We start from the raw sequence: 144179 nt of genomic DNA, 5'->3' as shown, positions 1-144179 counted from the left end.
AAAGCGGTCTTCGCCTGCAAAAGGCCCTGGCGATGACCCCGTCTTGGGCTCCATGGTGACCTCCGTCTTGCCGTCCTTCTGGTCTTGGTCTCGTTGCACCGATATGGAAACCTTTGCCTGATGCCTCGATACTCTGTGCCTACGCTTGCCTCCTTAGCACCAAAGAGGAAACAAGGACGCTGCGCGCGCTGGCGCTTGCCTGGCGCCTGCCTGGTGTCGATCGTCATGGCTCACGTCACTTGAGCCTCGCGAGGTTTGTCCCGCCTTGATATCTCCGCTCCTCGCGAGCCTGCCAGGGGTGGCCGCTCCTAAGGAGGTCTTGCGTCGTCCGCCTCGCGAGGCTTGGCACCTCGCGAGGGTCATGAATGCCTTGTTGATGAAGATGCGCCGTATAGGCCCGCTAGCATAGCCACGCCGCGGGCCGCAGGCAGGCAAGTCTGGGGACCCCCATTCCCAGAACGCCGACAGACCTAAACATTACTCTAAACAGACCGTGGGTTGCCGACCGTTGTCGGAGAAGCTTCGTTGGATTTGTGCGTGGGCGGCCTCGACATGGTCGTGGGCGGCCTCCATCGGGGCTAAGGCCGCCGCTGCGGAACGGACAGCTGCTGTGCCGCTCTCGCCAGTTGCTATCCCCGAGGCAGATGTTGCTGCCGCCACCTGAGAAGCAACAGCGGCCGTTTGGGCTGCCTTTGCCTCCCGGTCGCAGATTACGGCTGCGCTCATGCACCTTGTTAGCACGCGCATGGCGGCTGCGGCCGCGCTCTCGCCGGAGTGGGCCACCGAAGTTGCCCTCACGACACGGGTCCACGTGCCCATCTTTCACCGGCGATGATTGAACAGTGAAATGATATTTGGGGAGCGAGCTGGTGTGCTTGAGACGCCGGCTGTGGACTGTAGCCGACGCACCTTCTCGCGTAAGCCATAGGTGTACTATACACCGACGGTGCTCCAGGATATTTTGTGCTGCATCTCACACGGTTGGTGATAATAAACTGTGTGCGATCTACTTGATTTTTCATCTTGATTTGAATTACATAATGGGGTCACAGCGGCAATGGACGGTGTTTGAATTGCTAGACCTTTTATCTGGAGTGAACATGCAAGTATATGTGTGTCGTAAAACAATTGGAATTATTCAGGGTTCGTTTGAACATTTTATACATTAAATTGGTTTTCTAGCCATTTCAGGTGCACAATTCAAAATTAAACTACATGCACATGCTCCGGTGCACCAACATGGGTTGTAAAATCATATATGTGTCCATGGGTTTATGCTTATCTCCCATGCAAGAAATGGGGATGAAATTCGAACACCACGGCACCGTGGCTGTCCGGCAAAATCGATGTACTTGATTTTGTAATTCTAGTAAATCCAAAATTCCTCTAAAATTCATGAAACTTGGCATGCTATCATGGAGCGGCATCAACATTCGAACACCACAGCTCGCTCTCAAGCAAGTCTGGGGACCCCCGTTCCCAAAACGCCGACGGACCTAAACACAGACCTAAACAGACTGTGGGTTGCCGACCGTTGTCGGAGAAGCTTCGTTGGATTTGTGCGTGGGCGGCCTCGACATGGCCATGGGCGGCCTCCATCAGGGCTAAGGCCGCCGCTGCGGTACAGACAGCTGTTGTGCCGCTCTCGCCAGTTGCTATCCCTGAGGCAGATGTTGCTACCGCCACCTGAGAAGCAACAGCGGCCGTTTGGGCTGCCTTTGCCGCCCGGTCGCAGATTGCGGCCGCGCTCATGCACCTTGTTAGCACGCGCATGGCGGCTGCGGCCGCGCTCTCGCTAGAGTGGGCCACCGAAGTTGCCCTCACGACACGGGTCCACGTGCCCATCTTTCACCGGCGACGATTGAACAGTGAAATGATATTTGGGGAGCGAGCTGGTGTGCTTGAGACACCGGCTGTGGACTGTAGCCGACGCACCTTCTCGCGTAAGCCATAGGTGTACTATACACCGACGGTGCTCCAGGATATTTTGTGCTGCATCTCACACGGTTGGTGATAATAAACTGTGTGCGATCTACTTGATTTTTCATCTTGATTTGAATTACATAATGGGGTCACAGTGGCAATGGACGGTGTTTGAATTGCTAGACCTTTTATCTGGAGTGAACATGCAAGTATATGTGTGTCGTAAAACAATTGGAATTATTCAGGGTTCGTTTGAACATTTTATACATTAAATTGGTTTTCTAGCCATTTCAGGTGCACAATTCAAAATTAAACTACATGCACATGCTCCGGTGCACCAACATGGGTTGTAAAATCATATATGTGTCCATGGGTTTATGCTTATCTCCCATGCAAGAAATGGGGATGAAATTCGAACACCACAGCACCGTGGCTCTCCGGCAAACATCGACGTACTTGCTTTTGTAATTCTAGTAAATCCAAAATTCGTCTGAAATTCATGAAACTTGGCATGCTATCATGGAGCGGCATCAACATGCCGTGGTAAAAATTATGTCCCATTTGGGGGCAGGTTTGGGTATAAGCTTCTCACAACAAGTGTGATGTTTTCGGTAGGGAACGTTTCACCTTTCTGGACAAAACGATATCCGTTGCCTCTTCTTGATTTCAAAATTTTTCCTAGTGTCAACATAGAACAATAGGAGTGTTGTGTCAATTTTTGGGATTTTTCGGGGTTCGCTTGGACATTTTTATACATTAACTGAGTTTTCTATGCATTCATGTGCATAATTCAAATTTGAACTACAGGCACATGCTCTAATGCATATAAATTAGTTGAAAATTCAAATCCGTGTCCTTGGTTGCCTTCTTAGGTCCCATGCAAGAAATGGGAATGAATGTCAAACACCCTGCCGCCGTCACTCGGCCGCAAACATTGAGATACCTAGTTTTTAAATTCTAGTAAATCCAAAACTCGTCTGAAATTCATGAAACTTGGCATGCTATCATGGAGCGGCATAACCATGCCGTGGTAAAAGTTTTGTCCCATTTGGGGCAGGTTTGGGTATATGCTTCTCACAAGAGCTTCTCACAACAAGCATGGTGGTTTCGGTAGGGAACGTCCCACCTTTGGTGACGAAACGATATCCATTGCCACTTATTGCTTCCAAAAATTTTCTCGTGTCAACATAGAACAACAGGAGTGTTGTGTCAATTTTTGTGATTTTTCGGGGTTCGTTTGGACATTTTTATGCATTAACTGAGTTTTCAATGCATTTATGTGCATAATTCAAATTTGAACTACATGCACATGCTCCAGTGCATATAAATTGGTTGAAAAATCAAAACTGTGTCCTTGGGTGCATGCTTAGGTCCCATGCAAGAAATGGGAATGAATTTCAAACACCAGGGCACTGTTGATTGCCGGGAAAACATTGAGATGCCTGGTTTTTAAATTCTAGTAAATCCAAAACTCGTCTGAAATTCATGAAACTTGGCATGCTATCATGGAGCGGCGTCAACATGCCGTGGTAAATTTTTTGTCCCATTTGGGGCAGGTTTGGGTATATGCTTCTCAGAAACCAGAGCTTCTCACAACAAGCATGATGGTTTCGGTAGGGAACGTCCCGCCTTTGGGGACGAAACGATATCCATTTCCTCTTATTGCTTTCAAATTTTTTCTCGTGTCAACATAGAACAACAGGAGTGTTGTGTCAATCTTTGTGATTTTTCGGGGTTTGTTTGGACATTTTTATGCATTAACTAAGTTTTCAATGCATTTATGTGCAAGATTCAAATTTGAACTACATGCACATGCTCCAGTGCATATAAATTGGTTGAAAAATCAAATCTGGGTCCTTGGGTGCATGCTTAGGTCCCATGCAAGAAATGGGAATGAATTTCAAACACCAGGGCACCGTTGATTGCCGCCAAAACATTGAGATACTTTATTTTTAAATTCTAGTAAATCCAAAACTCGTCTGAAATTCACGAAACTTGGCATTCTATCATGGAGCGTCATCATCATGCTGTGGTAAAAATTTTGTCCCATTTGGGGCAGGTTTGGGTATATGCTTCTCACAGACCAGAGCTTCTCACAACAATCATGATGGTTTCGGTAGGGAACGTCGCACCTTTGGGGACGAAACGATATCCATTGCATCTTATTGCTTCCAAAAAATTTCTCGGGTCAACATAGAACAATAGGAGTGTTGTGTCAATTTTTGCAATTTTTCGGGGTTTGTTTGGACATTTTTATGCATTAACTGAGTTTTCAATGCATTTATGTGCATAATTCAAATTTGAACTACATGCACATGCTCCAGTGCATATAAATTGGTTGAAAAAGCAAATCTGTATCCTTGGGTGCATGCTTAGGTCCCATTCAAGAAATGGGAATGTATTTCAAACACCAGGGCACCATTGATTGCAGCAAAACATTGAGATGCCTGGTTTTTAAATTCTAGTAAATCCTAAACTCGTATGAAATTCATGAAACTTGGCATGCTATCATGGAGCGGCATCAACATGTCATGGTAAAAATTTTTTCCCATTTGGGGCAGGTTTGGGTATATGCTTCTCACAAACCAGAGCTTCTCACAACAAGCATGATGGTTTCGGTAGGGAAGTCCCACCTTTGGGGACGAAACAATATCCATTGCCTCTTATTGCTTTCAAATTTTTTCTCGTGTCAACATAGAACAACAGGAGCGTTGTGTCAATTTTTGTGATTTTCCGGTGTTCGTTTGGACATTTTTATGCATTAACTGAGTTTTCATTGCATTTATATGCATAATTCAAATTTGAACTACATGCACATGCTCCAGTGCATATAAATTGGTTGAAAATCAAATCTGTGTCCTTGGGTGCATGCTTAGGTCACATGCAAGAAATGGGAAGGAATTTCATACACCAAGGCACCGTTGATTGCCCGCAAAACGTTGAGTACTTTATTTTTAAATTCTAGTAAATCCAAAAGTTGTCTGAAATTCATGAAACTTGGCATTCTATCATGGAATGGCACCCGGCATGCTGTGGTATTTTTCGTGTCCATTTTGAGAGAAGGCGCACTCGAATAATGACAGCCAACAAAGGCATTTTATAAAAACAGTTGCCACTTTAATATCTCAAATGTTTGTATAATTCAAACCGTGTGCGTTCTGTTAACCATTCACGTGTCACCATGTGTCTTGGTTTTCATGGCTGTAGGAGGTGCCATGGGGATAGCTGCTTGACCTTGACTGAACGGGAGGCGTGCGAGCGCCGTCCGGTGCACAGGCTGACCGACAGGCGTGCAAGCTGTTCTCGAATGCGCAGGCTCACCGAGAAGCGTGCGAGCTGTACGCTGCGCAGGCTCACTAGGAAGCGAGCCCTTTGACTTCCATGGCCGCCCGCCTTTCTCGCATCCTCTCCATTAATGGCGCCCAAGCCGCAGTTTAATTTGGTTTTTAAATATAAAACACTCATCGCAAACATTTTAGTTAGAACACCTATATGCAAACCGACAGCTTCCCCAGGAAGCCAAGAGAAAATGTCCCGAGCAGGATTTCTGCAGCTCTTGATCGCAAACGTTTTAGATAGAACACTCTTATGCAAAGTGAGAGAACCGCAGGATTTGTGCATCCCTTCAACGCAAACAGTTGTTTTGGATGACTGATACGTCTCCAATGTATCTATAATTTTTGATTGTTTCATGCTATTATATTATCTGTTTTGGATGTTTAATGGGCTTTAATATGCTCTTTTATATTATTTTTGGGACTAACCTATTAAACGGAGGCCCAGTGCTAGTTTCTGGTTTTTTGCCTATTTTAGAGTTTTGCAGAAAAGGAATACCAAACAGAGGACAAACGGAATGAAACCTTCGCGATGATCTTTCTTGGACCGAAAGCAAACCAGAAGACTTGGAGTTGAAGTCTGGAACACCATGAGGTGGCCACGAGGCAGGAGGGCGCGCCCCCCACCCTCGTGGGCCCCTCGTAGCTTCACCGACGTACTTCTTTCGCCTATATATACTCTTATACCCTAAAAACATCAGGGGAGCCACGAAACCACTTTTCCACCGCCGCAACTTTCTGTACCCGTGAGTCCCATCTTGGGGCCTTTTCCGGCGATCTACCGGAGGGGGAATCGATCACGGAGGGCTTCTACATCAAAACCATAGCCTCTCCGATGAAGCGTGAGTAGTTTACCACAGACCTTCGGGTCCATAGTTATTAGCTAGATGGCTTCTTCTCTCTCTTTGATTCTCAATACAAAGTTCTCCTCGATGTTCTTGGAGATCTACTCGATGTAATACTCTTTTGAAGTGTGTTTGCCGAGATCCGATGAATTGTGGATTTACGAACAAGTTTATCTATGAATATTATTTGATTCCTCTCTGAATTCTTATATGCATGATTTGATATCTTTGCAAGTCTCTTTGAATTATCGATCTAGTTTGGCCTACTAGATTGATCTTTCTTGTAATGGGAGAAGTTCTTAGCTTTGGGTTCAATCTTGCGGTGTCCTTTCCCAGTGACAGTAGGGGCAGCAAGGCACGTATTGTATTGTTGCCATCGAGGATAAAAAGATGGGGTTTATATCATATTGCTTGAGTTTATCCCTCTACATCATGTCATCTTGCTTAATGCGTTACTCCGTTGTTATGAACTTAATACTCTAGATGCATGCTGGATAGCGGTCGATGTGTGGTGTAATAGTAGTAGATGCAGAATCGTTTCGGTCTACTTGACACGGACGTGATGCCTATATTCATGATCATTGCCTTGGATATGTTCATAACTATGCGCTTTTCTATCAATTGCTCGGCAGTAATTTGTTCACCCACCATAATACATGCTATCTTGAGAGAATCCACTAGTGAAACCTATGGCCCCCGGGTGTCTTTCTTATTATATTGCATCTCTTTTATTGACATCGCATCTCGTTTACTATTTTGCAATCTTTACTTTCCAATCTATACAACAAAAATACCAAAAATATTCACTTTACTATCTTTATTAGATCTCACTTTTGCGAGTGACCGTGGGATTGACAACCCCTTTATCGCGTTGGTTGCAAGGTTCTTGATTGTTTGTGCAGGTACGAGGTGACTTGTGCGTTGTCTCCTACTGGATTGATACCTTGGTTCTCAAAACTGAGGGAAATACTTACTACTTTGCTGCATCACCCTTTCCTCTTCAAGGGAAAACCAACACATGCTCAAGAGGTAGCAAGACGGATTTCTAGCGCCGTTGTCGGGGATATCTACGCTCAAGTCAAGACATACCAAGTACCCATCATAAACTCTTCTCCCTCGCATTACATTATTTGCCATTCGCCTCTCATTTTCCTCTCCCCCAATTCTAAAACGATTTCCGAAAACCTTTGCCTTTTCTTCGCCCCTCTTCCGTTCATCTCTTTTCGCTTGCTTCTTGTGTGCTTGTGTGTTGGATTGATTGTTTGTCACGATGGCTCAAGATAATACTAAATTGTGTGAATTTTCCAATACAAAAAACAATGATTTTATTTGCACTCCGATTGCTCCTACGACCAATGCTGAATCCTATGAAATTAATACCACTTTGTTGAATCTATTTATGAAAGATAAATTTTCTGGCCTTCCTAGTGAAGATGCTGCTACGTCTCTAAACAACTTTGTTGATTTGTGTGATATGCAAAGGAAGAAAGATGTGGATAATGATATTGTTAAATTGAAGCTATTTCCGTTTTCTCTTAGAGATCGTGCTAAAACTTGGTTCTCTTCTTTGCCTAAAAATAGTATTGATTCATGGAATAAGTGCAAAGATGCTTTTATCTCTAAGTATTTTCCTCCCGCTAAGATTATCTCTCTTAGGAACGATATTATGAATTTTATGCAACTTGATCATGAGCATGTTGCACAAGCTTGGGAGAGGATGAAATTAATGATACGTAATTGCCCTACACATGGTTAGATTTTATGGATGATTATACAAAAAAATTATGCCGAATTGAATTTTGCTTCTAAAAATCTTTTAGATTTTGCCGCGGGAGGCACTTTTATGGAAATCACTTTAGGAGAAGCTACTAAACTCCTAGACAATATTATGGTTAATTATTCTCAATGGCACACCGAAAGATCCACTAGTAAAAAAGTTCATGCGATTGAGGAGATTAATGTTTTGAGTGGAAAGATGGATGAACTTATGAAATTGTTTGGTAATAAAAGTGTCTCTTCTGATCCTAATGATATGCCTTTGTCCACTTTTATTGAGAATAATAATGAATCTATGGATGTGAATTTGGTTGGTAGGAACAATTTTGGTAACAACACGTATAGAGGAAACTTTAATTCTAGGACGTTTCCTAGTAATTCCTCTAATAATTATGGTAATTCCTACAACAACTCTTATGGAAATTTTAATAAGATGCCCTCTGATTTTGAGACTAGTGTTAAAGAATTTATGAGTTCGCAAAAGAATTTCAATGCTTTGGTTGAAGGAAAATTGCTTAAGATTGATGAGTTAGCTAGGAACGTGGATAGAATTTCTCTTGATGTTGATTCTTTGAAACTTAGATCTATTCCACCTAAGCATGACATCAATGAGTCTCTCAAAGCCATGAGAATTTCCATTGATGAGTGCAAAGAAAGAACCGCTAGGATGCGTGCTAAAAAAGATTGCTTTATGAAAGCGTGTTCCTCTAGTTTTCATGATAATAATGATGAAGATCTAAAAGTGATTGATGTGACTCCTATTAAATCTTTGTTTTCCAATATGAATCTTGATAAAGATGGAACTGGAGATGAGTCAACTTTAGTTAAAAGGTGTCCCAATGATTCAGAGTTTTTAGATCATGATGCAAAAATTAATAAAAGTGGGATTGAAGAGGTCAAAACTTTACATAGCAATGAACCCACTATTTTGGATCTCAAGTAATTTCATTATGATAATTGCTCTTTGATAGATTGTATTTCCTTGTTGCAATCCGTGTTAAATTCTCCTCATGCTTATAATCAAAATAAAGCTTTTACTAAACATATCGTTGATGCTTTGATGCAATCCTATGAAGAAAAGCTTGAACTAGAAGTTTATCCGTAGAAAACTTTATGATGAGTGGGAACCTACTATTAAAATTAAGATTAAAGATTATGAATGCTATGCTTTGTGTGATTTGGGTGCTAGTGTTTCCACGATTCCAAAAACCTTGTGTGATGTGCTAGGTTTCCATGAATTTGATGATTATTCTTTAAATTTGCATCTTGCGGATTCCACCATTAAGAAACCTATGGGAAGGATTAATGAGGTTCTTATTGTTGCAAATAGGAATTATGTGCCCGTAGATTTCATTGTTCTTGATATAGATTGCAATCCTACATGCCCTATTATTCTTGGTAGACCTTTCTTTAGAATGATTGGTGCAATTATTGACATGAAAGAAGGAAATATTAGATTCCAATTTCCATTAAGGAAAGGCATGGAACACTTTCCTTGGAAGAAAATTAAATTGCCTTATGAATCTATTATGAGAGCCACTTATGGATTGCATACCAAAGATGACAATACTTAGATCTATTCTTGTTTTTATGCCTAACTAGGGGCGTTAAACGATAGCGCTTGTTGGGAGGCAACCCAATTTTATTTTTCTTTTTTTTTGTTCCTGTTTAGTAATAAATAATTCATCTAGCCTCTGTTTAGATGTGGTTTTATGTTTTAGTTAGTGTTTGTGCCAAGTAGAACCAATAGGATCTTATTGGGTGATAGTTGTTTGATCTTGCTGAAAAAGACAGAAACTTTGTGCTCACAAAAATAATTGTTAAAAATGACAAGAACGTGATAAAATACTGTTTCTTTTGGCAGAAGATTAATATACAAATTATCCAGGTTGTCCTAGTTTTTCGGAATTTTTGGAGTTACAGAAGTATTCGAATGATACAGATTGCTACAGACTGTTCTGTTTTGACAGATTCTGTATTCCATGTGTTGTTTGCTTATTTTGATGAATCTATGAGTAGTATCGGGGGGTATGAACCATAGAGAAGTTGTAATACAATAGGTTTAACACCAATATGAATAAAGAATGAGTTCATTACAGTACCTTAAAGTGGTGGTTTATTTTCTTATACTAACGGAGCTCTTAAGATTTTCTGTTGAAGTTTTGTGTTGTGAAGTTTTCATGTTTTTGGGTAAAGATTTGATGGATTTTGGAATAAGGAGTGGCAAGAGCCTAAGCTTGGGGATGACCAAGGCCCCCCAAGGTAAAATTCAAGGACAACCAAAAGCCTAAGCTTGGGGATGCCCTGGAAGGTATCCCCTCTTTCGTCTTCATCTATTGGTAACTTTACTTGAGGCTATATTTTTATTCACCACATGATATGTGTTTTCCTTGGAGCGTCTTGTATGATTTGAGTCGTTCCATTTTAGTTTACCACAATCATCCTTGCTGTGCACACCTTTTGGAGAGACACGCATGAATCGGAATTTATTAGAATACTCTATGTGCTTCACTTATATCTTTTGAGAGCACGGTGGTGGTTTTATTTTATAGAAATTATTGATCTCTCATGCTTCACTTATATTATTTTGAGAGTCCCTTACAACAGCATGGTAATTTTCTTTGGTTATAAAATTAGTCCTAATATGATGGGCATCCAAGATGTGTATAATAAAAACTTTCATATAAAGTGCATTGAATACTATGAGAAGTTTGATTCCTTATGATTGTTTTGATATGAAGATGGTGATATTAGAGTCATGCTCGTTGAGTAGTTGTGAATTGAGAAGTAGTTGTGTTAAAGTTTGTGATTCCCATAGCATGCACGTATGGTGAACCGTTATGTGATGAAGTCGGATCATGATTTATTTATTTATTGTCTTCCTTATGAGTGGCGATCGGGGACGAGCGATGGTCTTTTCCTACCAATCTATCCCCCTAGGAGCATGCGCGTAGTACTTCGTTTCGATAACTAATAGATTTTTACCACACTTGTGCTTCAAAGTAGCACCATGATCTTCATGATAGTGAGTCTCCTATGTTGTCACTTTCATATACTAGTGGGAATTTTTCATTATAGAACTTGGCTTGTATATTCCGATGATGGGCTTCCTCAAATTGCCCTAGGTCTTCGTGACCAAGCGAGTTGGATGCACACCCACTTTGTTTTCTTTTTGAGCTTTAATACACTTATAGCTCTAGTGCATCCGTTGCATGGCAATTCCTACTCACTCACATTGATATCTATTGATGGGCATCTCCATAGCCCGTTGATACGCCTAATTGATGTGAGACTATCTCCCTCTTTTTGTCTTCTCCACTACCGCCATTCTATTCCACCTATAGTGCTATGTCCATGGCTCACGCTCATGTACTGCGTGAAGATTGAAAAAGTTTGAGAACATTTAAAGTATGAAACAATTGCTTGGCTTGTCATCGGGGTTGTGCATGATTTAAATATTTTGTGTGATGAAGATGGAGCATAGCCAGACTATATGATTTTGTAGGGATAACTTTCTTTGGCCATGTTATTTTGAGAAGACATGATTGCTTTATTAGTATGCTTGAAGTATTATTATTTTTATGTCAATATTAAACTTTTGTCTTGAATCTTTCGGATGTGAACATTCATGCCACAATAAAGAAATTGCATTGATAATTATGTTAGGTAGCTTTCCACATCAAAAATTCTTTTTTTATCATTTACCTACTCGAGGACGAGCTGGAATTAAGCTTGGGGATGCTTGATACGTCTCCAACGTATCTATAATTTTCGATTGTTTCATGCTATTATATTATCTGTTTTGGATGTTTAATGGGCTTTAATATGCTCTTTTATATTATTTTTGGGACTAACCTATTAACCGGAGGCCCAGTGCCAGTTTCTGTTTTTTTTGCCTATTTTAGAGTTTTGCAGAAAAGGAATACCAAATGGAGTCCAAACGAAAAGAAACCTTCGCCATGATCTTTCTTTGACCGAAAGAAAACCAGAAGACTTGGGGTTGAAGTTTGTTATGCCACGAGGCAGGAGGGCGCGCCGAGGGGGTAGGTGCGCCCCCACCCTCGCGGGCCCCTCGTAGCTCCACCGACGTACTTCTTTCGCCTATATATACTCTTATGCCCTAAAAACATCAGGGGGAGCCACGAAACCACTTTTCCACCGCCGCAACATTCTGTACCCGTGAGATCCCATCTTGGGGCCTTTTCCGGCGATCTACCGGATGGGGAATCGATCACGGAGGGCTTCTACATCAACACCATAGCCTCTCCGATGAAGCGTGGGTAGTTTACCACAGACCTTCGGGTCCATAGTTATTAGCTAGATGGCTTCTTATCTCTCTTTGATTCTCAATACAAAGTTCTCCTCGATGTTCTTGGAGATCTATTCGATGTAATACTCTTTTGCGGTGTGTTTGCCGAGATCCGATGAATTGTGGATTTATGAACAAGTCTATCTATGAATATTATTCGATTCTTCTTTGAATTCTTTTATGCATGATTTTATATCTTTGCAAGTCTCTTCGAATTATCAGTTTAGTTTGGCCTACTGGATTGATCTTTCTTGTAATAGGAGAAGTGCTTAGCTTTGGGTTCAATCTTGCGGTGTCCTTTCCCAGTGACAGTAGGGGCAGCAAGGCACTTATTGTATTGTTGCCATCGAGGATAAAAAGATGGGGTTTATATCATATTACTTGAGTTTATCCCTCTACATCATGTCATCTTGCTTAATGCGTTACTCCGTTCTTATGAACTTAATACTCTAGATGCATTCTGGATAGCGGTCGATGTGTGGAGTAATAGTAGTAGATGCAGAATCGTTTTGGTCTAGTTGACACGGACGTGATGCCTATATTCATGATCATTGCCTTAGATATCTTCATAACTATGCGCTTTTCTATCAATTGCTCGGCAGTAATTTGTTCACCCACCGTAATACATGCTATCTCGAGAGAAGCCACTAGTGAAACCAATGGCCCCCGGGTCTCTTTCTTATTATATTGCATCTCTTTTATTTACATCGCATCTCGTTTAGTATTTTGCAATCTTTACTTTCCAATCAATACAACAAAAATAACAAAAATATTCACTTTACTATCTTTATTAGATCTAACTTTTGTGAGTGACCGTGAAGGGATTGGCAACCCCTTTATCGCATTGGTTGCAAGGTTTTTGATTGTTTGTGCATGTACTAGGTGACTTGTGCGTTGTCTCCTAGTGGATTGATACCTTGGTTCTCAAAACTGAGGGAAATACTTATGCTACTTTGGTGCATCACCCTTTCCTCTTCAAGGGAAAACCAACGCATGCTCAAGAGGTAGCAAGAAGGATTTCTGGCGCCGTTGTCGGGGAGATCTACGCTCAAGTCAAGACATACCAAGTACCCATCATAAACTCTTCTCCCTCGCATTACATTATTTGCCATTCGCCTCTCGTTTTCCTCTCCCGCACTTCTAAAAGGATTTTTGAAAACCTTTGCCTTTTCTTAGGCCCTCTTCCGTTTGCCTCTTTTCGCTTGCTTCTTGTGTGCTTGTGTGTTGGATTGATTGTTTGTCACGATGGCTCAAGATAATACTAAATTGTGTGACTTTTCCAATACCAACAACAATGATTTTATTAGCACTCCGATTGCTCCTACGACCGATGCTGAATCTTGTGAAATTAATACCGCTTTGTTGAATCTTATTATGAAAGATCATTTTTCTGGCCTTCCTAGTGAACATGCCCCTACCCATCTAAACAACTTTGTTGATTTGTGTGATATGCAAAAGAAGAAAGATGTGGATAATGATATTGTTAAATTGAAGCTATTTCCGTTTTCTCTTAGAGATCGTGCTAAAACTTGGTTCTCTTCTTTGCCTAAAAATAGTATTGATTCATGGAATAAGTGCAAAGATGCTTTTATCTCTAAGTATTTTCCTCCCGCTAAGATTATCTCTCTTAGGAATGATATTATGAATTTTAAGCAACTTGATCATGATCATGTTGCACAAGCTTGGGAGAGGATGAAATTAATAATACGTAATTGCCCTACACATGGTTTGAATTTATGGATGATTATACAAAAAATTTATGTCGGATTGAATTTTGCTTCTAGAAATCTTTTAGATTTGGCCGTGGGAGGCACTTTTATGGAAATCACTTTAGGAGAAGCTACTAAACTCCTAGACAATAATATGGTTAATTATTCTCAATGGCACACCGAAAGATCCACTAGTAAAAAAGTTCATGAGATTGAGGAGATTAATGTTTTGAGTGGAAAGATGGATGAACTTATGAAATTGTTTGCTAATAAAAGTGTCTCTCCTGATCCTAATGATATGCCTTTGTCCACATTGATTGTGAATAATAATGAATCTTTGGATGTGAATTTTGTTGGTAGGAACAATTTTGGTAACAACGCGTATAGAGGAAACTTTAATTCTAGGCTGTTTCCTAGTAATTCCTCTAATAATTATGGTAATTCCTACAACAACTCTTATGGAAATTTTAATGAGATGCCCTCTGATTTTGATACTAGTGTTAAAGAATGTATGAGTTCACAAAGGAATCTCAATGCTTTGGTTGAAGAAAAATTGCTTAAGATTGATGAGTTGGCTAGGAACATGGATAGAATTTCTCTTGATGTTGATTCTTTGAAACTTAGATCTATTCCACCTAAGCATGACATTAATGAGTCTCTCAAAGCCATGGGAATTTATATTGATGAGTGCAAAGAAAGAACCGCTAGGACTCGTGCTAAAAAAGATTGCTTTATGAAAGCGTGTTCTTCTGGTTTTCATGATATAATGATGAAGATCTAAAAGTGATTGATGTGACTCCTATTAAATCTTTGTTTTCCAATATGAATCTTGATAAAGATGGGACTGGAGATGAGTCAACTTTAGTTAAAAGGCGTCCCAATGATTCAGAGTTTTTAGATCTTGATGCAAAAATTAATAAAAGTGGGACTGAAGAGGTCAAAACTTTACATAGCAATGAACCCACTATTTTGGATTTCAAGGAATTTAATTATGATAATTGCTCTTTGATAGATTGTATTTCCTTTTTTTTGAATATATACTGTGAGGCAAAGCCCCACAGCCCTTTATTAGATAAAGCACCACTGTACAAGTAAAAAACAAACTATACAAGGAAGGAAAACAAAAGGGAAAAGAGTCTACCTATTTGCTAACTAACTGTACTTGCTTTACAACAAAGAACCAATCCAAGCCAATACCTTTGGTTTGCTGCAGTCCTTCACCCTGTGAGCAAGCAAAGAAATATCATGGATGAATTTACACTTCCAAGCACTGAAAGTAGCTCTCTCAGCTCTGAAGATTCTGCCATTTCGCAAAATCCAAATATTCCATGCTGCTGTTAGCATAACTTCAACGAATAAAGGGTGTGTGAAGTTGGACCTGGCGTGCAGGATACATTGCAGAATATCTGAGCCTCCAAACCAATCAATACCCAGATAGTTCCAGACTCTACAGTTGAAGATGCAGTTAAAAAACAGATGTATTCTATCCTCATACGCCAGCTCACTGCAGGTGAGGCAAAGATTGTCATCCTGGTTTGAGCGCCAGTGTCTCCTAACCAGCATATCCTTGGTGTTAAGTCGGTCAAAGAATAAAAGCCAGCCGAACACCTTGATCTTCATGGTGCACTTACTCTGCCAAAGCCATTTGCAAGGTTGTATTGTAGGTAAGTGTGAGTGCATGATCATGTAAAAACTTTTCGCAGTGTACCCTCCTGATTGACCAGGCCATATCCAATGCAATCCGTGTTAAATTCTCCTCATGCTTATAATCAAAATAAAGCTTTTACTAAACATATCATTGATGTTTTGATGCAATCCTACGAGGAAAAGCTTGAACTAGAAGTTTATCCCTAGAAAACTTTATGATGAGTGGGAACCTACTATTAAAATTAAGATTAAAGATTATGAATGCTATGCTTTGTGTGATTTGGGTGCTAGTGTTTCCACGATTCCAAAAACCTTGTGTGATGTGCTAGGTTTCCGTGAATTTGATGATTGTTCTTTAAATTTGCATCTTGCGGATTCCACCATTAAGAAACCTATGGGAAGGATTAATGAGGTTCTTATTGTTGGAAAGAGGAATAATGTGCCCGTAGATTTCATTATTCTTGATATAGACTGCAATCCTACATGCCCTATTATTCTTGCTAGACCTTTCCTTAGAACGATTGGTGCAATTATTGACATGAAAGAAGGAAGTATTAGATTCCAATTTCCGTTAAGGAAAGGCATGGAACACTTTCCTAGGAAGAAAATTAAATTACCTTATGAATCTATTATGAGAGCCACTTATGGATTGCATACCAAAGATGACAATACTTACACCTATTCTTGTTTTTATGCCTAGCTAGGGGCGTTAAACGATAGCGCTTGTTGGGAGGCAACCCAATTTTCTTTTTCTTTTTTCTTTTTGTTCCTGTTTAGTAATAAATAATTCATCTAGCCTCTATTTAGATGTGGTTTTATGTTTTAATTAGTGTTTGTGCCAAGTAGAACCAATAGGATCTTATTGGGTGATAGCTGTTTGATCTTGCTGAAAAAGACAGAAACTTTGTGCTCACGAAAATAATTGTTAAAAATCACCAGAACATGATAAAATACGGATTCGTTTTGCAGAAGATTAATATACAAATTATCCAGGTTGTCCTAGTTTTTCAGAATTTTTGGAGGTACAGAAGTATTCGAATGATACAGATTGCTACAGACTGTTCTGTTTTGACAGATTCTGTTTTTCGTGTGTTGTTTGCTTATTTTGATGAATCTATGAGTAGTATCGGGGGGTATGAACCATAGAGAAGTTGTAATACAGTAGTTTTAACACCAATATGAATAAGGAATGAGTTCATTACAGTACCTTAAAGTGGTGGTTTATTTTCTTATACTAACAGAGCTCATAGGATTTTCTGTTGAAGTTTTGTGTTGTGAAGTTTTCAAGTTTTTGGGTAAAGATTTGATGGATTTTGGAATAAGGAGTGGCAAGAGCCTAAGCTTGGGGATGCACAAGGCACCCCAAGGAAAATTAAAGTACAACCAAAAGCCTAAGCTTGGGGATGCCCCGGAAGGCATCCCCTCTTTCGTCTTCGTCTATCGGTAACTTTACTTGAGGCTATATTTTTATTCTCGCCACATGATATGTGTTTTGCTTGGAGCGTCTTGTATGATTTGAGTTTTGCTTTTTAATTTACCACAATCATCCTTGCTGTACACACCTTTTGGAGGGACACGCATGAATCAGAATTTATTAGAATACTCTATGTGCTTCACTTATATCTTTTGAGCTAGATAATTTTGTTCTAGTGCTTCACTTATATCTTTTTAGAGCATGGTGGTGGTTTTATTTTATAGAAATTATTGATCTCTCATGCTTCAATTATATTATTTTGAGAGTCCCTTAGAGCAGCATGGTAATTTGCTTTGGCTATAAAATTAGTCCTAATATGATGAGCATCCAAGATGGGTATAATAAAAACTTTCATATAAAGTGCATTGAATACTATGAGAAGTTCGATTCCTGATGATTGTTTTGAGATATGAAGATGGTGATATTAGAGTCATGCTAGTTGAGTAGTTGTGAATTAGAGAAATACTTGTGTTAAACTTTGTGATTCCCGTAGCATGCACGTATGGTAAACCGTTATGTGATGAATTCGGAGCATGATTTATTTATTGTCTTCCTTATGAGTGGCGGTCGGGGACGAGCGATGGTCTTTTCCTACCAATCTATCCCGCTAGGAGCATGCGCGTAGTACTTCGTTTCGATAACTAATAGATTTCTACCACACTTGTGCTTCAAAGTAGCACCATGATCTTCATCATAGAGAGTATCCTATGTCGTCACTTTCATATACTAGTGGGAATTTTTCATTATGAACTTGGCTTGTATATTCCAATGATGGGCTTCCTCAAATTGCCCTAGGTCTTCGTGAGCAAGCGAGTTGGATGCATACCCAATTAGTTTTCTTTTTAGCTTTCATACACTTATAGCTCTAGTGCATCCGTTGCATGGCAATGCCTACTCACTCACATTGATATCTATTGATGGGCCTCTCCATAGCCCGTTGATACGCCTAGTTGATGTGAGACTATCTCCATCTTTTTGCCTTCTCCACAACCACCATTCTATTCCACCTATAGTGCTATGTCCATGGCTCACGCTCATGTATTGCGTGAAGATTGAAAAAGTTTGAGAACATTTAAAGTATGAAACAATTGCTTGGCTTGTCATCGGGGTTGTGCATGATTTAAATATTTTGTGTGATGAAGATGGAGCATAGCCAGACTATATGATTTTGTAGGGATAACTTTCTTTGGCCATGTTATTTTGAGAAGACATGATTGCTTTATTAGTATGCTTGAAGTATTATTATTTTTATGTCAATATTAAACTTTTGTCTTGAATCTTTCGGATCTGAACATTCATGCCACAATAAATAAATTACGTAGATAATTATGTTAGGTAGCATTCCACATCAAAAATTCTGTTTTTATCATTTACCTACTCGAGGACGAGCTGGAATTAAGCTTGGGGATGCTTGATACGTCTCCAACGTATCTATAATTTTTGATTGTTTCATGCTATTATATTATCTGTTTTGGATGTTTAATGGGCTTTAATATGCTCTTTTATATTATTTTTGGGACTAACCTATTAACCGGAGGCCTAGTGCCAGTTTCTGTTTTTTGCCTATTTTAGAGTTTTGCAGAAAAGGAATGCCAAACAGAGTCCAAATGGAATGAAACCTTCGCGATGATCTTTCTTGGACCGAAAGCAAACCAGAAGACTTGGAGTTGAAGTGTAGAACGCCACGAGGCAGCCACGAGGGGGGTAGGCGCGTCCCCCAGCTTCGTGGGCCCATTCGTAGCTTCACCGACGTACTTCTTTCGCCTATGTATACTCTTATAGCCTAAAAACATCAGGGGGAGCCACAAAACCACTTTTCCACCGCCGCAACTTTCTGTACCCGTGAGATCCCATCTTGGGGCCTTTTTCGGCACTCTGCCAGAGGGGGAATCGATCACGGAGGGCTTCTACATCAACACCATAGCCTCTACGATGAAGCGTGAGTAGTTTACCACAGACCTTCGGGTCCATAGTTATTAGCTAGATGGCTTCTTCTCTCTCTTTGATTCTCAATACAAAGTTCTCCTCGATGTTCTTGGAGATCTATTCGATGTAATGCTCTTTTGTGGTGTGTTTGCCGAGATCCGATGAATTGTGGATTTATGAACAAGTTTATCTATGAATATTATTTGATTCCTCTCTGAATTCTTATATGCATGATTTGATATCTTTGCAAGTCTCTTCGAATTATCGGTTTAGTTTGTGCATGATTCGATCCCAGTGACAGAAAGGGAACCGACACGTATTGTATTATTGCCATCGAGGATAAAAAGATGGGGTTTATATCATATTACTTGAGTTTATCCCTTTACATCATGTCATCTTGCTTAATGCGTTACTCCGTTCTTATGAACTTAATACTCTAGATGCATGCGGGATAGCGGTCGATGTGTGGAGTAATAGTAGTAGATGCAGAATCGTTTCGGTCTACTTAACACGGACGTGATGCCTATATTCATGATCATTGCCCTAGATATCTTCATAACTATGCACTTTTCTATCAATTGCTCGGCAGTAATTTGTTCACCCACCGTAATACATACTATCTTGAGAGAAGCCACTAGTGAAACCTATGGCCCGCGGGTCTCTTTTATTTACATCGCATCTCGGTTACTATTTTGCAATCTTTACTTTCCAATCTATACAACAAAAATACCAAAAATATTCACTTTACTATCTTTATTAGATCTCACTTTTGCGAGTGACCTTGAAGGGATTGAAAACCCCTTTATCGCATTGGTTGCAAGGTTCTTGATTGTTTGTGCAGGTACTAGGTGACTTGTGCGTTGTCTCCTACTGGATTGATACCTTGGTTCTCAAAACTGAGGGAAATACTTATGCTACTTTGCTGCATCACCCTTTCCTCTTCAAGGGAAAACCAACACATGCTCAAGAGGTAGCGATGACCCGTGTGCAACCACGTACAAACTATTTGGTAAGATTTGTCAATCCTTGTAACACAGCGATTTGTCAAAATATGAAGCTAAAATCACTAGTGGTATCTAATTTTTGCAACTAAAATTCAGTAATTAAGCATAGATTTCATTCATAGATTAAGCAGTCGTTCTTAATTTATACAAACAGTTCAACTCGACAGCTGAATCGACAAAACTTTTCCCCAATTGTTGCCAACCACGTACTGAAATAGCTAGTTCAACTATATATACTAGCTAATTTCAAGTACGTTGTACAGTTCCACCACATCTATAGTCAGATGAACTGAACAAAATAGACTACCGCCACTCCTCTGCCGAGCGCGCTCAATAAGAGGCGGAGGAGGAGGAGCCTACCGACGAGCTGGGCAACCGCAATACGGTGCCTGTCGCTGTTGCAGCTTCAGTGATGCTCACCTCGAACGCCCTCTGCCGCTCCAGACGACCCCTCTCGAAGCGGTGGTTCTCCTCGTAGATCTCCTGATTCCTCGCCTCTGAGGCAGCGTGTGCTACGGCCATGGCGGCGGTAAGGCTCTTTGCGTGCTCGACGAGGCGCTCCTCCTCCTCCCGCAGGAACTCGGTGTAGTGTGCAAGGTCGCTGACGCACGTGCGGGCATCCACCTCCGTCTCCCGCCTTCGGGCGGTGGTGGCGGAGCGGGTGATGACCCCGGCGGTTGACGGTGGGCTGGCGGCCATGGCGGCCGACGACGGGGTGGCGGCCACGACCACCACCTCCCACCTTCGTGCCGTGGTGGCGGAGCGGGTGATGGCCACAGTGGCCGGCAGTGGGGTGGCGGCCACGTCGGCCACCTCCCGCCTTCGGGCCGCGGCGGCGGAGCGGGCGATGGCCCTGGCATTCGACGGTGGTGTGGAGGCAACGGCGGCCGGCAACAGCTGCCGACGGGCAGCGGCGGCGGAGCGTGTGGTGGGTGTTCCGCGCACACCCAACAGGGACGCCACGCACACTACACTACGCCGGGGACTGCGCCGCCGCTGCGGTGTAGCCTCCCAGCTATAGCTGTCGTCTGATGACGGCGGAGTGGTTGAGTGACGATGATGGACCTGTGCCATTGGCGATTGTGGGAGAAGCAAACGAGATAAGCTACAGGGAGCGAGGGGAAAATGCGACGCAGGACTCGCCGGCCGTGAGGGTTTTTATAGCAGGCCGGTAAGCATTGGGATTTTGGGGGATTTCACCGAGTCGGGCGGCAAGCTTGCACAGGAACCTGCGAGGTTGCACGGGGATGGGCTCACCAACGATTCATTGGCGCCACCGTTTGGCCAAAAGAACGCCCCCACGCGCTGCGCAAGCTTGCGCTCTAAACCGTCCGCGACAGCGGGGTGACAAGACGTGCGAGAGGAGGACGAAAGGCCACATACACATACGGTTAATACAAAAAATATTTGCGATTTAATTACCTACTATACCACCGCCCTGGTTTATAAGTATGATTTAACTAATAAAATACGAATGCATGTCGCCAAAGATTATATAGTTGCATTTGTATTTGAACATAGTTTCCAATGATATAATTTTTAAAACATGCATTAACATTTTCTTGGTTAAATTTGAGGGCAAAGTATGGCACGGAATATAAAGGAGACTATAGACTAGACGGAGGTGGTAGCACACGGCCGCTCTCTACGTAGTGACGCAACTGTCGGCCGACTTGTAGGCGACCATTTCCTGCATGTTCAACTGCTCTATGCGTGTGGTTGCTTGCGGTTCATGCGGCCACGACGCGCTCTGCTCTTGCGTCCCTCCGGGTGATCTGCCCTCGTCCCTCCACGCGCGCTGCCAGTGTTTGGGGCCGGCGCATGATCACGCACGTTTGTGTGCAAGCGGTTGCGCCGAGCGCGGCGGGACGATGCAGTTACCCGTTGCAAAAACTGCCATGCGGACGCGCCGAGAATCCACGCCACCCGGCCCCCTTTTATTCCTGTGGCAATTTACCTTCATCTCTCGTCTCACACGACACAATAAGCACACCCACGCGGACACATACAGAGAGGAGATCCAGCGGTTCCAATGGCGCTCCCCGTGGCTCCAATGGCGCTCCCAGCGGCCGACGACGACTACGACGGGCAGTTCACCATGCATCACATAGTGGACACCCACGTGAGGGGGAAGGCCCTCTCGGTGGTGTACACGAACGATCCGGTCTCGGTGTAGAGCTCCATCCAAACTATGGAGCAGTTCCTTACCGAGGACAAGTACTGAGTGCTCGGCTTCGACCTCGAGTGCACCATCGGTTGTGCCGGGCACGATCAGAAGGTTGCTGTCGCCCAGTTGTGCATGCGACATGACATCCTCGTCTACCACTACCACCTTGCCACAAGGCCTTGCGAGCGTTTCTCCAGGTTTATCAACAGCTCCGAGTACAGTTTCGCTACAGTGGACACCACCAACGATCTGAAAGCGCTCAAGGTTTCGGACTTGAAATGCCCGAATCTTGTCAACATCCAGCACCACTATAAGGTCTGGGGCAGCGACAAAAACAAACTGAACTCCCTGGTTGACCTTGCCTCGGCCATCATTCACCCCTACTACGTGAAGATGAAGGAAGAGAGCAATAAGGACAAGAACGCCTGGCACAGTGTGTGGCATGAGAGATTGGATGAACAACATGTCAAGCACGTGGCCATGGACGCGTACACAAGCTACGAGATGTACAGGCGGATCTTTGACATGAGGAACTGTCTTCTTCCTGACCCAGATGAGGGATCGAGCCACATAGCAGTGGCGGGAGCGTCACAAGAAGAAGATGACTAGACGATCGTTTCTCCTACTTTAGAATGCATGCAATTGTTTATTGAGGTGTGTGCGAATGATCTGTATAGTCACTTATGTAATTAGATGTTTATTTCGGTTATATATATACATGTTATTCTACTGTAGACAGAGCAATTCACACGGCTTTTTAGTAGCAATCGTCTGTGTTATTATTGGTCTTCGCACACATTTCTGATTACGGACCTGTTTGCCGCGTATCACACACATCTTGTTCAGTTGAACCGTTTCCATCATGTTGCCTAACCACACACAGTTCAACCCAGTGAACCGTATGCTATATATCCCACACGCCTTCATCTGGCTGCCCGTTTCTTTTGTTCCTCCTCATCTCAAACAGTTAATTGAGGTAAACCGTATGCCCTGCATCGCACACGCAACTAAATTCTGAACAGTGTTTGATGCATCTGTCATCGCAAATGTTTTGCACCTTTTTTGACGGTTTTTTACACCACCGTTTGCGATTATGGCATCACACACAGTTTCGTCGAAGGGTCTCTGATCATAGTGTCGCGTTTGGACCATCCTGCAATAGTGCTTGCAGCCAAGTAGAGAGGTCGTGCTTTCAGTCTTCTGTTCGAGGGATCATTCGAGGGAGGTTTGCAGGATCGTCATCGACATTCGAGGGACTCCAAGTACGATCTGCACCGACTCGTCTACTTCCGCTGCACTCCAGGAGTCGGTAACAATCACTAATCACAACTCGTTATGCATATTCATATTGTTCATGGGTGATCGTAGGGCGGATTTTTCTGTTTTCTACTATGTTTCCCAATAGGGGCATCATGAGCGGTTCTATGAGTAGATGCAGATTGCGATCTAGATCACATCAGATATGTGAGGGTTGATATTCTTGCTATGTGATACGTCCATTTTGCATCATGTTTGTATGTTGATATTTATTGCATTATGGACTATTATTACACTTTATGGTGCAATTCTCATATCTTTTCTCTCGTATTTTACATGATTCACATGGAGAGGGAGAATGCCGACAACTTGAATTCTGGACCGAAAAGGAGCAAATCTCATATCCCTATTCTCCACAACTCCATATGTCCTGAAACTTTACGGAGAATTATTTTGGAATAAAAAATAATGGGCGAAGAAATACCAGGAGGGGACCCACCAGGTAGCCACAAGCCTCGGGGAAGCGCCCTACCCCCCAGGGCGCGCCCCCTGAGCTTGTGGGCCCCCTGGCCAACCTTCAGTGCCCATCTTCTGCTATGTGAAGGGTTTTGACCTAGAAAAAAAATGAAGAGAAGGCTTTCGGGACGAAGCACCGCCTTCTCGAGGCGGAACCTGGGCAGAAGCAATCTAGGGCTACGGCGGAGCGATTCTCCCGGGGAAACTTCCCTCCGGGAGGGGGAAATTGAAGCTATCGTCATCACCAACTATCCTCTCATCGTGGGAGGACCAATCTTCATCAACATCTTCACCAGCACCATCTCCTCTCAAACCCTAGTTCATCTCTTGTATTCAACCTTTGTCTCAAAACCTCAGATTGGTACATGTGGGTTGCTGGTAGTGTTGATTACTCCTTGTAGTTGATGCTAGTTGGTTTATTTGGTGGAAGATCATATGTTCAGATCCTTAATGATATTCTATGCCCCTATAATCTTGAACATGAACATGCTTTATGAGTAGTTACTTTGTTTCCCGAGGACATGGGAGAAGTCTTGTTCTAAGTAACCATGTGAATATTTCCTCAAAAAAAGTAACCATGTGAATTTGGTATTCCTCTGATATTTTGATGAGATGTATGTTTTCTTTCCTCTAGTGGTGTTATGTGAACATCGACTACATGAAACTTCACCATGATTTGGGCCTAGGGGAAGGCATTGGGAAGTAGCAACTAGGTGATGGGTTGCTAGAGTGATAGAAGCTGAAACCCTAGTTGATGCGTTGCTTCGTAAGTGGCTGATTTGGATCCACATGTTTAATGCTATGGTTAGAGTTATCTTAATTCTTCTTTCGTAGTTGCGAATGCTTGCGAGAGGGGTTAATCATAAGTGGGAGGCTTGTCCAAGTAAGGACAGCACCCAAGCACCGGTCCACCCACATATCAAATTATCAAAGTAACGAACGCGAATCATATGAGCATGATGAAAACTAACTTGACGGTAATTCCCATGTGTCCTCGGGAGCGCTTTGCGTTATATAAGAATTCATCCAGGCTTGTCCTTTGCAATAAAAAGGATTGGGACACCTTGTTGCACCTTTGTTACACTTGTTACCTGTTACTCGTTACGATTTACCTTGTCTGCCTAATCTGATTGGCAGCGTTGGTGGTAGTAGTATAAAATTATCCCTTCGCCTCGTGAAACAATTTAATTTCTTTCTTTGTTCCTGTCCTTGTCCCCGGCCTGAGGGGCTATTTGCCCGTCGTTTGCACGAGCCGTTTGCGCCAGCTCGGGGTCGGTTTGGTTATTTGCTATGACAAGTGTGCTTATTGTAATGGTATATGCGTTTGACATGTGATGCTGGGGTTATCTAAGACTTCTTTTCGAAACTGCTGCACAAACCATAAATCAGCTCTTCTGATCCCCTCGAACAAAAAAATGCATCAGCTCTTGTGAGCTTGGAGGATCTTACAGTTGGGACCCCTTATAGTATGATGTGTGATGATAACTTTAGTTGTCAAGCATGGCAACTTTCGTTTCGGATGGCAAGTGTCAGTTTTTTTAGCTTTGTTTTTTTCTTTTTGGATGGCAACTTTAGTTGTAAAAACGTCAGGACGGGATTGTTTTGTGCCACACGTGTGACACTTATCATTTGGATAAATTTTAGGAGGCACCCAAACTAACTGCTAGAGCTCACACGTAAACCAAGTCACTTTAGCGTCGTTTTGGCATGACGGTTCTTATTTCGGAACAGGTCCAACATTTTCTTGAGTGACATGTGAGCTAGAGTGCTTGACCTTGGTGGCATTTGAGTGAAATGTAAAAATTGTCATGCAATTTTTTTGAAGAAAAAAACCAGGTGGTTAATTACTGCCAAAGAAACAGTTGAAAAATCAAAATTGATGGCCTCGCTTATAAAGATAATCAAGAGGGAATCCGGTGAAAAGCCCTACATGCTTGTCAGCTCATGCAAATATGGAACACAATGAATGTAATAAATGTGGGTGTTTTCGAAAACGTTTCCTCAATGTCCTCCATCATCGTCGCTGAGATAAATGGGGAAGCTTCTGGATGGGTTTTTGACTGGCACAAAGCATTTGAAGTCGATCATGCCATGAGAGGAGCCTTTTTCCCCGTGTTCCCATCATCGAGTATGTCATGTAAACTTAATTAATGAGAAGAGGCAAAGCTTTTGCGCACGTTTAAAATAAAATTTGTAAGTTAGGAGCATGTAGTGTTCTTGATGGATTACCTTGTTTCCATAAAATGTATGAGTCTGTGCATGTGTGGTGTGGAATCTTATACCACGATGACTATTACCCAAAACTACAAACAAACATATGTACAATTGATTTATGTAGCTTGAACAAAAAGGGATCACTTCTACCTGAAAAATAGAATAGTATGCACCCAAACTATAGCTTGAGTTCGCAAGCCAAAATGCTTTCCCCCTTGGCCCTACCGAGTGATTGGCAACACTACTACCTTGTCCTGGCCTGAGAGGCTATTTGTCCGTCATTTTGCACAGCCGTATGTGCCAGCTCAAGGTCGGTTTAGCCAACTTGGTTATTTGCTATGACAAGTGTACTTATTATACTGGTATCCGTTTTATCTTCTCATGCTGAGTTTGTGTTGTACTCCCTCCGGTCTAAACGCTCTTATATTTATTAGAGGGAGTACTTATCTAGATTTCTTTTGAAAATTGCACAAAACTATACAACAACTCTTCTAATTACCTGAAAAATCATCAGCTCTTGTGAGCTAGGAGGATCTTGCAGTGTGGTGTGGGAGCTTATATCACGATGGATTTCTTAAAACTACAAGAAAATAAACTAAAGAGCAAGCCTAACTGGTTTGTGTATCTTGCGGGGAAAATAGTTGCACAACATGTATAATAAATTTTAGGACGCATACAAACTAACAAGTCAAGCTCGCACACAAGCCTAATTGCTTCTAATGAGACTCCCATTCTTTCTTCAATAGATGAGATTCAAATTGGATCCGAAAGATGACGCAACCAAACAAGCATGTGTTGGAAATATGCCCTAGAGGCAATAATATTGTGTTATTATATTTCCATTATTCATAATTAAGAGTTTATATTTCATGCTATAACTGCTACGATCCTAGAATGTGCGATTCGGCAGAAGACTCATATGCGCGTGTGGAATGATAAACGACAAAACAATAGGTTCCCGGACCCGCCTCTAGGACTGGCTCAAGTGTTGTTGGTGATCAAGTTTTCCAGATCTTAACGTATTGATAAGCGTAACGATAATCCTGAAACAAACATTGAAGATATGATGTTAGAAGAACGATCATATTGAATCGACCCAAACTTGTATGTTATACTTTGTGATTATATCATTTGAAATCATCTATTATAACATGGAGTGTTAGCATGTGTTTTAGTTCCTCAGACCATGAGAGTGTCTCGGTCACTTGCTACCAGACTGTGGGCTTTGGGGTTGATACGTCCATTTTGCATCATGTTTTATTACTGTTATTTATAATGTTTTTATCCATAATAATGCCTTTTGGAGTAATTCTAATGCCTTTTCTCTCATAATTTGCAAGGTACGCACCAAGAGGGAGAATTCCGGTAGCTGGAAATCTGGACCTGAAAGAGCTACGTCAGGCTACCTATTCTGCACAACTCCAAATGAGCTGAAACTTCACAGACATTTTTTTTTTGGAATATCTAAGGAATATTGGAGCCAATAACTACTAGAGGGGGACCACCAGGTGGGCACAACCCACCTGGGCGCGCCAGGCCCCCCTAGCGCGCCCTAGTGTATTGTGCCCTCCTTGGCCTACCTCCGGTGCCCATTTTCTGGTATATAAGTGGTTTTGACCTAGAAAAAATCAGAGTAATACTTTCGGGGCGGAGCGCCGCTGTCTCGAGGCGGAACTTGGGCGGGAGCAGTTTTGCCCTCCGGCAGAGCGATTCTGCCGGGGGAACTTCCCTCCCGGAGGGGAAAGTCATTGTCATCATCATCAACAACAACTCTCCCATCTTGGGGAGGGCAATCTCCATCAACATCTTCACGAGCACCATCTCATCTCAAACCCTAGTTCATCTCTTGTATTCAATCTTGTTACCGGAACTATAGATTGTTGCTAGGGGGTGACTAGTAGTGTTGATTACATCTTGTAGTTGATTACTATATGGTTTATTGGTGGAAGATTATATGTTCAGATCCATTATGCATATTAATACCCCTCTGATCATGAGCATGTTTGTTGATTGTGAGTAGTTAATTTTGTTCTTGAGGTCACGGGATAAATCATGTTGTTAGTAATCATTTGAATTTGATATGTGTTCGATATTTTGATGGTATGTATGTTGTAATTCCCTTAATGGTGTCATGTGAACGTCGACTACATGAAACTTCACCATATTTGGGCCTAAGGGAATACATTGTGGAATAGTAAATAGATGGTGGGTTGCGAGAGTGACAGAAACTTAAACCCCAGTTTATGCACTATTCCATAAGGGACCGATTGGATCCTAGAATTTAATGCTATGGTTAGGATTTATCCTTAATACTTTTCTCGTAGTTGCGGATGCTTGCGGGAGGGTTAATCATAAGTAGGAGTTTTGTCCAAGTAAGGATAGCACCTAAGCACCAGTCCACCCACATATCAAATTATCAAAGTAGCGAACACCAATCAAACCAACATGATGAAAGTGACTAGATGAAATTCCCGTGTACCCTCAAGAACGCTTTGCTTATCATAAGAGACCGTTTTGGCCTGTCCTTTGCCTCAAAAGGATTGGGCTACCTTGCTGCATACTCGTTACAATTATCATTACTTGCTCATTACAAATTATCTTGCTATCAAACTACTCGCTACGCACAGTTTCAGCACTTGCAGACATTACCTTACTGAAAACTACTTGTCATTTCCTTCTGCTCCTCGTTGGGTTCGACACTCTTACTTATCGAAAACAGCTACAATTGATCCCCTATACTTGTGGGTCATCAAGGCTATTTTCTGGCACCGTTGCCGGGGAGTGAAGCGCTTTTGGTAAGTGGAAATCGGTAAGGAAACATTTATATAGTGTGCTGAAATTTATTGTCACTTGCTACTATGGAAAACAATCATTTGAGGGGTTTGTTCGGGGTATCTTCACCTCATCCGGAACCACAATTAATTCCCCCTCAACCTACTGCACCTACTGAAAATATTGAATTTGAAATTCCTTCGGGTATGATAGAACAACTGCTAGCTAATCCTTATGCAGGAGATGAAACCGAACATCCTGATATGCATTTGATACACGTGGAACAAATTTGTGGATTGTTTAAGCTTGCAGGTTTACCTAGGGATGAAGTTATGAAAAAGTTTTTCCCTTTATCTTTGAAGGGAAAGGCATTGGCGTGGTATAGGCTATGCGATGATATTGGATCATGGAATTGGAATCGTTTAAAATTGGAGTTTCACCAAAAAAATTATCCTATGCATCTAGTTTATCGTGATCGGAATTATATATATAATTTTTGGCCTCAAGAAGGAGAAAGTATCGCTCTAGCTTGGGGGAGGCTTAAGTCAATGTTATATTCATGCCCCAATCATGAGCTCTCAAGGGAAATTATTATTCAGAACTTTTATGCTCAGCTTTCTCGTAATGATCAAACCATGCTGGATACTTGTTATGCTGGTTCTTTTATGAAGAAAACTATTGAATTCCAGTGGGATCTTTTGGAAAGAATTAAACGCAACTCTGAAGATTGGGAACTCGACGAAGGTAAAGAGTCAGGTAGAAAGCTTAAGTTTGATTGTGTTAAATCTTTTATGGATACAGATGCTTTTCAAAAGTTTAGCACTAAATATGGACTTGACTCTGAGATAGTAGCCTCCTTTTGTGAATCATTTGCTACTCATGTTGAACTCCCTAAAGAGAAGTGGTTTAAATATCGCCCACCACTTAAAGATGAAACTGAAAAACCACTACCAGTTAAAGAAGAAACTATACTCTATAATGTTGATCCAGTTGTTCCTATTGCTTATATTGAAAACCCCCTCTTCCTGTTAGGATAAAGGAACATGCTAAAGTTTCAACTGTGGTTAACAAAAGCTATGTTAGAACACCTAAACCAGATGAACAAATTAGAGTTGAACCTAATATTGCTATGGTTAAAGATCTCTTAGAAGAAGATGTGGATGGGCATGTTATCTACTTCTGTGAAGAAGCTGCTAGAATTGCCAAACCTGAAAAAGGGGATAAAAATAGACCAGTTGTTGGCTTGCCTGTCATCTCACTGAAAATAGGAGATCACTGTTATTATGGTTTATGTGACATGTGTGCTAGTGTGAGTGCTATTCCTCACAAGTTATATCCAGAAATTAGGGAAGAAATAGCACCTGTTGAGATATAAGACATATATGTTACTATTAAACTTGCAAATAGAGACACTATATCACGAGTTGGGATTGTTAGAGATGTTGAAGTCTTGTGTGGGAAAGTAAAATACCCTGCTGATTTTCTTGTTCTTGGTACCCCACCAGATGACTTCTGTCCCATTATCTTTGGTAGACCTTTCTTGAACACAGTTAATGCTAAGATAGGTTGCCAGAAACAAACTGTGGGTGTTAGATTTGGTGGTGAGTTTCATGAGTTTAATTTTTCCAAGTTTAGTAGAAACCATCATGAAAAATTTTGCCTAGCAAGGATGAATTCATTTGTCTTGCTTCTATTGTTGTGCCACCTACTAATCCTTTAGAACAATACTTGCTAGACCATGAAAATGATTTACATATGCATGAAAGAAGTGAAATAGATAATATTTTCTTTGAACAACGTCCTCTGCTTAAACACAATTTGCCTATTGAAAATCTAGGAGGTCCTCCTCCACCTAAGGGTGATCCTGTGTTTGAATTAAAACAATTGCCAGACACTTTGAAATATGCTTATCTTGGTGAAAAGAAAATATATCTTGTTATTATTAGTGCTAACCTTTCAGAACATGAAGAAGAAAGATTATTGAAAGTTCTGAGGAAGCACCGAGCTGCTATTGGATATACTCTTGATGATTTAAAGGGCATTCGTCCCACTCTATGTCAGCACAAAATTAATATGGAACCTGATGCTAAACCCGTTGTTGATCACCAACATCGGTTAAATCCGAAGATTAAAGAGGTGGTAAGAACGGAAATATTAAAACTTCTGAAAGCAGGTATAATTTATCCTATAGCTGATATTAGATGGGTAAGTCCTGTTCATTGTGTCCCTAAGAAAGGAGGTGTTACTGTTGTTCCTAATGATAAGAATGAACTTATTCCACAAAGAATTGTTACAGGCTATAGAATGGTAACTTATTTCAGAAAATTAAATAAAGCTTCTAGAAAAGATCATTACCCTTTGCCTTTTATTGATCAAATGCTTGAAATATTATCTAATAATACACACTTTTGCTTCCTTGATGGATACTCTAGCTTTTCACAAATACCTGTATCTCAACCTGATCAAGAAAATACTACTTTTACTTGTCCTTTTGGAACTAAAGCTTATAGATGTATGCCTTTTGGTTTATGTAATGCACCTGCTACCTTTCAAAGATGCATGATGGCTATATTCTCTGACTTTTGTGAAAAGATTGTTGAGGTTTTCATGGATGACTTCTCTGTTTATGGGAAGTCTTTTGATGATTGTTTAAGCAATCTTGATCGAGTTTTGCAGAGATGTGGACAAACAAATCTTGTCTTGAATTGGGAGAAGTGCCACTTTATGGTTAATGAAGGTATTGTCTGGGGTCATAAAATTTCTGAAAAAGTATTGAAGTGGACCAAGCTAAGGTTGATGCTATTGAGAAAATGCCATGTCCCAAGGACATCAAAGGTATTCGTAGTTTCTTAGGTCATGCTGGTTTCTATAGAAGGTTTCTTAAAGACTTCTCTAAAATTTCTAGGCCTCTCACTAATCTTTTGCAAAAGGATGTTCCTTTTGTTTTTGATGATGATTGTTTAGAAGGCTTCGAAACACTCAAGAAAGCTTTAATTACTGCACCTATTGTTCAACCACCTGATTGGAACTTACCTTTTGAAATTATGTGTGATGCTAGTGATTATGCTGTTGGTGCTGTTCTAGGACAAAGAGTTGATAAGAAGTTGAATGTCATTCATTATGCTAGTAAAACTCTAGAGTGCTCAAAGAAATTATGCTACTACTAAATAAGAATTCTTAGCAGTTGTGTTTGCTTGTGATAAATTTAGACCTTATATTGTCGATTCCAAAGTAACTGTTCACACAGACCATGCTGCTATTAAATATCTTATGGAAAAGAAATATGCTAAACCTAGACTTAACCATTGGGTTCTCTTGCTACAAGAATTTGATTTGCATATTATTGATAGAAAAGGAGTTGAGAACCCTGTAGCTGATAACTTGTCTAGGCTTGGAAATGTGCTTGATGACCCACTACCTATTGATGATAGCTTTCCTAATGAGCAGTTAGCTGCAATAAATGTTGCTAATAGTACTCCTTGGTATGCTGACTATGCTAATTACATTGTTGCTAAATATTTGCCACCTAGCTTTACTTACCAACAAAAGAAAAAATTTCTTCTATGATTTAAGACATTAATTTTGGGTTGACCCACATCTTTATAAAGAAAGAGTAGATGGTATTATTAGACGTTGTGTACCTGAGCATGAATAGGGACAAATCCTACGGAAATGTCACTCCGAACCTTATGGAGGACATCATGCTTGAGATAGAACTGCTCACAAGGTATTGCAATCTGGATTTCATTGGCCTACTCTCTTCAAGGATGCTCGTAAGTATGTCTCATCATGTGACGAATGCCAAAGAATAGGTAATATTGGTAAGCGTCATGAAATGCCTATGAACTATTCACTTGCTGTGGAACCATTTGATGTTTGGGGATTTGATGACATGGGACCTTTTCCTTCCTCTAATGGGTATACACATATTTTGGTTGCTGTTGATTATGTTACTAAATGGGTAGAAGCTATTCCAACTAGTAGTGCTGATCACAACACCTCTATTAAAATGCTTAAGGAAGTTATTTTCCCAAGGTTTGGAGTCCCTAGATATTTAATGACTGATGGTGGTTCACACTTTATTCATGGTGCCTTTCATAAGATGCTTGCTAAGTAGGATGTTAACCATAGAATTGCATCATCCTACCATCCTCAGTCTAGTGGTCAAGTTGAGCTTAGCAATAGAGAAATAAAATTAATTTTGCAAAATATTGTCAATAGGTCCAGGACGAATTGGTCTAAGAAATTAGATGATGCACTTTGGGCTTATCGAACATCATATAAAAATCCAATGGGTATGTCTCCTTATAAAATGGTTTATTGAAAAGCTTGTCATTTGCCTCTTGAGTTAGAACATAAAGCTTATTGGGCGCTTAAAGAACTCAACTATGATTTCAAACTTGCTGGTGAAAAGAGGTTATTTGATATAAGCTCCTTAGATGAATGGAGAACCCAAGCTTATGAAAATGCAAAGTTATTCAAAGAAAAAGTTAAAAGATGGCATGACAAAAGAAGTCAGAAACGTGAGTTTAAAGTTCGAGAATATGTTCTTCTGTACAACTCTCATTTTAGATTCTTCGCAGGAAAGCTCCTTTCCAAATGGGAAGGCCCATATGTCATCGAGGAGGTTTACCGGTCTAGAGCCATCAAAATAAATAACTTCAAAGTACTTACCCGAAGGTAGTCAACGGGCAACGAATAAAGCATTATATCTCAGGTACGCTTATTAATGTTGAAAGTAATATTATTCAAACTTTGACACCGGAAGAACACATAAAAGAGTCCTTCCGGAACACTCCAGAATTGTCAAAATAAGGAGGTATGTGATACCGTAAGTAAACAGACTCCGAAAAAGCTGCAAAAATATTTTTTATCAGTTTTAGATTATTTTAGAATTTTGGAAATAAAGAAACTACCAGGAAGCATACCCTGGTGGGCACAATACACCAGGGCGTGCCAGGCATGCCTATAGCGGCCAGGTGGGTTGTGCCCACCTGGGACACCTCTCGTACTCCGGTTTTCTTCCATATGCTTGTCCTCCAAGATAAAAAAATCTATACATACTTCCCGAACCTGTTAACCATCGTATCGCGGAGAAAATTCTCTGTTCTCTTTTCTTGCTGTTTCAGGTCAGATTTGTCAAGCTAGGCATCATGTCTTCCTACTCCTCCAACCACATGGAGGAAGATGCTTGGCCGATGGTGATCGAGACAAAGAGGGAAGAGCCTACGAACACCACCAAAGGAGAATTGAGTATCGGGTATGGGCACTCCCCTTGGCTTCCGCCAAGCTTGGGGGAGGTGCCCCGGTATCGGATCATCTCACTATCTTTTTGCTTTTACTTATCTTAGTTCAATCTTTTGCTTAGATGAATAAAGTTTAGTTTGATCTTTTCCTCCTTGAGAGTTTGCTTAGTAATCTATCATTGTTATCGCGTGCAAGTTATATAATAAAGTTAGTTTGAGTTTTTTACTTTCTTTACTTTCATGTTGCAAATAAAGAATATAAAAAGAGAAAGAAAGCAAATAAAAGAAAGGAAATAAATCAATAAGATCATATACTAATCCTATGGTAGGTGATAGCACCACATAAGGAAAAGTATAAGTAAGAAAATTTTATTAGAGATTGGCACACATAGCATTGGTGAGTGATGCAACTCATGAAAGAATTAATAAGGGAATGTAAGATTCACATATAAATATACTATTCTAGAAATCTTTTGTGATTGTGAGCCCTCATCAAAATATTATATGTCAAAATTGTTGACGTTGGACAAGGAAGACAACGTAATGGTTTATGTATGTTTATATTCACACAGAAGTCATATTGTCATAGATACTTTAACATGTGATGCTTGCCCCCTATCTTTGCTAGCCAAAAACTCCACACTAAGTAGAGATACTACTTGTGCATCCAAAAGCCCTTAAATCCAAATCTTTTTCAAGTGTCCACGATACCTACCTAGGGATTGAACAAGACCCCTCAGGTAAGTTGTCATCGGTGCAAAAGGGCAATAAAAATTGCATTTATATATGTGAGATCTTTTAGCGTAAGAGAAATTTGAGTGTTGCACGAACTTGGATGACAACGAATAAAAGCAACAGACTGCATAATAATGGTTGTCATCTTAAGGGGCAATGTAACGTGACGTTTTTTTGCACTAAGGGGTTGAGCATGCAAACAAATAAGCACATGGCAACCTCTGCTTCCCTCTACGAAGGGCCTATCTTTTTTACTTTTATGCAATGAGTCAAAGTTTTCCTTCTATTCCTTTTTTATTTTCTCTTTTGGCAATCATCATGTGGTGAGGAAAGATCTAGGCACATATGTCTAGTTGAATATAGATAGCATGAGTTATTATTATTGACATCACCCTTGAGGTGAGTATGTTAGGAGGCGAAACAATAAGCCCCTATCTTTCTATGTGTCCGGTTGAAACGTTTTGCTCATGTGTACAAAGTGAGCGTCAGCAATCATAGAAGACTATATGATGGTTGAGTATGTGGACTTGCCTAAAGGCTCCGACACGTGACCCTTCCTGAAAAGATGATGCATTGTAGTTGCAAAGTTGACTGAGAACATAGTTTGTTGGTTTCTAATAGAGTTTTTGCTTTATACTTTGATTGTGTGATGAACTATTACTTATTCATGGGAAGTGTATGATAAAAGTTCTATGATAAAAGTTTTATAATTAGGTTTGTTGCTGTTATAATAATCAACATGATGCTTCTATGTCCGTATTTTGTTTTTTATCGATACCTCTCTCTCAAAGCATGTGGACATGTTTTTCGATTTCGGTTTTTGCTTGAGGACAAGTGAGGTCTAAGCTTGGGGGAGTTGATATGTCCCTTTTGCAACATGTTTTCTTACTGTTATTTACAATGTTTTTATCCATAATAATGCTTTTTGGAGTAATTCTAATGCCTTTTCTCTCATAATTTGCAAGGTACACACCAAGAGGGAGAACTCCGGCAACTGGAAATATGGACCTGAAAAAGCTACGTCAGGCTATGATGACCCACAAGTATAGGGGATCTATTGTAGTCCTTTCGATAAGTAAGAGTGTCGAACCCAAAGAGGAGCAGAAGGAAATGACAAGTGGTTTTCAGTAAGGTATTATGTGCAAGCACTGAAATTATCTGTAACAGATAGTTTTGTGCTAAGGTAATTCGTAACGGGTAACAAGTAACAAAATTAAGGTGCAGCAAGGTGGTCCCAATCCTTTTTGTAGCGAAGGACAAGCCTGGACAAACTCTTATATAAAGGAAAACCCTCCCGAGGACACATGGGAATTATCGTGAAGCTAGTTTTCATCATGCTCATATGATTCGCGTTCGTTACTTTGATAATTTGATATGTGGGTGGACCGGTGCTTGGGTACTGCCCTTCCTTTGACAAGCATCCCACTTATGATTAACCCCTCTCGCAAGCATCCGCAACTATGAAAGAATAATTAAGGTAAACCTAACCATAGCATGAAACATGTGGATCCAAATCAACCTCTTACGAAGCAACGCAGAAACTAGGGTTTAAGCTTCTGTCTCTCTAGCAACCCATCATCTACTTATTACTTCCCAATGCCTTCCCCTAGGCCCAAATAATGGTGAAGTGTCATGTAGTCGACGTTCACATAACACCACTAGAGGAAAGACAACATACATCTCATCAAAACATCGAACGAATACCAAATTCACATGACTACTTATAACAAGACTTCTCCCATGTCCTCAGGAACAAACGTAACTACTCACAAATCATATTCATGTTCATAACCAGAGGGGTATTAATATGCATAAAGTATCTGAACATATGATCTTCCACCGAATAAACCGAATAAACCGATATGGATGTCCATGGTTCCGCTATCGGTCACTAAATGTAGGGGTTTCGTTCATGTTTATGATTTACCGAACCTACGGGGTCTAAGCTTAAGGTAATCATGATATGCTGAGTGTTAGTAAGACGGGAATGATGAGAATATGTTTTTGGAATTGTTTCATTAATATCAGGAATAGTATCGAGACGTTCGGGAAGCGTTTCGGAGTCACGGGAAGGGTTTCAGTGAGTATCGGGTAATACCGGGTATTACAGATTAATTATATATAGGTGGAAAATGTTCTCGAGGATGTTAAATTATATATATAATGCTCTGAAAATATTTAGAACATTTTTTTATTTAATTAAAATATCAACGGGCCTAAAAAGGCCAAGAGGTGGAAGGCAACTTGGGCCACAAGGCGCAAGTAGGAAGTGGCGCCCCTTGCAGAATCAGAGTACACTATAGAAAAAAGACACATCCGTGAAATTTTGGGCCGAACGATGTTTTTTCTGTTATGCCTATGACACTTCTATGATGATAATTGTGACAAAACCAAGTATCATCATAGATGTGGTGGGCTCCTACTTCTATGACAAAAAATCAAGACAGAAAATGGGCTTTTCGTCCTGGGCGGGTCGGAGACGCAGCTGCATGATATTCTTTGGGCCGTCCATGACCAAAAAACCATGGTAGAAGCGAGGGCGAGGAAAATAACGGGGAGTTCCCGGTTACGGTAGGTGGTCGGGGCCGAGCGATGCACGGAGGGATTGCATGTTTCTCTCGTACACATACGCGCGTGGGTGCGGGTGTTGGGCTCTAACTGAACCCGAGCGAGGCGTTCGCCTACTGAACCCGAGCGATTGCACTGCAGGCTACGCGTTACTGAACCCGAGCAATCGATCGATCCCTGGCTGTTAACTAAACCCGATTGTCCGGAGGAAGAAAGACTCAGCTCGTAAGGATCTGCATCATCGTCATTGGTCCAGATTTTACAATCCGTAAGATTTGAGTGAGAGAAATTAGGGTTATGGTCTATCTGCTGCTGTCATCATGTGATTTATTCAGCAATTTTTGTGTCGCCAAGACAGAGATCTGAAAGGAATGTGTCAGATCAAACCGATATCTCACGAGTGCCTGCTCGTTTGAAAAAGATTCGAAGATGGATTATTCAAGTTAGCCACAATCTGGAGAAGGGTGTGATGACCCGCCTTGATGACTCGCCGACATGATGACCCGCCTTGATGACTCGCTGACATGATGACCCGCCTTGATGACTCACCGACGTGATGAACCGCCTTGATTACTCGCCGACATGATGACCCACCTTGATGACACTAGAAAAGTCCGAGTTGCCATGTCCATGCGTGTCAGTGGCAGCTGTCTTACGATCCGCCGAGGCTGACGGCGATCCAGCAAGCTGTCAAGTCGCCGAATTTTTTAATGGAAAAGTTCTATCATCTGAATCCAGATGGCCTCTGGTCAAAACCGTTCTGGTCTCAATATCATCTGGCTGCACATGATCAAAGTGCCATGGCGAATTAGTATGCATTAGTTGCAGCTCGTCGTTTGAGATCTAATTAATTTAGGGAGCTGCTTCTTCACGGGATAAAGCCAATACCATCATCTCGGGTTTTTCTTAAGCTATTAGCAGTTGAAGGAGGAGAAGATTATGGCCCGGACTACCCGCTCCGAGCCGGCCGCGGCATCTCCTCACCTCATTGACCCGCCTCTTTCCTCTCTCTGCCACGGGTCAGCCCGACCGTGAGTCGCCTAGCCAGCTCGCCGCCGTACAAAACTGCCCTGGACTGATCTGCTCACCACAAATTGCAATTCCTGCGTCCATGATCGCTGCTACTCTCAAGAAGAAAAATTGCAGCAATGCATTGACTGAGTCCAAGTGTTAGTCACGAAAGACAAAAGCTGATGAGAAAAATTCCATCAGCGGCGGCTCACAATGCCCGTTCACATGAGTTACTAGCCCCGGTTTGGCTTTGCCTCCGTTTCAAGTGGTCGCCTTGGGCTGCTGTATCCAGCCGCCACCGCGGCCACGACCGCACTGCTCAGAGTCGCCATCGCGCCTCCACCTCGCTGGCGAACCGCTAGCCGCCTCCGTCGTCCTCTGACTCACCATCCGGTTTCTACAGTTGCGGCACGAGATGCCCCCACTGCCTTTGCCGTAGCTGCCGCCGCATGACGAGCCACACGCTGCCCACTCCCACGGACCCGCCTCGCTCCTCTCTAAAACGCCTCCGCTTGGCCCTGCGTGAGCTGCTCACCACCTCTGCACCATAAACCGCCTCGGCACAAACCGCCATTGCTAAAGTGACCTGCATCTGTTGAGCTACCACCGCAGAGAGCCGCCATGTTCGCCGCCTCAAAGCTGCTGCGCTGCTGCCGCCCCCTGCTATGTTAAACCGCTGGCTGCCTCCACTGCAGCTGCAACGGCGCCCCGAGCCGCCTAGTTTTCCTCGGCCATCGCCCCGCCACCGTTCGCCTACAAACTGCTCTACGCCGCGGCATCGCCTCTGAGCCAACCGTCTTGAAAGACTACGGCCTGGACGAGGAGTCATACACGCCTGAGTTGACCCGTCTCGCTGAATCCGATTCACCCTCTGCCTCAAGTTGCCCTCACTTCGAGCTGCCATGGACGTGCCTCGATCCAAACCGCCGCGCTGGAAGCTGAGACCTGCCTCGGTTTGACAAACCGCCCTGTCGCCATGGATTTGTTCCGCCTTCTGCGCCTTGTCGACCCGCCCCGGTCCTCCGCCGCTTCAAGCTGTCGTCGTCTGGGCCATGACCCGCCTCTGTATCAATGGCCGTGACTCGCCGGCACCCTTCTGAGTCGCACCTCCGAGCCACTGCCGGATTACCGCTCATGCGACCTCAAGTCGCCGAGTCGGCAGAGCTGTGGCACCGGCGAGCCGCCTGCTCGCTTCGCCGATCCGAGCGTCTCTTCTACCAAAGTCACTGCTCCACCTTCAACGCGGATGAACTGGCCTGCATGATATATCTGGTGACATTCCTCCAGTATATTTTTATGTTACATATTGTTTTCTTTAAAAGAGCAATTACTCTGGCTTGCAAGTGTTTTAGTGCAGGACAAGGTGTCTAATGCAAAAGGGATTTTTATATCACTGAGCTGTTGAAAGACTCATACTGGTTTATATCACGGTCAAATATGGAAAATCTCAAGCCAACTCCTCGAGTCGCCTTAAGACTCGGGGGCTACAATGACATGACTCGGCAAATCTTGCCAGTTTCAGCAAATTCAAGAACCTTAGGACGTTAAAGGGAATGATAACCCGGTCTCGGAGTCTGCTGCCATATTGATGAAAATTTAAAGGCCGTCAGAAAATTTCCGGCTCTAAATGAAAATTCCGGTTTAAAATCCGGTTCAAGGGAAATCTGTCTCCCACAAAGCTCTGAAGCTCTCAATATCCGGTTTAAAATTCTGGCTCAAGAAGAATATTATCTCTCGCAAAAGTTCGAGTTCTCAGAAAAAATTAATGGGACCAAAGAGAGACTGTGGCAAAGCACAAATCAAACATATGTGCCCATTGAGCACAGCTCAAAAATATTGCTTGGGGGCTCTTTGTTCTAAAGGACAAGAGTTTTATGACCCTTGTAATAGGCTTAAAAGCCAGGCTTGGAAGCCAGGTGTATTCACCTAAAACCCCGGGTTATCCTGCCTTTTTAAGTCTGCCACTCCGCCCAGATAATCCTGGAATGACCCGCCGTACGTTTGACAAGTCAATCTTATGCAGACCCTGAACTTGTCAAAGTTATAACGACGATTGGTTATGTGAGGTTCGTCTTATAAGGTTTGTATAAAGGTTTAACTCAGTGGCTGTGCAGCCCGTGAAAGCACTTGATTTTAGGCCTGGCAACCTATGAAAAGCCTTGTTTTTTCGTTTGTTTTTATTCAACAGATTTTTTTGAGGTTTATCCGATAAGGCTTATAATGCTTTATGATTACAATTCACCGGTGTTTATTAACCCAGCATGGCTTTCGACTATAAGTCGCCAGTATGAGGTAAGATAATATCCGGTGTTTATTAACCCGGCCTGGCTTTGTTCATAAGCCGGCAATATATGACAATTCTACAGAGCATTATGTGCTCAAATTTTTGGGTTATCACCCTTACACTGGTTTGATAAGCCGGCAGTATGATCAAATATCACAGGAATCGGTTTTTAAACCAGATTATATTATTCAAATCTTTAATAGCCAACATGGCTGGATTTTTATTATGGTTATCGATAACCAATATTATGATTGAGGTTTTCAAAGTCGCTTCAGCGCAATGGCTATTATTTTATCAATGGATATGATTTATTCTACAACTGGAAGGAATAGTCCCGAGTCGCTGCGGGCTTACGACCCGGCACTTGGGGGCTACATAATTCAAGTTGAGATTACATCAAATATGTAAGTCCCATGTCGCTGCCAGCATGCGCCATGGCATTTGGGGGCTAATGCAAAGTCATTTTTTGCTCACCTTATTGATGACCCGACTCATTACATTGTAATGAGCCGGCCCTTGGGGCTACCAATTGTTCCTGTCAAAAATTCAAGGTACACAAGCCTTATTCCATTATATTGAAGGGTTAACTGCTTAGTTGGTAAAGCACAAAGCTCTTAACCTTGTGGACATGGGTTCAAGCCCCATGGTGTGTTTTTTTGATAGAAAGACTGTAAGGGAACCCCCTACAGTATAATTGGTGCAACAAACCCAAATTGCAAGTACCATGCCTTGAACCTGGGTGGCTGGGAAGGCATCAACCCCTCCCTACCACTAGGCTATGCCTTAGTCTTCCCATGGTGGGGGTTACATCATCTGATGTTATTTTCAATGAACTATATATAAAGTCCCAACTCGGTATTATCTTGCTGAGCCGGCCGTTGGGGGATACACGTTGCTATTCAAGTTTACATATCTACAAAGTCCCTGCTCATTATTGCATAATGACCCGGCCCTTGGGGGCTACACTGGTTGAAGTTTTTTATGAGCATAAGGCAATTACAAGTCCCAGGTTGCAGCAAGCATGACAACCCGGCACTTCGGGGCTACATATGTGGAATACTCGGTTTATGACTAATGATTGACATGACGAACCTGGATTTCTTCAAGCTTGTGACATTCATATTGAAGCAAGTCTTAAGTTGTTACTACGTTCCCTTCTTAAGACTTGGGGGCTACAAGTGATATACATATAAGGGAGGTACGCTTTCAAAGCTGATGTTAACAAACAATTATGACCCGGTGCCATCAATATTTATAAACCGGCAATTTTGGCAATGATAAACCGGCAAGTTTTACATCTTTAAGCCGGCTGAAAATCAGATGAGTTCATGACCAATATTTTTTTGTTAAGCATTGGGAGCTGAATCAAATGAATTATTCTTGACAACATTTCTCTTTGAGAAACCAATGTCAGCAAATTGATTATGAAGCTAGCCTATTGACCCGAATTTTCTAGAAGAAGGAAATGACAAGGACTTAAGGATGATCAGGTGCCGGCTTACAAGAATATTTAACCCGGAGCACAATCTTTCAAAATTGTTCTTGTGTTTGTTTTACAGGATCAGTTTAACATGGATAAATCCAAATTAAACTGGGGCTAATGTCGGGGATATACCCCGCGGTATGACCCGACCGGAGTTATAACCCGGCTGGGACTTGGTATTTCATTGGTGTCCCGGCAGACAGTTAAGGTAGATGGTAAACCGGCAGATGGTAAGCCGACAGATGGTAAGTCAGATGGTAAACCGGCAGACAGTTAAACCTGATGGTAAACTGGGAGACAGTTAAACCAGATGGTAAACCGGCGGACAGTTAAACCAGCAGACAGAGTCGCCTGGGGTTAGTAAGCCCGAGACGTTAAGAAGCCCATGAAGAGAAGCTCGTGAGGAGAAGTCAGAATAGTTTAAGTCTTAATCTAAGTTGGACTCTACATGTACCCGCCCCTTCAACTTATATAAGGAGGGGCAGGGCGCCCCAAGGGGGGACAGGTTGAATAATCTTAAGGCTAGACATAACTAGGAGAGCCGGTTTACGGCGACTCCCTCGTGATGATAATAAGACGTAGCCACAAACATCATGTAGAGTTATTACCGGATGATGTTTCCTGGGGCCCGAAGCTGTCTAAACCCTTGTCTTGTGTTGCGTCTCTCGATTCTGATCAACCCCTCTCAAACTACCACATAGATGTGTTGGCCTCATGACTAAGTCCTCACACTAGGACATCTGCCGTGACTATTCCACGACACCGATCGAGCGATTCCTTCGCTACTGCTGCTAACTGAAGCCGATCGAACCTGCTGCCTCTTGATGAACAATGAGCGTTGTTGGGGGTTGAATGAACAGTTCCCGGTGGGGGTTGGATAAACAGGACCCCGTGGTAGTAGAGGCCATTGCCGCTGGATAAACAGGACCCCGATCGAGCCGGTTGGGGGTGGATGAACAGGTCCCCGTGGAGGGCTGGATGAACAGCAGCCGGTGGAGGGTTGGATGAATAGTAGCCCGTGGAGGGCTGGTTGAACAGGACCCTGTGGAGAGGGCTGGTTGAACAGTAGCCGGTGGAGGAGCGGTGGAGGATGGATGAACAAGAGCCCATGGATGAATAGTAGCTGGTGGAGGCAGGAGGGAGACACCGTTGATGAATAGTCGCACGTGGAGGCTGGAGGAGGTCGACGATGGATGAACAGTAGCCCGTGGAGGCTGGAGCGAGGCAGTAGACGGTGGATGAACAGTAGCCTGTGGAGTCCCGCTTTGCGGTACGCCACACCCCTCCTGATGAACAGGACCCCCGTTTCGATCGTAGGAGGTCGAAGAGAAGTCTGTTTCCTCCATTTTGCGGTACGCCACACCCCTCCCGATCAACAGGATCCTATTTCGACCATAGGAGGTCAATGAGAAGTCCGTTTCCTCCGTTTGGCGGTACGCCAGACCCCTCCCGATGAACAGGGTCCCGTTTCGACCGTAGGCGGCCGAACACAAGGCCGTTTCCTCCATTCTACGTACGCGAGGCCTCGTTTCGGCTGTTCTGTTCTAGCCGGTTGGCTCCCGATGAACAGGATGCATTTTGTTGCCTCCCTATGAACATGACGCAGTTTCTCCGTTCCGACCCAGCCGGTTGGCTGCCGATGAACAGGACACCGTTGCTACTCTCCGCTGCGTCTCCATGTACACGAGCCCTGGCCGTACGTATGGCGAGTAGGCGTTCGAGACCCCGCCCGTATGTATGTATGTGGCCGTATTTACTTTCTTACACCCTGGCCATACGTACGTGTACATGATATTGACGGGACTGAGTGACATGCTACGTCTGTGCCTCTACTATGACATGTGCCCTTCCTTACTCGGCCACGGTTCATCGCTGCAGCCTGCAGACAGACCGATCGACCAGTATGTACGTACACGTTCACGGCTAGAATGGAAACGCTACGTACGCTTCAACCAGGTGGGTCCCGACTGTCTGGGAGGATAAGGAGGCACTTCCTTCTGTGCAAAGTTATTGCTGGTGGGTCCCAGCTGTCAGGGGGAGAATCTTTTTTTGCCCATAATATGGACGCACTTCCTTGCGTGCGAAGATGTAGCAGGTGGGTCCCAACAGTCAGGGGGGAACATTTTTTTCATGAAATACGGTGGCCCATCTGGTGGGTCCCTGCTGTCAGGTGGAGGAATAATTATTTTACACGTAATAAGGTTGCACTTCCGTGCTGCGGCCATGGCCCCAGCTATCAGCCTCTCCACGTATAGTACTCTTTCGATAGAAGTCGTTCCTTGACCACATTGACCATGCTGCACCGAGAGCACCAAGGCGGTGGACGACGGTGAGGCCTAGGAAGGGGACGACGCGGAGCCGAGGAAGGCGCAGTAGTGGATGCCCACGCAGAGAGGAGTACGAGGGTTGGCTGGTGAGGCTGCGTTTGTGCGGCTGCCGTCGCGCAGAATAACACGGGTTGTGGGTGAGTAGAGGGATGGCCTGGCTAGAGGTTGGAGTAGGGTGGGGCGGTCAGGCCTGTGCGGCAGCAGAGCCGGCCACGGGAGGCAGGAGCAGGCGGCACGACCGCCGCTGGTTTACGCGGCTGGAGCAAGAAGACCAGAGGTTGAAGAAGCACCACGGTCGTTGGATGGACATCGTACGGACACTAGAGCTAGAATCGTTCATATTGACTAAGTTGACAAAGCCCTTCATCCTCGTCAGTAGGCCCACAAGTTAGCCTACAACTATGGTGGGTCCCAACTAGCAGGGGGAGTATTCATTTTTTGTGCGTAATAAGGAGGCACTTCCTTGCGTACGAAGATATAGCTCGTGGGTCTGAGCTGTCAGCTAGGGGAATGTTTTTTTCAGAAAATACAGAGGCCCTTCTGGTGGGTCCCAGCTGTCAGGTGGAGGAATCATTATTTTGCGCGTAATAAGGAGGCATTTCCTTGCGTGCGGCCGTGGACCCAGCTGTCAGCCTCCCCACGTATAGTCCACTTCCGATGGATGTTGTTCGTTGACCACGTTGACCACACCGCGCCGAGAGCACCAGGGTGGTGGACGTCGATGAGGCCTAGGAAGCGAACGACGTGGAGCCAGGGAAGAATCGGCAGTTATTTCCCACGCGGAGGGGAGTACGAGGGTTTACTGGTTCGTCTGCCGTCGCCAGAGAATAACAGTAGGTCTGGGTGAGTAGAGGGATGGCTAGGCCAGTGATGGGAGTACGGTGGGGCGGTGAGGCCCGCGGCAGCATAGCCGGTCGCGGTATGAGGGAGCAGACAGTCCCGCTGGTGCTTGTTTGAGTGGCTGGAGCAGGAAGAGCAGAGATTGAAGAAGCACGACGGCCGTTGGATGGACATCCAACAGTCACTACTCTCGTGTGTTGACTAAGTTGACACGGCGTTGCATGTGCGTCAACCTTTTTTTAGGAAAGCGTATGCGTCAACCTATAGTAGGTGCACAAGCCAGCCTTAAATGTGTGGAAAACAACATACAACCCATATGCCATTATTTCTTATAATTTACAGCCCATTTGCTAATTCTTAAGGATTTTTTTGGAGCCCATCTTCTTTTTGTTAGCATTATAGCCCATATTGTGGCCACGGTTAAAAATTATATGAAATTTTGCATATTTCGGTGCGGTCAACTGTTTTTAATCCCGAAATTATGAGTCAGATTCAAACTAATTTGAAAAATAAATTTATATAAATATAAAATCCAAATAATTGTCCACGCATAAAAATCAATGGAATTTAAAATCTTGTAATGAAAAAAAATTGAAAATAATTCCCGGTTCTTCGTACCTCCAAGTACCCAGGATCACGGAGAGCGAGCCACGAAGAGGCTAAGGGCGAGAGACTGTGAAGTGTTATCCTGGACAGCAATGACTTAAAGGTTTAGTATGGTGACACAGGTCTTATCCTTGGGGATACATACAAGAGGTGTAGTCATTAAATGCCCAAATGCTTTTGTTTGATTTCTATCTTAATTACCGAGGCAACCCCGCACGACGGATAGTGCCTTTCGTTTGGACAATTGGTTCTTGATGCAGGACGCGCTCCGATCAAGACGTAATTTGGACACATCCTCCACTTCGAGTATTGCAAGCACATATCGATGGATGGCTTCTAGAGTACAAATTAATATCATGATGATCCAATTCTCAAATATATGGTTGTAAGAATAAGTCCTCATACCCATGCCTATTTTTATTATGAGTGTTCGAAGTGTGAACTTGATTTTGATCCGGCCAAAAGCTGGAATTAATACTCTTGCAAAAACTTGCCAGAAACCTCTTACTTTAAGGGTGCCTTCCTCTCGTGGGTTCGATAACTTAGGGTCACTTATGGAAAAAAATGAGAGAATCCTTTGTGCTCCTTTACCGGATCACTAAAGGGACTAATCACTCAGCAGCGATGAAGCTTAGCGTTGTTTTCCCTCCTGGGGAGCTGTCGTGGAGCTTAGGTGCTATAGGGCATAGTGTGGCGTTGTACTCAGTTCTTTCTATGCTTAATTTTTTGTAGCATAGACACATGTGATAACCCACAAGTATAGGGGATCGTTTGTAGCCTTTTTCGATAAATAAGAGTGTCGAACCCAACGAGGAGCTAAAGGTAGAACAAATATTCCCTCAAGTTCTATCGACCACCGATACAACTCTACGCACACTTGACGTCTGCTTTACCGAAAACAAGTATGAAACTAGTTTGTAGGAGTGATGCTAGAACTACTTTGCAAGAATAAAGATAGAAGTAATTTACAAGATAATAACAGTTAGGTGTTTAGTAAAAGGGTTTGTGTCCACAAGAAAGTTATTTGTCCCTAGGCAATCGATAACAAGTACCGCTAATCATTCTTGTAATTTTATACGCGGGAGAGGCATGAGCTAACATACTTTCTCTACTTGGATCACATGCACTTATGATTGGACCCCTAGCAAGCATCCGTAACTACTAAAGATCATTAAGGTCGTGAAACACAACCATAGCATTAAGTATCAAGTCCTATTTACTCCCATACGTCATACCCCACTTACTCGCGTTTAAGCTTCTGTCATTCTCGCAACCCACCATAAGCGAACCATGAACATATTGCAACACCCTACAGCGGGGGCCCTCACGTTTGTGTGAGAACGGAGGGCACCGTAGGACAGCACCATAAATAAAATATACAATCATACCAAGCAAGATCATGATTAACCCACATGACAAAACGGATCTACTCAAACATCATAGGATAACCATAGATCATTGAGAAATATATGGAGTTGAGCACCATGCTTAAGTAGAGATTACAGCAGAGAGAAGGGGTGTTACACCATTGCATAGAGGTGGAGAGAGTTGGTGTTGATGGTAGCAAGATTGTTGATGTAGATCGCCGTCCCGATCGTTGCCCCGGCGGCACTGCGGCGCCACCGGAAGCGAGGGGGAGAGAGCCCCCCTCCTTCTTCTTCTTCCTTGGCCTCCCCCTAGATGGGAGGAGAGTTCCCCCTCTAGTCCTTGGTCTCCATGGCAGCGGAGGGGCGGGATCCCCTCCGAGATTGGATCTCCCTCTCTGTTCTCTTTGGTTTCTCCTTCTCCAGATCTGGCCGAAAATCGTTTCTTATATTCCGGGAGATCCGTAACTCCGATTGCGTTGAGATTTTAACACGTTTTTTTCTGGATATAAGCTTCCTTGCGCCTGAAGTAGAGCTCCAACCGACGTTCGAGGAGGGCACAACCCACCACCACGCGCCAGGGGCCTCTGGCGCGCCCTGGTGTCTTGTGGGCTGTGTGGGCCTCCGTTTGCGGTGATTCCAACTCCCAAAAATCACATATATTCCAAAATAATTCTCCGTGAAATTTTATTGCATTTGGACTTTATTTGATATGGATTTTCTGTGATACAAAAAACATGCAAAAAACAGGAACTGGCACTGGGCACTGGATCAATAGGTTAGTCCAATAAATCATATAAAAAGTTGCCCAAAATATGTGAAAGTTGTATAATATTGGCATGAAACAGTCAAAAATTATAGATACGATGGAGACGTATTAGCATCCCCAAGCTTAATTCCTGCTCGTCCTCGAGTAGGTAAATGATAAAAAAGATAATTTTTGATGTGGAATGCTACCTAGCATAAACTTGATCATATATCTAATCATGGCGTGAATATTAAGACAAGAGTGATTCAAAGCAATAATCTATAATTTGACATAAAGACATCAATACCAGGCATCCCAACAAACAATCATGTCTATCAAAATATCAACGCTAAAGAAAGCTATCCCTACAAAATCATATAGTCTTGTCATGCTCTGTCTTCTTAACACAAAGTATTTATCATGCACAACCCCGATGAAAAGCCGAGCAATTGGTTCATACTTTTTAACACGCTTCGGGTTTTTCAACCCTCACGCAATACATGAGTGCAAGCCATGGATATAGCACTACGGGTGGAATAGAGTATGATGATAGGGGTAAATATAAAGAAGACAAAAAGTAAGAAAGTCTCACATCGACGTGGCTAACCAACGGGCTATGGAGATTCCCATGAATTGATATCAATGCGAGGAGTAGGGATTGCCATGCAACGAATGCACTAAGAGCTATAAGTGTATGAAAGCTCAATATGAAACTAAGTGGGTGTGCATCTAATCCTATAATGAAAAATTCCCACTAGTATATGAAAGTGACAACATAGGAGACTCTCCATATGAAAAACATGGTGCTACTTTGAAGCACAAGTATGGTAAAGGATACTAACTATGCCCCTTCTCTCTTTGTTTTTTTTATTTTTATTTTTTTTGTTTTTTCTTTCTTTTTTTTTCTTTTTCTTTTTTTCTCTTTCTTTCTCTCATTATCCAGAGTCTCATCCCGACTTGTAGGGGAATCATAGTCTCCATCATCCTTTCCTCACTAGGGCACTGCTCTAAAAATGAATAATGATGATCATCACACTTCTATTTACTTATAACTCTAAAGAAATAAAAATTACAACTCAATACCTATGACAAATATGACTCTATATGAATGCCTCTGGCAGTGTACCAGGATGTGCGATGATCTAGCATAACACGTATGAAAAATGATAAACGGTGGCTGAGCCACAACTACTATGTCAGCTATATGATCACGCAAAGCAATATGGCAATGAATGCTCAAGTCATCAAACGGAAGCGGTGGAAGTTGCATGGCAATATATCTCGGAATGGCCATGGAAAAGCCATAATAGGTAGGTATGGTGGCTGTTTTGAGGAAGATATAATAAGGCTTATGTGTGATAGAGCGTATCATATCACGGGGTTTGGATGCACCTGCGAAGTTTGCACCGACTCTCGAGGTGAGAAAGGGCAATGCACAGTACCGTAGAGGCTAGCAAATTGCGGAAAGGTAAGAGTGCGTATAATCCATGGACTCACATTAGTCATAAAGAACTCATATACTTATTGCAAAAGTTTATTGGCCCTCAAAGCAAAGTACTACTACGCATGCCCCTAGGGGGATAGATTGGTAGGAAAATACCATCGCTCCAGCTTCATAGCATAACGAGAGTCTACGTGCATGCTTCGGGAATCACAAACCTTAACACCAATATTCCTACTAAACGCAACCATTTACTAGTACCGCCCACATATTACCATCTCTATATCGCAAAACTATTGCAAGGAATCAAACATATCATATTCAGTGATCCATAAGTTTTATGTAGGATTTTATGACTAACCATGCAAATGACCAATTCCTGTTGACTCTCTAAATAGATATAAGTGAAGCATGAGAGTTTAATTCTTTCTACAAAAGACCATGCTCTAATAAATATAAGTGAAGCAAAAGAGCATTCTACAAACAACGGTTTTCTATGTGAAGAGAAACAGGCGATCCAAACTTCCCATGATATAAGTGAAGCACATGAAGCATTCTATAAAGCTATACCCAAAAGATTTAAGTGAAGTGCAATGAGCATTCTATAAATCAACCATGGACTATCTCATACCAGCATGGTGCATAAAAAAAATGAAAAATGAACACAAAATACGCTCCAAGATTCACACATATCACATGAACGAAACGAGAACGAAAACATACCGATACTTGTTGAAGAAAGATGGGATGCCTTCCGGGGCATCCCCAAGCTTAGACGCTTGAGTCTCCTTGAATATTTACTTGGGGCGCCTTGGGCATCCCCAAGCTTGAGCTCTTTCCTCTCCTCCTTCTCCTCATATCGAGACCTCCTCGATCTTTGATCACTTCATCCACACAAAACTTAACCAAACTTTTAGTCGGGTTAGTGCATATGATCAATGAAATCCCATCATGTACAACTCTAACATTATTGTATAATTATAATCAAACATTACCCACTGTACGCTATCACAATTCTATGGCCCCAAGTCAAGGAGGTTTCAACAAGAATTCAAACATACACAAATAATGTAGCTATAACAACAATCTGTGAAAACAGGACAGTCTGTAAAGATCTGGACATCCACGATACTTCTGTAACTCTAAAAATTCTGAAAAATTAGGACGAAATAAAAAATTTGTATATCAAGACTATGCAAAAAGTTTTAGAAGCTTTCGACGTTCCAGTAAAAAATGTAAAATCGCGCACTACAGCCAAGTTTATGTTTCTGCACCGCACATACCAACAAGCAATCTAAACATCCTAAAGGCAAATCTCGGCACATTATTTTTATAATACAATGGAATTATACAAGGGGATAATTATTTTTGTTGAAAATTTTCTGTAATTATGATTCACAAAGTTCCGATGGGCATGAACAAAGTTCAAGGCTAGCTCCCACTTTCACAATGCTTGTCCCTCTCACTTTCAATTTTCTTTTTGTGAAGTTTTAAGTTCCCCTCTATATTTTTTTTGTTTTTAAACTTTATAAAAGCACTCAATAGAAATAAATGACTCTCTAAAACTTCCGGGTTGTCTCCCTGGCAGCGCTTTCTTTAAAGCCATTAAGCTAGGCATAAAGTGCTCAAGTAATGAATCTACCCGGATCCCAAGGTATATCAAAGCCAATTTTAATTAGAAATGATTTGGCATTTAGTAATGAGCACAAAGCAACATATATCATGCAATGACGAATTCTAACCCTCTTCCTACGCATCGGCATGTCATAAAAGAACAATTCATGAACATCAAGTAAAGGCCAATACATGGCATAAGCAATTTCTTGCAATTCTTTCGTGTTGGAAACATAGAGAGGCGAAGATGTAGTTCCTCTCCCATAAGAGTTGAAAGTAGGAGAAGCAAGCACATGCATATTATAGTCATCAAAATTATCATCTGCAACGGTAAAAGGAAACAATCCAATTTAATCCTTAATAAGAGCAAACTTCTCCGATATGGTGTAGTTGGGAGAATTCAAAAAGATAACAGGACTATCATGTGTGGGTGCAATAGCAACAATTTCATTCTTAATATAAGTAACTATAGCAAGTTCATATCCATAAGCATAATTCATATTGGCATCTTGGCCACAAGTATAGCAATCATCAAGTTCATCAAAAAGGGATATTTCAAAAGAATCCAAGGGATCATAGCAATCATCATAGCATTCATCCTTCGATAAGAACGAAGGGAAATTAAACAATGTATGAATTGAAGAGTTACTCTCATTAGAAGGTGGGCACGGGTGATCAATCCGCTCTTCCTCCTTTTGTTCTTCGCTCTCCTCCTCATCTTTTTCATCCAATGAGCTCACAGTTTCATCATTTTCTTCTTCCATAGACTCCTGCAAAATGTTAGTCTCTTCTTGGACAGCGCAGTTATTCCCAACAAATACATCAATATCAGAATTGTATTTATAATTATCATAGAAATATTTAAGGATAGCAATTTTTAGGTCTATAAACTGAATCATCAAAATCTTCAAACTTCTTAAACAAAGATTCAATTTCATGTGCACCCTTAAAAGCAACAAATTCTTCTATTTTTTCCATATCATAGTAATCATATATACCATTAGCATAAGAAGCTAAGGTTTTACTATCATCAAATTTGCATGAAAATGGAAGATGTGGAGCATTCATTCTAGAGAAACAAGTATAATCATGTCTCAAGCATAGATCCCGAGCATACCAATGCAACATATAAATTTGATCCCATAACAATTTCCCTTTATGATTCAAGCAATAATCCCTAAAGTATTCATGTTGATCCAACGTTACTCCCATTATATAGTTGAATGGGGTTTTCTTAGTATTATCAAAGTAGTGCATAATATTTTTCACATAACAAGCATCGAGGGTTTTAGGAGGTTCCCCATCTCCATGAGTAGCAAGTACCACAAATTTTTTGGTGTTTCGTGTTCCATATCCATAACTAAAGATAGAGAACAACTTAGAACAAAAAATAAAAACTACTTAGTGATAAAGCAAACAAGCACATACGAGAATATTCACCCCACGCTATTGCTCCCCAGCAACGGCGCCAGAAAAAGGTCTTGATAACCCACAAGTATTGGGGATCATTTGTAGCCTTTTTCGATAAATAAGAGTGTCAAACCCAACGAGGAGCTAAAGGTAGAACAAATATTCCCTCAAGTTCTATCGACCACCGATACAACTCTACACACACTTGACGTCTGCTTTACCGAAAACAAGTATGAAACTAGTTTGTAGGAGTGATGCTAGAACTACTTTGCAAGAATATAACTAGAAGTACTTTGCAAGATAATTAGGTGTTTATTAAAAGGGTTTGTGTTAACAAGAAAGTTATTTTTCCCTAGGCAATCGATAACAAGTACCGCTAATCATTCTTGTAATTTTATATGAGGGAGAGGCATGAGCTAACATACTTTCTCTACTTGGATCATATGCACTTATGATTGGACCCCTAGCAAGCATCCGCAACTACTAAAGATCCTTAAGGTCATGAAACCCAACTATAGCATTAAGTATCAAGTCCTCTTAACTCCCATACGTCATACCCCACTTAGTCGGGGTCAAGCTTCTATCACTCTCGCAACCCACCATAAGCGAACCATGAACATATTACAACACCCTACAGCGGGGGCCCCTCATGTTTGTGCGAGAACAGAGGGCACTGTAGGATAGCACCATAAATAAAATATACAATCATACCAACCAAGATCACGATTAACCCACAGGACAAAACGGATCTACTCAAACATCATAGGATAACCATAGATCATTGGGAAATAATATATGGAGTTGAGCACCATGCTTAAGTAGAGATTACAGCAGAGAGAAGGGGTGTTACACCGCTGCATAGAGGGGGAGAAAGTTGGTGTTGACGGTAGCAAGATTGTTGATGTAGATCGCCGTCCCGATCGTTTCCCCGGCGGCACTGCGGCGCCACCGGAAGCGAGGGGGAGAGAGCCCCCCTTTTTCTTCTTCCTTGGCCTCCCCCCTAGATGGGAGGAGAGTTCCCCCTCTGGTCCTTGGTCTCCATGGCGGCGGATGGGCGGGAGCCCCTCCGAGATTGGATCTCCCTCTTTGTACTCTTCTATTTCGCGTTCGCCAGATCTGGCCGAAAACCGTTTCTTATATTCCGGGAGATCCGTAACTCTGATTGCACTGAGATTTTAACACGATTTTTTCTGGATATAAGCTTCCTTGCGCCTGAAGTAGAGCTCCACTGAAGTTCGAGGAGGGAACAACCAACCACCACGCACCAGGGGCCTCTGGCGTGCCCTTGTGTCTTGTGCGCTGTGTGGGCCTCCGTTTGGGGTGATTCCAACTCCCAAAAATCACATATATTCCAAAATAATTCTCCGTGAAATTTTATTGCATTTGGACTTCGTTTGATATGGATTTTCCGCGATACAAAAAACATGCAAAAACAGGAACTGACACTGGGCACTGGATCAATAGGTTAGGCCAGTAAATCATATAAAAATTTGCCAAAAATATGTGAAAGTTGTATAATATTGGAATGAAACAATCAAAAATTATAGATAAGACGGAGACGTATCAACATGCGTTACGCGTGATCTGGCTATCCTGGATTGGCGTTGTATGATGGCTTCCTCATCACCTTGCATTGGTCGGCCTTGTACTTTATTCGGTTGTTGCTTTATATATAAAACAGGGTGGAAGCCTAGTTCGAGAATCTTTATCTACAATACCAAGAATATCTCAAAGAAATTCAGAGTAAAAGACACAACAAAAAGTTGGCTACAATAAATATTACCTTTGATACATTGAAAATACTTCAGAATTTTTCATATTTCCATTTATATTGAATGAGTCCTCATCCCGATACACTATGTTTTCGGTGCAAACAATGTTGTTTTAAAACTTTTCACTTTCAAAGCCAATTTCACTATCGATCACTCAACATTGTTATTTAAAGAAGAATAATCATTGTGCGCTTCAATCATTATAATTACACATCAGGTTTGTTTTAATATTAGTAGTTCTGTTGTTTAAGAAATAAATATATCAATTGACTAACTGGTTAATTTTCATTACCATTTTGTTGACGGTTCACTTCTACAACATTAAGTTTCAGACCGAGTAACTTCAGTCAACTCTTTGTACATAAATAAAGGTACTACCACTGTTTTAATTCCGTTGTAATATTCCGTATCATAATCTTGCATTATACACAACCTCAATATCTCCAACAATGCCACAAGAGAAACAGTCAATTAATATTAGCGTCGACAACACTAAACGAGTACACTAAACATTCAATAAATTTCAAGTGGTATTAGAGTTATTATTCAAAGGGAGGCGCGCCTGCCCCCCTGGGCGCGCCCCCACCCTCGTTGGCCCCTCGTGGCTCCACCGACCTACTTCTTCCTCCTATATATACCTACGTACCCCGAAACCATCGAGGAGCACCACGAAACCCTATTTCCACCGCCGCAACCTTCTGTACCCGTGAGATCCCATCTTGGGGCCTTTTTTCGGCGCTCCGCCGGAGGGGCATCGATCACGGAGGGCTTCTACATCAACACCATAGTCTCTCCGATGATGTGTGAGTAGTTTACCACAGACCTTCGGGTCCATAGTTATTAGCAAGATGGCTTCTTCTCTCCCTATGTATCTCAATACAAAGTTCTCCTCGATCTTCCTGGAGATCTATTCGATGTAACTCTTTTTTGCGGTGTGTTTGTCGAGATCCGATGAATTGTGGGTTTATGATCATGATTATCTATGAACAATATTTGAATCTCCTCTGAATTCTTTTATGTATGATTGGTTATCTTTGCAAGTCTCTTCGAATTATCAGTTTGTTTTGGCCTACTAGATTGATCTTTCTTGCAATGGGAGAAGTGCTTAGCTTTGGGTTCAATCTTGCGTTGCTCGATCCCAGTGACAGAAGGGGAAACGACACATATTGTATTGTTGCCATCGAGGATAAAAAGATGGGGTTTATATCATATTGCTTGAGTTTATTCCTCTACATCATGTCATCTTGCTTAATGCGTTACTCTGTTCTTATGAACTTAATACTCTAGATGCCTGCTGGATAGCGGTCGGTGTGTGGAGTAATAGTAGTAGATGCAGGCAGGAGTCGGTCTACTTGTTGCGGACGTGATGCCTATATAGATGATCATGCCTAGATATTCTCATAACTATGCTCAATTCTATCAATTGCTCGACAGTAATTTGTTCACCCACCGTAATACTTATGCTATCTTGAGAGAAGCCACTAGTGCAACCTATGGCCCCCGGGTTTATTTTCCATCATATTAATCTCCCGTCAACTAGCTATTTTTGTGGCCGTTTATTTTACTTTGTGTTCATTACTTTCACTCTTTATCATAAAAATACCAAAAATATTATCTTATCATCTCTATCAGATCTCACTTTTGCAAGTGGTCGTGAAGGGATCGACAACCCCTTTATCACGTTGGTTGCAAGGTTCTTATTTGTTTGTGTAGGTACGAGGGACTTGCGTGTGGCCTCCTACTGGATTGATACCTTGGTTCTCAAAAACTGAGGGAAATACTTACGCTACTTTTCTGCATCACCCTTTCCTCTTCAAGGGAAAACCAACGCATGCTCAAGAGGTAGCAGCATGGCATGGACAAGAGGATGTCGAACCCCTTCAAGAAGCTAAGGACAAAGATTGGAAAAAGCTCAAGATTGTATATTTCTATTTTAGTGATCCAAGATCACACTCAGTTCATAGGAAAGCCAATACTATTAAAAGGGGATGAGGTATTGCTTAATGGTCTACTTGCTCAAAGTGCTTAGTGATATGCTCCAAAGCCCTCAACCACTTTCTCATTTCCACATATGTCCTAAACCTAAAGTCAAACTCGGCCCCACCAATTTGATCTATCCGACGCCACCGAGTTCACTTGACATAGCCACTGTCAGAAACCGTAATCAGTTTGGTCTCACCGATGGGATCTCGGTCTCACCGAGATGGGCTTGCAAACTCTCTGTTATCTATTGCAATTATTTTGGTCCCACCGAGATATGCAATCAGTCCCGCCGAGTTTGCTTGACCAACTCTCTGTTTGCTTATTACTAAATCGGTCTCGCCGAGTTTGTGTAATCGGTCAAACCGAGTTTAGGTTTTACCCTAACCCTAGCACGTCGGTCTCACCGAGTTGATCATATCGGTCCCACCGAAAAGCCTAACGTTCACATTTTGAACGAGGTCGGTCTCACCGAGTTTTACTATTCGGTCCCACCGAGTTTGGTATATTGTGTGTAACACTTAGATTTTGTGTGGAGGCTATAAATACCCATCCACCCCCTTCTCCATTTGTGAGAGAGCCATCAGAACGTGCATACACTTTCACTACTCATTTCTGAGAGAGAACCACCTACTCATGTGTTGAGACCAAGACATTCCAATCCAACCACAAGAATCTTGATCTCTAGCCTTCCCCAAGTTGCCTTCCACTCAAATCATCTTTCCACCATATCCAAATTTGTGAGAGAGAGTTGTGTGTTGGAGAGACTATCATTTGAAGCACAAGAGCAAGGAGTTCATCATCAACACACCATCTATTACCTTTTGAAGAGTGGCGTCTCCTAGATTGGTTAGGTGTCACATGGGAGCCTCCGTCAAGATTGTGGAGTTGAACCAAGGAGTTTGTAAGGGCAAGGAGATCGCCTACTTCGTGAAGATCTACCCAAGTGAGGCAAGTCCTTCGTGGGCGATGGCCATGGTGGGATAGACAATTTTGCTTCTGCATGGACCCTTCGTGGGTGGATCCCTCCGTGGACTCGCGCAACCGTTACCCTTCGTGAGTTGAAGTGTCCATCAACGTGGATGTACGATAGCACCACCTATCGGAACCACCTCGTCATGTGTTGAGACCAAGATATTCCAATCCAACCACAAGAATCTTGATCTCTAGCCTTTCCCAAGTTGCTTTCCACACAAATCATCTTTCCACCAAATCCAAATCTATGAGAGAGAGTTGAGTGTTGGGGAGACTATCATTTGAAGCACAAGAGCAAGGAGTTCATCATCAACACACCATCTATTACCTTTTGGAGAGTGGTGTCTCCTAGATTGGTTAGGTGTCACTTGGGAGCCTCTGTCAAGATTGTGGAGTTGAACCAAGGAGTTTGTAAGGGCAAGGAGATTACCTACTTCGTGAAGATCTACCCAAGTGAGGCAAGTCCTTCGTGGGCGATGGCCATGGTGGGATAGGGATAGACAAGGTTGCTTCTTTGTGGACCCTTCGTGGGTGGAGCCCTATGTGGACTCGCACAACCGTTACCATTCGTGGGTTGAAGTCTCCATCAACGTGGATGTACGATAGCACCACCTATCGAAACCACGCCAAAAAACTCCGTGTCTCCAATTGCGTTTGCACACTCCAATCCCATCCCTTTACTTTCTTGCAACTTGCATTCTTTACTTTCCGCTGCTCATATACTCTTGTCATGCTTGCTCGAAATGTATTACGAATGTTTAAACTTGTGCTAAAACTCCCCCTTAACCTAAAGAATTTAAAAACTGCTACTTTTCTTTGTTGAGGGTCTAATCACCCCCCTCTAGACACCTCTTCACGATCCTTTCAATTGGTATCAGAGCATTGGTCTCCATTGTTTTGGTTTAATCACCATTGGAGGAAGATGGATGAGTCTATGATGGGGAGTTTTAGACGTAGAGTGCCTATACTTGATGGAGTGTTCTTTCATGCTTGGAAAAATGAGATGCTTGATATTTCCAATGAATATCATTTGAACCAGTACATTACTAGCCCTTGTGCGCCCCTTGCTGACCCCTTGCATCCGACCCCCGATGAGACACTTGACATGATCCGCAATCTTAGGACTATTAACCTTATCATTAGAGGATTGCCTAGAAATTTGATTGCTTGCTTGCCTACTTTTGATTGTGCTTACACCATATGGAGATTTCTAGAGGAATGTTTTCCAAACAATTCCTTGAAAATTCTAGATGTGATTCTTCAAAAGTCCATTGCTTTAAATAAAATAAATCCTAATGATCCTAAGTTTGGTGATCGTTTATTTGAGCATCGTGACCTTATGCATGCCAAAGGAGATGTTGGTATCATTAGTAACATCACCTCGGAAGTCTTTAGAATTCATAAAGATGAAGATTGCCATGGTCATACATCTAATGAATCACCCTCTCTAGGTAATGATCAATCACAAGACGATTTTGAACATGGATACTATGATGAGTATGATGATAGTGACTTTGATCTCGATGAGTCTATGAGACACTTTGGTCTTATGGCTAACCTTTGCAACTACATGGCTGGAGGAAAGGAATGGGTTCTTGATAGTGGATGTACCGATCACATGACCGGAGACAAGGATATGTTTCGTGAGCTTGCTGAAAATGACGGCCCTTGAAAGTATATCACTTTTGGTGATAACTCAAAGGGTCAGGTGGTTGGCCTTGGTAAGGTGGCCATCTCACATGACAGCTCCATCCAAAATGTTATGCTCATTGAATCTCTTGGCTATAATTTACTTTCCGTATCTGGACTAGCTGACCTTGGATTCAATGTCCTACTTACTGAAGTAGATAGCCAAGTGGTTCGAAGAGATAATCATAATATGGTCTTTACCGGTATACATAGAGGTGATCTATACATTGTTGATTTCACTAAAAAGGCTCAAACTAGAACTTGCTTAACTGCTAAATCTTCTAAAGGTTGGTTGTGGCATAGAAGGTTAGGTCATGTGGGCATGCGAAATCTTGATAAGCTTATTAAAGGTGATCATATCCTTGGAGTGAAATATGTTATATTTGACAAGGATAGATTGTGCAGTGCGTGTCAAGCAGGAAAACAGGTTGGAGGAAGCCACCCCGTGAAAAACATCATGACCACGAGAAGACCGCTCGAGCTACTTCATATGGATCTCTTTGGTCCAAATGCCTATAAAAGTCTTGGTGGAAATTCGTTTGGTTTAGTCATAGTCGATGATTTTTCAAGATTTACGTGGGTTTTCTTTCTTGATGATAAATCTCAGGTCCAAAAGACCTTCAAGAACATCGCTAGGAAGGCCCAAAATCAATTTGAAGTGAAGATCAATAAGGTTCGCAGCGACAATGGAACGATGTTCAAGAACGCAAATGTGGATACCTTTCTTGACGAAGAAGGGACTTCACATGAGTTCTCGGCTACGTACATGCCTCAACAAAATGGAGTTGTTGAGAGGAAGAACCGGACTCTTATTGAGATGGCGAGATAGATGCTTGATGAGTACAAGACGCCAAAACACTTTTGGGCTGAAGCGGTTGAGACAGCTTGTCATGCAACAAATCGTCTATATCTTCACAAGCTACTCGGGAAGACGACATACGAGCTTCTCACCGGTAACAAACCCCAAGTTGGATACTTTCGAGTATTCGGCTCAAAGTGCTATATTCTTGATAAGCATCGTCGTTCTAAATTTGCTCCTAAATCTCGTGAGGGTTTCCTACTCGGTTATGGCTCAAACTCTCACACTTACCGTGTTTACAACAATTTCACCCGAAAGGTTGAAGAGATGGTAGATGTGAAGTTTGATGAATCTAATGGCTCGCAAGTAGAGCAATTGCCAATTGATGTAGGAGACAAAGACCCATTGGAAGCAATCCAAGACTTGCTATTGGCAAGATTTGCCCAACGGAGGTGAAGGAGAGTACCTCGTCTGTCCAAGTGGAAGCTTCCACCTCACGACAAGGTGAACCACGAGTTGACTCGGAGGCATCCACAAGTGGGACACACCAAGATGGAGAAAATGAGGAAGTACACCAAGATGAACCTCATCAACCTCCTTCTCCACCTCCACGAGAGAACAACAAAACCAACAATGAAGAAGGCCAAGAGGAAGAACAAGATGATGAAGAGGAAGTTCCACCGCAACCCAAACAAAAGCTCTCACGGGTTAGAGCAAGAGTTTCAAGAGATCAACCCGTCGAACAAATCTTTGATGATATCCAAACCGGGAGAATCACTCGCTCTAAAACTCATTTGGCTAATTTTTGTGAACATTATTCATTCATCTCTAGCATTGAACCTATGAAGGTTGAAGAAGCGCTTGACACTACAAAAAAAAGACACATCCGTGACATTTTGGGCCGAACGAAATTTTTTCTGTCATACTTATGACACTTCTATGACAATAATTGTGACAAAACCCGGTATCATCATAGATGTGGTGGGGTCCTACTTCTATGACAAAAAATCATGACAGAAAATGGGTTTTTCTTCCTGGGCGGGCCGGAGACGCAGCTGCATGACATTCTTTGGGCCGTCCATGACGGAAAAAACCGTGGTAAAAGCGAGGGTGAGGAAAATATCGGGGAGTTCCCGGTTACGGTGGCTGGTCGGGGGCCGAGCGATGCACGTTTCTCTCATACGTACGCGCGTGTGTGCGAGGCGTTGCGCTCTAACTGAACCCAAGCGAGGCGTTGGGCTCTAACTGACCACGAGCGATTGCATTGTAGGCTACGTGTTACACTGAACCCGAGCGATCGATCGATCCATTGTTGTTAACTGAACCCGAGTGGTTCCTTCGCTACTGTGCTAACTGAAGCCGATCGAACACTGCTGCCTCCTTCCCTTGATGAATAGTGAGTGTTGTTGGGTTTTTTGGATGAACAGTTCCCGGTGGGGGTTGGATGAACAGGAACCCGTGGTAGTAGAGGCCATTGCCGCTGGATGAACAGTACCCCGATCGATCGAGCCGATGGATGAATAGGACCCCGTGGAGGGCTGGATGAGCAGGACCCCGTGGAGGGCTGGTTGAATAGTAGCCGGTGGAGGGCTGGTTGAACAGTAGCCGGTGGAGGGCTGAATGAATAGTAGCCCGTGGAGGGGTGGTTGAACAGGACCCCTGTGGAGAGGGCTGGTTGAATAGTAGCCAGTGGAGGAGCGCGCGGTGGAGGCTGGATGAACAGGAGCCCATGAATGAACAGTCGCAGGTGGAGGCTGGAGGAGGTCGACGGTGGATGAACAGTAGCCCGTGGAGGCTAGAAGAGGTCGACGGTGGAGATGAACAGTATCCCGTGGAGTCCCGTTTTGCGGTACGCCACACACCTCCCGATGAACAGGACCCCCGTTTCGACCGTAGCGCTCCAACACAAGTCTGTTTCCTCCGTTTTGAGGTACGCCAGACCCCTCCCGATAAACAGGACCCCATTTCGACCGTAGGAGGTCCGTTTCCTCCGTTTTGCGGTATGCCAGACCCCTCCCGATGATCAGGATCCCGTTTCCACTGTGGTCGGTCGAACAAAAGGCCGTTTCCTCCGTTCTGCGGTACGCCAGGCCTCGTTTCCATCACCTGTTCCGTCCAAGCCGGTTGCTCCCGATGAACAGCACGCGTTCCGTTGCCTCCCGATGAACACGACGCATTTTGATGCCTCCCCATGAACACGACGACGACGCAGTTTCTCTGTTCCGACCCAGCAACAGCCATGTACACGAGCCCTGGCCGTACGTATGCGCGAGTAGGCGTTCGAGACCCCGCCCGTATGTACGTATGTGGCCGTATTTTCTTTCATGCACCCTGGCCGCTGTACGTACGTGTACATGCTACGTGCGCGCCTCTACTACCACACGTGCCCTTCCTTGAGAGGCCACGGTTCATCGCTGCAGCCAGCAGACAGACTGATCGACCAGTATGTACGTACACGTTCGCGACCAGAATGACAATGCTACGTACGCTTCGACCGGGTGGGTCCCGACTGTCAGGCACTTCCTTGCATGCGAAGATGTAGCTGCTAGGTCCCAGCAGCCAGGGGCGAATCATTTTTTTTGCCCGTAATATGGACGCACTTCCTTGCATGCGAAGATGTAGCTAGTCGGTCCCAACAGTCAGGGGGAAACATTTTTCCGCGTAATAAGGAGGCACTTCCTTGCTGCGGCCGTGGACCCAGCTGTCAGCCTCTCCACGTACAGTACTCTTCCGATGGAAGTCGTTCCTTGACCACGTTGACCACGCCGCGCCGAGAGCACCAGGGCGGTGGACGACGGTGAGGCCTAGGAAGGGGACGACGTGGAGCCGGGGAACACGTGGCAGTGGAAGCCCACGCAGAGAGGAGTACGAGGGTTCACTGGTTCGGCTGCGGTGTGAGGCTGTCGTCGCCGCAGGGCCTGGCCAGCGGTGGGAGTAGTAGGGGGCGGTGAGGCCTCCGCGGCATCACAGCCGGCCACGGGAGGCAGGAGCACGCGACATGACTGGTGCTGGTTTGGGCGGCTGGAGCAAGAAGACCAGAGGTTGAAGAAGCACTACGGCCGTTGGATGGACATCGTACGGTCACTGGAGCTAGAATCGTTCATATTGACTAAGTTGACAAAGCCCTCCGTCCCCGTCAACTTAGTAGGCCCACAAGTCAGCCTCCCACGCAGGGGGGGGGTATTCATTTTTTTGTGCATAATAAGGAGGCACTTCCTTGCGTGCGAAGATATAGCTGGTGGGTCCGAGCTGTCAGCAGGGGGAACATTTTTTTCGTGAAATACAGAGGCCCTTCCGGTGGGTCCTAGATGTCAGGTGGAGGAATCATTATTTTGCGTGTAATAAGGAGGCATTTCCTTGTGTGCGGCCATGGACCCAGCTGTCAGCCTCTCCACGTACAGTCCACTTCCGATGGATGTCCTTCGTTGACCACGTTGGCCACACCGCGCCGAGAGCATGAGGGCGGTGGATGATGGTGAGGCCTACGAAGGGAACGACACGGAGCGGGGGAAGACACGGCAGTGGCTGCCCATGCGGTGGGGAGTACGAGGGTTGACTGGTTCGGCTACCGTCGCTGAAAAATAACAGGAGGTGTGGGTGAGTAGATGGATAGATAGGCCAGGGATGCGAGTACGGCGGGGCCGTGAGGCCTGCCCGGCAGCACAGCCGGCCACGGGAGGCGGGAGCATGTGGTTCCGCCGGCGGTGGTTTGCGCGGCTGGAGCAGGAAGATCAGAGACTGAAGAAGCACGATTGCCGTTAGATTGACATCTAACGGTCTGACGCTGGTAGAGTCGATTGTTGACTAAGTTTCTTTTTTTTGAGAACCTTGTGTACGCATGAACTTAGTAGGTGCACAAGTCAGCCTCCAAATCTGTGGCACACAACATAGAGCCCATTAGCTAAAAAAATATAATTTGCAGCCCATTTGCTAATTCTTAAGTAATTTATTACAGCCCATTTTCTGCCCAGGACCACAGTCAAAAAGTTCAACCTTATTTTGCATATTTCGGTGGAGTCCGAACTGTTGTAATCCCGAAATGATAAACATTTTCTTAAGAACTTATTGGTTTGCCAAAAAAATTGTTTTGTTTTTGTAAGCAAACAAGACGTGGGACAATTGAGTTGGTTTAAGGGAAAACCAGTGGTAAAAAAATCAGCGCTGGGACGGAAAACAACAACAAAAATAAGGATGTAAATTTAAAAAGGGAACTTTATGTATTTTAAATATAATGATACGTGCATATGAACTAGTAAAACTATATGTAGATATTAGAAAACGGATGTAGGACATGGCGTTTCAAGAGGAAAATAGAACTGGGCTGTGTGTTTGATTCAGTAAAAAAACTGCCTGCGGATGTTGTAAGACAAAATATAACTAACGCTGGCGGGCCAGAGGCCAGTAGATACCGGCTGGATCTTTGTGCCTCGTTGTCGTTATGGGCTGGGCCTGTTAAAAACAAAACCAAGCCTGGGCAGTCTACAGCCCAGTTGAACTTGCTCGACCTGAAAAAACAATATACCTGCTCAACAAACGAGAGAATTCTGCAAGAACAGACTGATAACTGGGAAGCAGCAGGTATATTGTTTTTTCATCGTGATAAGAAGTGCATGCACTTATTTCGAAAAATTTGGAGAACTGTGAATTCAAATGGCAGGTGCTTATGCTACCCATCAAATAAAAATCAGGTGCCTGAAAATTCGTTTCGGAACAAATGATTCAGCTTTATATCCATGTCGACCCTCGACATGATGGTTGGAAGCAAATGCCAAGTTCATACCGAAAGATCGTTAACAACAATACCAACTTGTGGACGACAAGGTAGTACAAGTACCCATACCAACTTGTGGTGATTGGTGCTTGTACTGAGCGGAGGCATGGGGATTGACGACGCCGGCAGCGGCCACCAGGCCAGTTTGTTCCAGAGGCTTCCTTTCTTAATTGCTCAACAATGAGGTTGTTGGAGATAAGGATGAACGAGGGAAGGCCTTGTCTGCAAATGTGGAGAGGGGTGCGGGTATCTTTTAGTTTAATTTCCATCCGTCAGATATGGATCAGACGGTCTATATTGCAAGATGGCACGCGTACCATCATCACCAACTCGGTTTTTATAAGAGAAGAAATATAAGTATGGAGATACAAACGTATTATCGATACTTGTTGTAAACTAGCATCTACATTCTATACAACGCCTCAGCATGTGGGGCCTTAGCACAATGACTTCTCGACTGTGTAAAACAAAGGTTTTCCCGTCGCCGATAAGGAGGGGGTGACGGCGGCGCGCTTTTTGGCTTGCTCTAGTCCTAGTAGTCATACTAGGTGGTCTAAGCACATGTAGATTTATTCTTTTTCACGTCTCGTGTTCGTCGTACTGCCACGACGTTGAGCGTGGTTGCGAGAGAGAGAGAGACAGTGTGCGTGTGTGATATGTCTAGAGACTGAGGCAATGATAACATATTCTTTGTGTCTATGTGTGTGGAGGATAGAGAGAGACATGTACATGGGGCTTTGTGTTCTGTAACGTGGAACACATATACATAATTAGAGAGTGAGTGCGTGAGATACACATGCGGACATGGGGAGAGATGAGGATCCAGATTAATGGGTGTTTGTGCGTGTCTGTGTGTGTTTGCGCGCGCGTTTGTGTGTGTATGTGGGGTAGAGAGACCACTAATGATGTAAACCTAGTATAAGGGAAGGGGGAATGGTGTGACATGTGTAGTAGCGGGATAGCATGGGTGCAGGCGGGGGGAGCAGACTATTTGGAAGAGACATCGAGTGTGTGTAGGAGAGGGGTGTGAGAGAGAGAGAGAGCTAGCGACCGAGAGAGAGAGAGAGAGAGAGGAAGAGAGGGGGAGAGAGGGGGCGTTTGTGTCCATAAATGGCGTATAGATAGGGAGACAATGTTGATGTTGTTTGAAATTGGCCTATGTATGGAGACGCAAGGGAAGCGAGTCATCATGTGTGTGATAGGGACTTCATGAGAGATCTAAAATAGATGGTGTAGAGAACAATGTGCGAGATCGAGAACGATGATACATTAGGGAGCTATGGAAAGAGTCATGACATATATGTATACAGGGAAGGAGCTGGGGCGGGTCCGCATGTGGGAGAGATAGAAAGAGGAGAGTGGTGCACAAGGAGACAAAGTGTGCTTGTTTGCAGTGGGGGTGGTGTGTGAGGTGAGTGTGCGAGAACCACATAACTAGGGAGATAGACGTTTGGGGGCGACGTTTTGTGTGGATGGGAAAGATACACTCTACATAGTGCTTGTGCTTGGGAAAGAGAGATGCCGGGAGACCTAGAGAGTGGGGGAAGAGATGTGTGCATGCTCGAGAGACAAAGTGATAGAGACCTATATTGGGGTCCAGACTTTAGAAGAGAGGGGGTGTTAATGTGCTCGTGTGTTCATGTTTGGGGGAGAGAACGACTTGTGTGTGTGGGGGGGTGTGGGCGGGGGGGGGGGGGGGAGGGGGTTGGCTTCAGATAAAGAGTGAGGTGTCTATATTTGAGGGACTTTAGCGTAATTGAGATATATATGGTCAATAGTGTGTGCACTCATGGTTGATCAATTTGTTTCACAGTTTGGACTATGAGATAACGATACTTTTGAACATGCGTGATATACCTTGATGTACCAGAATTACAAACCTAAGATTGGAATTTTGGAATTCGACTCCATCATTAGCTTTTGTAATTCATTTAAACGGAGGTACATTTTTTAAGCCGGGATTTCGTGATTTCAATTTCATATATCAAACCTAGAGATATACACATACGGGCATGTTCAAACTTTATAATCATCCACTTTATTCATACAAATACACATTTTTGCTTTCGTCATCATATTTAGGATAAACACATTTGGAATTTCATTTGAATTGGATCGTATGATGGTAGTTGCTTGTACTAGCTCAATGATCCATATTTGAATTGAATGGACAATCTATGTTTCGAGTTGGAGACATTGATTTTCAAAACATGCACTTTTTTTATGCGTGCAAAACAAATAAATTCTCGGCCATGATATCATAGTCGGCCGTACAAGAGCAGAACACTTATAATTTCAGGCGCCAAAAGCTTTCAAACTTCCCGCTCACATCGAAATATCTCGCGCCCGAAAGTTTAGCCTTGCGATATTCCTGTTTTACCCCTGCCACATGAACGGAAAAGGGTTGCTTTGGTAACTCCATTGTTTTCCCCTCTTTTCCCCCAACATTCTTCCCCAGAGCCCCTCCCCGACCCCCCCAACCACGGCAAGCTGCCGAATCTAGTCCTCCGCCGCAGTGATGGACCTCACACCCCACCGGATCTACCTTCCGCACCTGGGAACCCCCAACTGCCAACTCACCACTTCACCGGAGCCACTTCAGCGACTGGCTTGTCCACCGCTCCAGATCTCCTTGACCGCCATCATGGTCCACCGCACCAGATCAGCTTAACCGGCGCCCTCATCCACCACAATGTAGGCCCTTCACTGACTCCCTCGTCCGCCCCATCGCTGGCCCTTCATACAAACCATCGTCCGCCGCAACAGATCCGCCTCACCGAAAGCACTGTACACCGCGCCCGCCGAAGCCTTCGTCCACTGCACTGGACCCGCTCCACGGAAGCCATATTCAACTCCACTGGCCCTGCTTTACTGACGCCGCAGCCTCGTCAGGTTATTTCAATTTGTACTCCTAAGGTTTTTCTCTTCTTGACCGTGCAACTGTTCACTTACCACAGATGAGCTTTCTTGCATGTCGACCAGAGCCGCTTGAGCGACGGCGGCAGCCGGCCCAAACTCAACCGCAACATGAGCACCATCGACGATTCTTAGCTATCAAGTATGACAACGATACCCATACGCCGCCGAGAATCAGGTACTATTATCCTACGGCCGGCACCTACGTTCACTTTCTTAGCATAAGCACCGCACCTTTGAATATCTTCAGGACATCATTCAATTTTTCATGAGATGCGTTATTATGCTTGCACCTGTAGGGCCATACTTCTGGCAGTGAACATGTTACATGTGCTAAATTGCATACCAGTGCACATATAGTTAATATGCTTTAGTTTTGTCCTAAGTATTACTGTACTTCCTAGATATCACTGCCTACTATTTTACTTCTTGCATGCTATATTTATGTTAATGGTATTGTTCCGATGCCACCTGTTGGTTCCATCAGACTGCTTCATGTTCTCTATGCTTAATTACACATCAGCAAACTAGCATGTGGTTCCGCAGCTTTTTGTTTGTTTTACCCTACATTTTCTGATGCTAGCTATTACATCACTGCTCCGAGCCTCTGTTCATTACTTTTTTGTGTGTTCTTGATCTTCCCAAGTTGCATGACTAGTTTGATGCTTCCATTAATTATGGAGCTGCCAACCCCATCAAGCAAAATATTTGTTCTTTTGGGGCTGGCACCTCGAACAAGCATAAAAATAGAGGGAAGCAGATATATTGTCGTGTATGCACACTCCCTTCTTTCATTAGTTTAGATGAACCATTGATGATCAATTCGAACCAGTGCATGCGATTAAATTAATTTTACCTAAATAGAGGGTGCAGAATAAACTACAACAACTAGATTTGCAACCATGGGATGCTGACGATTTATTCAAAGAACATTGCAACAATAGCGAGTCTTCACGGCAACATATGGTAAGCCAGTGTGTTTTAGTACAGGTGAAATGTAATGCGTGTGGGATGCTTTCTTGGCTTGTGCCCTCAACCTGTAATCCTACAGAATTACAAATAGTTCTGTTGTCTGCTTTGATGTATTGCTTGATTCGAATGCTTGTTTGTTACTTCTTACGCTATACCTGAGTATGCCAATATGTCAGCAGTGCATGCTGTACTATCGTAAAGAAATGCATGCCTAGTTCATTTGAGTCCTTCAATTTTCCTCTGAACTTCATCACAAGACTGTTTTTGTAGTTTATATGAGGCCACACTATTAAGTGTTTTCTCAGATTATTTCCACTACTTAGATGCCTTGGCAACTCAAATATAGCGGTGGTACACTCCCTTTCAACTAGGGATGTCAACTGGGTCCCGTTTAATCCCGATTAAAGTCCACTAGTGGTATGATAGTTCAAAAGAGTTTTTTGTTTTTTGAGGAAAATGAACTAGGCAGCTAGCAAAAACTAACTAGATGGGACTGGCGGATGCCGTTTATTTGCCACTTACATCCCTAGTTTCATCTTACCATTTTAATTTCTTTTCGGCTGATGCTGCTTCGAACCATTTAAATATAGCTTGCCATGCTCAGCAATAATTCGTATGTCGTTTACCATGTAAGCTTACTGCCTGGATCATGCGATAACTATCTCTTACTTATGTCCAGCAAAAACCTTTCAAGATGCCGTTCACACTAGGACAAAATGTACAACCCCAGAATCTATTTGTGGAAGCAGTGCGCCATCCACGTTACCAGATGGTAGCAGTTCAGAGGCAACACCGCCGGAGAGCAGTCTGAGCACATATATTATAGTTCTTGAGGCTCTACTATAGGCAGAAAGAGATGGTGTGGCTGCCATGAATGAGGTAATCTCGATCTTGAAGCTGGAAATTATGCAATTAGCTGCACACATTATGCAAGCAACCCAAGAATTGGATGAAGTAAGAATGTTGCATTTGAAGACGGAGGAGGTCCTGCTGCTTCTGCTATATGAATCCCAGGGTAATCCCAGTTCTTCTTTAGATACGAGTTGAAATTATCATTAGATTATTGTACTTGCATGTTGTGTCATGTCTCTGAATGGATTATGTTGTAAGACCCCCTATGTTGTCCATGAGTTGTAATGATTCGAATTTTTAGGCGAGCTAATCCTCACTACTTGTACGATTGACATAAGGTGAACTGTTTTTCGTGTGAGCATATTGTATTGGATGAAATAACTGTTTGACTCAAAGTGTATCCAACATACTGAATTCGAAGATCACGACATTTCTAAATCATAATCATATATAAAGGTGGAATAAATCTTTGTTGTCATTTGGAAGAAGTAAATAAAGAAACGTAGAATTATCTGTTGATATTCATAATCGAATAAAAATTGGATTTGGATTTAGTTGCCAGGGCCCAGGGCAAATGTGAATGCTAATTCTCCCAAGTTTTGAACGAAGCGGCTAAACACCCACTATCATTTGTGGGCTGCCCGAAGCAAGTGTTTGTGAGATGGAAATTACTGTCTACCCCTGACACTTGACATCCTTATCGACCAGATTTACAATGCTGTCGATAGGGGTAGACTAGTAACTTCAATCAGACGTGACACGACGGCCTCTGAGCCCATTCAAACACGGTGGGCGCCAAACGTAGGCGGCAAAACACATTTGATTCAAGCTCGTCCGAAAGACATGTGTCTCTCCCTCCATTTCCCCATTAGTCCATGGTGGGTGGTAAAACAAACTCTCCTAGTCCGAAATCGGAGTAGGCTAATATTTTAAATAGGGGCAGATGTGTAACTTCCCTCAGACGTGACACAACTGTCCTACCTGTCAGCCCCGTTCATACACCGTGGGCGCCAACCGTGGGCGGCAAAACACCCTCTCCTCGCCCGTAATCGTTGCCCGCAAATATTTGGGAGATGCGAGATTACCGTCCTATCCCCAACCAACGTGATGTCCGAAATTTTAAACGGGGGATAAGTTCGTAACTTCCCCACATTTCAGACAAGCGCGTCCGAAAGTTTGAGATCCCCCTGCCCCTCCATTTCCCCATTCATACGCCGTCGGCGCCACGACAACCTCCCCACTGCGGCCAGCCTCCTCCGTCCACCACCCCATCCTCCACCTTGCCGGAGCCGCTACCCCTACCCTGTCGTCCACTGCAAGACGTCTCTCATCCACGGCGCCGGACCAGGATCCTTTCATCGCGTCGTCTCGCTTCATCGATGCCATCGTCCACCTTGCCGTTGCCGCTCGTACGACCGCCTCCTCCATGGCAACAAGATTTATCCCCCGACCCGGCCGTCTGCCGTCTAAAGTCTTCTTCCCCGCCGACGACAGCCATCGCACCCGCAACACCCTCAACGTATCAGAAGGGGCCTACACGGCGTCGAAAGAGAGGTGGTACTCTTCCATATGTGCTTAAATTGTTGTTCTCACCCGGAAAATAGATCCCAAATTGTTTACTGTACTTTTCTTGTCCGTACCAAATCGTAGTGGCTAGTTGAAAGCAAACATTGGTTGCGAAGTAGCTTTGTCCGGTTTGCACCTTCAGATCCGCCATGGCATGGTCACTATACTGGTAAAGTTTATGGTTTCCCCCCTTTATATTAACTACCATCATCGTAGGTGCTTCACTGCTTCGTATCATGCTAGCACTACTCCTCAAGACCTCAACCCATCAAGCGAAACAACATGCCACTCATAATTCCAAAAATTACGTGTTGAAATACGAATCTGATATGATGCTCATATTACTAAAATAGAGAACGTTTAATTGGTCACCTAATGTTCCTATATTCGTTCGAAAAGCATGTGTTCCACCCACTAGTCCAACTAGTTCCACTTTCCTGATTTTACTCTTGATGCTTAGGGTTTTCCCCTTTTATCTACTCTACTATGATCTGCGTAGGTGCTTTCTGTCATACTAGCATTACTCCACCCTTCAAGCTAAACAACACAACACTCAAAATTCCAAAGCTTAGTTGTGCAAATGTGATTGTGATATGATATTGATATTAGTTAACAGACACATTTAATTGGTTAGCTAAAGGTCCCACTTGAGTTTCCAAATGCATGTCGCGACATATAGAGAGACAGCAGAATTGCATTTCTTTGTCACTTCTTGACTGTACTTTCTTGTCCGTACCAAATCATAGTTCTTGTTTCAAAGCAAACATTGGTTGCTAACTACCCTTTGCGCGGTTTGCAGCTTCAGATCTGCCATCCCACTGCCACGGTCAACACTATACTCATCATGCTTAGGTTTCCCCCATTTTATGATGACCACGATCAGCCTACGTGGTTCGTGTCGTAATAGCACTGCTCCACCCATCGAGCTAAACAATCTTGGATGTACAAATTCAAATATGATATTATGTTGATATTAGTAAAATTGACAGATGTTTAATTGGTTAGCTAAATGTTCCTACCTTATTTTCGAAATGCATGTGAGCCACATATGGAGAGACTGGAAGGAATAGTATTTCTCTATGCAATCTGGTTCATCATGGGTGGCCAACCGACATTGTATAGAAAGACTTGTAATATCTTCAATCTGCTTGCTCTTCTGCTCTTCTTAAGATGATCCTCTTCTCTTGCGGTCGACTGGTCAGGTCGAGTTGTTCTCCCTTAGTATATTTTGAATTTTTCAGGTCAGGTCAACTTGTTCTTCTTTACTATATGTTGAAGTTGTCATCTACGAAGTATCATCACTTCTGGAGCTCTCATATTTTGAGTAGTAGGCCACATTATATTAATGCACACACCAAATTACAGCATGCATGGCACCTCTTAGAAGAATTGCAGAGATAGCACAAAGGGGTTTACAGGGAGGAAGTATTGGATTAGAATCACTTATGCATTACAAAGATAATCTCACTTGTTTTTATGTTTTCATGCATTGTAAGGTATTGAACATTATCAAAATGAATATGAGAATGGGCGCACGAGAGGAATATTGCGGAACAATCGACTGGCTAACAAACTTGGCATGGAGGATGGCCTATCTTATCCACCCATCAGGGTGCTTGCTCTAACTTGGCAAGGTTGTATTGGTCGCACATATTTTGCATCTGACCTCTTGCATTACTTCTAATTTGTTACACCATCTGCTTAGTTTAAGCATCATATATGAGTATATGCCATACCTATCCATTTTCTGTACCTATTCCATGTGTCGTCATACTATGTTTTTCCAGTCAAATGTTGTTCTTTCATAATAGATGTCCAAAAGGAAGAGGGTGAGTGCAGATCCTCAAGGAGTACAAACTAGGTATTTGGAAAAGGTAGTGATACCTATTAAATCAGATAGATCAGCAGCCGTATAAAACACAGGCCCAACTGTACCACACTTTACCCCTACTCAGGTGGCCAAACCCCTATTAGAACTGCTGAGAGCCCAGGGTCAGGTACTGTCTATGATATCAATTCAAAATTTGAACTCCTAAATTTCTGCATTTGCCTTACCTTCTCTCTTGTATGAAAACTAATTTCAGATGAATCTCCTTGCTCAGAGGATCATAGGATCTCACGAAAATACTGGGCTCTGCATTGCTCTTGTCAGTACCTCTTGCCCTTTGTCAGCATACTTACACTCACTGTTGTTTGATTATGTAGCATCACTATAAATGTTCGCTTCTTTATCCTCCCTTTGCTTGAAATTATAAGACCTATATTTACTCTTAGATAAATGTAGAATTAACACAATGGTTATGAAGTTTTGGATTGCTCATGTAAGTACCTGTTGTCATGTACTCCCTCTGTATCGAATTAATTGTTGATCAATTGGATGTATTTAGAACTTAATAGTGCTAGATACATCCATTTGAGCGACAAGTAATAACGGACGGTGGTATTACTGTTCTTGCATCGTGAGATAGTTGATTGTCTAACATTACTCTGCATCTTATCTGCCCTGCCCTCCACTTTCTCCAAATTATCATATCTACATTTACTCTTACCAAAATGTTGAATAAAGCCAATGCCACTACACACGTTGATATCTGCATTCCTCTTGTCAGTACCTTTTGCCTTGTAACGCAGTACTTAATTAATTGCTACTTGATTATGTATCATCAATATGCACCCGAGCTTCATTATCCTCTGTTTCTTCCAATATTATTTGATCTATATTTACTCTTTGCAAAATGTAGAATAATGGCAACGCTTATAAAGAATTTTCTTTGGGGAATTTATTGAATTATCCTTCCATCAACATGGAGAAGGGCTTTGTCCAGCCCGTGTTAACATGTAATGTAAGTTCATCCTTCTCAACCCTTCATACTTTGTTCTAGTATAGATTTGGATAGGCATCATTTCCTCAACTGTTGTTTATTTTGCTGTTTACATCTGATTGGATGTTTGCAACAACTACCAGTTTTAAATTTGTCGGCGTCCTGGGAACGGGGATCCCCAAACTTGCCTGCCTGCGGCCCACGGCGTGGCTCCACCAGCGGCCCCGTATGACCCATCTTCACCAGCAAACACTCAAGACCCTCGCGAGGGGCCAAGCCTCGCGAGGCGGACAATGCAAGACCCCCTCGGGGGCGGCCTCACCAGGCTAGCTCGCGAGGGGCGGAGAGATCAAGGCAAGGGGTACCTCACGAGGTCCCTATGACGTAAGCCATGACGACCGGGGCCAGGCCGGAGCCAGCGCGCGCAGTGTCCTCGTTTCCTCTTTGGTGAGTCCTGAGGCATCAGGCAAAGGTTGCCATATCGGTGCAACGAGACCAGGACCAGCAGGACGGCAGGACGGAGGTCACCGTGGAGCCCAAGACGGCGGCACCACCCGAGCCTTTGGCAGGCGAAGACCACCTTTAGTCAGGATAACTTGTACTAGTTGTCTCCCTTTGAATCTGGCCGTTGTGGCATCCCTTCCCGCTTGATATTTGGGAAGAGGACCAGGGCCTCTATAAATAGGACTAGCGACCATCGTAGCAGGGGACGGATCATTCAGATCACCCTCATCCAGACAAGCCCACCAAGCACAAGAGCACGTCTCCTCAGGAGGCTGTTCTTCCCATGTAACTGTTCATCCTCAGCCCAAGGGGCAATCCACCACACCACAGTGGAGTAGGGTATTACACCACATCAGTGGCCCGAACCAGTATAAATCTTGTGTCTCTTGTTCTGTGAGTTTGAAGTGTTGAGCTTTGAGATCGTGGTGAGGGTGTGAGTTAGGTGGAGGAGAGATCTTCGTGCGCACCCTAGTGTTCGAACCTCAAGGGTTTTGCCGGAACCCGAAATCCGACATTTGGCGCACCAGGTAGGGGTGCATCGAAGCTTACCTTCCGTCGATCCATGCTCCGCCACCGCAGCGCCTTGCCCCCATGGCCAGCATTGCTCTTCCGGCTGCGATGACGGATGCCTGTGGCAGGGCCAGGGGGCTCAGGGCCTTTGCCCCCACCTTGCGGCAGGTGCAGTGGCCTCCCAAGTTCAAGCCGGAGATGCCGCCGTGTTACGATGGTGCGGCGGACCCGTCGGCCTTCCTGCTGGTGTATGAAGAGGCCGTCCAGAAGGCTGGGGGCGACGACAAGGTCATGGCCAACTGGCTTCCCATGGCCCTCAATGGTGCGCCGGGCGCCTGGCTGCTCAACCTCCGAGAATCTATGGTGGCGTCTTGGGAGGAGCTGCGCAGCCTCTTCGCTGCGTGTTTCGCGGCACCGGCGCCCCCCGCATTTGCGTCCCTCCTCGGCGGCTCGCAAGCGCCTCCCTCGGACCATCACGCCAAGTCGTTCTTTCATCAGATCGGCGCCGCCTCCGCGCGGCAGGGGGCTCCCCCGGGTTGGGCGGCACCCAAGGCCGACCTAACCTTCGACTCGGGGGATCACCCTGTCACCACAGTCGGCTCGGGCATGCTCCCAATGCTTTGGACGCCCACCATCTACAGCGTAACCGTCACCAAGACCCTCATCGACGACGGCGCCGGCCTCAACGTGCTCTCTATGGAGGCTTTTAGCCTCCTTCAAATACCGCTCGAGCGGCTCCGCCCCACCAAGCCCTTCTCCGGGGTCGGCGGCGGCTCCACCAGCCCCCTGGGGTAGATCCGTCTTCCCATGACCTTCGGCACCCGCGACAACTACCGCACTGAGCTGATCGACTTGGACATCGCCCGCATTGGCCTTCCGTACAACGCCATTCTTGGGTACCCGGCTCCAGCTCAGTTTATGCCGGCAACCCATCCGGCCTATAACCTCATGAAGACGCTCGGGAGCAGGGACGTCCTCACCGTAGTTGGAGATACCAAGGAAGCCCAAGCTTGCCCTCAAAACCGCCGCGGCAGCACGACCGGCCGACGAGGACACCTCCGGAGTTAAGGAGGCCGCACCAGCCAAGAAGAAGCAGTTGTTCACTCAAAATCGGGCAGAAACCAACAAGGTGCCGGTCGAGGAAGATGGCTCCTCTGGAGCCACCTTCACCATAGGTGCCAACCTCGACCCGGATCAAGAGGAGGCATTGGTGAAGTTCTTGCGCGCAAACAAGGAAGGATTCGCCTGGGAGCCCAAACTGCTGGTAGGGGTCCCAAGGGGGGTGATCGAGCATCACTTGAGGGTGTGCCCCAATGTGCGCCCTGTGAAGCAGAAGGCGCGGCGACAGTCCACGGAGAGGCAGTCCTTCATCATCCAGGAAACCCGCAAGCTGGAGGCAGCAGGTGTCATCCGCGAGGTTCGCTACCCCGAGTGGTTGGCGAACCCCGTCGTTGTGCCAAAGAAAGGCAGGAAGGAGCGCATGTGTGTCGACTTCACCAACCTCAACAAAGCCTGTCCCCAAGATCGATTCCCGCTTCCACGCATCGACCAGATCGTCGACTCCAGATCAAGATGGCAGTAGAGGATGTGGAGAAGACGGCCTTCCTGACCCCGTGCGGGGTATACTGCTACACTTGCATGCCGTTCGGGCTGCGCAACGCGGGCGCGACCTTCCAACGGCTGATGCACATCGCCCTGGGTCAGCGGCTCGGGAGGAACGCTGAAGCCTACGTCGACGACATTGTGGTGAAGTCTCGGGAGGCGAGAACTTTGATTCAGGACCTGGAGGAGACCTTCGCGAGCCTGCGCCAGGTGGACTTGCGGCTCAACCTGGAGAAATGCATGTTTGGAGTCCCTTCCGGCAAGCTGCTGGGTCTCCTCATGTCCCACAGGGGGATCGAGGCCAACCGGGAGAAGGTCAAGGCGATAGAAGACATGATCCCACCACAAACCCTCAAGGAGATGCAGAAGCTTGCAGGCTGTGTGACATTGTTGGGGCGCTTCATCTCCAAGCTGGGAGAGCGTGCCCTACCATTCTTCAAGCTGATGAAGAGGAAGGGCCCATTTGAGTAGACCCCGGAAGCTGACCAAGCATTTCAAGACCTCAAGAGATACCTGACCAGCCCTCCGGTGATGGTGGCGCCCCGCCCTCTCGAGCCACTGGTGCTTTACCTTGCCGCCACTCCTTACTCTGCCAGCGCATCTCTGGTGGCGGTTCGGGAAGAGCGCCAGGCCAAGGATGCGTCACGCCGAGCCACGCCCCCAGCTGGGGCGAAACAAGACCCGGAGGGCACCGCAAGAGCTGCAGCAACGCCAACGGATGACCAGGCCCAGCAAGACGGCGCCCTTGGGCCTGCAGAGGCCCCAATGAGCGACCAGGCTTCGGGGGTTCCATCGCCTCATGAGGCGCCCCAACCTCCGACAGACGTAGGCCTCGTCGATGCGCCCGCCCTCGTCGAGCACCCAGTATATTTCGTCAGCACGGTATCGCAGGATGCAAGGGCACGGTACCCCATGCCTTAGAAGCTCTTGCTCACGCTCTTGGTGGCCTCGCGTAAGCTATGGCACTACTTTCAAGGTCACCCCATCAAGGTCGTCTCGGCCTACCCACTGGAGAGGGTACTCAGGAGCCCCAACTCCGCCGGGAGAGTCGCCAAGTGGAATATCGAGCTGCAGGCATTTCAGCTGGAGTTCAGCACAACCAGGGTCATCAAGGGAGCCGTGCTCGCCGATTTCGTGGTAGAATGGACGGACGCCCCGGGGCTTGAAGCAGGCGAGGATCGATCCCTCTCGCCGGGAAGTGAAGCGCCAGACGGCTGGGTCATGTATTTCGATGGCGCATTTGCACGCCAGGGCGCGGGGGCTGGAGCAATGCTCATCTCACCCACTCAGGACAAGCTTTACTACGCCGTGCAGCTCTGCTTCCAGAAGGGCGAGAAGGTCTCCAACAACATAGTGGAGTACGAAGGCCTCATAGCTGGCCTTAAGGCTGCGGTGGCCCTGGGGGTGCAGCGCCTCACCACCAGGGACGACTCCCAGCTTCTTGTCAACTTCTCCAACAAGGTATACGAGCCGAGGGACGAGCACATGGAGGCATACCTCGCGGAGGTACGCAAAATGGAAAAGCAGTTCTTGGGCCTAGAATTGCAGCACGTGCCATGTGGCACCAACAAGGAGGCCGACGACATTGCCAAGAGAGCATCCAAGAGACTACCCCAAGAGCCTGGCGTCTTCGAGGAGCGGCTCGTCAAGCCATCAGCAGCACCTCCGCCTTCGAGGCCGGCGCCGCCTCGGGAGGAGCTCCCTCAACCACCTGCTTCGGGAGCCCCGACCTGCGGCCCGACCTCAAGAGCGCGTCCACTCTTGGCGCTCGAGCCTCAGGAGGGGTGCTGGACCAAGGAGTTCAAGGAATACCTGACGCAAGGGACGCTGCCGGAGAGAGAGGAGGACGCGGAGCGTGTGGCCCGACAGGCCACGGCGTACTGCATCCAGGACGGTGAGTTATACAGGAAGCGGGCGAATGACGTTTCCCTGCGTTGCATCTCCAGGGAACAGGGGAAAGAACTGCTAGCCAACATACACGGCGGAGACTGCGCGCACACCTCGTCGTCACGAACCCTCGTCGGCAAGGCGTTCCGCAGCGGATTCTACTGGCCTACGGTGCTCAACGACGCGACTGAGCTGGTGAAGTCCTGCGAGGCCTGCCAAATCCACGCCAAGCAGATCCATCAGCCAGCTCAGGGCCTCCAGACCATCCCTCTCTTGTGGCCATTCGCAGTCTGGGGGCTAGATATCTTGGGCCCATTCCCCCGAGCGGCTGGGTGCTACCGCTACCTCTACGTCGCCATCGACAAGTTCACCAAGTGGGCGGAGGTAGAAGCTGTCCGCACCATCCCGGCCGGATCCGCAGTCAAGTTCATCAAGGGTCTCGTGAACCGGTTCGGGGTCCCCAATCGCATCATCACCGACAACGGCTCACAGTTCACTAGCAATCTCTTCAAGACATATTGTGCTAACCTTGGAACGCAGATCTGCTACGCTTCGGTGGCACACCCTAGGAGCAATGGTCAAGCCGAACGCGCCAACGCGGAGGTCCTGAGAGGCCTCAAGACCAGGACCTTCAAGAAGAAGCTCGAGGCCTGCGGCAGGGGCTGGCACAACGAGCTCCAGTCCGTGTTGTGGTCCATTCGCACCACCGCCACCAAGCCAACGGGCGAGACCCCATTCTTCCTCGTCTACGGAGCGGAAGCGGTTCTTCCTCATGAGGTCAAGCATCGCTCCGCGCGGGTCCTGGTGTTCGATGAGACGCAGCAGGACGCCATGTGGAGGATGGACCTTGTGCTGGGGGAGGAACGCCGCCGTAAAGCCACGCTTCGAGTGGTAAGATACCAGCAGGCGCTGCGGCGGTATCATTGCCGCAGCATCCGCTCCAGGACGCTCGAGGTGGGTGACCTCGTCCTAAGGCGGGTGCTCTCCAGGGAAGGGCTGCATAAGCTTTCACACATGTGGGAAGGCCCGTTTAGGGTCACCCATGTCTCCAGGCCTGGCGCCGCGCGCCTGGAGATGCAGGACGGGGTCCCCATCCAGAACGCCTGGAACATCCAGCACCTCCGGAAGTTCTATCCATGAAGCAAGGCCCGGCGCCTATGAAGCAAGGACAAGTGCCTATGAAGGTCTCCGCTCGTGACACTCTCACATAATAATGAGTGGAGTTGTACATGCCCAGAGTCTCAGGAGTGCCGCCCTTGGGCCTCAGGGGCTCCCTCGCACGTCCTAGTGGCAGCACTTAGCTCCGCGCTGGTGAGAAGACAAGAAGACTAGACTAGGTGCCGGACGCGGCTTTTCATTTGCTTTCCGCAGTTGGCTTGCCCCTCTTTAATGAAAATTTGCTTTCTGGTGTTCCTTGCCGGTTTGGTTCCATCGCCTTTTGCCTCCATTTCTGCCTTCGGTTCCTTGTTTTGGCCTGTACTCTCTCTCGCATGCCTCGCGAGGGGGCTAGACAGGTACCCTCGTGAGCGTTTTTCCCGTTTTGCGCGAGGCACCCTCGTTCAAGCTCGCAAGCTGGCGCACCTCTCTCAATCTGTGCCCCTCGGGTACCGTGATGCGAAGCGCTGGGTCGTGGCCAGCGGCGCCTGCGACCAGGGCTCGGAAGAATAAGAGTTTCCTAACATTTTTTGCAGTTCCTAGACTCCTCCCAAGCTAAGGAGGCCTCACCAGGTAGGGGGAAATGCGCACCTCGTGAGGCGAAAACTACTTCAAGCACGTCAAGCTAAGTTATTTCTACGCGCCGACATAAAACGTTGATACTGTGACACGACACAGGAACGATAAACATAGCATAGCAGCTTGGAAATCATGGATTGTTGCACACCCTTGCGGGGCCCCATACTGATCTCTCTTGATGCAAGAAGAAAAGAAAGAACGAAACAAAAGTGGCACGTGCCCCTGCAGTAGTTCGCGAGGATGGACCCATAGCGCTCTACTTGGCTTAGGAAGACCCCTCTTCGTGCTTCACTGGGGCGCGGCGACGAGACGACCCGCTGCCGCCCTCGAAGCGGGCGCGGCGGCGTGGCAGCTGGTCATAGCCGCCGCTGCTGGAGCTGTCGCCGGAGGAAGAATCGCCGTAGCTGGACGAGCAGGGCCCAGTGTCGAGGGCAAGACCATCCTCACCCTCGTCACGACCGTCACCTAGTCCGAGCACCTCGCCGCCGTCGTTGTCCTCGGGGTAGCACCTGACGCGGCGGCCATCTTCTCCGAACACCCTCACGTAGAGGGTCGCGTCGCCGTCGTACTTGAAGTGGAGGGTGCACCGCCTGCCTAGGCCGCGCACGCGGGCAAACGTTTGCCAGCCATGGGCCAGGGCTGCGTTGCCCGCGACGGAGACCTCGACCGCGACCCATGAAGCCTTGCTGCAGCAGCCGTCCGCCTGCAGCCAGAGCCCGCCTGGACCCGTGGCCGGTAGCTCGCCGGTGAAGAAGCGTGGGAGCTGAAGCCAGGTGCCAGCCGGGTTCTCCAACCACACGACGAACTCCGGCATCACCTCTGCCGAGTGGAAGCACGACGAGGAGGCCGCGCGACCATCGCGCGCCTCCTTTCAAAGACGGGGCTGCCACGACCTGGGTGACTCCCACCACGCGAAAAGACGCCGCCGCGGCCGCGAGGGGCCACGGCGGGGGTCGCGGGGTGCTTGCGGTGGCGGTCACGCCCCCTCTTGGGTGGCGGTGAGCCGGGCCCCTCCTAGCGGGCCTTCCCCTTCTCTGCAGCCGAGAACCTCTTCGCGGGCGCCATGGGTGTCGCTACTAGGAACGAAGCAAGGGAGAAGAAGCGAGCGAAGCAAGAAGAGATGAGAAACGTGGGCTCCGCCCCCTCCTCATTTATAGCGGGAGAAGGACAACCGGCGATCCCCACGATCACGGGTAATGATGGTTTTTCCTTGCATGCAGCAGGAACTCGTCAAGTCGGGCAGTTTCCGAGGCAGCATGGGGAAGCGGAGACGCCCACGTCCAATCAATTGCCACGCGTCAAGCGAGGCCGCATACTGTCGGGCCCGTGGTGCTCCGCACTTGCCCTTTGGCTTTGCCTCGAAGCCAAGTCCGAGCGCGCCTTGGGCCCGGGGGCTACTATCGGTGTCCTGGGAACGGGGGTCCCGAGGCTTGCCTGCCTGCGGCCCACGGTGTGGCTCCACCGGCGGCCCCGTACGGCCCATCTTCACCAGCAAACACTCAAGACCCTTGCGAGGGGCCAAGCCTCGCGAGGCGGACGACGCAAGACCCCCTCGGGGGCGGCCTCACCAGGCTGGCTCGCGAGGGGCGGAGAGATCAAGGCAAGGGGTACCTCGCGAGGTCCCTGTGACGTAACCATGACGATCGAGGGCAGGCGAGCGCCAGGCGGGAGCCAGCGCGTGCAGTGTCCTTGTTTCCTCTTTGGTGCTAAAGAGGCAAGCGCATGCGAGGAGTCCTGAGGCATCGGGCAAAGGTTGCCATATCGGTGCAACGAGACCAAGACCAGCAGGACGGTAGGACGGAGGTCACCGTGGAGCGCAAGACGGCGTCACCACCCGAGCCTTTGGCAGGCGAAGACCATCTTTAGTCAGGATAACTTGTACTAGTTGTCTCCCTTCGAATTTGGCCGTTGTGGCATCCCTTCCCGCTCAATATTTGGGAAGAGGGCCAGGGCCTCTATAAATAGGACTAGCCACCATCATAGCAGGGGACGGATCATTCAGATCACCCTCATCCACACAAGCTCACCAAGCACAAGAGCACATCTCCTCAGGAGGCTATTCTTCCTGTGTAACTATTCATCCTCAGCCCCCGAGGGGCAATCCACCACACCACACTGGAGTAGGGTATTACACCACATCGGTGGCCCGAACTAGTATAAATCTTGCGTCTCTTGTTCTGTGAGTTCGACGCGCTGAGCTTTGAGATCGCGGTGAGGGCGTGAATTAGGTGGAGGAGAGATCTTCGTGCGTACCCCGGTGTTCAAACCTCAAGGGTTTTGCAGGAACCCAAAATCCGACAAAATTTTAGTTGTAAAAACATGTACCTTATGCAGAACAGATCCATTTATTTGCTTATATAATTGTGAAACCTGTTATGTGTCTCCTTGTTTCTCTTTCAGAGTCGTAAGTCTTATGCCAGGCAAAACTTTAGGGAAGATAGTGAGCCAAACCATCTTGAGGACAGCGAGATGACCCCAAGGTCATGTCTTGATGAAGACAGTGAGTTGAAGCTACTCACCAGCAGGTGTGAGACAACCTCTGTGCAGTCGCTGCCTCAATCAGTTCGACTTCTTCAGTCTCAACTTAAAGCGGAAATGCTTGCTTCAGCTCAGCTTTGACTTGAAGTCAAAGATATATTGAAGATGTCAGGGGACTGTCATGCGCACTATGGTGCCATACAGCTAGGGATGAAGCATCTATCGTTGACACAACTGAGGTCTCATCAGCTTGTTCGGCTGCTTGCGGGGCCCGACCTTGCCAGGCCTAGTGCCTTCTGAAGTGCTCTCAGTTTTGTATATTCTTTTGTCGGCACGTTTATATGCACTGGTGGCGACCTTTGATGCGTAGTGTATGTAATCCGCGGTCATGTTGCGCTTTATTATCACCGGTAGCGAACTTTTATTCCCAGTGGATGTAATATGCTGTAATTTCTTTATTGTATAGTCTAGGTTTATTCTTTGGTCGGTATGCTGTAATTTAGGCCGGAAGTTTCAGTGGATCTCAGTGTTGTCGGTCTTCAGGCCGGCCCGTTACTCATATGGGCCAAAACATGCGCCTATAATCATCTTGGGCCATTAGAAGGTCTAAACCTATAGTAGTTTCCCGCCTATAACAGGCCAAGTAAAGTTCTGGCCAGCTGGGCCAGAGAATACCATGGGCTTTTAACAGGATAAAACCTAGATTGGACTAGCGTTGAGCCGAAAAATTCACGGGCCAATACAGGCCGAAACTGCCTAAGGCCCATGTTGGGCCCAAATAGGACGAGCAGTTAACAGGCCAAAATATATCTTGGGCAAGTTTGGCCCAATAAAATTATGGGATTTAAGCAGGCCGGTATCCACGTGGGCCATAGGCCTAAAAGTGTCACGGGCAATTATCAGGCGGGCTGTAAGCAAGCCAGATTCAACCCGGGCTGTAATTAGGCCCAACTGTTACACTGGCCATTAACAGGCCGATAGGCCAGTTGGGCTGAAATTTATCCATGAAGACTACGGGCCATTAAGAGGCCTAAAGTTACTTGGGACAAGAAATAGCCCAGTTTCTGCGTGGGCCGTTAAATGGCCTAAAGTTAAACCGGGCCGACAACGTCCCAGATACTCCACGGGCCGCTAACAGGCCGAAACTATTATCGGGCCAAACTGGTAAACGGGCATTTAACAGGCTGAAATACAAACCTGTCTTAGAATGGGCCCAAAGGTACAGTGGCCTATGAACGGGCCTGATCCGATATGGGCCGTAATTTGGCCCAAAACACGGCAGGCTGTGAACGGGCCTGATCTGCTATGGGCCTCAATTTGACCCAAAACATGGCAGGCTATTAACGGGCCAGCACACTAGTGTCTGAAAAAACATGGTGGGCCTTTAGCTGGGCCAACCTTTTTACCGGAATGGGCCTCTATTGGGCCGTGCCACATGTCGACGTACCATAGGCGCCTCCTGTCCAATGAGTGGATGACATCTGTCCCAACGCAGAGCCGACACGTGGTTCCGTCGGCCAATGAAAAATTTACACGTGGAAAATCCCCATTGGTCCGGGCTGTTAACGGGTTATCGGATCCAAAACCGGACCCGATAGCTTAACGGCGAGCCGTTACGGTCGATGCCACGTGCCGGTCACCCTTGATGAAAGCACTTCTATGACACGTGATTTATCGTCATGGAAGTGGACACTTCCGTGATGATAATTTTGGTAATGTCATGGAACACTTCTACGACAGCACACGTATGACTATCTTGATTCTGTCATAAATTTGTCATGGATGTACATGCATGACAGAAAACGTGACCTACTATGACAAACACGTATCATCACGGAAGTGTTTTTTTTGTAGTGTGATGATCCGGATTGGGTGAACGCCATGCACGAAGAGCTACACAACTTTGAGAGGAACCAAGTGTGGACATTGGTAGAGAAGCCGGACAACAACCATAATATCATTTTGACAAAATGGGTGTTTCGGAATAAGCAAGATGAAGATGGACAAGTTGTACGCAACAAGGCCCATCTCGTCGCCCAAGGATACACTCAAGTCAAAGGTATGGACTATGGTGAGACATATGCCCCCGTTGCTAGACTTGAGTCCATACACATCTTACTTGCTTATGCCAATCATCATGATATCACATTATATCAAATGGACATTAAAAGTGCTTTTCGAAATGGTTAAATTGAGGAGGAAGTTTATGACAAACAACCTCCCGGTTTTGTAAACCCTAAGAAACCTAATCATGTCTACAAACTTCGCAAAGCTCTTTATGGTCTTAAAGAAGCTCCTAGAGCGTGGTATAAATGCTTGACCAAGTTCCTTATTGAAAAAGGCTTTGAGATTGGAAAGATTGATTATACACTCTTTACTAAAAGGGTTAATGGAGAATTATTTGTGTGCCAAATTTATGTGGATGATATCATATTTGGTTCAACTAACCCTCATTTTAGTGAAAAGTTTGGAAGGCTAATGTCGGAGAAGTTTGAGATGTCTATGATGAGTGAACTCAAGTTCTTTCTTGGTTTGCAAATCAAGCAAACTAAGGAGGGCACCTTTGTTTCCCAAACGAATTATACCAAGGACTTATTCAAGAAGTTCAACATGCAAGAAAGCAAAGGATGAAAACACCCATGCCTACTAGTGGACATCTTGACTTGACTAAGGATGGCAAACCGGTTGACCAAAAGGTTTATCGCTCTATGATTGGTTCTTTGTTATATCTATGTGCCTCCCGTCCCGATATTATGCTAAGTGTGTGCATGTGTGCAAGATATCAAGCATCCCCCAAAGAATGTCATCTTAATGCTGTGAAAAGGATAATGAGATACTTAATTCATACACCAAACTTTAGCATTTGGTATCCTAAGAGGTCCTCTTTTGATCTTGTTGGCTACTCCGATTCGGACTATGCCTGTGAAAATGTTGATAGAAAGTCCACTTCGGGAACATGTCAATTTCTTGGTAGATCTCTTGTGTCTTGGTCCTCCAAGAAACAAAACTCGGTATCCTTATCCACCGCCGAAGCAGAATACATTGCCGCCGGTTCATGTTGTTGGATGACCCAAACTCTTAAAGATTATGGGATAAATGTGAAACATGTTCCATTGCTTTGTCATAATGAAAGTGCTAATAAGATTTCTCACAATCCTGTGCAACATTCTCGAACTAAGCATATTGAAGTCCGTCGTCATTTCATTCGAGATCATGTTGCTAAAGGATACATTGATCTTAAGCATGTTTGTACCGAAAAGCAATTGGCGGATATATTCACCAAATCGCTTGATGAGAAAGTATTTTTCCGTTTGAGAGGTGAATTGAACATCATTGATGCCTCAAACTTGGAGTAGACACTCCCTTTGGATACATGCAAGGCATGAGCCTTTGACTAATCCTTGATATTTCTCTTATGATGATGATCATATGTCTTGGATCCATACTTGTACCCTTGCATGCTATCTAACCCTTGTAGGTACTTGGATGAATCTAAAACTATGAGATTGCAACTCACTCACATCTTGATCAATCTCTACATCGCCAAGTCTCTACAAATTTGGTGGTTGAAGACGAGGAAGCCTAAATCATTTCAATATATCCTTTGACAATTTTTATATATCAAATTTCATTTGGTATCAAATTTCATGCTTTTCATTTTGGATACACAAGTGCTCTTCCTTGCAAGACTAACCTATGTAGGTAGATGAACTCAAACTACAAGTGGTGCTCCCAACTCTTGATGAGCTACATCAACCTTGAGCATCCTACACAAGTTCGACGACATGATCAAGATCAACACCGCCACCCAAGGTATTTCATTCCATCTTAGAGAAGCTATATCCGAAAACATGGGTTAAAGCAGCTCAACAAGATGTGAATACATCAAAATGCTTAAACGAAAAATGGCAACCCCATTTTGAGCTTAAACGATGAGTATGAACTACGATCAAGTGTTCTCACTTGACTCCTCAGTCAATATACTCTAGCATCGGTGATTTTGTCGCTGGCCAATTCTAGATGAAGTTCTCTAGTATGTCTTTGTGCTTATGCATTTTTGTCTAGCATGTTTGTTTCCCTTTCACTTCATCTAGATTTCTTCTTTCTTTTCTTTTCTCTGTTACGTTCTGCATTCCCTGCATCCAATTCATTACAAATCCTTTAGTTCATTCCTTGCAAATCTTTGTGAGATCTTATATGCCTAGTGAGCTGAGATGACAATTTTTTTCCTCTGTATTGAACTCAGTCTCACCAATTTCTGCCTCTCGGCTAGACCAAAATGCAACACTACATTGTAGATTGTCCATCGGACCAACCGACAAGGACAAACCCAGTCTGACCGATATGCATCATCTATGACGCTGTCAACTCGGTGTCACCGGTGAGATTGAATCGGCGTTACCGATTTCAATACTGAGAAACCATTTTGCCATTTGCATCCTGCATATCTGTTCCAGCTCCACTCGATGATTATTGTCCTCTACCAACATCTTAAATTACATGTTGCTTTGTAATCTGACTCAAGGACCAAACATACTTGACTCATGCTCTAGAAGAACCCTTCTTGGAAATTGATGTCAAAGGGGGAAAGAGAGAGCACATCAAAGCTTATCACATAAAAGAGAAAGCATGCCTTAAGCTTCTCCAGATGCTTATTATCCATAGAGGAGAGAAGTCACATGTCTTCAAGAGGGGAAAGACATGTTAGTATGTGTTATGATTGTTTTGCTCTGACTTTCTCTTACCCTATCTTCTCCCGTTGTCCTATATAAGATTCAGGGGGAGAAAGACGCTTAAGGGAAGAAAATCTTTGAAATTCATTGCATATCTTTACTCTTTGGGGACATGTCTATATCCAAATAGAGTACTAAGTACTCACTTTCTACATGTCATCCCAATCTTGGTACTCTTGTGGTTTTCTCAACTTGCTTTGTTTAGTAGGGGTTCGTGTGTTATCTAACCTTGTTTACTTAGGTTCATCTCTTCCAAAGCCAGCTCTAGACCACAAGGTAAGTATATGCATCACACTCATGTGCATGATGAATTTCTTTCTGGTGTACATATTGTTTCCAAGAAGGAATCATGAACACGGAGGTACATTTCCTATAGTTACATCATTTGCTCTGATGCATATAACCAAGATACATGTAACTCATCGCTTGCTCTGACATGCTTATGCATTCACATGCTCTTATATTCTATATTTACATGATTGCATACATGTAGGGGAGCATATGCATGTTACATGTCTTTCCAAAGCTTTACTTGTTATTCTTCATATCTTTATCTGAAGCTTGATGTATGTTGTCATCAATTACCAAAAAGGGGGAGATTGAAAGCACAAGTGCTCCCCTGGTGATTTTCGTAATTAATGTCAACATATCTCTCGTTGGACTAATATTTTCATCTAGTATATTTCAGAAAGTTCAACAAAGACGTGGAATGGACAAGAGGATTTGGAACGACTTCAAGAAGCTAAGGACAAAGATTGGCAAAAGCTCAAGACTTTTCATTTATATTTTACTGATCCAAGATCACATTGAGTTCAAAGGAAAGTCAATACTATTAAAAGGGGATGAGGTGTTGCTTAATGGTCTACTTGCTCAAAGTACTTAGTGATATGCTCCAAAGCCATCAACCACTATCTCATTTCTACATATGTTCTAAACCTAAAGTCAAACTCGGCCCCATCGATTTGACCTATCTGGCGCCACCGAGATCACTTGACATAGCCACTGCCAGAAACCCTAATCAGTTTGGTCTCACTGATGGGATCTCGGTCTCACAGAGATGGGCTTGCAAACTCTCTGTTGCCTGTTGTAATTATTTTAGTCCCGCCGAGATATGCAGTCAGTACCATCGAGTTTGCTTGACCAACTCTTTGTTTTTTATTACCAAAATCGGTCTCACCGAGTTTGTGTAATCGGTCAAACCGAGTTTAGGTTTTACCCTAACCCTAGCACATTGCTCTCACCGAGTTGATCATATCGGTCCCACTGAAAAGCCTAATGTTGACACTTTGTACCAGGTCGGTCTCACCGAGTTTTACTATTCGGTCCCACCGAGTTTGGTAAATTGTGTGTAACGGTTAGATTTTGTGTGGAGGCTATAAATACCCCACCACCCCCTTCTCCACTTGTGAGGGAGCCATCAGAACGTGCCTACACTTCCACTACTCATTTGCTGAGAGAGAACCACCTACTCATGTGTTGAGACCAAGACATTCCAATCCAACCACAAGAATCTTGACCTCTAGCGTTCCCTGAGTTGCTTTCCACTCAAATTATCTTTCCACCTTATCCAAATCCATGAGAGAGAGTTGAGTGTTGGGGAGACTATCATTTGAAGCACAAGAGCAAGGAGTTCACGATCAACACACCATCTATTACCTTTTGGAGTGTGGTGTCTCCTAGATTGGTTAGGTGTCACTTGGGAGCCTCCGTCAAGATTGTGCAGTTGAACCAAGGAGTTTGTAAGGGCAAGGAGATGAAGAAAACCAGGAAGTACACCAAGATGAACCTCATCAACCTCCTTCACCACCTCCACGAGAGAACAACAACACCAACAATGAAGAAGGCCAAGAGGAAGAACAAGATGATGAAGAGGAAGTTCCACCCCGACCCAAACAAAAGCTCTCGCGAGTTAGAGCAAGAGTTTCTAGAGATCATCTCGTCGAACAAATCTTTGATGATATCCAAACAGGGAGAATTACTCATTCTAAAACTCGTTTGGCTAATTTTTGTGAACATTATTCATTCATCTCTAGCATTGAACCTATGAAGGTTGAAGAAGCGCTTGATGATCCGGATTGGGGAAAGCCATGCACGAAGAGCTACACAACTTTGAGAGGAACCAAGTGTGAACATTGGTAGAGAAGCCGGACAACAACCAAAATATCATTGGTACAAAATGGGTGTTTCGGAATAAGCAAGATGAAGATGGACAAGTTGTACGCAACAAGGCCCGTCTCTTCGCCCAAGGATACACTCAAGTCGAAGGTATGGACTATGGTGAGACATATGCCCCCGTTGCTAGACTTGAGTCCATGCGCATCTTACTTTCTTATGCCAATCCTCAAGATATCAGATTATATCAAATGGACATTAAAAGTGCTTTTCTAAATGGTAAAATTGAGGAGGAAGTTTATGTCAAACAACCTCCCGGTTTTGTAAACCCTAAGAAACCTAATCATGTCTACAAACTTCGCAAAGCTCTTTATGGTCTTAAACAAGCTCCTAGAGCGTGGTATAAATGCTTGACCAAGTTCCTTATTGAAAAAGGCTTTGAGATTGGAAAGATTGATTATACACTCTTTACTAAAAGGGTTAATGGAGAATTATTTGTGTGCCAAATTTATGTGGATGATATCATATTTGGTTCAACTAACCCTCATTTTAGTGAAAAGTTTGGAAGGCTAATGTCGGAGAAGTTTGAGATGTCTATGATGAGTGAACTCAAGTTCTTTCTTGGTTTGCAAATCAAGCAAACTAAGGAGGGCACCTTTGTTTCCCAAACGAATTATACCAAGGACTTATTCAAGAAGTTCAACATGCAAGAAAGCAAAGGATGAAAACACCCATGCCTACTAGTGGACATCTTGACTTGACTAAGGATGGCAAACCGGTTGACCAAAAGGTTTATCGCTCTATGATTGGTTCTTTGTTATATCTATGTGCCTCCCGTCCCGATATTATGCTAAGTGTGTGCATGTGTGCAAGATATCAAGCATCCCCCAAAGAATGTCATCTTAACGCTGTGAAAAGGATAATGACATACTTAATTCATACACCAAACTTTAGCATTTGGTATCCTAAGAGGTCTTCTTTTGATCTTGTTGGCTACTCCGATTCGGACTATGCCTGTGAAAATGTTGATAGAAAGTCCACTTCGGGAACATGTCAATTTCTTGGTAGATCTCTTGTGTCTTGTGATGACCCACAAGTATAGGGGATCAAATGTATCTATTTTCGATAAGTAAGCGTGTCAAACCCAACGAGGAGCAGAAGGAAATGACAAGTTATTTTCAGTGAGGTAATGTCTGCAAGTGCTGAAGTTGTAAGTAGCGGGTAGTTTGATAGCAAGATAATTTGTAACGAGCAAGTAACAATAGTAGTAACTAATATGCATCAAGGTAGCCCAATCCTTTTGAGGCAAAGGTCAGGCCAAAACGGTCTCTTATGATAAGCAAAGCGTTCTTGAGGGTACATGGGAATTTCATCTAGTCACTTTCATCATGTTGATTTGATTCGGGTTCGCTACTTTGATAATTTGAAATGTGGGTGGACCGGTGCTTAGGTGTTGTTCTTACTTGAACAAACCTCCTACTTATGATTAACCCTCCCGCAAGCATCCGCAACTACGAGAAAAGTATTAAGAATAAATTCTAACAATAGCATTAAACTTATGGATCCAATCGGTCCCTTACGGAATAGCGCATAAACTGGGGTTTAAGCTTCTGCCACTCTCGCAACCCATCATCTAATTACTACTCCACAATGCATTCCCTTAGGCCCAAATATGGTGAAGTGTCATGTAGCCGATGTTCACATGACACCACTAAGGGAATCACAACATACATACTATCAAAATATCGAACACATATCAAGTTCACATGATTACTTGCAACATGATTTCTCCCGTGACCTCAAGAACAAAAGAAACTATTCAAAAATGATTAACATGCTCATGATCAGAGGAGTATTAAATAGCATATTGGATCTGAACATATAATCTTCCACCAAATAAACCATATAGTAATCAACTACAAGATGTAATCAACACTACTAATCACCCACAAGCACCAATCTATAATTCCGGTAACAAGATTGAACACAAGAGATTAACTAAGGTTTGAGATGAGATGATGCTATTGAAGATGTTGAAGGAGATTGCCTTCCCCAAGATGCGAAAGTTGTTGGTGATGATGATGACGATGATTTCCCCCTCCGGGAGGGAAGTTCCCCCGGCGGAATCGCTCCGCCGGAGGGCAAAAGTGCTCCTACCCAAGTTTCGCCTCGAGACGGCGGCGTTCCGTCCCGAAAGCCCTCTCCTTATTTTTTTCTAGGTCAAAATAACCTATATACCAGAAGATGGGCACCAGAGGTGGGCCGAGGAGGGCACAACCCACCAGGGCGCGCCTGGGCTCCCTGGCGTGCCCAGGTGGGTTGTGCCCACCTGGTGGGCCCCCTTTGGTAGTTATTTGCTCCAATATTCCTCAAATATTCCATAAAAAATCTCCGTGAAGTTTCAGCTTGTTTGGAATTGTGCAGAATAGGTAGCCTGACGTAGCTTTTTCAGGTCCAGATTTTCAGCTGCCGGAATTCTCCCTCTTGGTGTGTACCTTGCAAATTATGAGAGAAAAGACATTATAATTACTCCAAAAAGCATTATTATGGATAAAAACATCATAAATAACAGTAAGAAAACATGATGCAAAATGGACGTATCAACTCCCCCAAGCTTATACCTCGCTTGTCCACAAGCGAAAACCGAAATCGAAAAACATGTCCACATGCTTTGAGAGAGAGGTGTCGATAAAAACAAAATACGGACATAGAAGCATCATGTTGATTATTATAACAGCAACAAATTTAAACATAAGACTTTTATCATAGAACTTTTATCATACACTTCTCATGAATAAGTAATAGTTCATCACACAATCGAAGTATAAAGCAAAAACTCTATTAAAAACCAACAAACTATGTTCTCAATCAACTTTGCAACTACAATTCATCATCTTTTTAGGAAGGGTCACGTGTCGGAGCCTTTAGGCAAGTCCACATACTCAACCATCATATAGTCTTCTATGATTGCTAACACTCATCGCGTACACATGAGCAAAACGTTTCAACCGGACACATAGAAAGATAGGGGCTTATAGTTTCGCCTCCCAATGTACTCACCTCAAGGGTGATGTCAACAATAATAACTCATGCTATCTATATTCAACTGGACATATGTGCCTAGATCTTTCCTCGCCACATGATGCTTGCCAAAAGAGAAAAATAAAAAGGAATAGAAGGAAAACTTTGACTCTTTGCATAAAAGTAAATACATAAAAGTAAAAGATAGGCCCTTTGCAGACAGAAGAAGAGGTTGCCACGCGCTTCTTTGTTTGTATGCTCAATCCCTTAGTGCAAAAGAACGTCACGTTGTATTGGCCCTTAAGATGACAACCTTTATTATGCAGTCTGTCGCTTTTATTCTTTGTCATCCAAGTTCGTACAACGCTCAATTTTCTCTTACACTAAATGATCTCACACTTTTAGAAGCAATTTTTATTGCCTTTTTGCACCGATGACAACTTACTTGAGGGATTTTGCTCAATCCCTAGGTAGGTATGGTGGACACTTGAAAATAAGATTTGGGTTTAAAGGTTTTTGGATGCACAAGTAGTATCTCTACTTAGTGCGGAATTTTTGGCTAGCAAAGATAGGGGCAAGCACCACATGTTGAAGGATCTATGACAATATGACTTCTGTGTGGATATAAACAAACATAAACCATTACGTTGTCTTCCTTGTCCAACGTCAACAATTTTGGCATATAATATTTGGATGAGGGCTCACAATCACAAAAGATTTCTAGGATAGTATATTTATATGTGAATCTTCTCTTCCCTTATTAATTCTTTCATGAGTTGCATCATTGACTAATGCTATGTTTGTCAATCTCTAATAAAATTTTCTACTTATACTTTTCCTTATGTGGTGCCATCACCTACCATAGGATTAGTATATGATCTTATTGACTTATTTCCTTTCTTTTATTTATTTCTTTACTCTTTTTCTTTCTTACTTACTTATTTTCTTTATTTGCAACATGAAAGTAAAGAAAGCAAAAGTTCAAACTAAACTTTATTATATAACTTGCACACGATTTCAATGATATATCACTAGCAAACTCTCAAAGAAGAAAGGATCGAACTAAAATTTTATTCATTCTAAAGCAAAACATGGAACTAAGATAAGTAAAAGCAAAAAGATAGTGGGATGATACGGTACCGAGTCACCTCCCCCAAGCTTGGCGGAAGCCAATGGGAGTGACCATACCCGATACTCAGTTCTCCTTTGGTGGTGAAGAAGGTGATGGTGGTGATGAAGAAGAGATCTTGTCCTCGGATTTCCATGGTAGTGGTCGACCATCATAAGAGGAGGAGTGAGTCTCACGGGTCCTGCAACTAGCAGCCAAGCTCATACCATTAAACCTCGCCTCATATTCAAAGACTTGAAGATCATAGATCTGGCTTTGGAGGAAATTTATTTGCTCATTGAGGGTGAAGAAGATGTCCTTCATGGGCTTGCCATCCACCTTGAGATCACAGGAGAGGTCCGTGATCATGAGGTGATTGGCATGGAGTCCACGCTCCACCATCCCCTTGCACCGGAAGAAATCTTGCTCCATAGCTTCGAGGCTAGCCTCCACGGTTCCCGTCCCCTTGGAACAGGGCACGTCGCGAAGGTCAAGCACCCCCTCATGCATCTCAATGACCTGAGGGTGCTGCACCACCTCCCGCAGATATGGGTTGATCACGTTCTTGAAGAACTTGTCCTTGGAGGAGCTTGAAGCAGCCATGGTAGATGGGATCTGACAGAAAACAACAAGGAAAAGAGAACATGGGATTTCTCCGTGATACGGTGGTTATCAGGTTCGGGAAGTATATATAGATTTTTTATCTTGGAGGACAAGCATACGATAGAAAAATGGAGTCCGGGAGGTATCCCAGGTGGGCACAACCACCTACGAATGCCAGGCAAGCCTGGCCCGCCCTGGTGTCTTGTGCCCACTAGGAGACGCTTCCTGGAAGTTTCTTTATTTCCAAAATTCTTAAATATTCCAAACCAGATAAAAAAATCTTTTTGCGGATTTTTTGTAGTCCGTTTACTTACTGTATCACGTACTTCCTTATTTTCACAATTCTGGAGTGTTCCGGAAGGACTCTTTTATGTGTTCTTCCGGTGTCTAAGTTTGGATAATATTACTTTCAACATTAATAGGCGTACCTGAGATATAATGCTTTATTCGTTGTCCATTGAAAACCTTCGTGTTAGTACCTTCTGAATTATTTATTTTGATGGCTCCAGCCCGGTAAACCTCCTCGATGACATATGGGCCTTCCCATTTTGAGAGGAGTTTCCTGCAAAGAATACAAAATGAGAGTTGTACAAAAGAACATATTCTCCAACTTTAAACTCACGCTTTTGGATTCTTTTGTCATGCCATCTTTTAACTTTCTCTTTGAATAATTTTGCATTTTCATAAGCTTGGGTTCTCCATTCATCTGTTGAGCTAATATCAAATAACCTCTTTTCACCAGCAAGCTTGAAATCATAGTTGAGCTCTTTTACTGCCCAACATGCTTTGTGTTCTAACTCAAGAGGCAAATGACAAGTCTTTCCATAGACCATTTTATAAGGAGACATACCCATAGGATTTTTATATGTTGTTCTATAAGCCCAAAGTGCATCATCTAATTTCTTAGACCAATTCTTCCTGGACCTATTGACAGTCTTTTGCAAAATTAATTTTATTTCTCTATTGCTAAGTTCAACTTGACCACTAGACTGAGGATGATAAGGTGATGCAATTCTATGGTTAACGTCATACTTAGCAAGCATTTTACGAAAAGCACCATGAATAATGTGTGAACCACCATCACACATTAAATATCTAGGGACTCCAAACCTTGGGAAAATAACTTCCTTAAGCATTTTAATAGAGGTGTTGTGATCAGCACTACTGGTTGGAATACCTTCTACCCATTTAGTAACATAATCAACAGCAACCAAAATATGTGTATACCCATAATAGGAAGGAAAAAGTCCCATGTAATCAAATCCCCAAACATCAAATGGTTCAATAGCAAGTGAATAATTCATAGGCATTTCTTGACACTTACCGATATTACCTATTCTTTGACATTCATCACAAGATGAGACAAACTTACGGGCATCCTTGAAGAGAGTAGGCCAATAAAATACAGACTACAATACCTTATGAGCAGTTCTATCTCTAGCATGATGCCCTCCATAAGCTTCAGAGTGACATTTCCATAGGATTTGTCCCTGTTCATGCTCAGGTACACAACGTCTAATAATACCATCTACTCCTTCTTTATAAAGATGTGTGTCATCCCAAAAGTAATGTCTTAAATCATAGAAGAAACTTTTTCTTTTGTTGGTATGTAAAGCTAGGTGGAAAATATTTAGCAACAATATAATTAGCATAATCAGTATACCAAGGAGTACTGTGAGCAACATTTATTGCAGCTAACTGCTCATCAGGAAAACTATCATCAATAGGTAGTGGGTCATCAAGCACATTTTCAAGCCTAGACAAGTTATCAACTACGGGGTTCTCAGCTCCTTTTATATCAATGATATGTAAATCAAATTCTTGTAACAAGAGAACCCATCGAATAAGTCTAGGTTTAGCATCTTTCTTTTCCATAAGATATTTAATAGCAGCATGGTCTGTGTGAACAGTTACTTTGGAATCAACAACATAAGGTCTAAATTTATCACAAGCAAACACCACTGCTAAGAATTCTTTTTCAGTAGTAGCATAACTTCTTTGAGTACTGTCTAGAGTTTTGCTAGCATAATGAATAACATTCAATTTCTTATCAACTCTTTGTCCTAGAATAGCACCAACATCAGAATCACTGGCATCATACATAATGTCAAAAGGTAAGTTCCAATTAGGTGGTTGAACAATAGGTGCAGAAATTAAGGCTTTCTTGAGTGTTTCAAAGGCTTCTAGACAATCATCATAAAAAACAATAGGAATTCCTTTTGCAAAAGACTAGTGAGAGGCCTAGAAATTTTAGAAAAGTCTTTGATAAATCTCCTATAGAAACCAGCATGACCTAGGAAACTACGAATACCTTTTATATCTTTAGGACATGGCATTTTCTCAATGGCATCAACCTTAGCTTGGTCCACTTCAATACCTCTTTTAGAAATTTTATGACCTAAGACAATGCCTTCATTAACCATAAAGTGGAACTTCTCCCAATTCAAGACAAGATTTGTTTGTTCACATCTCTGCAAAACTCGATCAAGATTGCTTAAACAATCATCAAAAGACTTCCCATAAACATAAAATTCATCCATGAAAACCTCAACAATCTTTTCACAAAAATCAGAGAATATAGCAGTCATACATCTTTGAACGGTAGCAGGTGCATTACATAAACCAAAAGGCATACGTCTATAAGCATAGGTTCCAAAAGGACAAGTAAAAGTGGTCTTCTCTTGATCAGGTTGAGAAACAGGTATTTGTGAAAAGCCAGAATATCCATTAAGAAAGCAAAAGTGTGTGTGCGTAGATAATCTTTCAAGAATTTGATCAATAAAAGGCAAAGGGTAATGATATTTTCTAGTTGCTTTGTTTAATTTTCTAAAATCAATTACCATTCTATAGCCTGTAACAATTCTTTGTGGAATAAGTTCATTCTTATCATTAGGAACAACAGTTATACCTCCTTTCTTAGGGAGACAATGAACAGGACTTACCCATCTACTATCAGCTATAGGATAGATTATACCTGCTTCCAGAAGTTTTAATATTTCCGTTCTTACCACTCCTTTCATCTTCGGATTTAACCAACGTTGGTGATCAACAACTGGTTTAGAATCAGGTTCCATATTAATTTTGTGCTGTCATAGAGTGGGACTAATGCCCTTTAAATCATCAAGAGTATATCCAATAGCAGGTCGGTGCTTCCTTAGAACTTTCAATAATCTTTGTTCTTCAAGTTCTGAAAGGTTAGCACTGATAATAATAGGATATATTTTCTTTTCATCAAGATAAGCATATTTCAAAGTGTCTGGCAATTGTTTTGATTCAAACACAGGATCACCTTTAGGTGGAGGAGGACCTCCCAGAGTTTCGATTGGCAAATTTGTGTTTAAGTAGAGGACGTTGTTCAAAGAAAATCTTATCTATTTCATTTCTTTCATGCATATGTAAATCATTTTCATGGTCTAGCAAATATTTTTCTAAACGATCAGTAGATGGCACAACAATGGAAGCAAGACCAATTAATTCATCCTTACTAGGCAATTCTTTTTCATGAAGATTTCTACTAAACTTGGAAAAATTAAACTCATGAGACTCATCACCAAAGCTAACACCGACAGTTTGTTTCTTACAATCTATCTTAGCATTAACTGTGTTCAAGAAAGGTCTACCAAAGATAATGGGACAGAAGTCATCTTGTGGGGTACCAAGAACAAGAAAATCAGTAGGGTATTTTATTTTCCCACACAAGACTTCAACATCTCTAACAATCCCAAAAGGTGATATAGTGTCTCTATTAGCAAGTTTAATAGTAACATCTATTTCTTCTATCTCAGCGGGTGCTATGTCTTTCATAATTTCTTGATATAAAGTATAAAGAATAGCACTCACACTTGCACCCATCTCACATAAGCCATGATAACAGTGATCTCCTATTTTAACTGAGATGACAGGCATGCTCACAACAGGTCTATGTTTATCCCTTTTGTCGGGTTTAGCGATTCTAGCAGCTTCTTCACAGAAGTAAATAACTTGCCCATCAATATCTTCTTCTAAGAGATCTTTAACCATAGCAATGCTAGGTTCTACTTTAATTTGTTCATCAGGTTCAGGTGTTCTAATATAGCTTTTGTTAACCATAGTTGAAACTTTAGCATGTTCCTTTATCCTAACAGGAAATGGTGGTTTCTCAATATAAGCAGAAGGGACAACTGGATTAACATTATAAATTATAGTTTCTTCTTTAGCCGGTACCGGTTATTTAATTTCATCTTTAATAGGTGGGTGATATTTAAACAACTTCTCTTTAGGGAATTCAACATGAGTAGCAAATAATTCACAAAAGGAGGCTACTATCTCAGAGTCAAGTCCATATTTAGTGCTAAACTTTTGAAAAGCATCTGTATCCATAAAAGATTTAACACAATCATATTTAAGTTTAATACCTGACTCTTTACCTTCGCCGAGTTCCCAATCTTCAGAGTTGCGTTTAATTCTTTCCAAAAGATCCCACCAGAATTCAATAGTGTTCTTCATAAAAGAACCAGCACAAGAAGTATCAAGCATGGTTTGATCATTACGAGAAAGCCGAGCATAAAAATTCTGGATAATTTCTCTTGAGACCTCATGATTGCGGCATGAATATAGCATTGACTTAAGCCTCCCCCAAGCTAGAGCGATACTTTCTCCTTCACGAGGCCAAAAATTATATATATAATTCCACTGTTCAAGAAATCGGCCGACTCAGCGATTTATCGACCAATTTATCGCTTATCGTGTGGTGACCGCTAAGATAAGGCCTTATCTTCGACATTTATCATTTGGACTGATTTATCGCTCTGACAGGCAATAAATCGTTAGATTCTCGATTAATCGGGCTGGGCCCGTAACGTCAGAAAACCCAAATGGCTGAATTTTGGCTCCCCAAAGGCCCCTTCGGTGGCCTTCCCGCACAGCAGCAGCACACATTTGGGATTTCCCCCCGCTCAGTTAGGGTTTCAGCCTCCCAGCGTGCCACGATGCGAGATCCACCACGCCGCCGTCACACTGCTCGCCTCCGGCGAACGTAGCTAGCAGCACCTGAGCTAGGCGCCCTGTGGATCCCCCTCTCCTCTTCCACGGACCTCAACCAGCAGCTCCCATCGCCATCGCGACTCCCCCGCATCGCCACCGTCATCACGACTCCTCTGCAGCTCCCATCACCGACGACCGGAGCTGCACCCCATCGCCATACCTTGCTGTAGCAGCACAAGAGCTACGGCCCTCCTCCTCTACCAGCATCGGAGTTGCGCCAATCTTCCTCTCGCAGCACCGGAGCCCCATCTTTTCTCCATCGCCGACGATTGGTGTTGCTTGTCGCCGCCTTCCTTCCGCCAGCAGCAGTACATCGGCTCCATCCTCTACCTCCTACTCCAACAAACGGCAGTAGCTAGACACGCCATCCCTTCTCCAGCCGTCCTACATCCTGGTATTGTTTCTTTGTCGCGCTGTTGTCCTTTTTCAAGTTTTCTTCAATCGATTAAAATGAGTGGCCACTGTCATTTCTTCAGTCAATTTCTCCAGCTAAACTGCAGTTACTGTCATTTCTTCAGTCAATTAAAATGAGTGGATACTATCATTTCTTCAGTCAATTTCTTCAGCTAAACTAAAGCTGCTGTGATTTCTTCAATCGATTAAAATGAGTGGCAGTGTCGGGTGGTAGGTGCGACATATGCCAACGGGTGGCTTATCATTGTGGGAGCCAGTAAGACGTCACCGGTGCCTGGAAATGGGATGAGGCGAAGACATGCTCGCCGGCGAATCTTACCCAGGTTCGGGGCTCTCCGTGGAGATAACACCCCTAGTCCTGCTCTGCGGGGTCTCCGCATGATCACTAGATCAGAACGAGTAGCTACAAGTGCTCCCTGAGCTGTCGGGTTCAAGGGAGAAGAAGAGCAAGTCTAGCTCTCGCTTCCCTCTCTATATGGTGTGTGTGTAACTCTAAGAAGCCAACCCTTTGCATGGGTGCCCCGGGGGGTTTATATAGGCCTACCCCCCGGGGGTACAATTGTAATCCGGCTGAGCGCGGGTCCCAGTCGTCAGTGTCTGTGCTCGCCGGCTTCTCCGCCGGCCATTGGGGCCCGCCGACTGGTGGGTCCCGCCGGCTGCTGGCCTCTTGGTCGACAGGCCGGCCCCATCGCCTGGGGGTCTTGTCGGCGGCTGTTTACTGTAGCCTCGCCCCTGATGACGAGGGCTTTATCGAGGTAAGCGTCGCTACAGTGTACCGCCTCGAGGGCTCTCACTCTAGCCTTACCTCGTCTTGTCTCCTTAATGTGGCACATGTTTCGAGCGAGGGGGGTAGCCGGCTTCTGGGGGCCGGCCACACCCCTGGCCGACTGGGGGAGGCCGGGCCGCCTTCGTGCCTCTCTCTGGCTAAAGGGGCCCGCCGCCGCGGGCCATACTGGCGTCTGTCGCGGATGACATTGAGGCCAGCATGGCTACAGGGCCGAGCCGGGCGGGATATGGCTGACCCGTACGGCGTCCTGTGGCCATGCCTGCCTCGGGATTCGGGGGTGGTGGGCCGTACTGTAGCCACACCCCGTCTTGTCACCGTTATGTGGGCGTAGTTTTGGTGGGTGCGCTCTTGGTCGGCTTCTTGGAGTCGGCGTTCTTCATGGCCGGCTCTTGGGAGTCGGCCATCTCGTAGTTATCTTGGGGGAGGTTTCTGAGACTGCGTCGCCTTCTGAGAGTCGGCTCCTGGGGTAGCCGGCCGAGGGAAGGCGGCCCAATGCTTTGAATGCTTGAAGGCTCAAATGGCCTGATAATTTTTGAAGAGCCAGGGGTAGTCGGTTAGGCTACCCGTGGCCATTTACTCCGACAGTAGTCCCCGAAGCTGATTGAGCTTCGAGGTTGGGTGGGATTCGAGAAGCTCGGTCAGCTTCCTATGTTGACGAGCCGTCAGCTGGGAGCCGGCTTCGGTTGGGTGCGCCGTCTCGGTGAAATTTTTTGGAGTCGGAGGGCGGGAGCCTGCCAGAGCGCGCACCGGGCCGCGGGCCGGCCACTTGCCGCCTGCGAACCACGTGGCATCCCTTGGCTAAAAAGCCTGCCAGCCCACGCGCATGACGGGACATCGCCGCAGGTCGGGGGCCCGCCACGCCTACGCCCGGGCCCAGGCGCGGAATCTCTGCGGCCCAAAGCCGCCTGCACGTCTTCCTGCGGCGGTTTCGGCGCGCCTTTAGGGCGTAATAATCGCGGGGCATGGGGGGAGTGGGTGCAGTTAATCCCAAGTCTCACCCCACGCCCTGCCTCCTCGGCTTCACCGTGCGAAGCTATAAGTAGGGGGAGGGGAGAGCGGCAGGCGTTCGCACGCCCCTCCCCTCTCCGCCATGTTCTTCCTTCTGCTCTTTCTTGCGACAGCGCCTCGCCGCCGCACCACTCTACCACTCGATCCTCCACCGCCGCGCTCATTCTCGCCAGCCCTACGCCACGATGCAGTTCCGCTGGGATTGGGACGGCTCCAACGTCCATGAGGATCACGTCGAGTTCCTCCGCAAGACGCGGCGGCTGCCCGACGCGGACAAGGTGCAGGTCTGTCTTGCGCCGGCGAAGGAGATTACGCCGGAGCCGGAGGAAGGCGAGCGGGTAGTCTTCCGCTCGCATTTCTTGCGCGGCATCGGCTTGCCCGCGAGCGTCTTCTTCCGCTCCTTTCTCGAGTTCTACCGAATCCAGCCGCACCACCTCACCCCGAACACGGTGGTGCTGCTGTCCGCCTTCGTCACCTTGTGCGAAGGCTACCTCGGCGTCCTCCCCACCCTCAAGCTCTGGGGGGAGTTCTTCCAGTCCAAGCTGGGCACGCGCATGCAGGGCGTGCCGGCTCAGAGTGGCGCCTTCGTCGCGATGCGGAGGGTGACTGCCGACAACCCCTTCCCCGTCATCACGCTGATCCAGTCGGTGAAGCTATGGCAGAAGTCATTCTTCTACGTGAAGAACGTCGCCCCGCAGGGCGACTACGTCAATCTGCCGGCTTACGTAGTCGGCCCACCGGCAGGCAGGCGGCCCCAGTGGTCCTATCGGGCCGTGACGCTGACGCCGGCTGGAGCCGCAGCTGTCACCCGACTGCGGGTGATGATCCTGTCGGAAGGCTTGTCGGGGCCCGACCTGCTGGCCGCCTTCGTCACGCGCCGGGTGCTCCCGCTCCAGAGCCGCCCTCATCTGATCTGTCAGATGAGCGGCCAGCTCGATCCGAGTCGGATGTGCACCAAAGACATGCCGCACGACGAGGTGGCCATATGGTGAACTACCTTGCGAACTGCAAGCTCTCCGCAGAGTGGCAGTTCGGCAAGGAGCCATATTGCCGAGCCCATCCGCCGCCCACGGTATGTTCTCCTTTTCTCTTTCTCTTCTCTCAGTTTTGTCGCCAAGTTCCTTTTGGCCGACTCTGACTAGTCGGCTTGTCTCGACAGAGCCCTCTTCTTCGGCCTGCAGGCGGGTCGGACGCGGAGCGCCGATTAGTCCCCGACCGAACAGAGCACGATCTGGAGGACCCCGACTTGGGGGCGACCGCTATGGACGACAACACCGAGGTGGGCGGTGGCCAAGCCGGTGGCGAGGCAGGCGGCTCCGGGCTTGGAGTCAGCTTCGACGACTGGCCGGACGATGACGAGGCTGAAGTCGTCCCACGCCGCCAGCTGGCACCTGGCCACGGCGCGAGTTCCTCCGCCGCGCCGCCTGCTCGGGGCGGCGGGCAAAAGCGTCGTGCCGCGCCGGGCTTGTTCGGCAGTCGGCCGAAGAAGCCCAGAGGCGGAGCAGCGGCGACCAGGCGGGAGGAGGCGGCCGCGAAGGGGGCCTGCTTCCGCAAGGCGGTGAAGCAGCCGCAGACGGTGTCGGCGTAAGTATATACTCCTTCGTGTATTCTTTTTCTTTTCTCTGGTAGCTCCTGAGTCCTTGTCTTTTCTCCAAAAAACCAGGGCTCCATTGTCGCTCGAGCGGGCTGCTGCCGCCTCCGTCGTTGGGTCGCCGGGAGGATCTGGGAGCACTACTCGCCGCGTGGACCCCCGTGCCGATCTTCAGAAGGGGGCCTTGCTGGTCACCCCACTGCGCGTTGCGGCGCCTGGGGCCCCAGAGCCCTCGCCAGAACAAGCCGGTGGTGACCAGCAGGGGCTGGAGAGGGAAGACGACATCGTTATCCTAGAGAGGGTGGCGGCACCGGCCCCACCGACTGGGGCGCCTCAAGACGGCCGGCCTGTCCTGCCGCCTGTGCAATCGGCCGGGGGCGAGCCGGCCGCAAGGACTGATCTGGCGGTCCAGACGTCGTCGCACCAGCACACGGGGAAGGCCGCATCAGACCCGCAGAAGGCTGCATCGGAGCCGCAGCTGGCCGCGGGCTCCAGCTCGTCGGCCCAGGATATGGAGGCGGCCAGCGCCAGCTCGGGGTGGACGCCGGGCGGAGGGACGGCCGTGATGATTGTGGCCGTGCAGGACGTCCGGACCCGGCTCCAAGCCCAGGCTACGGCGCTGAGGAAATACAATGACGAGTTCCTTGCGACGCGGGCGGCCATCCGGGTTAGTCTTCTTATCTTGCTTTTTTGATCTTGGTTTCTTCCGTGGGTGTAGTCCCCGAGTTCCAAGTCGGCTACTGAGCAGGCGGCTTGGAACTTCTTAGCGGATCTAGTTTTGCTATTCTTGCTCTTACTTCGCTCTTCTGCCTGTCTTGCAGGACTACCACAATCTTCGCGCGGCTGCCTTCAACTCCCAGGCTCGGGAGCTGACCCAGAAGACCGCCGACCTATCTGAGAGCCGGGGTAAGTGCTTCGTCCTTTATCTCACGTGGGGGCGCGTCAGCGCACCCACCGGGTGTAGTCCCCGAGATTCGGGCCGACTGCTGAGCAGTCGGGTCGGATCTTCCTTGACGACTTCTTCTTATTGCTTCTTCTTTCTCTGCTGTCCCTGCAGCGGCCAACACCAGTCTAAGGGAGCAGCTGGGAGGGTCTCGGGCCGCCCTTCATGCTAAGGAGGCCGAGTTTGCCGCCTTGGTGCTGGAGCGTGACCGCCTGGCCAAGAGGTTGGCCGACCAGGAGGAGAGCCACAAGGCGGCTCTGAAGGCGGTGTAGGACAGCGAAGCCGCCCTCCAGGCCGAGTATGAGACATAGGCGGCTGGCTGGGCCGAAGCAAGGCAGACGCTGATCAATGGCTATGGCCAGATCGAAGATTTGGTTGACGGTAAGCCGCCTTCTTCTTCGTCCTTTCTTGCCGCTTGCCTCTTTTGGCTCGTTTTCTGACTTGGTGTTTTCTCTTCTTTCTCTTTCTTTCTTGCGCAGAGTACTTCCCTGGCTACTCTACCGCCGCCAACCAGATCATCGAGGCCCGCCGTGAGGCATGGAGGCAGGCTGGCACCGAGATTGCACCAAACGCTAGCCGGTCGCTGGAGGAGCAGCTCTTGGCGATCCAGACCCGCCTCCAGCCGGCTTCAACGTGCCGGGGCGCAGATGTTGGCCGCCCTCTGGCCTGGCGAAGTGGTTCCCCGCACTCCCAGTCGGACTGCCGACTGGCTGGAGGTGGCGGTCGGCCACTTCGAAGCCTGGAAGGCTTCGGTGGCTCGGTCCGGCGCCAGGCGGGCACCGGAGTTCGTCAAGGCCTGGTATCCCGGCCTGAGTCTGGACCAGCTGGCTACCTGGCGGCAGCAGGCCGACACGGAGCTGGAGCCGGCGCGGCCGGCTATCATCCGGCGGGCTTCGGCGATCGCCGACTACACCGACACCAGCGCCTTCGCCCCTGAGGTAGATGACAACGGTGTTGCCCAGCTGGAGGAATGGTTCGGGCTGAACCCGGCAGACAGCGAAGACTCGGCGGAGGAGATCGACTCCAGCGACGAGGGCGAAGAAGAGGAGGAGGAGGGTGAAGACGCCGGGCCGGATGGTGGAGCGCTCGGCCTGCTTCAGCTTGACCGTGCCTCCAGCAACACGGCACGCGCGGGTGCGCCGCCTGCCACCGGCGGTGATCAAGCCGAGACCCGCCAGCCGGCCACTCCTTCAGCCGGTGACGCCGTCTCCACCGACCAACCCGGCTCCCACATCGCACCTTTAGTCTAGTCTGCTATCTTTTATTTTCCTGTCTTGTCACTTTTGGAACAATATTCTGTTAAGTTTACACAATTCCACCCACTGGGGGTGTATTCGAACTATGTCGATTGCCGGCCTGTTGGGGGCTTTATATGTATATATGACTATGCAAGTGTTTGGCTTTTCCTTGTTCTTTGCTTTTCATCCTTCTGTTGTTTCCTTTGCCGCCCTCCCTTGGTTGCCGCCTCCCCAGTCAGGCAGTTGCTCTGCAATCTGTGGCTGGAGAAGTGCTTGGCCAATTGGGTGGGCAAGTACTCTAGCTTTGTTGGATTATAACGAAGTGTTTGGGAAGCCGGCCAGCCGGCTGTTCTGACAGCCGGCAAGCGTGGTTGGAGGCCGTCTTTTCGCTATACAAGTTCATTAGTCCTTAGCCGTTTTTTGTGTGGGCATCCTTTCTGCCTTGGCTCTTGCTAGTCGGACAGTCGGTTCTTCGAGCTGCGACTTTCAACAAGAGAGGACACGGGAGCCGGCACACTACTTGTCTGACTTGAGGTAGAACTTTAATATAGCTTAAGGCGGCCAGTCCCCGGGCCGACTAGTCGAACCCGGTGCCAGACAGGAAATCAAATGTAATAATACATTCATGGATATGACACTCGTCACTCATAGATAAATGAAGGCAGTCCCCGAGTGCTCCTCGGGGGGCCTGTTGTTTCGTACTTAATACAAAAGGGTAGCATGATACATACTGCTTTCAACTGTAAAATCTTCTCAGGAGGTTCGCGTTCCATGGTCGCTCCGACTCCTTGCCGGAGTCATCCCTCTTGCGTGCTCTTGGTTTTTGTGCGTCGATCAAGTAGTAGGAGTCGTTGCCTAGTGCCTTGCTGATGACGAAAGGGCCTTCCCAGGGGGCCGAGAGCTTGTGCTGGACGGCTGTTCGCTGGATCAGCCAAAGCACAAGGTCGCCCTCCTGGAAAGATCTTGGCTTGACCTTGCGGTTGTGGTAACGGCGCAACCCCTGCTGGTAGATGGCGGACCGGCTGAGTGCTAACAGCCGGCCTTCTTCCAGTAGGTCGACACCGTCTTCTCTTGCTTCCTTGGCCTCCGCCTCTGTGTACATGGTGATCCGAGGCGAGTCGAACTCGATGTCGGTTGGGATGACAGCCTCGGCACCATATACAAGGAAGAATGGAGTGAAGCCGGTTGACTTGTTACGGGTAGTATGCAGACTCCAGAGGACAGCCGGCAGCTCATCGAGCCAGCAACCGGCCAATCGCTCCAGTGATACAACCAGTCGGGGCTTGATGCCGGAGAGGATGAGTCCATTTGCTCGCTCGACCTGGCCGTTTGACTGCGGGTGGGCAATGGACGCTAAGTCCAGTCGGATACCCTGCGTCGCGCAGAAATGTGCCAGTGCTCCTTTGGCAAAGTTTGTGCTGTTGTCGGTGATGATGTTGTGCGGTATGCCATACCGAGTAGTGATGTCGGTGATGAACGTCATGGCAGTCGGCCCGTTCAGCTTCTTGATCGGCTTCGCTTCGATCCACTTGGTGAACTTGTCCACGGCGACAAGCAGATGTGTCAAGCCGCCGTGGGCTGTCTTGAAAGGGCCCACATGTCTAATCCCCAGACGGCAAAGGGCCAGGTGAGGGGAATGGTCTTGAGTGCAGAAGCCGGCAGGCGTTGCTTGGAACTGAAAATTTGGCATCCTCTGCAGCTCTTGACTATCTCTTTGGCATCTTCCAAAGCGGTCGGCCAAAACAAACCGTGGCGGAAAGCTTTGGCCACAAGTGACCTTGAGGCTGCGTGGTGGCCGCATTCGCCTTGATGGATATCCTTGAGGATTGCCACTCCTTTTCCTGGCTCGACACAGCGCTGGAAGACTCCAGTGACGCTGCGCTTGACAAGCTCTCTGTTGATTATTGCATATGCTCTGGCTCGTCGTTGCACTAGTCTTGCTGAGATCTCATCAGCCGGCAGCTCTCTGTTGACTAGGAATTTGAGGATGGGCTGGGCCCATGATGGAGCTGTGACTTCTTCTTCTGTTAGTACGACCACCATGACTCGGGTGGGTGGGTTGGGTGGCGTGGAATTGGAGTTGGCCACCGCTTCTTGTGTTGCTGCAGTCCCCGGGCCGACAGCTGCAGTCCCTGGGCCGGGTTTTGAAGTCCCCGGGCCGGGTGCGACTACGGCAGTCCCCGGGCCAGTTGTCGAAGTCCCCGTGCCGCCTGCGGGGTTCCTCCAGTCGGATCCGGTTGCATCGGGGACAGGCGGTACGAAGATAGAGTCCGACTCTAGAGACGGCTTGATGGACGGCTTGAGGAGGCGCTGGAGGGAGACGCCGGTCGGTATAGCCTGTCGGGTGGAGCCGATCCGTGCCAGGGCATCTGCTTGGTCGTTGTCGGCCCTTGGTACGTGAAGGAACTCGCACCCTTCGAAGTACCCACTGATCTGCTGGACGAGGAATCGATAGCTCGCCATGTTTGCATCCTTGGCGTCCCAGTCGCCAGACGACTGCTCGACCACCAAGTCTGAGTCGCCATAACACGGGATCCGGCGTATGCCGAGTTCTTTGGCTAGCCGGAGCCCATGTATGAGCGCCTCGTACTCGGCCACGTTGTTGGAGGCGGCGAAGTGGATTTGCAGCGTGTATCTGAGTTTGTCGCCTTTGGGAGAGGTGAGGACGATGTCGGCTCCCAAGCCGGTGCGCATCTTGGACCCGTCGAAGTGCATCCGCCAATGGTAGAGTCGGGAGCCGGCGGTAGGTACTGGGTCTCGGCCCAGTCGACGAGGAAGTCGGCCAATGCTTGGGACTTGATGGCGGTGCGGGGTTGGTAGAAGATTGTGTATGGTGCCAATGCAATGGCCCATTTAGCCACCCGGCCGGATGCATCCCGGCTGCCTATGATCTCGGCAAGCGGGGCGGTGCACGCGACCGTGATGGGATGCTCTTGGAAGTAGGGCTTCAGCTTCTTGGCGGCGAAGTACACCCCATAGCACATCTTCTGGTAGTGCGGGTAGTTTTGCTTTGAGCTGGATAGTACTTCGCTTAGATAATACACCGGCCTTTGAACTAGCTGGGCTCGGCCTTCTTCCGGGCGCTGGACCACGACAACTGTACTGACCACTCGGCTAGTCGCGGCAATGTAGAGGAGCATGGGCTCCTTCTCAGTCGGTGCCGCCAGGACAGGTGGAGTGGTCAGCATCTTCTTCATCTCATGGAAGGCTTGGTCGGCTTGGTCATTCCACTCGAAGTTAGTGGACTTCTTCATGAGTCGGTATAGGGGGAGAGCCTTCTCTCCTAGCCGGCTGATAAAGCGGTTTAGGGAGGCCAAGCACCCGGTGAACTTCTGCACATCTCGCAATTTGGTGGGAATCTCCATCCTCTCGATGGCCTTGATCTTCACAGGGTTGCACTCAATGCCGCGTTCGGAGACCAGAAAGCCTAACAGTTGGCCGGCTGGTACTCCGAACACGCATTTCTCGGGGTTGATCTTGATTTGGAATCGGCGCAAGTTGGCGAATGTTTCTTTGAGGTCCTCCAGCAGGGTGCCGCGCTTCTCTGTCTTCACCACAATGTCGTTTACGTAGACTTGGGCATTTCTGCCGAGTTGCTTGAGGAGGCATTTCTGCATGCAATGCTGAAAAGTGGCACCGGCATTCCTTAGGCCGAATGTCATAGTCAGGTAACAGAAAGCTCCGAATGGTGTGATGAAGGCAGTCTTCAGTCGGTCTGCTGGGTCCAACTTGATTTGATGGTACCCTGAGTAGGCATCCAAAAAACTCAACAGCTCGTATCCGGCTGTGGAGTCTATCACTTGGTCAATCCGTGGCAAAGCAAACGGATCCTTGGGGCAGGCCTTGTTGAGGCTGGTGTAGTCTATACACATACGCCACTTGTTATTCTTTTTCAAAACCAAGACTGGGTTGGCAAGCCACTCTGGAAAAAATACTTCCATAATAAAGCCAGCGGCGAGGAGCCTGGCTATCTCTTCTCCTACGATTCTTCGCTTCTCTTCTGACAGTCGGCGGAGGGGCTGCTTGACCGGCTTCGCGTCGGCTCGGACGTGCAATTTGTGCTCGGCGAAATCCTTCGGGACACCCGGCATGTCCTTTGGGGACCATGCGAAGACGTCTCGATTCTCACGGAGGAAGTCGACGAGCTCGCCTTCCTATTTACTATCCAGGTTTGCCCCAATGACAGCAAACCTTTCCGGATTCTCCGGGTCCAGAGTTATCTTCTTCGTCTCCTTGGCCGGCTGGAAGGAGCCCTGCGCATCATAATCTTTGGGGTTGGGGGACAAAGCCGGCTGCTTGCCGGCCATGGCCACAACCCGTTCCAGCATCTTCTTCTCTTCTGCCACTACGAGGGACTCGGCCAGCCGACTGCTGGCCATGGCGCACTCGATGGACTTCTTGTAGTCGCCGGCTACGGTGATGATCCCCTTCGAGCTCGGCATCTTCATCTTTAGGTAGGCGTATTGGGGCACAGCCATGAACTTGGCCAGAGCAGGTCGGCCAAGCAAAGCATGGTAGGGGCTCTCCAGATCCACTACCTCAAACCAGATCGCTTCTCGGCGAAAATGATCCTTGTCTCCGAAGAGAACATCCATCTTGATCTTGCCGATCGGGGAACAAGACAAGCCGGGCACGATGCCATGGAACACGGTCTGGCTTGGCATGAGCTGCTTCGCCTTGATGTTCAGCTTCTCCATGGTATCGCGGTACAGTATATTGATACTGCTTCCGCCATCAATCAAGACGCGGGAGAATCGGGCAGCTCGCCTCACCGTTGCGAGGGTGACATCCAAGACTAGTGCATAGGAGCCAGGGGATGGCATCACCTCTGGGTGGTCGGCCTGGCTCCAGTTGATGGGCTTCTCGGACCCGTGCATGAACTCGGGAGCGCTAGGGGCGACTGCGTTGACCTCTTGATGCTGACGGCGCCGACTATGCTTGTCTTCAACTTGGCTTGTGAAGACGACGTAGGCGGCGTGCTCTTCAGGGAACTCATCTTGAATGGCTCCGACTGCTGGCCGAGCCGCCGGCTGCTGGGGGCCGGAGGCGGCGGGCCGGGGGGCGGAGGCGGCACCAGCCCCTCGCCCTTGGAGATTTGCGTGAGCCAGTGGCACTTTCGGGTCGTGTGGTTGGACGGCTTCGCGCCGCTGTGGAACTTGCAGGGGGGCGTCGAGAGTCTGCTCGTAGGAGAAAGCCGGCTGCCAAGCCGGCCTGCCACCCTTCTTCTTGGGAGCGGGCCGTTCTTCGGGTTGCTCATCTTCAACTGTGGCCACCTGCCGACTGGTGGAAGGCGGCATAGGGGCCTTGCACTTGTGTTCGTTCTGGTAGGGGCGCCAATTGGACTCGCTAGCCGGCGTCTTGGGAGCCGGAGCAAGCACCTTCCCAGAGGCGTCCACTCGGAGCTCGGTCTTCATCGAGGAGTCGGCCATGGCGTACTTATCCGCGATGATCAGCAGTTCGTCGAGGGTAGCCGGCTCATCGCAGAGGAGCCGGTGCTTGAGGAGGGTGCACTCTCGGCACCCGGCGGTGAAGTACTCGATGGCCTGAACCTCGTGCACCCCCTCGCAGGAGTTGCGGAGCTCGGCCCACCACGTGAGGTAGTCGCGGGTCGACTCGTTGGGCCCTTGGACGCATAGGGAGAGCTGGCGAGGCTTGGGAGGCTGCTTGTACGTGCTGGTGAAGTTGCGGACGAAGACTTCCGTGAAGTCCAGCCAGCTGTTGACGTTGTAGGGCTTGAGGCTGTTGAGCCAGGTGCGCGCCGTGCCTTGCAGCATGAGGGGGACGTATTTCACGGCGATGCGTCTGTTGCCGTTGGCTATGCTGACCGCAGTAGAATAGTCGATGAGCCAATCTTCCGGCTTCACAGAGCCGTTGTACTTGGGCGTGTCTCTGGGGAGCGAGAACCCTTTGGGGAAGGGCTCGTCGCGGATGCGGGGGCCAAAGCACGGCGGGCCGACATCGTCTTCTTCTTCTAGCGCCAGAGATCGAGCTAGGCGGTCGATCCGGTGGCGGGCGTCGTTCTCGCCGACTCCTTCGCGGCGGCCTAGTCGGCCACCAAGAGTCGGATGCGTGACAGGCGGCGGGGTGGGACGTCTCTCCCCTCGAGGCGGGGGAGGAGGCGGATTTCCTTGGCGCTCCACCGCTCGAGGGCGGCCTTCCGCGTCGCGCTCGATGGTGATACGAGTCCGGCTGCAGCTAGCAGCTGGCTCCTTGTCTTTCCTCTCGCGGGCGCCGCTCGCAGTCGGCGACCGGGACGTCGCGGCGTGCTCCCGGCGCGGGGGATGACTATCAGCGCGGGCGCCAGCTTCGTGCCGTTCTGCGGCCGCGTCGATCAGCTGCTGGATCCGCCTTGTCATGTAGGGGAGCTCATCGGCTCCCAGCCCATTTAGCTCTTCAGCGGCCGCCTGAGCGGCTCGTAGATTCTCGAGCGGGGTGGCGTAGACGGGGCGATCTGCCCCCAGCATGCTGGCGATAGTCGCGCCGCGCTTCTGGACGAAGCCGGCTCGGCTCGGCCCGCTATGCGGCGGCGTACCGAAGGCGACGCGGTCGACTTCGCGCTGGTGGGCCTCGGTGAGGCGTCTCATGGAGGCTATCTTCTGGCCTTCCGCGATGAGGGCGAGGCGGCGTGCCTCCAAGGTCTCGGCGTCGGCGTCGGCCGGGATGGGGACGGATAAGTCATGCATCGCCGCTTGCAGGGCGTCGTGGGCGTTCTCGCCCGAGTTGGCGACGTGGCTGATGACCAACACTTTGGTGACAGCGCTGCTGCCGCTGTCAGCTCGAGGGAGAGGGTCGTCGAAGACCACCACGTCGGAGGGGTAGGCGTCGAGCGATGCCGTGTCGGAATCGACAAGCATCGGGTCGGTGGAGCCGACCGACTCCAAGTCTACAGCAGGCTCGCTGGAGACGTGAAGTTGGTTGAGGAGGCTGACGAGGCAGCTCTCGGGGTAGTCCGTGCCTGCGTCGGACGCGGGCTCGTCGGAGATGCGAGCCTCGCCGAGCAGATCGGCGAGGCGGCTCGCCGCGCAGGCGTCGTCGATGCCTTGCAGCGCGTCGGGGCAAACGCCATCGGGCGCAACAGGCTGGCTGCGCTCGCGGGGGAGAAAAAGGGTTCCCGTCCAGAACAGGTCTCCGGACAACGGTGCACCTGGCCCCACGGTGGGCGCCAAATGTCGGGTGGTAGGTGCGACATATGCCAACGGGTGGCTTATCATTGTGGGAGCCAGTAAGACGTCGCCGGTGCCTGGAAACGGGATGAGGCGAAGACATGCTCGCCGGTGAATCTTACCCAGGTTCGGGGCTCTCCGTGGAGATAACACCCCTAGTCCTGCTCTGCGGGGTCTCCGCATGATCACTAGATCAGAACGAGTAGCTACAAGTGCTCCTTGAGCTGTCGGATTCAAGGGAGAAGAAGAGCAAGTCTAGCTCTCGCTTCCCTCTCTATATGGTGTGTGTGTAACTAAGAAGCCAACCCTTTGCATGGGTGCCCCGAGGGGTTTATATAGGCCTACCCCCCGGGGGTACAATTGTAATCCGGCTGGGCGCGGGTCCCAGTCGTCAGTGTCTGTGCTCGCCGGCTTCTCCGCCGGCCATTGGGGCCGCCGACTGGTGGGTCCCGCCGGCTGCCGGCCTCTTGGTCGACAGGCCGGCCCCACCACCTGGGGGTCTTGTCGGCGGCTGTTTACTGTAGCCTCGCCCCTGATGACGAGGGCTTTGTCGAGGTAAGCGCGGCTACAGTCTACCGCCTCGAGGGCTCTCACTGTAGCCTTACCTCGTCTTGTCTCCTTAATGTGGCACATGTTTCGAGGGAGGGGGTAGCCGGCTTCTGGGGGCCGGCCACACCCCTGGCCGACTGGGGGAGGCCGGGCCGCTTTCGTGCCTCTCTCTGGCTAAAGGGGCCCGCCGCCCGCGAGCCATACTGGCGTCTGTCGCGGATGACGTTGAGGCCAGCATGGCTACAGGGCCGAGCCGGGCGGGAGATGGCTGACCCGTACGGCGTCCTGTGGCCATGCCTGCCTCGGGATTCGGGGGTAGTGGGCCGTACTGTAGCCACACCCCGTCTTGTCACCGTTATGTGGGCGTAGTTTTGGTGGGTGCGGTCTTGGCCGGCTTCTTGGAGTCGGCGTTCTTCATGGCCAGCTCTTGGGAGTCGGCGTTCTCCATGGTCGGCTTCCTGGAGTCGGCCATCTCGTAGTTATCTTGGGGGGGGGGGGTTTCTGAGACTGGGTCGCCTTCTGAGAGTCGGCTCCTGGGGTAGCCGGCCGGGGGAAGGCGGCCCAATGCTTTGAATGCTTGAAGGCTCAAATGGCCTGATAATTTTTGAAGAGCCAGGGGTAGTCGGTTAGGCTACCCATGGCCATTTACTCCGACAGGCAGCTATTGTAATTTGTTCAGTCAATAACTATGGTTGTAAGCAAGTTTTATTGTCAATAAATGCAGCTGTAACTTGTAAGCAAATTGTCATTTCTTCAGTCAATAAGTGCCTACTAATAGTGATAAAATTCAGTCATTTTTTTAGTTTAACCGCAAGTCTGCAGCTACTGACTACTAGTTGTTGTTGCCCTTCAGCCATTCAGTTAGTAGTGATAAAATTCAGTCAGTTTTGAGTTTATAACAGGATCATGTACAGAATAAGTTGCCCTTCTATGTTGTTGCCCTTTTCTTTTTTTGAAGGATATTGCTGCCCTTTTCTTCTATGTACAGAATAAGAATCATCAATCATGTACATAATAAGTTTCCCTTTTATTAGTATGATTCTCATACATGTTGTTGCCATTTTGTAGATGTCTGCTTCCCGTGCTTCTGAGGTTACAAGTTCCAGACTTAAGAGAAACTCGGATGACATGGCATGGGAGTTTGCTATGCTGATTGATCCAGATGATCTGCAAAGAGTCAAGTGCAAGCTTTGTGGAAAAGTGATGTCGGGAGGGGTGACTAGGATGAAGCAACACATTGCTCAGATCAAAGGGTCAGTGACAAGTTGTATGCAAGCCACACTAGAACAACAAGCTCGGTGTAAGGATGCATATGAGGCGCCGAAGAAGAAGAAAAAGCAAAAGCTACAGGAAGAAAATGAAGTAAGAGCCTTGGTGACCATAGAGGCCAATGAGGAAGATCAAGTAGAGCTTAATGAAGTGTTGATAAGAAGAGAAGCTATAAAGTAGGACAATATTTGGCCAGATGGTTGTACAAGAAAAATGTACCCTTCAATGCTATCAATGATGATGACTTCAAACAATTTTGTGAGGCTCTTGGTCGTTATGGTCCTAATTGGAGGCAACCTTCGCAATATATGATTCGAGAGAAGATGTTGTTGCAGGAGGTTGAAAGGACTAAGGATTTGTTGAAGCCACATGATGTTGATAGGGTAGATACGGGGTGCTCTATCATGACCGATGCTTGGACAGACAAGAAAAGGAGGAGCATCATGAACTTGTGTGTGCACTGCAAGTTGGGAACAATCTTTCTTGGATCAAAGGAGGCATCCGCTGATGCACACACAAGTCAATACATCTTCGATTATGTAGACGAGTGCATTGAAAAAATTGGTACTAATCTCAACTTTTTAATTTGCTCTCATTCATTGCTTTTCAAGTTCTCATCATGTGGTTATATGTTGAATGTTGTTATTTCATTATAGTGTTTTGCAATGGTGTTTTGTAGGGGCTGATAATGTTGTTCAAGTAGTCACGGATAATGCATCAAACAATATGGGAGCAAAGGGGATGTTGAAAATTAACAGGCCCAAGATATTTTGGACCTCGTGTGCAACTCACACAATTAACTTGATGGTCGAAGCAATTGGCAAGTTGAAGCATTTTGGTCCTGCAATAACCAAAGCCAAGGAGGCGAAAATTTTCCTTTATGCACATCATGCCACATTGGCATTGATGAGGTCTTATACAAAGAAGAGGGACATTGTTAGGCCGGGAGTGACCAGATTTGCTTCGGCATTTCTTACATTGCAAAGTCTCGCTGCTAGAGGAAGCAACTAACGGAAATGTGCTGCAGTGACACTTGGGAAGAACGCAAGCACACCAGAACAAAGAAAGGAAAGGTCGCTCATGCCACAATAATGAGTAGGGCATTCTGGAAAAATGTTTCTCTTTGCATCAAGGTATTGTTAGCTGGACTACAAATTGTGTCTTGCCCTCTTGTGTTTTACACTTGTGCTTGTATCGTTGTATGCATCATTGCTCATATGTTACATAGTTAAATAGTAACTAATGTAGTGCTTGTGTATGTTTGATGCAAGGTTTTTGAGCCATTGGTGAAGTTACTTCGATTGGCTGATAGTGATGGGCAGTCCATGGCCTCTATGTATGGACAAATAATAGAGACGAAGAAGGCAATAATGCTTGCGGTTGAAGGTTCGGAGATGGACTACAAGGTGATCACAACAGCCATGGAGAGCAAGATGGATGGGAGGCTAGATGCCAAGTTGCACATGGCAGCATATGCCTTGAATCCCTATTATAGTTATACTACCGCAAGCATCTTCACCGATTTAGAAGTCATGTCCGGGTTGATGGATGTTATTGAACAATTTTATCATGATGATGATGACGCACAAAATAATGCCCTTAACATAGACTTGCCCAAGTTTAAAAAGAAGGAAGGCATGTTTGGGAAGGTGGCTGCCACAAAAGCAATTACCAATGGCAATTATAATGCCGGTAAGTATGTTCTCAAAGATAACTTTGCCATATTGCATTTCTAATATTTTAGGGCTGATGCATAGTACCTTCTAATTTCTATGAATGAAGGGGAGTGGTGGGCAACTTATGGACTACAAACTCCAACATTGATGCACATGGCTTTGAGGATACTCAACTTAACCACAAGTTCATCTGGGTGTGAAAGAAATTGGAGTGTTTTTGAATAAGTAAGTCTCAACTTCCAAATATTCAAATCTGATCCCAACTTCGTTTATGACAGGATGTGAATCACTAACCTATACTATGCAATTTGTAGGTAGATGCAAAGAGGAGAAATAAATTAGATGTGTGTCATAGGGACGATCTAGTTTATATTCAATTCAATGGAAGATTTCTAGACAAGAGAAAGAAATACTCCTCAACTTGTGATGTTCTGCTTGGTGAAGATGCTTCCACAACCCAAGATTGGATATGTGAAGATGCTTGCGATAATGAAGAGATGGGAGCTACTGGAGTTGACAATACAACAGAGCCTCGTAGAAATCTAAGGGTGAGAGAACTCCATGAAGTGGAAGACTTTGTTTCCGATGATGAAGGTGACACTGTGCCTATCAATGAAGATGAGATAGAGTTTGAGTCTGATGATGATATGGTTGGGGTGACAGAAGAAAACGATGAGGAAGACCTGATGCAGCCTTGAATCCTAGGCCTTTTAACAATCTCATTCCTAGTACTGTGTGTTGTTTGCTAGCAGCCTAATGCCTTATTTTGGTTGTGACTTGTGACCACTTGTGAGAGAATCAGAGAGCTAAGAACTACCTTATTTTGGTTGATTGGTGTTTGGCTGTTTGCTAGCAAAGTAGTAACTAGTGTAAGACGAAGAAGTTGAAGTAGACGTGTAGAAGTAGAACTAAGCTTATTTGTGTACTCTGGACCTGTTATGTACTGTTGTGTTGCCTATCTATCCAGTATCCACTATGATACTATCTCAGTTTATTTGTGGACTAAGACTAATATATTTATATATGTACTGCATCCTATCTACTATCTTAGTTTATTTTTGGACTCATATATATAGTTATGTACTGATGTTTTGCCTGTTGTTGATTGTTATGTGAAATTGTAAATAAGTAAATCTGTGCACTGCTATTGTTGAAGTGTTGTCCAATTTTTGTTTGTTATGTAATAATGTAATATTGTAGTATCTATGTACTCCTGTCCTATTTGAGTTTCAAACACGGAAAAACATGACATGTACTGCTGTTATATAATATATATTGATGTAGTGTTAAAGGCTTAGAGCACACACTTGTTGATTGTTTCCAATTTTTCCTTATTAGTGCTTGAAAATGTAGGTCTTGCAAAAAAACTTCCCGATTAATAGTCAACCAATAAAATCGATTAATCGTCCGATTTCCGATTAATCCCTAATCCCCAGCCGACCGAGACGATAACAAGAAGCGATATCCCAAACATTGTATAATTCCGATCACGATGAACTAGATGCATAGGATAATTTTTTTGATGGAACTCCAATTTCAAACGATTCCAATTCCATGATCCAATATCATCTCATAGCCTATACCATGCCAATGCTTTTCCCTTCAAAGATAAAGGTAAAACCTTTTTCATCATTTCATCTCCGGGTAAACCTGCAAGCTTAAACAATCCACAAATTTGTTCTACATATATCAAGTGCATGTCAGGAAGTTCGGTTCTGTCTCCTGCATAAGGATTAGCTAGCAGTTGTTCTATCATACCCGAAGGAATTTCATATTCAATATTTTCAGTAGGTGCAGTAGGTTTAGGGGTAGCTAATTGTGGTTCTGGACGAGGTGAAGATACCCCGAACAAACCCCTCAAAGGATTGCTTTCCATAGTAACAAGTGACAATAAATTTCAGCACACTATATAAATGTTTCCTTACCAAATTCCACTTACCAAAGGTGCTTCACTCCCCGGCAACGGCGCCAGAAAATAGCCTTGATGACACACAAGTATAGGGGATCAACTGTAGCTCTTTTCGATAAGTAAGAGTGTCGAACCCAACGAGGAGCAGAAGAAAATTACAAGTAGTTTTCAGTGAGGTAATGTCTGCAAGTGCTGAAATTGTAAGTAGCGGGTAGTTTGATAGCAAGATAATTTGTAACGAGCAAGTAACGATAGTAGTAAAAAATATGCAGCAAGGTAGCCCAATCCTTTTGAGGCAAAGGACATGCCAAAATGGTCTCTTATGATAAGCAAAGCGTTCTTGAGGGTACACGGGAATTTCATCTAGTCACTTTCATCATGTTGGTTTAATTCGTGTTCGCTACTTTGATAATTTGATATGTGGGTGGACCGGTGCTTAGGTGGTGTTCTTACTTGAACAAACCTCCTACTTATGATTAACCTTCCCGCAAGCATCCGAAACTACGAGAAAAGTATTAAGAATAAATTCTAACCATAGCATTAAACTTATGGATCCAAACGGTCCCTTATGGAATAGCGCATAAACAGGGGTTTAAGCTTCTGTCACTCTCGCAACCCATCATCTAATTGCTACTCCACAATGCATTCCCTTAGGCCCAAATATGGTGAAGTGTCATGTAGTCGACGTTCACATGACACCACTAAGGGAATCACAACATACATACTATCAAAATATCGAACACATATGAAGTTCACATGATTACTTGCAACATGATTTCTCCCGTGACCTCAAGAACAAAAGTAACTACTCACAAATGATAAACGTGCTCATGATCAGAGGAGTATTAAATAGCATATTGGATCTGAACATATAATCTTCCACCAAATAAACCATATAGTAATGAACTACAAGATGTAATCAACACTACTAGTCACCCACAAGCACCAATCTATAGTCCCGGTAACAAGATTGAACACAAGAGATGAACTAGGGTTTGAGATGAGATGATGTTGTTGAAGATGTTGATGGATATTGCCTTCCCCAAGATGCGAGAGTTGTTGGTGATGATGATGACGATGATTTCCCCCTCCGGGAGGGAAGTTCCCCCGGCGGAATCGCTCCGCCGGAGGGCAAAAGTGCTCATGCCCAAGTTCCGCCTCAAGACGGCGGCGTTCCGTCCCAAAAGCCCTCTCCTTATTTTTTCTAGGTCAAAATTACCTATATACCAGAATATGGGCACTGGAGGTGGGCCGAGGAGGGCACAACCCACCAGGGCGTGCTTGGGCTCCCTAGCGCACCCAGGTGGGTTGTGCCCACCTGGTGGGCCCATCTGGTAGTTATTTGCTCCAATAATTCTTATATATTTCATAAAAAATCTCCGTGAAGTTTCAGCTTGTTTGGAGTTGTGCAGAATAGGTAGCCTGACGTAGCTTTTCCAGGTCCATATTTCCAGCTCCCGGAATTCTCCCGCTTGGTGTATACCTTGCAAATTATGAGAGAAAGGGCATTAGAATTACTCCAAAAAGCATTATTATGGATAAAAACATCATAAGTAACAGTAAGAAAACATGATGCAAAATGGACGTATCATCTTGGTCCTCCAAGAAACAAAACTCGGTACCCTTATCCACCGCCGAAGCGGAATACCTTGCCGCCGGTTCATGTTGTGCTCAATTACTTTGGATGACCCAAACTCTTAAAGGTTATGGGATAAATTTGAAACATGTTCCATTGCTTTGTGATAATGAAAGTGCTATTAAGATTTCTCACAATCCTATGCAACATTCTCGAACTAAGCATATTGAAGTTCGTCATCATTTCATTCAGATCATGTTGCTAAAGGAGACATTGATCTTAAGCATGTTCGTACTGATAAGCAATTGGCGGATATATTCACCAACCGCTTGATGAGAAAGTATTTTTCCGTTTGAGAGGTGAATTGAACATCATTGATGCCTCAAACTTGGAGTAGACACTCCCTTTGGATACATGCAAGGCATGAGCCTTTGACTAATCCTTGATATTTCTCTTATGATGATGATCATATGTCTTGGATCTATACTTGTACCCTTGCATGCCATCTAACCCTTGTAGGTACTTGGATGAATCTAAATCTATGAGATTGCAACTCACTCACATCTTGATCAATCTCTACATCACCAAGTCTCCACAAATTTGGTGGTTGAAGACAAGGAAGCATAAATCATTTCAACATATCCTTTGACAATTTTTATATATCAAATTTCATTTGGTATCAAATTTCACGCTTGTCATTTTGGATACACAAGTGCTCTTACTTGCAAGACTAACCCATGTAGGTAGATGAACTCAAACTACAAGTGGTGCTCCCAACTCTTGATGAGCTACATCAACCTTGAGCATCCTACACAAGTTCGACTACATGATCAAGATCAACACCACCACCCAAGGTATGTCATTCCATCTTAGAGAAGCTTTATCCGAAAACATGGGTTAAAATAGCTCAACAAGATGTGAATACATCAAAATGCTTCAACAAAAAATGGCAACCCCATTTTGAGCTTAAATGATGAGTATGACCTACAATCAAGTGTTCTCACTTGACTTCTCAGTCAATATACTCTAACATAGGTGACTTTGTCGCCAACCAATTCTAGATGAAGTTCTCTAGCATGTCTTTGTGCTCATGCATTTGTGTCAAGCATGTTTGTTTCCCTTTCACTTCATCTAGATTTCTTCTTTCTTTTCTTTTCTCTGTTATGTTCTGCATTCCCTGCATCCAATTCATTGCAAATCCTTCAGTTAATTCCTTGCAAATCTTTGTGAGATCTTATTTTCCTAGTGAGCTGAGATGACAATTTTTTCCTCTGTATTGAACTCGGTCTCACCGATTTCTGCCTCTCGGCTAGACCGAACTGCAACACTACATTGTAGATTGTTCATCGGTCCAACCGACAAGGACAAACCCGGTCTGACCGATATGCATCATCTATGACGCTGTCAACTCGGTGTCATCGATGCGAATGAATCAGCCTTACCGATTTCAATACTGAGAAAACATTTTGCGATTTGCATCCTGCATATCTATTCCAGCTCCACTCGATGATTCTTGTCCTCTACCAGCATCTTAAATTACATGTTGCTTTGTAATGTAACTCAAGGACCAAACCTACTTGACTCATGCTCCAGAAGAACCCTTCTTGAAAAATGATGTCAAAGGGGGGGAAAGAGAGCACATCAGAGCTTATCACATAAAAGGGAAATCATGCCTTAAGCTTCTCCAGATGCTTATTATCCATAGAGGAGACAAGTCACATGTCTTCAAGAGGGGAAAGACATGTTAGTATGTGTTATGATTGTTGTTATGATTGTTTTGCTCTGATTTTGTCTTACCCTATCTTCTCCCGTTATCCTATATAAGATTCAGGGGGAGAAAGACCCTTAAGGGAAGAAAATCTTCGAAATTCATTGCATATCTTTACTCTTTGGGGACATGTCTATATCCAAATAGAGTACTAAGTACTCACTTTCTACATGTCATCCCAATCTTGGTACTCTTATGGTTTTCTCAACTTGCTTTGTTTAGTAGGGGTTCGTGTGTTATCTAACCTTGTTTACTTAGGTTCATCTCTTCCAAAGCCAGCTCTAGACCACAAGCTAAGTATATGCATCACACTCATGTGCACGTTGATTTCTTTCTGGCGTACATATTGTTTCCAAGAAGGAATCATGAACATGGAGGTACATTTCCTATAGTTACATCATTTGCTCTGATGCATATAACCAAGATACATGTAACTCATTGCTTGCTCTGACATGCTTATGCATTCACATGCTCTTATATTCTATATTTACATGATTGCATACATGTAGGGGAGCATATGCATGTTACATGTCTTTCCAAAGCTTTACTTGTTATTCTTCATATCTTTATCTGAAGCTTTGATGTATGTTGTCATGAATTACCAAAAAGGGGGAGATTGAAAGCACAAGTGCTCCCTTGGTGATTTTGGTAATTAATGTCAACATATCTCTCATTGGACTAATATTTTCATCTAGTATATTTCAGAAAGTTCAACAAAGGCGTGGCATGGACAAGAGGATGTGGAACCCCTTCAAGAAGCTAAGGACAAAGATTGGCAAAAGCTCCAGACTATTCATTTCTATTTTAGTGATCCAAGATCACATTGAGTTCATAGGAAAGCCAATACTATTAAAAGGGGATGAGCTATTGCTTAATGGTCTACTTGCTCAAAGTGCTTAGTGATATGCTCCAAAGCCCTCAACCACTTTCTCATTTCCACATGTGTCCTAAACCTAAAGTCAAACTCGGCCCCACTGATTTGATCTATCCGGCGCCACCGAGTTCACTTGACATAGCCACTGCCAGAAACTCTAATCAGTTCGGTCTCACCGATGGGATCTCGGTCTCATCGAGATGGGCTTGCAAACTCTCTGTTGCATGTTGCAATTATTTTGGTCCCACCAAGATATGCAGTCAGTCCCACCGAGTTTGCTTGACCAACTCTCTGTTTGCTTATTACCAAAATCGGTCTCACCGAGTTTGTGTAATCGGTAAAACCAAGGTTTTACCCGAACCCTAGCACGTCGGTCTCACCGAGTTGATCATATCGGTCCCACCGAAAAGCCTAACGTTCACATTTTGTACCAGGCCGGTCTCACCGAGTTTTACTATTCGGTCCCACCGAGTTTGGTAAATTGTGTGTAACGGTTAGATTTTGTGTGGAGGCTATAAATACCCCTCCACCCCCTTCTCCATTTGTGAGAGAGCCATCAGAACGTGCCTACACTTTCACTACTCATTTTCTGAGAGAGAACCACCTACTCATGTGTTGAGACCAAGACATTCCAATCCAACCACAAGAATCTTGATCTCTAGCCTTCCCCAAGTTGCCTTCCACTCAAATCATCTTTCCACCATATCCAAATCTGTCTGAGAGAGTTGAGTGTTGGGGAGACTATCATTTGAAGCACAACAGCAAGGAGTTCATCATCAACACACCATCTATTACCTTTTGAAGAGTGGCGTCTCCTAGATGTTGGGAATCGTAGCATAATTTTAAAAAATTCCCTACGCTCACCAAGATGCATCTATGGAGTCTACTAGCAACGAGGGGAAAGGAGTGGATCTACATACCCTTGTAGATCGCGAGCGGAAGCGTTCCAATGAACGTGGATGACGGAGTCGTACTCGCCGTGATCCAAATCACCGATGACCGAGTGCCGAACGGACGGCACCTCCGCGTTCAACACACGTACGGTGCAGCAACGTCTCCTCCTTCTTGATCCAGCAAGGGGGAAGGAGAGGTTGATGGAGATCCAACAGCACGACGGCGTGGTGGTGGATGTAGCGGGTCTCCGGCAGGGCTTCGCCAAGCTTCTGCGAGAGAGAGAGGTGTTGCAGGGGAGGAGGGAGGCGCCCAAGGCTGTAGGTTGCTGCCCTCCCTCCCCCCCTTTATATAGGCCCCCCTGGGGGGGCGCCGGCCCTGGAGATGAGATCCAAAGGGGGGGGCGGCGGCCAAAGGGGGGGAAGGGGTTGCCTTGCCCCCCAAGGCAAGGGGAAACTCCCCCCCTAGGGTTCCCAACCCTAGGCGCATGGGGGGAGGCCCAAGGGGGGCGCCCCAGCCCACTAAGGGCTGGTTCCCTTCCACTTTCAGCCCACGGGGCCCTCCGGGATAGGTGGCCCCACCCGGTGGACCCCCGGGACCCTTCCGGTGGTCCCGGTACAATACCGGTAACCCCCGAAACTTTCCCGGTGGCCGAAACTTGACTTCCTATATATAATTCTTCACCTCCGGACCATTCCGGAACCTCTCGTGACGTCCGGGATCTCATCCGGGACTCCGAACAACTTTCGGGTTTCCGCATACATATATCTCTACAACCCTAGCGTCACCGAACCTTAAGTGTGTAGACCCTACGGGTTCGGGAGACATGCAGACATGACCGAGATGCCTCTCCGGTCAATAACCAACAGCGGGATCTGGATACCCATGTTGGCTCCCACATGTTCCACGATGATCTCATCGGATGAACCACGGTGTCGAGGATTCAATCAATCCGTATGCAATTCCCTTTGTCAATCGGTATGTTACTTGCCCGAGATTCGATCGTCGGTATCCCAATACCTTGTTCAATCTCGTTACCGGCAAGTCTCTTTACTCGTACCGCAATGCATGATCCCGTGACTAACGCCTTAGTCACATTGAGCTCATTATGATGATGCATTACCGAGTGGGCCTAGAGATACCTCTCCGTCACACGGAGTGACAAATCCCAGTCTCGATCCGTGCCAACCCAACAAACACTTTCGGAGATACCCGTAGTGCACCTTTATAGTCACCCAGTTACGTTGTGACGTTTGACACACCCAAAGCACTCCTACGGTATCCGGGAGTTGCACGATCTCATGGTCTAAGGAAAAGATACTTGACATTGGAAAAGCTCTAGCAAACGAAACTACACGATCTTTTATGCTATGCTTAGGATTGGGTCTTGTCCATCACATCATTCTCCTAATGATGTGATCCCGTTATCAATGACATCCAATGTCCATAGTCAGGAAACCATGACTATCTGTTGATCAACGAGCTAGTCAACTAGAGGCTTACTAGGGACACGTTGTGGTCTATGTATTCACACATGTATTACGATTTCCGGACAATACGATTATAGCATGAATAATAGACAATTACCATAAACAAAGAAATATAATAATAACCATTTATTATTGCCTCTAGGGCATATTTCCAACAGTCTCCCACTTGCACTAGAGTCAATAATCTAGTTACATTGTGATGAATCGAACACCCATTGCGTCCTGGCGTTGATCATGTTTTGCCCTAGGGAGAGGTTTAGTCAACGGATCTGCTACATTCAGGTCTGTATGTACTTTACAAATATCTATGTCTCCATTTTGAACACTTTCACAAATGGAGTTGAAGCGACGCTTGATATGCCTGGTCTTCTTGTGAAACCTGGGCTCCTTCGCAAGGGCAATGGCTCCAGTGTTGTCACAGAAGAGAGTCATCGGGCCCGACGCATTGGGAATCACCCCTAGGTCGGTAATGAACTCCGTCATCCAGACTGCTTCCTGTGCTGCCTCCGAGGCTGCCATGTACTCCGCTTCACATGTGGATCCCGCCACGACGCTTTGCTTGCAACTGCACCAGCTTACTGCTCCTCCATTCAAAATATACACGTATCCGGTTTGTGACTTCGAGTCATCCAGATCTGTGTCGAAGCTAGCGTCGACGTAACCCTTTACGACGAGCTCTTCGTCACCTCCATAAACGAGAAACATATCCTTAGTCCTTTTCAGGTACTTCAGGATATTCTTGACCGCTGTCCAGTGTTCCATGCCGGGATTACTTTGGTACCTTCCTACCAAACTTACGGCAAGGTTTACATCAGGTCTGGTACACAGCATGGCATACATAATAGACCCTATGGCCGAGGCATAGGGGATGACACTCATCTTTTCTATATCTTCTGCCGTGGTCAGACATTGAGCCGTGCTCAATTGCACACCTTGCAATACAGGCAAGAACCCCTCCTTGGACTGATCCATATTGAACTTCTTCAATATCTTGTCAAGGTATGTACTTTGTGAAAGACCAATGAGGCGTCTTGATCTATCTCTATAGATCTTGATGCCTAATATATAAGCAGCTTCTCCAAGGTCCTTCATTGAAAAACACTTATTCAAATAGGCCTTTATACTTTCCAAGAATTCTATATCATTTCCCATCAATAGTATGTCATCCACATATAATATGAGAAATGCTACAGAGCTCCCACTCACTTTCTTGTAAACACAGGCTTCTCCATAAGTCTGTGTAAACCCAAACGCTTTGATCATCTCATCAAAGCGAATGTTCCAACTCCGAGATGCTTGCACCAGCCCATAGATTGAGCGCTGGAGCTTGCATACTTTGTTAGCATTCTTAGGATCGACAAAACCTTCCGGCTGTATCATATACAACTCTTCCTTAAGGAAGCCATTAAGGAATGCCGTTTTGACGTCCATCTGCCATATCTCATAATCATAGTATGCGGCAATTGCTAACATGATTCAGACGGACTTTAGCTTCGCTACGGGTGAGAAAGTCTCATCGTAGTCAACCCCTTGAACTTGTCGATAACCCTTAGCGACAAGTCGAGCTTTGTAGATGGTCACATTACCATCTGCGTCCGTCTTCTTCTTAAAGATCCATTTGTTTTCTATGGATCGCCGCTCATCGGGCAAGTCAGTCAAAGTCCATACTTTGTTTTCATAAATGGATTCTATCTTGGATTTCATGGCTTCTAGCCATTTGTCGGAATCCGGGCCCGCCATCGCTTCTTCATAGTTCGAAGGTTCACCGTTGTCTAACAACATGATTTCCAGGACAGGGTTGCCGTACCACTCTGGTGCGGAACGTGTCCTTGTGGACCTACGAAGTTCAGTAACTTGATCCGAAGCTTCATGATCATCATCATTAACTTCCTCCCCAGTCGGTGTAGGCACCACAGGAACATTTTCCCGCGCTGCGCTACTTTCCGGTTCGGAAGGGGTGACTATCACCTCATCAAGTTCCACTTTCCTCCCACTCAATTCTTTCGAGAGAAACTCCTTCTCTAGAAAGGACCCGTTCTTGGCAACGAAGATCTTGCCCTCGGATCTGAGGTAGAAGGTATACCCAATAGTTTCCTTAGGGTATCCTATGAAGACGCATTTTTCCGATTTGGGTTCGAGCTTTTCAGGTTGAAGTTTCTTGACATAAGCATCGCATCCCCAAACTTTTAGAAATGACAGCTTAGGTTTCTTCCCAAACCATAATTCATACGGTGTCGTCTCAACGGATTTCGATGGAGCCCTATTTAAAGTGAATGCGGCAGTCTCTAAAGCATAGCCCCAAAATGAGAGCGGTAAATCGGTAAGAGACATCATAGATCGCACCATATCCAATAGAGTGCGATTACGACGTTCGGACACACCGTTTCTCTGAGGTGTTCCAGGCGGCGTGAGTTGTGAAACTATTCCACATTTCCTTAAGTGTGTACCAAATTCGTGACTTAAATATTCTCCACCACGATCTGATCGTAAGAATTTTATTTTCCTGTCACGTTGATTCTCGACTTCACTCTGAAATTCCTTGAACTTTTCAAAGGTTTCAGACTTGTGTTTCATTAGGTAGACATACCCATATCTACTTAAATCATCAGTGAGAGTGAGAACATAACGATATCCTCCGCGAGCCTCAACACTCATTGGACCACACACATCGGTATGTATGATTTCCAATAAGTTGGTTGCTCGCTCCATTGTTCCGGAGAATGGAGTCTTGGTCATCTTACCCATGAGGCATGGTTCGCACGTGTCAAATGATTCGTAATCAAGAGAATCCAAAAGTCCATCTGCATGGAGCTTCTTCATGCGCTTGACACCAATGTGACCAAGGCGGCAGTGCCACAAGTATGTGGGACTATCGTTATCAACTTTACATCTTTTGGTATTCACACTATGAACATGTGTAACATCACGTTTGAGATTCATCAAAAATAAACCAACCAGCAGGGCATGACCATAAAACATATCTCTCAAATAAATAGAACAACCATTATTCTCGGATTTAAATGAGTAGCCATCTCGAATTAAACGAGATCCAGATACAATGTTCATGCTCAAAGCTGGCACTAAATAACAATTATTGAGGTTTAAAACTAATCACGTGGGTAGATGCAGAGGTAGCGTGCCGACGCGCATCGTCACCTCGTCCTTCGCCAGTCTCCGTTTATTCCGTAGTTCCTGTTTTGAGTTACAAATATGAGCAACCGCACCGGTATCAAATACCCAGGAGCTACTACGAGTACTGGTAAGGTACACATCAATTACATGTATATCACATATACCTTTGGTGTTGCCGGCCTTCTTCTTGTCCGCTAAGTATTTGGGGCAGTTCCGCTTCCAGTGACCACTTCCCTTGCAATAAAAGCACTCAGTCTCGGGCTTGGGTCCATTCTTTGACTTCTTCCCAGTAACTGGTTTACCGGGCGCGGCAACTCCCTTGCCGTCCTTCTTGAAGTTCTTCTTACCCTTGCCCTTCTTGAACTTAGTGGTTTTATTCACCATCAACACTTGATGTTCTTTTCTGATCTCTACCTCAGCTGATTTCAGCATTGAATATACCTCAGGAATGGTCTTTTCCATCCCCTGCATATTGAAGTTCATCACAAAGCTCTTGTAGCTTGGTGGAAGCGACTGGAGGATTCTGTCAATGACCGCGTCATCCGGGAGATTGACTCCCAGCTGAGACAAGCGGTTATGCAACCCAGACATTCTGAGTATGTGCTCACTAACAGAACTGTTCTCCTCCATTTTACAGCTGAAGAACTTGTCGGAGACATCATATCTCTCGACCCGGGCATGAGCTTGAAAAACCAGTTTCAACTCCTCGAACATCTCGTATGCTCCATGTTTCTCAAAACGCTTTTGGAGACCCGGTTCTAAGCTGTAAAGCATGCCGCACTGAACGAGGGAGTAATCATCAGCACGTGATTGCCAAGCGTTCATAACGTCTTGGTTCTCTGGGATTGGTGCTTCACCTAGCGGTGCTTCTAAGACATAATCTTTCTTGGCTACTATGAGGATGAGCCTCAGGTTCCGGACCCAGTCCGTATAATTGCTGCCATCATCTTTCAGCTTGGTTTTCTCTAGGAACGCGTTGAAATTGAGGACAACGTTGGCCATTTGATCTACAAGACATAGTGTAAAGATTTTAGACTAAGTTCATGATAATTTAGTTCATCTAATCAAATTATTTAATGAACTCCCACTCAGACAGACATCCCTCTCGTCATCTAAGTGAATCATGATCCGACTTTAACTAGGCCGTGTCCGATCATCACGTGAGACGGACTAGTCAAGATCGGTGAACATCTCCATGTTGATCGTATCTTCTATACGACTCATGCTCGACCTTTCGGTCCTCCGTGTTCCGAGGCCATGTCTGTACATGCTAGGCTCGTCAAGTCAACCTAAGTGTATTGCCTGTGTTCCGAGGCCATGTCTGTACATGCTAGGCTCGTCAACACCCGTTGTATTCGAACGTTAGAATCTATCACACTCGATCATCACGTGGTGCTTCGAAACAACGAACCTTCGCAACGGTGCACAGTTAGGGTGAACACTTTCTTGAAATTATTATAAGGGATCATCCTACTTGCTACCGTCGTTCTAAGCAAATAAGATGCAAAAACATGATAAACATCACATGCAATCAAATAGTGACATGATATGGCCAATATCATCATGCTCCTTTGATCTCCATCTTCGGGGCACCATGATCATCTTTGTCACCGGCATGACACCATGATCTCCATCATCATGATCTCCATCATTGTGTCTTCATGAAGTCGTCACGCCAACGATTACTTCTACTTCTATGGCTAACGCGTTTAGCAACAAAGTAAAGTAATTTACATGGCGTTATTCAATGACACGCAGGTCATGCAAAATAATAAAGACAACTCCTATGGCTCCTGCCGGTTGTCATACTCATCGACATGCAAGTCATGATTCCTATTACAAGAATGTGATCAATCTCATACATCACATATATCATTCATCACATCTTCTGGCCATATCACATCACATAGCACTTGCTGCAAAAACAAGTTATACGTCCTCTAATTGTTGTTGCAGGTTTTTTACATGGTTTGTAGGTTTCTAGCAAGAACGTTTTCTTACCTACGTATGACCACAACGTGATTTGCCAATTTCTATTTACCCTTCATAAGGACCCTTTTCATCGAATCCGTCCCGACTAAAGTAGGAGAGACAGACACCCGCTAGCCACCTTATGCAACTAGTGCATGTCAGTCGGTGGAACCTGTCTCACGTAAGCGTACGTGTAAGGTCGGTCCGGGCCGCTTCATCCTACAATGCCGCCGAAACAAGAAACGACTAGTAGCGGCAAGAAGAATTGGCAAACTCAACGCCCACAACTGCTTTGTGTTCTACTCGTGCATAGTAACTACGCATAGGCCTGGCTCATGATGCCACTGTTGGGAATCGTAGCATAATTTTAAAAAAATTCCTACGCTCACCAAGATGCATCTATGGAGTCTACTAGCAACGAGGGGAAAGGAGTGGATCTACATACCCTTGTAGATCGCGAGCGGAAGCGTTCCAATGAACGTGGATGACGGAGTCGTACTCGCCGTGATCCAAATCACCGATGACCGAGTGCCGAACGGACGGCACCTCCGCGTTCAACACACGTACGGTGCAGCGACGTCTCCTCCTTCTTGATCCAGCAAGGGGGAAGGAGAGGTTGATGGAGATCCAACAGCACGACGGCGTGGTGGTGGACGTAGCGGGTCTCCGGCAGGGCTTCGCCAAGCTTCTGCGAGAGAGAGAGGTGTTGCAGGGGAGGAGGGAGGCGCCCAAGGCTGTAGGTTGCTGCCCTCCCTCCCCCCCTTTATATAGGCCCCCCTGGGGGGCGCCGGCCCTGGAGATGAGATCCAAAGGGGGGGCGGCGGCCAAAGGGGGGGAAGGGGTTGCCTTGCCCCCCAAGGCAAGGGGAAACTCCCCCCCTAGGGTTCCCAACCCTAGGCGCATGGGGGGAGGCCCAAGGGGGGCGCCCATCCCACTAAGGGCTGGTTCCCTTCCACTTTTAGCCCACGGGGCCCTCCGGGATAGGTGGCCCCACCCGGTGGACCCCCGGGACCCTTCCGGTGGTCCCGGTACAATACCGGTAACCCCCGAAACTTTCCCGGTGGCCGAAACTTGACTTCCTATATATAATTCTTCACCTCCGGACCATTCCGGAACCTCTCGAGACGTCCGGGATCTCATCCGAGACTCCGAACAACTTTCGGGTTTCCGCATACATATATCTCTACAACCCTAGCGTCACCGAACCTTAAGTGTGTAGACCCTACGGGTTCGGGAGACATGCAGACATGACCGAGATGCCTCTCCGGTCAATAACCAACAGCGGGATCTGGATACCCATGTTGGCTCCCACATGTTCCACGATGATCTCATCGGATGAACCACGGTGTCGAGGATTCAATCAATCCGTATGCAATTCCCTTTGTCAATCGGTATGTTACTTGCCCGAGATTTGATCGCCGGTATCCCAATACCTTGTTCAATCTCGTTACCGGCAAGTCTCTTTACTCATACCGCAATGCATGATCCCGTGACTAACGCCTTAGTCACATTGAGCTCATTATGATGATGCATTACCGAGTGGGCCCAGAGATACCTCTCCGTCACACGGAGTGACAAATCCCAGTCTCGATCCGTGCCAACCCAACAGACACTTTCGGAGATACCCGTAGTGCACCTTTATAGTCACCCAGTTACGTTGTGACGTTTGGCACACCCAAAGCACTCCTACGGTATCCGGGAGTTGCACGATCTCATGGTCTAAGGAAAAGATACTTGACATTGGAAAAGCTCTAGCAAACGAAACTACACGATCTTTTATGCTATGCTTTGGATTGGGTCTTGTCCATCACATCATTCTCCTAATGATGTGATCCCGTTATCAATGACATCCAATGCCCATAGTCAGGAAACCATGACTATCTGTTGATCAACGAGCTAGTCAACTAGAGGCTTACTAGGGACACGTTGTGGTCTATGTATTCACACATGTATTACGATTTCCGGACAATACGATTATAGCATGAATAATAGACAATTACCATAAACAAAGAAATATAATAATAACCATTTATTATTGCCTCTAGGGCATATTTCCAACACTAGATTGGTTAGGTGTCACATGGGAGCCTCCGTCAAGATTGTGGAGTTGAACCAAGGAGTTTGTAAGGGCAAGGAGATCGCCTACTTCGTGAAGATCTACCCAAGTGAGGCAAGTCCTTCGTGGGCGATGGCCATGGTGGGATAGACAATGTTGCTTCTGCATGGACCCTTCGTGGGTGGATCCCTCCGTGGACTCGCGCAACCGTTACCCTTCGTGAGTTGAAGTCTCCATCAACGTGGATGTACAAAAGCACCACCTATCGGAACCACGCCAAAATCTCTGTGTCTCCAATTGCGTTTGCACACTCCAATCCCATCCCTTTACTTTCTTGCAACTTGCATTCTTTAGTTTCCGCTACTCATATACTCTTGTCATGCTTGCTTGAAATGTATTGTGAATGTTTAAACTTTTGCTAAAACTCCACCTTAACTTAAAGAATTTAAAAACTGCTACTTTTCTTTGTTGAGGGTCTAATCACCCCCCCCCCCTCTAGACACCTCTTCTCGATCCTTTCAATTGATACCAGAGCATTGGTCTCCATTGCTTTGGTTTAATCACCATTAGAGGAAGATGGATGAGTCTACGATGCGGAATTTTAGACGTAGAGTGCCTATACTTGATGGAGAGTTCTTTCATGCTTGGAAAAATGAGATGCTTGAGATTTTCAATGAATATCATTTGAAAAAGTATATTACTAGCCCTTGTGCACCCCTTGTTGACGCCTTGCATCCTACCCCCGATGAGTCACTTGACATGATCCGCAATCTTAGGACTATTAACCTTATCATTAGAGGATTGCCTAGAAATTTGATTGGTTGCTTGCCTACTTTTGATTGTGCTTACACCATATGGAGATTTCTTGAGGAATGTTTTCCAAACTACTCCTTGAAAAATCTAGATGTGAATCTTCAAAAGTCCATTGCTTTAAATAGAATGAATCCTAATGATCCTAAGTTTGGTGATCGTTTATTTGAGCTTCGTGACCTTATGCATGCCAAAGGAGATGTTGGTATCATTAGTAACATCATCTCGGAAGTCATTAGAATTCATAAAGATGAACATTGCCATGGTCATGAATCACCCTCTCTAGGTAATGATCAATCACAAGACGATGTTGAACATGGATACTATGATGAGGATGATGATAGTGACTTCGATCTCGATGAGTCTATGAGACACTTTGGTCTTATGGCTAACCTTCGCGGCTACATGGCTGGATGAAAGGAATTGGTTCTTGATAGTGGATGTACCGATCACATGACCGGAGACAAGGATATGTTTCGTGAGCTTGCTGAAAATGACGGTACCAGAAAATTGAATATGTCGAACAACAAAGTTGTACCAGAAAATTCAGCGAGTACAGCAATAAAGAGGAAGCAAGACAAACATCCAAGATGAGATTCTTCAACTATATGAGACATTGAGAAACATAATTGTTAACCAAATATATAAGAAAAGAAGCTTTTCGACATAATTTGTAGGTTTTTTGCAGCAAATATACTGTTGTGAATGTTGATATCATTGAAGGCCTCCAGTCTTTAAGGAAAGAAGAGGATCACTTTTCTTTCTCCAACTGAAATGATGCTTAAAATGTATGGTGTTTTTTGAGGAAAGGGAAGATAAGAAGAAACATGAACTAAGAAGAATAGAACAATAATGACATAATGAATCGTTTTTGCTCATTCGTTGTATATTTGTATGCTCGATCATGCTTTTCATTGTTAAGCGGTCCCACGGAACATGTATCGGACCCGACACCAACATGTATATCTGCATGATATATGAATGCATTACACACAAAAACGAAAATCAAACTTTGTGTATACATAACCGATTTCACAATGTTGATGCAAGCCGACGACACAGGATCCGCGTGCCTCCAGATCTGCATGCTATAAAATCGGCTTTAGTTGGAAGAGGGATACGCAAGGTAAAGGGGACACGTTAGGGCCGCTCGATCAGACCGATCTGACTGCTCGCGGGAGAAACCAGTCGACTTATTCATAAGAGAAATCAGTCGCTGACAGGCAGCGTGAGCCTTTATACTGTTCCATTAGGGACCATTACACCTGGATCGACGGACACCGTTACGGCGTCACTGTCTCGCCAAGCTGAGATAGCCCCACTCCAGTACGTACGCGCTCGGCCCTTTCACTCTTGGTCTCAATCGCCACTCTCTCTCAACCGCCGATGCAACGTGTTGCTGCAGCCGTCACTTCCAACATCAATACTCTATTGGCACATCTAACTGAACCTCCGCCGCGTCGATAGAAACCTGAAAGGAACTTCAGATTTAATCCATCGCGGCAGGCAATACACAGAGCCCATCCGCCGCTGCCTCGCACGATGCATCGGCCGCTGTGGCAAGTACCGTCCTGCCTGATGGAGATTTCTACTTTTCTTCTCACCCGTACTCGTACCGTACTTCGTTGGCCTGACATAGATGGAGCACGAGGAGGAGAGGAGAGTTTCTAGATAAGCGCAGGCACGCGTAGCCGGCCGGGGCCGCGTCAGCAGGCAGCGGCTCGTACCGGGGTACCGGCGCTGCTCCACGACCCGGAGCCAAGGCTGCGCTGCGGTACGTACGTGCCTGCACCAGCGCTAGCCAACAATGTGGGTGTACCTGACGAGGCCCACGCGTTGACGCTTCAAAGCTTTGGGAATGCCGCGTCTCCGTCGGGTCCCCGGTCATCCACTTTTGTAACGGTAACCATATAGTGACGATGATACCTCCTCTTCACAGTCTTACAAATATCCGTGCTACGATTTTGTTAGGTCTCAATCGGTCGAGATTTTTCTTCGGTCTTAATAATCAATTAAAAACAGTAGGATTTCAGTTCCTAAAAAGTGCATACAGTAAATTGGTGGGTGAAGAAAAAACTGATTTGTGCTTTTCTAAAGAAGTGAAAATGGGCGAACAAAATGTGCAACTGGTGTGTGTAAGAGAGAGGGAGCATGTGGCACCTTAGATAAATATCGGTACACCAAAAGAGTTGCAAAATAAGACTAACTTAACAGTACTTGCACACAAAGCAATAACAAACAAAAGGACATATGCACAAAAAAAGGCTCAACATGCAAAACCATGGTATGTTGATATTTGTCTTTGGACAATCTTTTTAAGTCGAAAACTCACGGGGGCGCGCATACATGCAGACCTGAGATTGCTTTAAAATTCATAAACTTGGTTAGTTTTATCCTTTTGATTACCGTGGGGCGGGGTTCATCCGTTCATACTTTTGGCCGCTTTTGTCAGAGTTGCGTATGCCATCCACTCCACTTCTCATGTCTTTTTCTTTTGGCTTCGGAATTTGAATCTTCTATAGATTTTCAACGAAATATCCAATTTCATTTTTGTTTTCAGATTCGTGTTGCTTGCGACGAGGACTTTGAAATAAGACCAATTTTGAATAAATTTACACATGTTTTTAAAATTCCTAGGTTTCAATTGCCAAAACTTAATATAAACGAGTGACAAAATCACCAAGTTTCAGAAACCAAAACTAAAAAATGTGCGAGCAAGCTCCAAGTTTCAGTTGCTAAGTTTCAGAAACATAAAAGCAATATATTTTGACTTAAATTGGTCTTATTTCAAAGCCCTCGTCACAAGCAACATGAAACCAAAAATATGGTATGTTGATTTTAGTCTTTGAACAATCATTTTAACTACAACTAATATCGTCAAAAACTCGCAAGGCCACGCAGCCATGCAGCCCAGAGATTGCTTGAAGATTCATAAACATGCTAAGTCTTAGCCTTTTGATTACCATGGGGTGGGGTCCATCCATGCATTCTTTTGGCTTCTTTTGTCAAATTTGCATTTGCCATCCACTCCACTTCCCATACCCTTTTTTTGGCTTCGGAATTTGAATCTTCTATACTCTTTAACGAAAAAGTCCAATTTCAAAAGTCCAATTTCATTTTCGTTTTCAAATTCATGTTTCTTGCGACGAGGGCATTGAAATAAGACCAATTTTTTTAAATATGTTTGACAGGTTATAAAATTCCTAAGTTTCAATTGTCAAAGTTAATATAAACGAGTGACAATGTCACTAAGTTTCATAAACCAAAACTGAAAAACATGTAGGCAAACTCCAAGTTTCATTTGCTAGGTTTCAGGAAGCTAAAAACAATATAGTTTGACTTAAATTGGTCTTATTTCAAAGCCCTCATCACAAGCAACACGAATCTGAAAACAAAAATTAATTGGACATGTCGTTCAACAGATATAGAAGATTCAAATTTTAAATTCAAAAGAAAAAAAAGAATTCAAGGTGGGATGGGTGAAGCTGCAAAAAATTGCATGCGTTGACCCCATCTAAAGTAATTAAGGGCAAAGGCACAAGCAAAGAGCAAACCAGTTTTCGAATCATGAGGCAATCGGGAGACCGCAAATCTGCATGGCCAAGTCCCTGTGTGCTACAAATCATCTCCCTTGATATTATAGTATACTACTACCTCCGACATACTTTGGTCTTGTGAGGTCTTCTCCATGTCTCCCTCAACTGCCGAACCTACACTAGTAGAAAATATGGCACTTGTTTCGGTTTCAGAGGGCCTTTAGTCCCGGTTCTGCAACCGGGACAAAACGATTGGGACTAATGCCCCTCACTTTTAGTCCCGGTTGGCTTATGAACCGGGACTAAAGGGGCTCCACGTGGCCGTTGTGGGGCGCCCAGGCAGGAGGACATTTAGTCCCGGTTGGTAACACCGACCGGGACTAAAAGGCAGCCACGCGTTAGCAGCTCCCAGGCGCTGGTTTTTTTGAAAGGGGGGTTTAGGGGTTTTGGAGGGTTTAGGGGTTTCATATTGTGTTAGCTAGCTACTACATATAGAGAGAAGTGACCTGTCTTTCTCCGTGCTTGGTCGATGCTAGCTACTACATATAAAGAGAACTCGACGCTAGCTAGTAAGAAAATGAGGGAACTATTAATTACAAAAGATCATCATGAACATATATAGAGAGAAGTGACCTCTCTTTCTTCGTGCTTGATCGAACAACAAGTTTTTGTATATCTATCCGAAGCTACTACATATATACAATATAACATCTCTTACGATCCCTGACATCATCTACCAAAAATCCATTTGAATTTCCGTATGGTATTCTCCCTTTTCATGTATGACGTGGTCAAGAAAGAATCCCGCCAATTCCTCTTGAATTGCTCGTATGTGATCATGTGGTAGGAGTTCTTCCCGCATCTGCCACATCTAATTTAAAGAAGGGGGTCAATACATATATATGAATGAAACTCAACACAATTGATGGTAATAAAATAAAATTGTGAATATTGTTTACGTACTTCAAATTGTTGGTTAGAGAAGCCCCGCTCAGAGGTCGAGTGGCGAATGAACTCGCAAATGTAGTATCCACATAAGTTAATCCCGCCTGCTTGCCACAAGCACTTTACGAGAATAGAGTTCAATCAAACTGATAATCAAGCATGATAATGGTATTGATGAAACTAGAATTAATGAGAGATGCGCGGAACTAGCTAGTACTACTTACTTTGGGGTGTGTAAATTGCAGCTCCTTCTTCCGACCCGGAACCATTCCGGTGAACTTTTTCCAAACCCTGCCTGGCAAAGAAAATGATTACTGATATCAGGAAATGAACAAAAGTTGTCGTTATGGTGCGATAATGATTGAACTTACTTCTGGAGCATTGCACTCACGTCCGCATAATCCTTAGGATCTTTACGTCTCGAGTCTAAGACACTTACTACTCCCCCATCAAGTTAATGGATAGCAGAATAAAGTGGAACCTGCGCACGCATAACTCATCAATTACAGTACTTAACCTCGAGTAAGCGAAACCGAATATGCACAAGATCGTAACACTCACTTGAAGTTGTAAGGAAAGAGTATTTCCCTTTTTTGATGTCGAAGTAACGCCTTTAGTAAGTTTTCCTTAGTATCTTCAACTCTATTTTCTACCGTCCATTCATTTACGGTATTTGGGCTAATGAACACAATGTCATAGATTTGTCCTCTTTTGCATTCGACGATCTTCAATCTGCATAATATAGTGAGGATACTTATTGATGACCCACAAGTATAGGGGATCGATTGTAGCTCTTTTCGATAAGTAAGAGTGTCGAGCCCAACGAGGAGCAGAAGGAAATGACAAGTAGTTTTCAGTAAGGTAATGTCTGCAAGTGCTGAAATTGTAAGTAGCGGAGTAGTTTGATAGCAAGATAATTTGTAACGAGCAAGTAACGATAGTAGTAACAAAAGTGCAGCAAGGTAGCCCAATCCTTTTGAGGCAAAGGACAGGCCAAAACGGTCTCGTATGATAAGCAAAGCGTTCTTGAGGGTACACGGGAATTTCATCTAGTCACTTTCATCATGTTGGTTCGAATCGTGTTCCCTACCTAGATAATTTGATATGTGGGTGGACCGGTGCTTAGGTGTTGTTCTTACTTGAACAAACCTCCTACTTATGATTAACCCTCCCGCAAGCATCCGCAACTACGGGAAAAGTATTAAGAATAAATTCTAACCATAGCATTAAACTTTTGGATCCAATCGGTCCCTTACGGAATAGCGCATAAATTGGGGTTTAAGCTTCTGTCACTCTCGCAACCCATCATCTAATTGCAACTCCACAATGCACTCCCTTAGGCCCAAATATGGTGAAGTGTCATGTAGTCGGCGTTCACATGACACCACTAAGGGAATCACAACATACATACTATCAAAATATCAAACACATATCAAATTCACATGATTACTTGCAACATGATTTCTCCCGTGACCTCAATAACAAAAGTAACTACTCACAAATAATAATCATGCTCATGATCAGAGGAGTATTAAATAGCATAATGGATCTGAACATATAATCTTCCACCAAATAAACCATATAGTAATCAACTACAAAATCTAATCAACACTACTAGTCACCCACAAGCACCAATCTATAGTTCCGGTAACAAGATTGAACACAAGAGATGAACTAGGGTTTCAGATGAGATGGTGTTGTTGAAGATGTTGATGGAGATTGCCCTCCCCAAGATGGGAGAGTTGTTGGTGATGATGATGACGATGATTTCCCCCTCCGGGAGGGAAGTTCCCCCGATGGAATCGCTCCGCCGGAGGGCAAAAGTGCTCCTGCCCAAGTTCCGCCTTGAGACGGCGGCGCTCCGTCCCGAAAGTCCTCTCCTTATTTTTTCTAGGTCAAAATGACCTATATACCAGAAGATGGGCACCGGAGGTGGGCCTGGGTGAGCACAACCAATCAAGGCGCGCCTGGGCTCCCTGGCGCGCCCAGGTGGGTTGTGCCCACCTGGTGGGCCCCCTCTGGTAGTTATTTGCTCCAATATTCCTGAAATATTCCATAAAAATCTCCGTGAAGTTTCAGCTTGCTTGGAGTTGTGCAGAATAGGTAGCCTGACGTAGCTTTTTCAGGTCCAGATTTCCAGCTGCCGGAATTCTCCCTCTTGGTGTGTACCTTGCATATTATGAGAGAAAAGGCATTAGAATTAATCCAAAAAAGCATTATTATGGATAAAAACATTATAAATAACAGTAAGAAAACATGATGCAAAATGGACGTATCAACTCCCCCAAGCTTAGACCTCGCTTGTCCTCAAGCGAAAACCGAAATCGAAAAACATGTCCACATGCTTTGAGCGAGAGGTGTCGATAAAACAAAATACGGACATAGAAGCATCATGTAGATTATTATAACAGCAACAAAATTAAACATAAGACTTTTATCGTATATCATATACTTTTCATGAATAAGTAACAGTTCATCACACAATTGAAGTATAAAGCAAAAACTCTATTAAAAACCAACAAACTATGTTCTCAGTCAACTTTGCAACTACAATTCATCATCTTTTCACAAAGGGTCACGTGTCGGAGCCTTTAGGCAAGTCCACATACTCAACCATCATATAGTCATGAGCAAAACGTTTCAACTGGACACATAGAAAGATAGGGGCTTAAAGTTTCACCTCCCAACGTATTCACCTCAAGGGTGATGTCAACAATAATAACTCATGCTATCTATATACAACTCCACATATGTGCCTAGATCTTTCCTCACCACATGATGCTTGCCAAAGGAGAAAAATAAAAGGGATAGAAGGAATACTTTGACTCTTTGCATAAAAGTAAAAGATAGGCCCTTCGCAGAGGGAAGCAGAGGTTGCCATGCGCTTATTTGTTTGTATGCCCAACCCCTTAGTGCGAAAGAACGTCACGTTGCATTGCCCCTTATGATAGCGACCTTTATTATGCAGTCTGTCGCTTTTATTCTTCACCATCACAAGTTCGTGCAATGCTCAATTTTCTCTTACACTAAATGATCTTACACTTTTAGAAGCAATTTTTATTGCCCTTTTGCACCGATGACAACTTACTTGAGCAGGGGCGGAGCCAGGATTTGACCATAGGGGGGCGAAGAAGACAATGACATGCAACTTTTTTTTCTGACTATGACCATACCAAGGGGAACACAAGATAATATGTATTTTGCTATAAGAAATATGTAGTTTTTTCATTAGTTTGAATGTGGCTCATACGCCTAAAACACATAGAATAAAGGCGATAATCTTATATGGCGTGCTTCCGATTTTAGCTTGTTGTGCAAATTTTACTCGTGCCAGAACATTTGATTGGTAGTTTCTGTATCAGCTAATTTCATATTTAAGCCATCAAGTGTACAAACTGGTATGTAGATTTCTAATCATCCCAAAAAAATAGAAAGTAGCAAATAACAATTTGTGGAAATCAAATAATAATAACTTGCAAGATAGCCTAGACATGAGCCGATGGTATACCTTAGATTTGGCGTGAGTAGTGTTGTGTTGTGTGAAATTTGAAATTAAGATGATAGAATCAGTGCATCCCTAATTAATAACTCCGTCTATAGCAAAAAGTTTCTGATCTCCTCGACTGAAGATGCAGATCAGTTTATTAGTATTCTACAGTATAAATCAACGAAGGAATCGAGGAGACTCATAGGAGGATTATTCTGCCATCTACACCGGCGCTGCTGATCCATTTGTACGCATGGCCTGGTCGAACTTGCCGGCGGCTACAGAAAGCGAGCGCATGTGCGTCGGCGCCAAAACAATCTAACAGAGGATGCCCTAGATCGTGGCCTCGTCAGCTGCCAGAACACCTGGCTGTTTGTTTCTTGTAGTTTGGGCTGGCCAACAATTACATGGGCTTCAACTTACAAAGTCCGTGGGCTTCATGCTTTGAGTGCACTGTTAGGGGGGCTAATGAGTCGTAAATTTATTGGACATGGCATTTGTAGATTACGATACTTCGCTATGAGGCAGCCGTTGAGGGGCGTGGCCCCCGCTCGTCCCCCGTAGCTCCGCCCCTGTACTTGAGGGATCTTGCTCAATCCCTAGGTAGGTATGGTGGACACTTGAAAGTAAGATTTGGGTTTAAGGGTTTTTGGATGCACAAGTAGTATCTCCATTTAGTGCGGAATTTTTGGCTAGCAAAGATAGGGGGCAAGCAACCCATGTTGAAGGATCTATGACAATATGACTTCTATGTGAATATAAACAAACATAAATCATTAAGTTGTCTTCCTCGTCCAACTTCAACAATTTTGGCATAAAATATTTTGATGAGGGCTCACAATCACAAAAGATTTCTAGGATAGTATATTTATATGTGAATGTTCTCTTCCCTTGTTAATTCCTTCACGAGTTTGTCAATCTCTAATAAAATTTTCTACTTATACTTTTCCTTATGTGGTGCCATCACCTACCATAGGATTAGTATATGATCTTATTGATTTATTTCCTTTCTTTTATTTATTTCCTTTCTCCTTTTCTTTCTTATTTCTTTTCTTTATTTGCAACATGAAAGTAAAGAAAGCAAAAACTCAAACTAACTTTATTATATAACTTGCACACGATTACAAGGATAGATCACTAAGCAAACTGTCAAATAAGAAAGAATCGAACTAAACTTTTATTCATCTAAAGCAAAAGATCAAACTAAAATAAGTAAAAGCAAAAAGATAGTGGGATGATACGATACCGGGGCACCTCCCCCAAGCTTGGCGGAAGCCAAGGGGAGTGCCCATACCCGATACTCAATTCTCCTTTGGTGGTGAAGAAGGTGATGGTGGTGATGAAGAAGAGATCTTGTCCTCGGATTTCCCGTGCAGTGGTCCACCATCATAAGAGGAGGAGTGAGTCTCACGGGTCATGCAACTAGCAGCCAACCTCATACCTTTAAACCTCGCCTCATATTCAAAGACTTGGTTTTGGAGGTCATAGATCTGGCTTTGGAGGAAGTATTTTCTTGTTGAGGGTGAAGACGATGTCCTTCATGGGCTTGCCATACACCTTGAGATCACGGGAGAGGTCCGTGATCATGAGGTGATTGGCGTTGAGTCCACGCTCCACCATCCCCTTGCACCGGAAGACGTCCTGCTCCATGGCTTCAAGCCTGGCCTCCACGGTTCCCGTCCCCTTGGGACACGGCACATCACGGAGGTGAAGAACCCCCTCATGCATCTAGATGACCTGAGGGTGGTGCACCACCTCCCGCAGATATGGGTTGATGACGTTCTTGAAGAACTTGTCCTTGGAGGAGCTTGAGGAGGCCATGGTAGATGGGATCTGACATAAAACAACAAGAAAAGAGAACAGAGGATTTCTCCGCGATATGGTGGTTAACAGGTTCGGGAAGTATATATAGATTTTTTTATCTTGGGGGACAAGCATATGGAAGAAAAACAGAGTCCGGAAGGTGTCCCAGGTGGGCACAACCCACCTGGGCGTGCCAGGCAAGCCTGGCGCGCCCTGGTGTCTTGTGCCCACCAGGGTACGCTTCCTGGAGGTTTCTTTATTTCCTAAATTTTTAAATATTCCAAAACTGATAAAAAATATTTTTGCGGATTTTTTGGAGTCCGTTTACTTATCGTATCACGTACCTCCTTATTTTCACGATTCTGGAGTGTTCCGGAAGGACTCTTTTATGTGTTCTTCCGGTGTCAAAGTTTGGATAATATTACTTTCAACACTAATGGGCGTACCTGAGATATAATGTTTTATTCATTGTCCATTGACAACCTTCGGGTTAGTACCTTCGGAATTATTTATTTTGATGGCTCCAGACCGATAAACCTCCTCGATAACATAGGGGCCTTCCCATTTTGAGAGGAGTTTTCCTCAAAGAATCTGAAACGAGAGTTCTACAAAAGAACATATTCTCCGACTTTAAACTCACGCTTTTGGATTCTTTTGTCATGCCATCTTTTAACTTTCTCTTTGAATAATTTTGCATTTTCATAAGCTTGGGTTCTCCATTCATCTAATGAGCTAATATCAAATAACCTCTTTTCACCATCAAGCTTGAAATCATAGTTGATCTCTTTGATGGCCCAGTATGCTTTATGTTCTAACTCAAGAGGCAAATGACAAGCTTTTCCATAAACCATTTTATAAGGAGACATACCCATAGGGTTTTTATATGTTGTTTTATAAGCCCAAAGTGCATCATCTAATTTCTTAGACCAATTCTTCCTGGACCTATGACAGTCTTTTGCAAAATTAATTTTATTTCTCTATTGCTAAGTTCAATTTGGCCACTAGACTGAGGATAATAAGGTGATGCAATTATATGGTTAACATCATACTTGGAAAGCATTTTACGGAAAGCACCAAGAATAAAGTGTGAACCACCATCAGTCATTAAATATCTAGGGACTCCAAACCTTGGGAAAATAACTCCCTTAAGCATTTTAATAGAAGTGTTGTGATCAGCACTACTGGTTGGAATAGCTTCTACTCATTTAGTAACATAATTAACAGCAACCAAAATATGTGTATACCCATTAGAGGAAGGAAAAGGTCCCATATAATCAAATCCCCAAACATCAAATGGTTCAACAGCAAGTGAATAATTCATAGGAATTTCTTGACGCTTACCGATATTACCTATTCTTTGACGTTCATCACAAGATAAGACGAACTTACGGGCATACTTGAAGAGAGTAGGCCAATAAAATCCAGACTGCAATACCTTGTGAGCAGTTCTATCTCCGGCATGATGCCCTCCATAAGCTTCGGAGTGACCTATCCGTAGGATTTGTCCCTGTTCATGCTCAGGTACACAACATCTAATAATACCATCTACTCCTTCTTTATAAAGATGTGGGTCATCCCAAAAGTAATGTCTTAAATCATAGAAGAATTTTTTTTCTTTTGTTGGTAAGTGAAGCTAGGTGGTAATATTTAGCAACAATATAATTAGCATAGTCAGCATACCAAGGAGTACTGTGAGCAACATTTATTGCAGCTAACTGCTCGTCAGGAATACTATCATCAATAGGTAGTGGGTCATCAGGCACATTTTCAAGCCTAGATAAATTATCAGCTACGGGGTTCTCAGCTCCTTTTCTATTAATGATATGTAAATCAGATTCTTGCAACAAGAGAACCCGTCGAATAAGTCTAGCATCTTTCTTTTCCATAAGATATTTAATAGCAGCATGGTCTGTGTGAACAGTTACTTTGGAATCAACAATATAAGGTCTAAATTTATCACAAGCAAACACCACTGCTAAGAATTCTTTTTCAGTAGTAGCATAGTTTCTTTCAGCACTGTCTAGAGTTTTACTAGCATAATGAATAACATTCAATTTCTTATCAAATCTTTGTCCTAGAACAACACCAACAGCATAATCACTAGCATCACACATAATTTCAAAAGGCAAGTTCCAATCAGGTGGTTGAACAATAGGTGCACAAATTAAGGCTTTCTTGAGTGTTTCAAAGGCTTCTAAACAATCATCATCGAAAACAAAAGGAATATCCTTTTGAAAAAGACTAGTAAGAGGCCTAGGAATTTTAGAAAAGTCTTTGATAAATCTCCTATAGAAACCAACATAACCTAAGAAAC

Source organism: Aegilops tauschii, chromosome 4 (assembly GCF_002575655.3).
Source record: "Aegilops tauschii subsp. strangulata cultivar AL8/78 chromosome 4, Aet v6.0, whole genome shotgun sequence".
Classification (NCBI taxonomy): Eukaryota; Viridiplantae; Streptophyta; class Magnoliopsida; order Poales; family Poaceae; genus Aegilops; species Aegilops tauschii.
The sequence above is the reverse complement of the archived record's forward strand: the minus strand, read 5'-3'. Positions refer to the sequence as shown.